The following is a 126,641-nucleotide window of genomic DNA, read 5'->3' as shown; positions in this document are numbered from 1 at the left end:
AGTGATAGAGAAGACAGGTGAACACAATTCTAAATCTGCAGGTGGCAGAACCCATGGGTCCCCTTGGTGGGGGTAGGGGGAAGACCTCACAGGAGAGCCTCCCAGGGATCTGTGGGAGCACAGAGGAGCAGCCCTGAATCCAGAAACAAATGTTAGGGAGGACTTCTCTGAGAAGGCGACATTACCTTCATTCTCCTTTCCACCCTGGAGTGACCACAGATATCTCTGAGCTGGGAAAGTTTTCACCTGTCATTATATTCATCATGCTCCACATCTGTGAAGTTGTTCAAGGTCCAAGCTCTGGAATCAAGTGGAGTTAGCACAAATCCTGGCTCCCTATATTCACCTGACTCTTGAAAGGATTTTTATGTATCAGTGTCTCAGGCTTTTTTCTCTGTTAAAACAGATGATAGCAGTATAGTAGTAAAGTTTTCACGTGTGGTTTTCATGTCACATGTGGTTTTCATAAAAATTAAATGGAATAACTTGTACAGCCCGCAAAAGAGTGCCTGGCTTCTAGTAACTGCTTGATGTATGTTACTTCATATTATATTGAATTTTTTGAAGGTTTTTGGAAGTCTATTTCAATTTAATTTCACTCACTCATGAAAAAGAAATTCAGGACACAGTTGTTCAAGAATCATTGTGCCATCATTTTTGTAAATCTGAGGCAGATGTGAAGAAAATTAAGAGGTGTTTCCTGAGTCACAGAGTGAAGTGGTAGGGAGGGAAAAATCAGAGATATGGCAAGGATAGTCATACATGTAAGCAATTTATTAAAACATTGTGAATTTATCTTGTTTTTCTCTATAGAAATAGCAAACAATTTTTTTTTTTATTGTTCTAGGTGTTTTATCTTCTTCTGTCACTTGGGTTGACTCCAGATCTTTGCAATAGTGAATTGTGTTGCAATAAACATTTGAGTATAGGTGTATTTTGATAAAATCACTTCTTTTCCTTTGTTACCCAGCTACCCCGTATGGGGATTGATGGGTCAAATTGTAGGCCTACCTTTAGTTCTTTAAGAAATTTCCATAGTGTTTTCCATAGGAGTTGTACTAATTTGGACTCCCACCAACTCTACATTAATGTTCCTTTCTTGTGCATGCATGCCAGCATCTATGTTTTTGGACTGTTTAATAAATTGCATTCTAAGATGAATAAGCTGATATGTCATTGTGTCTTTAATTTGCATTTCCCTGATGATTACGGATGTTGAATTTTTTTTCATATGTTTGTTTGCCATTTGTTTATCTTCTTTTGAAAAACTTCTGTTCACATCTTTTGCCCACTTTTTTTTTGCTCTTTTTTATTATTATTATTATTATTATTTATTTTGGCATATTATGGGGGTACAGATTTTAAGGTTTCAATAAATGCCCATTTCCCCCCCTCCCCCCAAAAGTCTGAGTCTCCATCATGACCATCCCCCAGATGGTGCACATCTCACTCATTATGTATGTATATACGCGGCCCCTTCCCCCTCCCCCCTGCCCAATACCCTATTACTGTAGTACCTATGTGTCCACTTAGGTGCTACTCAGTTAATACCAGTTTCCTGGAGAATATATCTGGTGCTTGTTTTTCCATTCTTGGGATACTTCACTAAGTAGTATGGGTTCCCGCGCTAACCAGGAAAATATAAGATGTGCTATATCACCATTGTTTCTTAGAGCTGAATAGTACTCCATGGTATATATATACCATATTTTATTAATCCATTCTTGGTTTGATGGGCACTTGGGCTGCTTCCACAGCCTTGCAATTATGAATTGTGCTGCTATAAACATTCAAGTGCAGGTGTCTTTTTTGTAGAGTGTCATTGGATCATTTGGGTAGATGCCCAGCAATGGGATTGCTGGATCAAATGGTAGATTCACTTGTATCGCTTTAAGTTATCTCCATATTGCTTTCCACAGAGGTTGAACTAGTTTGCAGTCCCACCAGCAGTGTAGGAGTGTTCCTCTCTCTCCGCAACCATGCCAGCATTTATTGTTTGGAGATTTTTTGATAAAGGCCATTCTCACTGGGGTTAAGTGATATCTCATTGTGGTTTTGATTTGCATTTCCCTGATGATTAGAGATGTTGAGCATTTCTTCATATGTTTGTTGGCCATTCTTCTGTCTTCTTTAGAAAAATTTCTGTTCAAGTCCTTTGCCCACTTTTTAATGGGATTATTTGATTTTTTCTTCCTAATTTTCGTGAGTTCTAAGTATATTGTAGTTATCAATCCCTTATCGGATGCATAGGATGCAAAAATTTTCTCCCATTCTGTAGGTTGTCTGTTTACTTTCATGACTATTTCTTTGGCCATGCAGAAACTTTGTAGTTTGATCATGTCCCATTTATTTATTTTTGTTGCTGCTGTGATTGCCTTTGGGGACTTCTTCATAAACTCTTTGCTCAGGCCAATGTCTAGGAGAGTGTTTCCAACTTTTTCCTCTAGAGTTCTAATAGTTTCATACCTTAGGTTTAAGTCTGTTATCCAATGTGAGTTGGTTTTTGTGAGAGGTGAAAGGTGTGGGTCCTGTTTTAGCCTTCTACAGGTGGCTATCCAGTTTTCCTAGCACCATTTATTGAAGAGGGATTCTTTTCCCCAGCATATGTTTTTGTCTTCTTTGTCAAAGATTAGATGGCTATATGAGGATGGTTTTATATCAGGATTCTCACATCTGTTCCACTGGTCAATATTCCTGTTTTTGTGCCAATACCATATTGATTTAATTACTACAGCTTTGTAGTATAGTTTGATATCTGGCATATTAATGCCTCCCATTTTGTTTTTGTTGCCTAGAATTGCTCTTGATATTCGGGGTCTTCTTTGGTTCCATACGAAGCGTAAAATTATTTTTTCTATATATGTGAAGAATGCTGATGGGATTTTAATAGGTATTGCATTGAATCTGTAGATCAGTTTGGGTAGTATAGACATTTTGATGATATTGAGTCTGCCGATCCACGAGCATGGTATGGATTTCCATCTGTTTACATCCTCTCCTATTTCCTTCCTCAGTGTTTCATAGTTCTCCCTGTAGAGGTCTTTTACGTCCTTGGTTAAGTATATTCCTAGGTACTTTAATTTCTTTGTTGCTATTGTGAAGGGAATTGAGTCTTTGATTTGGTTCTCAATTAGATTGTTGTTGGCATATATGAATGCCTCTGATTTCTGTGTATTGATTTTGTATCCTGAGACTTTACTAAATTCATTGATCAGTTCCAGGAGTTTCTTGGTTGAATCCTTGGGGTTTTCTAGATACAATATCATATCATCAGCAAACAGTGAAAGTTTGATCTCTTCTGCCCCTATTTGGATACCTTTGATTCCATTTTCCTGTCTGATTGCTGTAGCCAAGACTTCCAGTACTATGTTGAACAGAAATGGAGATAGTGGGCAGCCTTGTCTGGTTCCAGTTCTAAGTGGGAATGATTTCAATTTTTCTCCATTCAGTATGATGTTGGCTATGGGTCTGTCATATATGGCTTGTATCATTTTTAGGTATGTCCCTTCTATGCCTATTTTCTTAAGTGTTCGTATCATGAAAGGGTGTTGAATTTTGTCAAAAGCTTTTTCTGCATCTATTGAAAGAATCATGTGGTCTTTGTTTTTGCTTCTGTTTATGTGGTGAATTGCATTTATAGATTTACGTATGTTGAACCATCCCTGCATCCCTTGGATGAAGCCCACTTGGTTGTGGTGGATTATTTTTTTGATAAGTGTCTAGATTCGGTTAGCTAAGATTTTGTTGAAAATTTTTGCATCTATATTCATTAGGGATATTGGTCTGTAGTTTTCTTTTTTTGTTGCATCCTTTCCTGGTTTTGGTATCAGAGTAATAGTCGCTTCATAACAGGTGTCGGGGAGGTTTCTGTTCTTCTCGATGTTGTGGAATAGTTTCTGCAAGATAGGTACTAGTTCTTCTTTGTAAGTATGGTAAAATTCAGGTGTGAAGCCATCTGGACTGGGACTTTTCTTTTTAGGGAGATTTTTAATTGCTGTTTCTATTTCAGCTGTTGAGATTGGTCTGTTCAGGGAATCTATTTCTTCCTGGTTGAGCCTAGGGAGGCTGTGTGTTTCTAGAAAATTGTCCATTTCCTCCACATTTTCCAGTTTGTGTGCATAAAGATTTTTGTAGTATTCATAAATTGTATCTTGTATCTCTTTGGGATCAGTTGTGATATCTCCTTTTTTATTCCTGATGGAGCTTATTAGAGATTTCTCTTTTCTGCTTTTCGTTAGCTTAGCCAATGGTGTGTCAATTTTGTTTATTTTTTCAAAGAACCAACTTTTTGTTTTATTAATGTCCTGAATAGCTTCCCTGTTTTCAATTTCGTTTAGTTCTGATTTGATCTTGTTGATTTCACTTCTTCTGCTGGGCTTGGGGTTGGTCTGTTCTTCTTTTTCAAGCTCTTTGAGTCATTTCATTAGATTGTCTATTTGTGATCTTCTTGTCTTTTGGTTATAGGCATTTATGGAGATAAACTTTCCTCTCAGAACTGCTTTAGCTGTGTCCCAGAGGAGTTGATAACTTGTCTCTCCATTGTTGTTTTCTTCATAGAACTTTTTTATTTCCGTCTTGATTTCTTCATTTATGAAGTAATCATTTAATAGGAGGTTGTTTAATTTCCACGTTTTTGTGTAGAAATGTGAGTTTCTGTTAGGGTTGATTTCTAGTTTTATTCCACTGTGATCTAAGAAGGTACATGGTATGATTTCTATTTTTTTAAATTTCTTGAGATTTTCTTTGTGTCCTAGGATATGGTCAATCTTAGAGAATGTCCCGTGAGCTGATGAGAAGAACGTATATTCAGTGGATTTTGGGTAGAATGTTCTGTAGATGTCTGTCAGACCCAATTGTTCTAGAGTTTTGTTTAAGTCCATTATTTCTTTATTAATTTTCTGTTTGGAGGATCTGTCTCGTACCCTCAGTGGGGTGTTGAAATCTCCAGCGATTATGGAGTTGCTATTAATCCATTTGCTTAGCTCCAGTAAGGTTTGCTTTATGAATCTGGGTGCACCTAAGTTGGGTGCATATATATTTAAAATTGTTATCTCTTCTTGTTGGACTGTGCCCTTCACCATTATATAATGACCCTCTTTGTCTTTCACTACTTTTGTTGGTTTAAAAACTAAATCGTCTGAAATTAGAACTGCCACACCGGCCTTCTTTTGGCTTCTATTTGCTTGGAATATTGATCTCCACCCTTTTATTTTTAGTCTATATGCATCCTTGCAGGTTAGATGTGTTTCCTGAAGACAGCATATACTTGGCCTGTATTTTCTTATCCATTCAGCCAGCCTATGTCTCTTGAGTGGAGAGTTTAAGCCATTCACATTTATTGAGAGAACTGATAGGTAAGGTAGATTACTGATCATTCTGTTGGGTTGGATGTTGTTGCTATGATTTCTGTCTTGAGCCATTGTAATGGCCTTTAATATCTTTGGGTTTTGGTTGTTTTTATATTCGTGGGTTATTATTATGATGTTCCAAGCATAACACTGTTTTAAGTACTTCTTGTAGGGCTGGTCTTGTCTTGGTGAATTCTCTGAGCCTTTGCTTGTCTGAGAATGTTTTTATTTCTCCTTCATATACGAAGCTTAGTTTTGCAGGAAATAATATTCTAGGCTGGGCATTGTTTTGTTTCAAAAGAGTGAGAATGGGGCCCCAGTCTCTCCTTGCTTGTAAAGTCTCATTAGAGAAGTCTGATGTTATTCGAATTGGCTTTCCCTTGTATGTTACTTGCTTCTTTTGTCTTACAGCTCTTAGAAGGGCCTCTTTAGTTGATACTTTGGTCAGTCTGATGACTGCATGTCGTGACGTCTTCCTGTTTGCGTTGAATCTCCCAGGGGTCCTCTGAGCTTCTTGAACTTGTATATCAAGATTTTGAGCAAGGCCTGGGAAATTTTCCTCCATTATATTTTCAAACAGCTTGTCCAACCCTTGAGTGTTGTCTTCTTCCCCTTCTTGTAATCCTATGACCCTCACATTAGGTTTCTTCACATAATCCCACAGCTCTTGTAGGCTTTGCTCTTTTCTCTTGTTTCTCTACTCTATTTCTGTGACTGATTTATTTAATTGGAGGGTGTTATCTTCAAGCTCTGAGATTCTTTCTTCTGCTTCTTCTACTCTGTTCTTGAGACTTTCCACTGTATTTTGTAGTTCCCTGAATTGATTCTTCATTTCCAGGAGTTCAGTTACACTTTTCTTCATTGTGTCTATTTCTTTTCCCATATCCTGGAGACTTTTTGTGGTTTCTTTGTGTTGGTTATTGAGTTGTTGTTGCAGCTGGGTGAGTGTTCTTATGATCCACATATGAAATTCCTCTTCTGTCATATTGGTTGCCTGATTTTTCTAGGGGGCTGGTGGTCCTCTTTGGGGGTGTGTTTTCCGTTTGGTTCTTCATATTTCCTGAGTTCTTTCGCTGATTTCTTCCCATGTCGATCAGTTGTTGTTTCTTTCCTTAAGTTATTGTTTGGGTATTCACACACCTTGTTTAGTTTCTGAGGCGTTAGGTGGTGTCTGTGGGTGAAATTGGACCACTCCCTGTATATTGAGTCAGTGGGTGCCGTGGAAAGGCTGTGCAAGATGCCGTCCCTGTCAGTAGGTGGCGTTTGATGGAGGAACAGGCTATACTGTTGATTTTGTGTCCTGTTAAAAGCTCTTGTTCTAGGCGGAGCTGGGTTGGGTAAGCCTGCCCTCAGGCCGTTAGCAGGGGTCAAAGTTCTGTTCTCTGCTTCCAGGGAAAGCTGTCAGGGCGGGGCTGGAATGGTCCCGCTCAGCCAGAAAGTCTGTGTGTGGGGGTGGGGCTGTCTGAGACCCGCAGTCTGGAGCGGGCCTCACTTCTTTCCACCCTCCCCATCTCCACAGCTACTCCTGGGCCTCTGCCAGCAGGCCAGAACACAAGCCACCAGGCCTCCCCGGACTGTGATGCCGGGGAGGTTCCCTGCACAGGAACGCCACCTGGGTTGGGTGCACGGCCTCCTCCTGTGAGGAGGGTTGCCCTCTAGGACGCCGATCCGCCCCTGGAGGCACACACACCTCAGTAGGCTGTTCACGTATAACCCTTCTGTGCCCGGGCAATGCTAGCCCTCGGTGCAGGGGATCTGGTCTTAAGGTCCGACCTCTGGGTCCCAGAGTTCAAACTGTATCCCCACCAGGGAGAGGATTTCCGGTCCCAATTCACCCACAGGGAGCTCAAGCTGGGTCTATGTCTCTCAGCCTCTGAGTCGGCACCGTTCTCCTGAGAACACCGTGCCAGCAGCACCTGGGAGGGCGGGTGGGTAGGGAGCTCACAGTCTGAGTTCCCCTGAGTCAGGTGTATGGTCCCAAACGGGAAGGTCCCATTCCCTGGAGGTGCCTCCGGCTGGTGGCTGTATTGTCTCTCTGGGCAGCCGCGGGTAGGGTCGGCGGAGGGGAGGAGGAGGCAATATGGCGCCTGCCTCGCGGCTCCGGTCTGTGCACATGGAGGTGTCTGGAGGAAGTTGGGAACCTGGTGCCACGTCTGCTACAGGCTCACCGTTGGCAGGCGGTGGCGGTCTCTGGGCTGGTGTCCGCAAGTCTCACCACCCGCTGGGGAACCCACCAGCAGTCCCGAATGCAGGGGAGGGGAAACAGCAAATCCACCTACCCTTGCCGCTGGTCTCCGGGCTGCTCCGGTGGTCTCAGCCTCCAGTTCTCCTCCGCAGCCTCCTCCCGTGGAGTCTCCCGGGGTCTCAGGTACCCCTCCTTCCGGCCCTTGTCCGCTGTATGCTCGTCTTCTTGCTTCTTTCCTCTAATTTCTGCTAGAATCTGTCTTTTCTGCAGAGACCTCTGTCTAGCGGTGTTATTCGTCCGCCATCTTGCTCTGCCCCTCCTTTTGCCCACTTTTTAATGGAGTTGTTTAATGGAGTTGTTTATTTTTGCCTTGCTGATTTGTTTGAGTTCCAGATATTAGCCTTTTATCATATGTGCAGATTGCAAATATTTTCTTCTATTCTGTAGTTTGTCTATTTGCTCTTTGATTATTTCCATAGCTATGCAGAAGCTATTTAATTCAATCAAGTCCCATTGATTTATTTTGTTGTTGCTGTAATTGCCATTGTGGTCTTTGTCATAAATTCTTTGCCTAGGCCAATATCTAAAATATTTTGTCCTACATTTTGTTCTAGAATTCTTATGGTTTCACTCCTTTCATGTAAGTCTTTTATCCATCTTTAATGAATTTTGTGAGTGGTGATAGATAGGGGTTGTGTTTCAGTCTTCTGCCTTTGGCTATCCAATTTTCCCAGCATCAGTAATTTAATAGGGCTTTTTTCCCCAAGTGTATCTTATTGTGTTCTTTGTCAAAGATCAGTTGGTTGTAGGTAGATGGTTTTATATCTGAGTTCTCTATTCTGTTCCATTGATCTATGTGTCTATTTTTGTACCAATCCAATGCTGTTTTGGTTACTATAGCTTTGTAGTATAGTTTAAACTCTGATAATGTGATGCCTCCAGCTTTGTTCTTTTGGCTTAGGATTTCTTTGGCAATTTGGGCTCTTTTCTTGTTCCAATCAAAGTTTTGAAATTATTTTTTTTCTAGATCAGTGAAAGAGGCCATTGGTATTTTTATGGGGATTGCATTGAATCTGTAAACTATTTTGAATAGTATAGATATTTTCACAATATTGATTCTACCAATCCATGGACATGATATGTTTTGCCATTTACATTGTCTGTAAATTCTTCCCTCAGTGTTTCATAGTTCTCCTTATAGAGATCTTTCACTTCCATAGTTAAGCATACTCCTAGGTATTTTATTCTCTTTGCAGATATTTTTAATGTGTCTAAATTTGTATTTTGAATTGAGTCTTTTATTTGACTCTCAGCTTGAGTGTTATTGGCATATAGAAATGCTACTGATTTGTGTATATTGATTTTGTATCCTGAGACTTTGCTGAATTTATTCATCAATTCCAGGAGTCTCTTGGTGGAATCTTTGGGGTTTTCTAGACATAAGACCATATCATCAGCAAAAAGAAATAGTTGGGCCTCCTCTTTCCCAATTTGGATATCCTTGATTTCTTTCTTGTCTGATCTGCCTAGTACTTGCAATACTATGTTGAATAGAAGTGGTGACAGTGGATACACTTGTCTTGTTCCAGTTCTTAGGGGGAATGCTTTCAACTTTTCCCCAGTTAGTATGTTTGCTGTGGGTTTGTCTTATATGGCTTTTATAATTTTGAGATATGTTTCTTCTATGCCTAGTTTGTTGAGGCTATTTATCATGAAAGGGGGCTGGATTTTCTCGAATGCTTTTTTTTGCATCTACTGAGAGGGTCATATGGTCTTTGTTTTTGCTTCTGGTTATTTGGTGAATCACATTTATTGGTTTACATATTTTGAAGCTTCCTTGCATTTCTGGGATGAAGTCCAGTTGGTTATGGTGGATTATTTTTTTGCTGTGCTTTTGCATTTAGTTTGCTGGTATTTTATTGAGGATGTTTGTGTATATATTCATAAGGGACATTTGTTTGTAGTTTTCTTTTTTTGTTGTGTCCTTTCTTGGTTTTGATATCAGGGTGATACTCGCTTCATAGAATGAGTTGGGGAAGATTTTCTTCTTCTCAATGTTATGGTATCATTTCTGCACTATGGATACCTTGTAAGCATGGTGGAATTTGGCTTTGAATCCATCTGGCTTGGGTATTTTTTTGTTGTTGTTGAAAAACTTTTTATTACTGCTTTAATCTTGCTGCTCATTATTGGTCTGTTCAGCAGTTCTATTTCTTCCTCTACATTTTGTAGTTTATGTGTGTGGTGATTTTTGTAGTATTCATGAACGATGTTGTGCATTTCTGCGTTATCAGTTGTAATATCTCCTTTTTCATATGTGATTGAGCTCATTTGGGTTCTTTCTCTTTTATTTCTGGTTAATTTAGCAAGAAGTCTATAAATTTTGTTTATCTTGTCAAATAACCAATTTTTTGTTTCACTGAGCATTTGTGTTATTTTTTTTTGTTGTTGCTTTCCATTGTATTTAGTTCTGCTCTGACTTTGATATTTGTTTTCTTCTTCTGGCTTGGGCTTTTGTTTGGTTTCCTTCTCTAGGTCTTAGAGATGTGATGTTAGGTTGCTAATGTATGATATTTCTGACATTTTGAAGTGGGCATTTAGGACTATGAGTTTTCCTCTTAGAAATGCTTTAGCTGAATCCTATAGATTTTGATAGCTTGTGTCCCCTTTGTCATTCACATCAAGGAACTTTGTGATTTCCATATTAATTTGATTATTGACCCAACAATTGTTCAGCAGCAGGTTGTTTAATTTCCATTCCTATGCATATAATTGAGTGAGAGTCTTTTAATTGATATCTAATTTTATTCCACTATGGTCTGAGAAGATAGATGGTATGATTTCAATTTTTTATAGTTTGTTGAGACATGTATTGTGGGCTAAAATTAAGCCTTGAAGAATATCCCACATGATGATGAGAAGAATGTATATTCAGTAATTTTGGGGTAGGTTGTTCTGTACATGTCTGTTAGGTCCATTTGTTTTAGGGTCTCATTTAAGATCAGTGTTTCTGTATTTATTTTCTGCTTTGATGATTTGTCCAGCTCTAACAGTGTGGTGTGGAAGTCCCCACTAATTGCAATGCTACTATTAATTTCCTTTTTTGGTTCTAGTAGAATTTGTTTTGAGTGTTTGAGTGTTCATGTGTTCAGTGATACAAAAAGGGACAGTATCTTATTGCTTTGTTTTCCCTCTTATGCTATTGTTTTATAAGAGTTGTGAGCTTTAGCTTTTTTGGATAATTTTACACTGGTGGATATGTCTTGTGCTGATTCACGGATGATGCAGTTCTGAGTATATCCTCCTGGGCAGGTCTGTTGATGACAAGTCCTATGAGTGTTTCCTTATCTGTTAAAGACTTAATTTTTCCATTACTTGTGAAACTTAGTTTTGCTGGATACAAAATTCTAGACTGGTAATTATTCTGTTTTAGAAGATTGAAGATGGGGCCCCACTCCCTTCTGACTTGTAAGGTTTCTGTTAAGAAGTCTGCTGTTATCTTCATTAGTTTTTCTTTGTATGTCAGCTGTTGCTTATATCTTAGCTGCTTGTAGAATTTTCTCTTTCATTTTCACTTTGGCCAAGCTGATTACTAAGGTGTCTTGGAGATGTTCTAATTGCTATGGCTCTTCCTTGTGTTTGATGACCATCTGGTATCTTGATATCTGGATCTCTGATGATACTAGGGAAGTTTTCCTTAATAATTAATTTCCTTGAATAGATTTTCCATGCTTTTAGCTATTTCTCGTTCTTCCTCAGGGATACCTAAAATTCGTATGTTAGTTCTCTCAGGGATACTTATAAATCGTATGTTAGTTCACCTTGCATATCTCTCTAAGTGATTGCTCTGCCTTTTGCGTTGTCTTCTCTGCCTCTTTAAATGACTAGGTTCTTAGCTTAAGACCCTTGTCTATAAGCTGTGATATTCTCTCTTCTTCTTGGTTAGTTTGTTGCTGAGATTTTCTGTTGTGTTTTGAAATTCCCTAAGTGACTCTCTCTCTCATTTTTAAGTTCTATGATATCCTTTCTTATGTTGTCTAGCTCTTTAGTGACTTTTTCATTAATTTCCTGAAATATTTTTTTGGCTTCTTTCTGTCAATTTTCTACTTTGTCTCCAATTCCATTGCCTTATCTACCACCCATACTCTGAATTCCATGTCTTACATTTTGGCAATTTCTTTGTGTTTCGAGTTCACTAGTGTGGTTCGAGTTCACTAGTGTGCCTCTATTGTGATCCTTTGTGGGACTGAATTGTTCTGTTTTTATATATTACTAGGGTTCCCTTGCTAGTTTTTCTCATCTGAAACCTCTCTTCTTGACTCAGGGCTAATTGGTTTGAAGGGTGCCTGTTCTTTGCTGGGAATTCTCCTGCTTAATATTTTCCTACTTTGGAATGTCGATGCATCAGGGGGAGCAGCAAGTGCACTACAAATCTATAATGCAGCTTTTCTGCTTTGTCTTGTTCGCCTGTGGTTGCCTGTGTTGAAGGCTGTGCTGCATGATCTTTATGTTGGGTGTTGGGCTGTTCACTAGACAGTGGTAGGAAATTTGAGTTGGGAGCTGGGCGAAAACCTCTGCTTGATAGTCCCAGCTACACAGGAGGCTGAGGATGGAGGATCACTTGAGCCTGGAGGTCAAATTTGCAGTGAGCTATGATTGCTCCACTAGACTCCAGTCTGGGAGACAGAGTAAGACCTTGTCTCAAAAACAAAAAAACAAAAAATACCTGCTCATGGTAATAGGCCTTGACCCTAAAGTTAATTTTGGACCATAAATTTAGTTTTTTGTTGTCCATTCGGAGGAAACCACAAAGGCCATGCTGGAGCCTGTGAATCCCCAGATAGTGTAACTTCAAAATTAATTTAATAATTCATTTTATTCTTACACAATTCTTATCATGAGTATAACCTGTTTTTCTGTAGCATTAAAAAATAAATAAAAATGACTGTATTAGGCTCATTTGAAAAAAAAGAAAATGCATTTAATATACTTAACCTACTGAACATCATAGCTTAGCCTAGACATAAATGTGCTCAGAATAGTTACATTAGCCTATGGTTGGGCAAAATCAAATAATACAAAGCCCATTTTAAAAATAGAGTCTGGGATATCTCATGTAATTTATTGCATACTATACTGAACATGAAAATGAGATTGGTTGTATGAGTATTCCAAGTATGGTTTCTATTCTATGCGATCATAAACTCAAAAAACTATAGGTTGAACCCTTGTGAGTTGGAGACCAGGTTAGACATGAAATGTGTTTGTTATATTTGGTAACTGCTCCCAGTTCCTGAAATAGCTCCAGAGTGACCTGTTGTGTTGGCACACGTTTGTAATACCAAGAGTTTGGGAGGTGGAAGAATAAGGGCGAGTTGAGGTCAGGACTTTGTGACCAGCCGGGGCCACATAGCAAGATGTCATCTGTACAAAATATAAAATTAGCCAGCCATGGTGGCACACACCTGTAGTGTGAGCTACTCATGAGGATGAGGCAGGAGGATAGCTTCAGCTCAGCAGTTTGTGGCTGTGGAGAGCTATGATGACGCCACTGCAACTTACCTTGGGTAACAGAACTAACAAGGAAAAAATAAAAAATCTTCCAAGTGATAAAGTGAATGGAGTATCTTGTTTTACTCATAACAAGCCCCGTTAGCCATGCCTGAGTTAATGTTCATGAGGTAAGTTTTTGATAGTCTCTATGGGTAAGGGGCTGGTTACCAGGGAAACCAACCAGAGGACTGGAGGGTTGAAACTTTTGTCCCCCCTCTCCTCCTATGAGAACAGGAGAGGCACTGGAATTTGATTCAGTCACCAATGGACAGTGACCTAATCAATCATGCCATTGAATGAAGATGCCTTAAATATCAGAGATATATAAATATGGTGCTATACAAGGTACCCATTTTATTTGAATAAATATGTGTCTTGTAGTTGGATAGAGTTGTATTTCCTTTTGTCAATGTATCCAGAAACATATAATTCAATACTCTTCATTTACAAACACACAAAGTGTTAGCTTAACAACTCTAGGGCCTTTTAAGCCATTTCCTGAGGACTGCTGTGAAAGACCTATAAACAGTGAAAATGTCTTCCTCCTGTGTTAAGATGTTAATAACACAATAGAGGATTGATGCAACACCTAGGAGTAAGTCATCCTTTCCACTGGTGAGGGAGGAGAGTTGTGTGTATCGTTTTTGCTCAGGAGGCTGGGAATGAAACTGGGACAGGAATGATGGAGCAGGTAGTGAAGCATCAGAAGGAGTTTGTACCAGAGCAGTGATTCAAATTGCAGTCTGAGGACCAGTGCTACGGTAGAATGAACCTCCTCGCAAACTGAATGAGTTTGCATTGGTTTCCCTGAGTCTGTGAGCTCTTCTAGGAACTCTTGACACCGAGAAGGGGATTCTGGGAACCTCCCATGTATAGCTGTTCGGTGAAGGTATGGGAGACCTGGACTTGTGACTGGCATGAGGAATGGAAGAACAGTCATGTGGTCCTGATCTCCTACCCTGCAGGGTCTCTTCTGTCTCCAGGCAGAATTGTCAGAATTTAGTTAAATTTTGGGCACCATGCCTATCTCTACCAATAATTGTAGAATTGCTTGGTGTGGAAAACCCCCCAAATTTGGTGGCCAGAAATGTTGAGTGTAGTCAAGAGTTAACAGGAGGTTTCCTTACCTTCAAAGATTGAGAAGCTTACCATAAATTAAAGTTCAGGTTCAAGGAGTTCAAAGAAACATTTTAAGAAAAAATCACTCCAAATTTATTCAAATAGAGACTATTACATACTCACTTTATAAAGCTAGCATAATGGTCAGAGCAAAACCTCACAAAAGAGTATGAGAAAGGAAAATGACAGACAAATCTTACACATGAATACAGATGCCCAGTTTCTCAGTAAAATACTGTCAAGCTTTATATATATAAAAGATACACACACACACACAGACACACACACATATATATATATGTATATATATATGAATCTGTGATTGCCTAATTGAGTTTATTCCAAGAATGCAAGTTTGCTTGAACATTAGAAATTCAGACTGAGTGTGGGGGCTCATTCCTGTAATGCTTGTACTTTGGGAGGCCAAGGCAGGAGGATAACTTGAGGACACGAGTTTGAGATCAGCCTAAGCAGGAGCCTAACCCAATCTCTACAACAAATAAGGTAATTAGTCAGGCATGGTGGTGTACACCTGTAGTCCCAGCTACTTGTCAGGCTGAAGCAGGAGGATCCCTGGAGCCCAGGAGTTGGAGGCTGCAGTGAGCTATGATGACACCACTGCACTATAGCCCATGCACAGAGTGAGAGTGTCTGAAAACGAAAACAAGTCAAAAACAGAAAATCAAAAACATTAGAAAATCAATTAATATAACTTTCTTTAATAACAGTAGGATAAAAAGAATACATCTATCATGTAAAAAAGATGACAGATACAATTTGACATACATTCATGATAAAACATCTTTCACGAATATTTTGAACATTCAATCATGATGAAAACTAGTATAACAAGGGAATTTCTTAATCTCATACAGGTTATTCATAAAGAGGTACGGCAACATCACACTTAATTGTGCTACAATGAAATTGTTCCCTTTGCAAAGGGAAAGGATGATACCCAGTTTCTTCTCTGATAGTCCACATTACACTGAAGGTAGCAGCAGTGTAGTAAGGCAAGAAACAAACTGAAAGGAATACAAATTGGTAAGGAGGAAATAATAATTTTTCAGATTATACAGTTGCTATGTAGAAAATCCAAAATAACCTACAGATCAATATTAGAATGAGTAAAAAAGAGAATGTTCACTGGTTGCAAAGTTGACATGAAAATCAGTTTGTCTGTCTGTCTTTCTTTCTTTCTTTCTTTCTTTCTTTCTTTCTTTCTTTCTTTCTCTCTTTCTTTCTTTCTTTCTCTCTTTCTTTCTTTCTCTCTTTCTTTCTCTCTCTCTCTTCCTTCCTCCCTCCCTCCCTCTTTCTTTTCTTTCTTTCTTTCTTTCTTTCTTTCTTTCTTTCTTTCTTTCTTTCTTTCTTTCTTTCTTTCTTTCTTTCTTTCTTTCTTTCTTTCTTTCTTTCCTCTCCCTCCTTCCTTCATTCCTCCTTTCCTCCCTTCTTTTTTTCTTGCTATCTTTCCTCCTTCATTCCTTGCTTCCTTCCTTTTCTTTCTCTCCCTCCCTCCCTCCTTCCCTCCTTCCTTCCTCTCCTCTTTCCTTCCTTCCTTCCCTCCCTCCTTCCTTCCCTTTTACTTCCCCTTCTCTTTCCTTCCTTCCTTCCTTCCTTCCTTCCTTCCTTCCTTCCTTCCTTCCTTCCTTCCTTCCTTCCTTCCTTCCTTCCTTCCTTCCTTCCTTCTTCTTAGAGACAGGGTTTTGTTTTGTCACTCAGGCTCTGGAGTACAGTGGAACCATCATAGCTCAAGCAATCCTTCTGCTTCAGCCTCCCAACTAGCCAGGACTACAGCTGTGTGTCACACACCTGGCTAACTTTTTTCTTAATTTTTGTAGAGATCTGGCCTCACTATGTTGTTCAGGCTGGTCTTGAACTCATGGCCTCTAGTGTTCTTCCTGCCTTGGCCTCCCGAAGTGGGGTTACAGGCAAAAATCAGTTGTCTTTCTATATAGAAGCATCAAAGCATTAGAAAATGAAATTTAAAAAGATACCATTTATGATAGCATAAAAATGTCAAATACTTAGGATTAAATACAATAAATGATGCACATAATCCCTATGGAAAAGCTATAAGATACAATTATGAGAAAACAATGAATATCCAAATAAATGGGGAAATATGCTACATGTAATATTTTAAAGGCATCAGTTCTTTCCAAAATGATCTATGCATTAAATATAATTCCATGGTGTGTGTGTGTGTGTGTGTGTGTGTGTGTATGATTTAAATAGATTTATAAATTTTATGTGGAGGGAAAAGATGAAGAATTACTGAGATAATCTTGAAGAAGAACAAAGTAGCAGGCCTTGCTCTACTGGATATCAAGATGTTTTATAAATCTGTAATATTTAAAACAATGTGGCACGGGTACAAGGAAGTGATGATTACATCAAGGCTCGTGATTACTTTAGGGGAAAGGGAGAAGTTTGTGATGTGGATGGAACATATGGGAAGCTTCTGGGGTGCTGAGAAAGTTTTATTTCTTGACCAGGATGATAATTACACAGGTATTTCCCTTTCTGTAATTCATTGAACTGTATATTTAAGTCTTAATTCCTTTTCAGTATATGTGCTGATTTTTACAATAAGGCTTTCTTTGTTTCAAACAATAAAACAAATCCGAGTGACTTGGAGATGCAGGTGCTGGGCTGGAGCGAGGTGTGGGGAGGGGTTTCTTCCACACTGTTGCGTCTCAGTGCACCCATGGTCTGTGAAGTTGGTTTTTGTTTTATGCCTCTGGTACACTTTGAATTAATTTGACATGAATTAATTTGACATCATGCCATTGATGATGAATCTAAATCCAGAAAATGTAATACTCCATTAAAAGCAATGTCTATCCCTTTGCTTTATGATCTTGCAAAGGGTAGACAATTGTTTATAATGGAGTATTGCATTTTCTGGATTTATGAACACTCCCCCACCTCTTAACAGTTTCCAGCTTGTAACTAGCCATAACCTAGCCTCAAACTCTGGCACGTTCCCCAACCTGAAGTTAGGCTGCAGAATAGTGGAAATACCAGTTGGCTGCAACTGATATCTTCTAACATTTCTCTCTTTCCTCTAGATCTCTTCACTGCCAAGCGTATTACATTCCTTGCTGGTTCTACAGTTATCCTTTTAATTCCTCTCACAGAAGATTCGTGATCAAGGAAGCTGATGTGAAACACACATAAGGCCCAGAGGGGGCAAGAGAAAGGCGGAGAGGGGGCAAGTGCCAGGCGTTCATACAGTTGCACTGACCAATAGCAATGGGCCTGTCATTACTTTTAAACATGTGAACAATCCACCTCTAATGAGCACATAGAAAAGACCACGTGGGGACACAGAGAGGAAGTGGCCATCTATAAGCCCAGGAGAGAGACCTGAGAAGACACCAGCCCTGCCTACATGTAGATCTTGGACTTCTAGCCTCCTGTGAGAAAGCAAATTTATGTTGCCTAAGCTGCTCCGTGTATGGTATTGTTATGGCAGCCCTAGCAAACTGGCACAGCACGTGACCATCTCTGGCCAATGAGACATGAGGAAAAGTGTGCTGGAGGTCTGTGAGCAAAGCTTGCTCTCTCTGAAAAAGGAGCCACAGGAAGAGATGATCCCTCTTCTCCCCTGTCTCGTAGGTGGCGCCTGGAACACCAATAGCCATCTCGTCCTCCGACAAAGGATGAAGCCAAGGTAGAGAGGCTGAAAGAGCCTTGGTCCTTAGGACATCAAGAAGCTGCTGAGTCTCCTAAGCCCTGAGCCTGCTCTCTCTCTAGATTTTGGATTTCATGAGTTTTTTGCTTTTTGTTTCAGTCACTTTGAGATGGGTTTTCTCTTATTGCAGCTGAAAGCATCCAAACTGATCTAGACCTGCACTAAATAAATGTCAATGGCAGTGGGATTTGGAAAAGATGGTTTGGGAACAGGTTAAGGGGGAAGTGGAAGGTAGAATCACTGGGACACAATCACTGATTGTGGGATGATGGTGGTTAGAAGGAGGAATGTCCATGATATATTAATAGATCTACAATTTTGGTTGTTAGATACTGTCAATTGTAGCTTGCTCCATGATTTATGTACCACTAAGAAGGAGATGCATGATGATGGTAAACTAAGTATATGTTTTCTCTGGAACTTTTCTTTTTGGGTGCTATTTTATTTTGGTCTATCAATACATCTGAGTATTTTTTGTAAACCAGTACTATGATCCTACAAAGGTAGAAAATATTAGCTTCACAAAAAAAGAGATTCACAGTATTTTCCTAAGAACTGCAATATTATTAGTGCTATAATGATAATATATAGTAAAATATGCCATCACTGAGGAGGACCTGATCAATTCTATTATTGAAGGGAGGGTTTAAAAAGTGAAGGATGACATCAGGATGGGAATGATATAGGAAGTTTGAAACATCACTGGACTACATCATTTGATTTAGTCTCAAATGTACTCTGTAGCAAATTTTCACTAGTATGTGGAAAATGGGAAAAATTGAGGACAAAGTAGTCTTTCTGTAAAACTGTATATATTCAATCTAAAGGTTTATATTTATTTTGAAATGATCATTTTCCTAATTTGTTGTTAAAATGTCCTTTCTGTATGAAATGATGATTATTATAGATATTCAATTTTTTAAAAAGTTTTGATTTTGCACAATAGGAAGACACAAACAAAAACTCCAAATCAACTCTAGTTAGTCTCTTCATCTATTTTCTTTTTGGAAAACACACAGGTGCGTGAATTCCTGAATCTGGGTCAGTGCTCCTAGGCTAGCAGGTGACCTTTAAGATTTGTCCTTTAGAACCTGCTAATTCCATGAGTTATCACTGTGTAAAGAACCTGGCCTGAGTCCTCACCTGCACCGGGCATCGTGCCAGGGGAGGGTGGGCTGGAGGCCTGGGCCAGGCCCCGCTGGGCTTTCTCCATAAAGGTTCCAGCGCATCACCCACATCAGGGGCCTCTGCAGAGAAAGCTCCACCCAGCGGGCAGCTGACTCTGAGCTCCTGGCTGCTGTGAGGGAGGAGGCAGCTCCCTGTGCTGAAGGGAACTCAGCTGAGATTCTCGCACATGTCTGTGAGTGGGGGAATCCTGGTTTGAGCTCAGGTCGCTTTTGGTCCCAGAGATGTGTGGAATTGAAAGCAAAGGCAAGGGGCTTTGGAGTCTTTGTAGGATCGGAGAGTGGTGGGAGCAGGGATGTAGAGAAAAAGATGGTCAAGAGCGTTGTTAGGGACAGGTGCAGGTGGGCAGCATTATCACAGGAAAAGACGAGGGGGGCATACATGAGGAGGCCAATGGGCATGTAGAACCTAAGCCACATCTGCAGGAAGTCATTAGGGACTTTCCCCATCCAGGAACATGCGCAGAAAGTAGGATCTCATGTCCCAATGTGACCTTTTCACCATTAACATAGTAAAAATCACACCCACCAGCACCATGGCAGTTTACAAATGTCATGGCAACTCCTGGAAGTTACCCTACAAGGAGAACATTGGGGAGGGCCCTTAGGTCTAAGAATGCCCCTCCTCTCACAGGAAAATAATGAATATTCACCATTTAGCATATCAGAAGGCATAGACATAAAAGCAGAAGTGTGGGAAAGCCCCAGTGTCTTCTCCACTCATGGAGACAGACCTGTTTTGCCTCAAGAAACGTACTTTTGCTTCTACTTCTATGCTGAAAAGCCCACAATAGAAGCTGCTGTGTGGAAGTGCTAAGTGTCTGTCATCGCTCTGTGGCACCAGCCAGCCCTGCTTGTGGTTTGTCCACACAAGGAGCCAAAGAACGGGGACAACACTCCTCAAAAACTCAACCCTGACATTTTGGGGCTGAAACCCAGGGTTGCACTTTCAAGGTAAGATGACAGAGGCTTGTGTCTGCTGGAGGTTGCTTTATTGCATCAGTTCTATGTCTACCTTCTTCCTCAGATCTGGTCAGAGGAGATGTGTCGGGTAGTGCAGATGCGGTGTAGACCCTGGGTGGGACCCTTGTCCTTTTTGCAGTAGCACTAGGGCTCAGGAGAGGGTCCTGTGGGCTACCAATCTTGCAGGGTAATGGCCAAATCTGAAAAAAGAGAGGGCTATTCTCAGAGAGAAACTCTCCCATTACACATGGGGAACAAATACAAAAATTTTACAGGCAGTTTATCTGTCAATAGAGATCTCTGCTATGCCTTGCAGAGACCCCAAAAGGGACAAGAAATGTAGCTCAAGGAAACAACAAGGCTGATCAAGAAGCTAAAAGGCCAGCATGAGAGGAACAGTTCATACCTCTAATACTACTGGTTTTCTTGGTTGCCACCTCTCTTGCGATGCCTGTAGGTCTTACATTTATTGCTCACTTTCAGGCCATGCCTATTTAGCCTCTTGGTCACGTTTGTCTCTTCTAGGTTACAACAGTTCCATTAAAATGTCCTGATGATCCGTGTGTCCCAGCCTGTGCCTGCCAGGGATACTGAAACCCTGCCTAGCGACGCTTTTGAATTCCATGCCTCCACTTACAGATCTTTAGAGCAGAACATCAGAAGAGAGACAAGAAGGGCCAATGGGCATGTAGAACCTAAGCCACAATTGCAGAAACTTGCATTTGTGGACTTTCCCCACCAGGATCATGTGCAGAAAGTAGAAGCCCATGTCCCAAAGTGACCCTTTTCTCATTAATATACGTTAGCATAGTAAAAATCACACCCACTAGCACCATGGCAGTTTACAAAAGTCATAGCAACTCCTGGAAGTTACCCTATAAGGATAACACTGGGGAAGACCCTTACCTCTGAGAACTCTCCACCCTTTTCACAAGAAAATAATGAATATTCCACCCACCATTTAGCATATCAGAAGGCATAGACATAAAAGCAGAGGGGTGGAAAAACCCCATTTTCTTCTCCACGTGGGGAGACAGACCTGTTTCCCCTCAGGAAACGTACTTTTGCTTGCTAGCTCTATGCTGAAAAGCCTGCAATAGAAGCTGCTTGTGTGGAAGTGCTAAGTGTCTGTCATGGCTCTGTGGCACCAGACCTGCTTGTGATTTGTCCAAGCAAGGAGCCAAAGAACCAGGACAACACCTGTGAAAAAATGGACCCTGACAAGAGTGACCTTCATCTTGTTTTCTTTAGGTCACAATGACCCAACTTGGCTTCCTGCTGTTCCTCATTGTGGCCACCAGAGGGCGGAGTGAAGGTGAGTCACCAGCTGGGTGGTTCCCAGGATGCTGATCTCTCCTAGGCCACAGGGGGTGTCTCTGAGATGAAGGGCCATTGACTTAGATGTAGGCAAAGTGCTGATTTCTGGCCTCTTGTGGGAGGAATCGGGCCTGTAATAGTGAGAGCACTGCCCGAGGTATGTCCTGGGTCCAGCTCTGTGCTTCTGTGTGGCCCTGAAGGGGCTCTGGTGAGAATGGGGCTGCTCCCAGCCACTCCCCACATCTGTGGCCTTGGCCATGCAATTGCCGTGGGAATTGCATTTTCTGCTTTTTGCCCAGAGAATATTCTTTTCACAGTCTTCCTTTCTTTACCAGAAGTAACAATGGCATTTTAAAATTTGTATTTGTCTTCAGTGTTATTTACTCCTTTTGATAAAAGTAAAGGCTGTTTCTAAATATCTTTTCATTTAATCTTCCCAGAAACACCTTATTAGCTTTGTTTTAGGCATGTGGAAACTGGAGCTCAGATATGTTAAGTATAATTCCAAGGGCACTCAAGTAGTAGGCACTGAGCTACTTATAACTGGGTACTTCTGACCTCAAAGCTTGCAATTATTGTCATTCCACTAGATGTTTAGAATAGTTTGTGGATTCTTTAGCCTCAATATTAGCATATAAGATTCTTCACTGTGTGTCTCTGCCAGTTTCTTGACCATAGTCTCACCACCGCTCCCTACCTCACACCCTGTGTTTCAGCCACATTAAGCTACTTATATTTTTTCAATAAGCTAAATTATGCTTTTTTTTTCTCCAGGTTTTTGGACATGTTATTCTCTCTGCCTTGAAGTGTCTTTTTCTTCCTACTGATGAATCATGTTTATTCTCTCAGCATAAGCTAAGGAGGACATCTGTCATTAAGACATGAGACAAATCCTGTCTTGCCCCCTCCTACTCCCAAACAACTGCCCTTTCTCCAGTCTGGCCTCTCCATTCTCCATTCTACCCCCAGAGTCTTTCTTTTCCTCTCCTGAGCTTGTTTAACTTTTTTTGTTTTGTTGTTTTTTGAGACACGATCTTGCTCTGTCACCCAAGCTAGAGTGCAGTGGCATCATCCGAGCTCACTGCAACCTCATACTGCCAAGCTCAAGTGATCTTCCTGCCTCAGCATTTTAAGTAGCTGGGATTACAGGTGTGCACTGCCATACCTGGCTAATTTCTTTATTTTTTATATAGAGAGAGTCTTACTCTTGCTCAGGTTGGTGTTGAATTCCTAGCCTCAAGTGATCCTCGAACTTCAGCCTCCCAGAGCGGTAGGATTATAGTCGAGAGCCACTGCACCTGGCCTTGTCTGTCTTTTATCATTTATTCTTTTCAATATACTTTTTTGTTGACTTGTCAGCAATTCCCTCTAGGGGCAAGCTCTTGGGGGGATGTTGACTTTCTTTGACTGCCCAGTGCTTAGGGCAGGGCTGGGCACAGGGTGAGTGATGTGGAGAGAGACATGCATGAAACCTGTGCTGGGTGTTGGGTCAAATGAGCTGAATCAATAGAGACTGGGTATCTCTGGCCCTTACCATCCCAGCAGCGAGGCTCTGCTCCTGTGGGTGTGGAATTGTTTGGGACTAGTCACAAGGAGAAGATGGGTTTTGTGACAAATCAGCAGTGAGAATAAAACTCTGCATTTTCTCTAGAGGCCAATACTTCCTCTGAGCATTCGTCCTGTTCTTTTGCGTCTCAATCTCTGCTCAGAAGCTGCAAGGAAATCAAAGCCAAGAACCCCTGCGCAGGTGGTGAGTGACAAGACATTTAAATAGAACCCTCTCAGGGCAATCAGGGTTTTGTACTCTAGGACGTTTTTTTTTTTTTAAGGTTAAGAAAAAATTGTAGTAAAATGTATATATATTGCATATTGAGTGAAATTTGCCACTTTAATTTTAAACCTAAAATTTATCCACAGTAATTAACTGCACAACCTTGTGCAACCATCGCCACCATCCATCTCTGGAATTGTTCATCACCTCCGTACCCACTCAGCAACAACTCCACATTGTCCTCTCCCCCAGCCCCTGGTAGCTGCTATTCTGCGTTCTGTCTCTATGGATTTGCCTTTTCCAGTTACCTCATATAAGTAGAGTCATTTGATATTTGTCTCTTTTTGTCTGGCTTATTTCACTCAGCAAAATGTTTTCAAGGTTCATCTGTGTTATAGCATGGATATATAATTTCTTTTTATCCATTGTGTGTACATATGTACACACACACAGCCTGAATTTTGTTTGCTCATTTACTGATGAATATTCAGGTCGTTTCTCCCTTTGGCTCTTGTCACTCATGCTGCAATGAACACTGCTGCACTAGCATCTGCTTGAGTCCCTTTCCCCAATTCTTTTGCATATAAACCTAGCAGTGGAGTTGCTGGGTCATAGGATAATTCCATGTTTAACCTGAGAGGAATGACACTGGCCACTCGGATTTGTTGACTCTGTGTTCTGCCGCAGTCTCAGGAGCATGATCTTCTGAACCCAGGGAGATTGCAGGCCCCCCGGGAACACTTAGTGGCAGGACCCAGGGAGGAGGCTTTAGGCCGTGTGTCTGGTTCCTCGGGCCTCTGTGGTCGTGGGGCTGAGATGGCCGTGAGCTCTCAGACAGGCTCTGGCTGGTTCTGTCTGCAGATGGCCTATATTTCCTCCGCACCGAGGATGGTCTCGTCTACCAGACCTTCTGTGACATGACCACTGGGGGTGGCGGCTGGACCCTGGTGGCCAGCGTGCACGAGAACAACATGTATGGGAAGTGCACGGTTGGCGATCGCTGGTCCAGTCAGCAGGGCAACAGAGCAGACTACCCAGAGGGGGACAACAACTGGGCCAACTACAACACCTTTGGGTCTGCAGAGGCGGCCACGAGTGATGACTACAAGGTTAGTGCCACTTCCTACGCACTGGGAAAGGGTGAGGAGTGAGTGTGTGTGGCCACAGCACGCAGGAGGGAGGGTGGGAAGGGGGACATGGACACAGGGCTGGAGAAGAGGAAGGAAATACTTATAGATCTTGAATCCCAACTTCCTCCCCACAAGGCGGTTAGGGACGTGGGTGGTGGGGAGTCCTCACCTGCTGGAAGTGGGGGTGTCTGAGCACAGGCAACCACCTGCCCCACCCCTAGAGCCCAGAGCTGTGAGCTCAGCTGAGGGCTGCACGTGTGGGCCTTTGCCTCGTGGGACCCCCTGGCCCCGTGAGGCTGAGTGTTTGTTGCTGTGCAGAACCCTGGCTACTACGACATCCAGGCCCAGGACTTGAGCATCTGGCATGTGCCCAACAAGTCCCCCTTGAAGCACTGGAGTAACAGCTCCCTGCTGAGGTACCACACTGAAACTGGCTTCCTCCAGGGACTTGGACATAATCTGTTTGGCCTCTACCAGGTACACAGGGCAGCTGGCTGGGGCTGGTTTTATGGGTGTGTGGAGAAGCAAGTGTCTGAGATTGGGAAGGAACTGTCTTTAGTGGTCCAGTCTGCCATGGTCTCCTAACCTTGATTTCTTGTGGCTTCTGTCCAGCTTCTCTCAGGAATTGTGAGAAAAGACCTACAGGATAGGATAATTGGGGAAGGAGGAAGGGAGAAAAGAGAGAGAGAGAGAGAGGGAGAGACAGTAAGAATGAGAATGACATGGTCTGGCCTGTTGGAAAGCACAGCTTTCGTGTGACAAGCAGCAGCAAAAGGGAAAGATTCTTTTGACTGGTTTTGAGATAATCTCAGTTGCTACAAGGCACCGTTTTCTGTGAGCGGCAGCATCCCTGGGAGGTAATGGTTTGTAAGGACAAAGCTATTGTCCTTGCTCAATGACATTTTTTCTGAATTTTTTATTTTCTCTTTCTTTCTTTCTTTTTTTTTTTTTTTTTTAGAAGGAGTCTCACTCTGTTGCCCAGGCTGAGTGTCAATGACTTTTTGTTCTTTACAGCAATACCCTGTGAAATACGGAGAAGGAAGCTGTGGAATGGACAACGGCCCTGCGATCCCTGTGGTCTATGATTTTGGAGATGCCAAGAAAACGGCATCTTATTACTCACCTAATGGCCAGAGTGAGTCTTTAATGCTCCTCTGAACTCTTGGTAGGAAGGGTTTCAGTTTTGATTGAATTCATTCAGTTAAGACATGTAGCAGTTATTAATCAGTTACCACGGCTCAGATCTCTTCTATGCATGTGACCCGTGTTGTTCCCCTCAGTCTGCTTGACGGCCTCACCCAGGCTGAGCTGTCATTAACCTCATTGTAGGAAACAGACGCACTGAGAGGTTGGGGAACTTGCTGAGATCACAGGGCACGTACACAGGGGAGCTCGCATTTGCACTGAGGAAATTTGGCTCCAGACTCTTTACTCCTGACAATCCCACTGTCAGCCCCTCAGGAACTTGTTAGGACCAGGCCCAGGTTCATGTGCAGAGGGCAGAACAATGAACAAAATGGGGAGGCCTTTTTTTTAATTGTGAGGAGTAACCGTTAATTTATTTTGTGTGAATCTAAAGTTGACAACATAGTATCTTTGACTGAGGCTCAGTCTATGCTATAAAATTCAAAGCTGATATTGAGATTTGGGATTTGAGATTTTAAAATAAAGGAGAGTAATAAAAATGTAATGAGGAGCAGAGTGAATCTACCTCTTAATTGTTGCAACCCTGCCCTTAGAGATGTTTAGTGTGATCTTCCTGCATAGCTGAATTTCTCTTCACAAGCCTCTGGCAGACGAGAAGCCGTCCCCGAGGGCAAGCTGTTGGTCTCTGGGCTGGGAAGATGTCCCTGATGGGAAGTTTGGGGCCAGGATATCATCCATTGGCCCCAGAGGAGCTGAGCTCCAGCAGTGTGGCTGGAGTGTTGGGCTATAGCCTGAGCTTCAGCATAGAGAATCTCTGGGCTGGCGTAAAGAAGGCTGTTTCTAGCATCTTCCTTGAATGCTGTTTCCTGTCTCTTGTTTTCAGAGGAATTCACTGCAGGATTTGTTCAGTTCAGGGTCTTTAATAATGAGAGAGCAGCCCATGCCTTGTGTCCTGGAATGAAGGTCACCGGATGTAACACTGAGCACGTGAGTTTTTGTGGGACCCAAAGGGGCTGTAAGGTTGAGTTTGTCACTATGTGTTGATATGTGTGTTGGGTGTGGTACGAGTCTGGTGTGAGTGTGACTTTTTCTTGGACATTGTTGGGTTTCAGGGGCAGAGCTGCGGGACCCTTTGTCCGGGTACAGACATTCTGTACCTTTGAGGACTAAAATCAAGGGCTTAGGCTTCACAAGAGCCACTGCTGGATGCTCAGCCTTTGGGAAAAGCACTCAGTCTCCTGCAGCTGGGGTGAGGTTTCCATGTGGGAACATTCTGTGGAAGCCTTTTGAAGCTGAGATTCCTTGTCCTTCTTCATCTGTGCTTTAGCTTTCAGAGAAAAACTGCCCAACCCTGGCCTGGGCTTGCATAACTACACAGTCTGTTGGGGGTTACCAGGAAGGTCCTGGACATCACCTTCTAGAACCTCACTCAGTCCATTCCCCCATGTGCTTGGGAGAATAAACAATGGGTATTGATGATTTCCAAAGTGTTTAAATTGAATACCAGTTGAATACAGAGGATGGGAAGAGAAGAAGACCAGAACAGCCTCATGGTTTTCATTTGGGTGAATGAGTGTCATTTACTAAGTCAGGGTGTCTGGATGACGAGCAGTTTGGGGTCCACGAGGAATATTTAACTCTGTTTTGGTCATATGGAGCTTGAGATTCCTGTGTAGAGATCCAGGTTGTATTCTTAGGTCTTCAGCACAAGGAACATCTGCACAGGAGATGGAGATTTGGGGGTCTTGGTGAACTGTTAGTAACGGAAGCCAATGTGGTCATGCAATCTGTAAGGGACAGGGAGAGGAGAAGCACTACAAGAATTCATGAAGGAAGAGTTTCACCAGGGAATCCTAGAATGAGTGTTCAGAAAAGTTGGAGGACAATAAGGAGGAGACAATGAGATCACTAAAGCTAAATGTATAGAGGTTTTCATGGGAGGAAAAGATCAACGCTGCCAATGGTGAGTCTCTTGAGGACCAAAGACTGACCTGGACTTGGCCGTTAGGCTGTCATTGGCCTCACCAGCAGATCTCTCATCTCTGTCTCTTCCTCTCCCTCTTTCCCAGCACTGCATCGGCGGAGGAGGTTTCTTCCCAGAGGGCAATCCCCGCCAGTGTGGAGATTTCTCTTCCTTTGACTGGGATGGATATGGAACTCACATTGGTTACAGCACCAGCCGGGAGATAACTGAGGCAGCTGTGCTCCTATTCTACCGTTGAAAGGGTTGTGAGACCTCTTCTCCCAACTGTGCGATCCCAAAGATGGAGAACAACTTACCAACTGTGTTGTTAATGGCAGAGGAAAAGAGAATAAATCATATTGCATCAAAGCTTTGTGTGTCCTTGAAGTATTTTCCTGCAGGCAGTGAAACAGTCTAGCATATGTTAAGGAATGTCTATCGCTCTGGTTGGTTCTACTTCAGCCACTTTTGTGCTTGGAATGTCAGGGCTTAGGAATCCTGATATAGGAATATGCCCTCCCCGCCGCCTTCTATGTAGCCCTTAAAATAGCCAGAGGAATAAAGGGAAGGGGAAATCATTTTATCGTAAACCTTCCTAATGCACGTGGACTGAACAATTACATCCTCAAGCTGAGGATCCTAAAGAAGAAAATAGTTCATCTGTGGGGGTGCACCAAAGAGGAATGAATGACACCCAATATCCTTATCTGGTATATTCTAGCCTTAGCGGTTGGGGCATTGTCTGTAGGGAAGCACAAGGCTGGCAGCCTGTGATGGATGATAGTGTCTCCTCTTGGGTGGTGCCTTCACTATTCCAGGGTTCTCATGTTTAGGTGTTATTCAAAAGGAGCCAAGTGACCAAATCATCCCCAATGTGTTATTGGTGCAGATTGGATTGGGATGATATCAGTTTTGACCCATGACTAAATATTAGACATTTAAGTGTTTCCTCTAGAATGCAAATCTGGTTATAAGAAGCCCTTCCAGTTTTCCCCATCTGAATGTCAATTTCTTCTCCCTGGCTAGAAGGTGAAGTTCAAAATTCTTAGGCCTTAGGGAAATTAGAAGAGGAAGCAGAGAAGGGGAAGAAGAAGAGAAACAGGAAGCTATAGAAGTTTGCCTTAAAAATGTTTGGGAGGGTTCTCTTTGTTTAAACCAGATTTATTTGGGCCTGGGTTAGAAATTGTCACTATTTTCCCTACAGGATTTTACTTGCTTTCTGCTGCCTGTTCTTTTCTGCCTTCTCTCTTACCCATTGTCCCAATTCCCCATCCTAAAATGCAGATGTCTCTGCCCCTCAGCACTCTCAGCTGCCCTTCCTCCAACTAGAGCAGACAATAAGAAAGCTGAGTAAGTTTTCACCTCTCACCTGTGTTCCCCTGTGTGTGACTCACCTGCTGTGTGCCAGACACTGTTGGCCCGGAGTGCACGGAACAGTGGTGGGACAGGCGAGTGAACATTTTTTTTCTCTTTCACATATTCTTTTTTCAGTTATTGCAACAAAAATTACTGAATGTGTACTATCTCCTGGGTAAGGTGCTGGGAATATAGTTATAGAGAAGACAGATGAACCCAATTCTAAATCTGCAGGTGGCAGAGCCCATGGGTCCCCTTGGTACACGGTGGGAAGGTCTCACAGGAGAGTCCCAGGGATCTGTGGGAGCACAGAGGAGCAGCCCCGAATCCAGAAACGAATGTTAGGGAGGACTTCTCTGAGAAGGCCACTTTACCTTCATTCTCCTTTCCACCCTGCAGTGACCACAGAGATCTCTGAGCTGGGAAAGTTTTCTCCTGTCGTTATATTCATCGTGCCCCACATCTGTAGAGTAAAGTTGTTCAAGGTCCAAGCTCTGGAATCAAGTGAAGTGAATCAAATTAAGTGAAATAACTTATATGGCTTCTATTTATTTGTTTTTTATTTTTTCAGTCCATCAGAATTAAATCCACAATTTTATACATTTATTTTATCCATAAGTCAATGGAAATTGCCAATTATTATAGAAACAGGACAAATTATATCATGAAAGAACCACAAAAATAGAAAAAATTTCATAAAAAATGTATCCAACTATGAAAAGTATTGCTATCTTGATGTCTTTGCATCCTTCTCCTCTGTGTACTTATGTACAACACATTGTTTCCTCGAATAAGTGCATCCCCATACTTATTCTTCAGTTGCCCATTTACATATTCCTCTGTCTGCTCCAGGACTGTATTGATGTAGCCATCCAGGCAAGCCAGGTCCCCTCGATAATACACTCCAGAATTTAATTTTACCACAGCTTGCCATCCAGTGATTTGCTTTAGGAAATCACTAGGGGTTTGCCTCCGAAGACTCATTTTAATAACCTTGGGAGGCAGGAAACCTGAGTTCTAATGTCAGCTCTGCTACTGAATTAGCTGTGTGGCTTGAGTAACTTATCTTTTCACCTCTCATGGCCCCCAGTTCCTCATCCTGTGGCTGGGATCCAGAGCCCTCACTCCAAGCTCCCCACTAGCCCAGCCTCCGTGGACAGTCACCACAATAACTTGCAGAGCTTTCAAAAGAGCACCAGGCTTGTGGTATCTGCTTGATATATGTTAGTTATTATTATATTGTTTTTTGAGGGTTTTCAAAAGTCTATTACAACTCAATTTCACTCACTCATGAAAAACAAATTTAGGGCACTGTTGTTGAAGAATCATTGTGCCATGTATTCTTGTAAACTCTGAGATGTAAGGAAAGTTAATATGTGTTTCCTGACCCAGAGTGCTGTGGGAGGGAGTGCAAAGTCAAAGAGATGGCAAGGAGAGATGTACATGTAAACAAATCATTAAAACCCTGTGAATTCATTTTTTTTCCTATAGAAAAAGCAAACTCTTTTTTCTTCTATATTGACACTACTCTCAGTGCTTCTGTGACCAGATATGTGGATTTTTCCCCCCACATTAACCAATTCTCTGACACCAGCTGAGGGTCCTACAATTCAATTCAGTTCTGACACCAAACAGAGTGAGTGCAGACCCTACAGGTTAAGGGCTCAGCCCCACAAGATTGTCTCCTACTTTGGATGTCAACTGCAGGTAGTAGGTCTCCAGGTTACCAACAACTTCTGTTTAACTTGGCTCCTAATTGGAGGTTCCCATAACCCCCTTTGTGAGTTTGGTCATTTACTACAATGGCTCACAGAACCCAGGAAATCAATTTATAGAATATTGTCAATTTACTACAAAGTATATTTTAAAGGATATGAATGAACAGCTGAATGAATAGGTACTGGGCATGGTTTGGAAGAGTACCAAGCACAGGAGTTCTGTCTCCATGAAGGTGGGGTGCTCTATCTTCCCAGCACACGGATGCGTTCACCAACCCAGAAGTTCTCTGAACCCCTTACTTTTGGGATTTTTATGAAGGTTTTATCAGGTAGGCAGGATTGATTACTAACTCCATTTCCAGTCCTTCATCTCTCTCTAGAGGATGGGGAGTGGGGCTCAAGGTTCCAAGCTTCTAAGCATGGCTTTGTCTTTCTGGGGCCAATCCTCATCCAGGAGCCCATCAGGAGTCACCTCATCAGAATAAAGGACACTCTTATTACCCAGGACATTTCAAGGGGTTTAGGCACTCTGTATCAGGGACCAGGGTCAAATAGCAAATACTGGAACAAAAGATTCTCCAAATAGTCTTATTTACAAGGGTTTCAGGAGCTCTATGTCAGAAATTGGGGGCAGAGACCAGTATGTATATACATTTTTTATTATTCATAGTTTTCTTTTCTGTCTCTCTTTCTTTCTTTTTTTTTTTTTGAGACAGGGTATTGGTATGTTGTCTAGGTTGAAGTGCAGTGGCTGTTCACAGATGTGATCATAGCTCACTGCATTACTGCAGCCTGGAATTCCTGGCTTCAAATGATCCTCCCACCTCAGTCTCCTGAGTAGTGGGACTACAAGAATGAACCTCTGTTCCCAGTTATCTTACACTTTTCTATATAATTTAAAGGCCTAATACATTACAAACATCATTAGTTTCTGTTTTAGACACACACTGCATAAAGATGTAATTCTGTGACATGAAAGGGGTGGGACAGAGCTATAAAGAATCAGAGTCTTTGTATCTTATTGAAGTTCAATTGGTATAAATTCAATTTGGAATGTTATAACTTTAGGATGTAAAATGTAATCCCCCTGGGACCCATAAAGAAAATAGCTTCTACCAAACATTTAAGAAAGAACCAAGACTGGTCCTTCTCAAACTTTTTCAAAAAACTGAAGAGGAGGAAAAACTCTCTAACTCATTCTATGAGGCTAGCTTTGCCCTGATACCGAAGCTAGACAATGACACTACAAAAAAAGAAAACTACAGACCAATATTCCTTATGAACACTGATGCACAAATCCTCAACAAAATACCAGTAAATCAGATGCATATTAAAAGGAATTTACACCATGACCAAATGGGATTTATTTCTGGAATGCAAGGATGGTTCAACATCCTTGCAGTGGATCAGTGTAACACATCATATCATCAGAATGAAAGATAAATAATCACGGTCATCTCAATTGATGTAGAAAAGCATTTGACCCAACTCAACACCTTTTCATGATACAATCAGCAAAGTAAGAATAGAAGTAAAAACCTTAATGCAATAAAATAAAAGCCATATATGAAAAACACACAGTGAACATTATACTTAATGTATGAAAGACTGGAAGAATTTCCTCTATAATCAGGAACAAGACAAGAATGATGAGTTTTGCTACTTCTGTTCAACGTAGTATTGGAAGTTCTAGCCAGAGCAATTAGGTGAGAGAAAGAAATAAAAGGCATCTGAGACCAGCAGAGTCAGCAGCTGGAGCAGCAGCAGCCAGTGTCCTCTCCTGCCTGCCCTCCACAGTCCTCCACCTGTCCTGGGGTCCCCTTCCCCCTTCCTCCTCCTTCTCCTCTGCCTCCTGTTCCCCCTCTTGCTCTGCTGCTGTGGTTGCCCTGCCCCTCGCCTTCCGGCCTGCCCTATTGTGCGGTTCCAGGACTCCTGCCATTCCCGTTCCTGCTGGCTCCCCTTTTCCCCTCAGCTGCCTCATGCCTTCAGTTTTTTGCTTTCATCCCCACCAGTGACCAGAGACTTGACCACTCAAAATCCAGCTCCCCAGAAAAGTGCTCAACATGGACACTGGTGTGATTTAAGGTGGATTAATGTCACTCTCACCATCTAGCAACTTACGTATGGAAAGGAAGTTGGCAGTATCATTGGAAAGAAAGAAGAATCAGTTAAGAAGATGTGTAAGGTGAGTGGTACACATATCAACATCTCAGAAGGGAATTGTCCTGAGAGAATTACCACTTTGGCTGGACCCAGTAGTGCCATCCTCAAAGCCTTTGCTATGATCATTGACAAATTGGAAGAGGACATCAGCAGCTCTATGACCAATAGCACAGCTGCCAGTAGACCCCCCATCACCCTGAGGCTGGTGGTCCCTTCTGGTCAGTGTGGCTCTCTCATTAGAAGTATCCATGTAGTACAACTTGAAATATTATAGGGAACATTGGCTTGTGCAAATTACCATATCATTAGAACATCAACTTTGATCTTCTATATTTATAATTCACAAACTAGGTAAAATTCACAAACTAGGTGGCAGGGCAGTTAGAGGGCATTATAGGTTTTCCTTCTTTGGTTTTATTTTTGCAAAACAATCTGATACTCAAAAATGTCAAATATAAAAATCTGATACTAAAATAAAATATTAAAAAATTGATACTAGATCAGTTTCTGATTTATAGAATATAATAAAAAATAGAACTGTACAAAAAATATATATATATATATTTTATACAGAGTCTTGCTTTGTTGCCCAGGCTAGAGTGAGTGCTGTGATGTCATCCTAGCTCACAGCAACCTCAAACTCCTGGGCTCAAGCAATCCTGCTGCCTCAGCCTCCCGAGTAGCTGGGACTACAGGCATGCGCCACCATGCCAGGCTAATTTTTTCTATATATATTAGTTGGCCAATTAATTTCCAGCTCAGGCTGGTTTCGAACTCCTGACCTCAAGCAATCCGCTTTGGCCTCCCAGAATGCTAGGATTACAGGTGTGAGCCACCGTGCCCAGCCAAAAATTTATATTTAATTATCTTTAAATTGCATAGAGCAATTCATTCTTGAATTTACCTTACAGTTTGGGAAAGCATTTTCATTCATTTTTTGTGTAGAAACATCTTTTTTTCTTTTAGTTTTCAGAATTTTGTAAATGTCAACATATTTTGTGGGTACAAATGTTTTTGATTACATGTATCAATGTTCCTTTGCTTGAATCAGGGTTATAAGTGTGCCCATCACCCAGGTAGTGTTCATTGTATCCATTAGGTAAGTTTTCACCCATCCCCTGTAGAAACATCTTGTTCCTACATAAAAAAGCAGAGATTGGTCCCATTCCCTGCATCATGTTGCTAGCGTCAGGGAGATAGTCTCCAATTCTCTGCATCATCAGGGTTGTTTATTCACCTCAAAGCTGGAAAAGACAAGTTTCTTCTCATGTTGAAATTCTGAGATGAGCTATGATGATGTGGATTGCACTCTTTGGCTGCTGCTCCTGGGTCCTTGACTTAGATGCAGGTTTACTAGGTTATTTGATATGCCAGGTATTGTTTTAAGAGGGTCCACCTTCCATCTTCTTCATGGGAATATTGCATTTCTCACCTTTAACTTGAACCTGTAAGTTACCACATCCAATATGTAAAAGATAACTGGCTAATTCCCTTCCCACAAGTCAAAGCCCAAGAGAGATAAGTATATATAGAATGGAAAAAGCAATTTTCCAGTCCTTATGAGAAACAGAGATAGAAAAAGAATGGTTGTGCCCACATCTTAAGGATGTAATGAGCATTGTAGGGGGGAAAGGATTACCTCTATCCCTTTTTAGGGAGAGGCAAAGAAACACACTGTAACCAAATTTTTTTTTAGACAAAAAAAAAATTTGTTAATGGGAGGTGAACAGGTGGAAGGGGGGAGAAGGGGAAGGGTATGCACTTTCATGGTGGCTGCAGGGCGCACCACTTGAAGACTGGACACGCTTGAAGCTCTGGCAGAGCAGGGTGGGGAGGGGGGCAGGGGCAAGATATGTAACCCTAACAATATTTGTAGCCATAGAATTTGGGAAAAAAAAATAAATAAATAAAAAGAGTTTAGTTATGGTTTCATTAAAACAGGAGCACAGACAGTGTTCAGGTGGTTAGAAATAAAGGCAATGAGCTCTCATTTCGTGTCTAGTATCACAGAAATTATTTGTTGAGTTCTTGAAAGAGTGGTTGGCCATATCTGTAAAGATTGGTTGGTCATATCCGTTGGGCCCTATTTGAAGGGTTTATCTTTGAATACTTTTACATCTTCTTTCTGGCTATGCAGTAAGGATTAATCTTGCCTAAAGAGAAGCCTGGCCTTTGTCCTTGGCTCTTGGGAGGTAATCTCTAAGGCTTGGAATGTCCTGCTTGGGGTGTCCCCAGTGTCTTCATCTACAGGGGACCTTGGGCCATGCTGGATAGTCTGTGCCAACAATGTGATTTATGGTGGGAAATTTTGGCCACAGAGCACCAGCTCAACTCTGGAAGGACCAGAGACTGAGGTCAGCCATGCCTATGTGATGAAGCCCCAGTAAGAATACTGGACACCAAAACTTGGAAAGGCTTTCCTAGTTGGCAGTGCTTTGTCTGTATTGTCACGCACAATTCCTGGGAGAAGCAAGCTCTGTCTGCACAACTCCACTGGAAGAAGAGAACTGGAAGCTCTGTGCCTGCCCTGTGTTTGGGATGCTCCTGGACCCTGACTTAGGTACCCCTTCCCTTGTGTGGTTTTCTTCTGTATTGTTTTGCTGTAGTAAACTTTGCACCATGTGTAAAACAGGTTTCAGTGAGTGCTGTGAGTCTTTCTAGTGAATTATCAATTTTTTTTTTTTTTTTTTTTTTTGAGACAGAGTCTCGCTTTGTTGCCCTGGCTAGAGTGAGTGCCATGGTGTCAGCCTAGCTCACAGCAACCTCAAACTCCTGGGCTCGAGCAATCCTCCTGCCTCAGCCTCCCGAGTAGCTGGGACTACAGGCATGCGCCACCATGCCCGGCTAATTTTTTTTTTGTATATATATTAGTTGGCCAATTAATTTCTTTCTATTTATAGTAGAGATGGGGTCTCGCTCTTGCTCAGGCTGGTTTCGAACTCCTGACCTTGAGCAATCCGCCCACCTCGGCCTCCCAGAGTGCTAGGATTACAGGCGTGAGCCACCGCGCCCGGCCTGAATTATCAAATTTGAAGGGGGTCTTGGGGACTTACAAATTTGGCATCAGAAGTGGGATTCATTCATTCAGTTGGCATCAGAAGTGGGATTTATTAGAATGAACTTGACTCACTGAAGCATGGTGAAAGCATGGTTTGGGAAAAGGAAGGATGAGAGGGCAGGAATTGATAAACTTTGGATTCCTGGATGGCTGCTGACATTTAAATGTCTCATCTGAGTCTCCTGTCCCAGACTTTTAGAGACTTGGGCAATATGTATGAGAAATGGGGCTACAGGTGTCTTTGAGTTTATGTGGACTTTGTAGGGTCTTGGGTCTTCATGTTAAAGTAGCTGAATTGCACAGGAGGGCTCTCTGCACAAAGAATTGGCAAGGCAAGGTATAAACTCCATGAGGGCCAGGACCATGGTGGCTTAGCTTACCACTGCATCATCTTAAGGGGAATAGAAATATCTTCTCTGGGGAAATAATTCATTCCTTCAGCACTTGACGATCTATTAATCATCCATCTATGAAGAACCAGGCACCTGGCCAGGCTCTGGAAACACTAAGCTAAGGAGAACACAGACTTTATGTTGAAAAGCTCAGGGTGGGGGAGGGCAGTATGTAGAGCAAATAGCAGCTATTATGTGGTGGAGTTTGTTAAGGACCACAAGACAGACACGTACAAAGTGGTGTGGCTACTCCCAGCTCAGTTTCCAGAGGCTGGTGGGCCACCCACATGCCTGGCAGGAAGGATGGAGCTAGTGTTGAACTCAGGATTGGTGAAGCTGATTCCTAATTCATGTGGCTCATGAGTTGCTTCTCACGGTTAGAGCTTGTAAGGGAAGTTTACACTTCCTTGTTTTATCACATCTTGAACACCACTTCTCAAGGTCAAAAGGCATGGCCAGATGAACTCCAAGGAAACTCCCAGGGGTTGAAGGCTGCACCGTGGGAAAAGACAAAGGAGATAAGAGATGATACCATTAGAACAGCTGGAAAAAGCTATGCAGGCCTTAAAAAAATACAAAAACACAAAAGCCTCACGTAGGTCTAGTGTTTTTTACATGCATACTCTCAGGTATGCTTTTTAAATTTGATCTCGAAAACTACCTTGTGGGGAAGAGGGGCAAATATTGTTGACTCTGCAGACTCAGGAAGTAACTTGGCCAGGATCACATAGATCACCAGGTGCTGAGTGGGAACTCAAGTTCAAGTCTTTGACTCCAAATCCAGTGCTCTGCCCAGAAGCCGACTGCTACCTCTCTCTCAGTCTACATCCTGCCGCTCAGTTCCGACTAAGTGACTGGAAATGGATGAAAGGATGGGAAAAGGGAAGAAGGGTGGACCTGAAGAAACCAAAAATGTTTGCTGCTAAGGCGAAAGCAGAAGAAAGGGGCATGAACCCTGGGGAACGGCCATCTAAGCTTACTCGGGAATTCTCAGCTGAAAGCTGCTCCCTTCTTTCTCCAACCCTGGAGTCCAGGACATTCTGAGACTTGGATCTTGCATTTTAGATTCTCATCTGCCAGTGTCCCGGGGAAGTTGGATGTGGCTGCCCCCACCCTTCCATAGAGGCCTGAGGCCACCCAAAGCTGCCTTAGAAGTACAGATAGGACACTTGGAGCAAAACCAAATTCTAATGAAAAAAATTTGATTGGCTTATGTTTAAATTTTAGTATCCACTTCCAGAGAATCTCTGGGCCTGTTAGATTGTTCTAGTGTCTCCAACCTCTGGGTTTCTTCTTGTGTCACCCCAGCTACTCATCCTGTCCTTCAACATTATCACCCTCTTATCCAGGATTCTGAGTCTCAGCCCCCCATCCCAGGCCCTCCGCACTTCCCCCATCCCCTCAACAATTCTGTGTGATGGGCTGGTCTGGGATGACGGCTGTTTCGTCCTCATGTAGGGCTCTGTGTGTTGCCAGTAGGATGAAGAGAATCGGAAAATTTCCGGGGCATCTGCCCTTTGAATGAAGCAGCCAGGCTGGGGCAGAGAAAGGGATACAATTTTGAAGCCGGTTTTGTGAGTCCCTGAGAACACTGAGCACCCACCCACTTGCAAACTTCACAAGTTTGTCTTGTGGCAACTGTCAGACCAGGTCCAGGGGCTGGGCTTTCTCAGCAGCCTTGTCAGCTCACAGCAACATTAACAGCCTTGAACTGAGGAAGCTGTGGCCAGACTGGCGGTGAGGCCACTCTGCTCCCCACCGTCCTCCTGTTGCCTAACGGCTGCTGAGCCTGTGCTCGGCAGAGCGTCCGGTGGGGCGGAGGGGCTGGCCTGACCTCCCTGTTCTCTGGGGATGTTGGGGCAAGCTGTCACCCTCACACTCCTCCTGCTCCTCCAGGTGCCTCAGGGCCAAGGTAAGGAGGCCCAGCGGGGGCTGATGTGGACTAAGGGCTGTGCCCCTCAGGAAGGTCAGAGCCGGGAGCCTCCGGCAGTGCCACTTACATGGTCGCCTAGACCCAGGACTCCAAGGGGCTCCTGAGAGCTCTGACACTCTAAGTCAGACAGCACAGGCTGGCAGGGGGGCGGCAGGTCCTTGAGAGGCGCATCTGGCCCTGCCAGCAGCAATCCAGGCAGGCTTGGGCGAGGAGACTCTTTCCTACTGGCTTCAATTTTCCTTTCTGTGTATTGGGGAGAAAAGCTTCCTTCCAGCTGCCTTTAAGGGCAAAGGGAGCCCATCTTCTGACTGGGGAGTGAGAGGAGAAGCAGCCCCAAGGCAGCTGGGTGGTTCTGGAGCTCAGAGATGGGCAGATGGATCCCTGAGCAGGAAAGCTGGGAGGTGGGGCGATGCCAGCGGCCAGACAGAGCCCGGTCCTCCATCTCCTTGGCTCCCCCAGCCGCCCAGAGGCCCTGTGCCGCCCAGAGGCCACAGGGCCTGGGAACCGTTAGGGAAATCTTGGCTTCTGGCAGGAGAAGGAGACACTAAGAGGAGGCTTCACAGCAAACCTAAAGCTGTCAGCTGGGCACCGGGCCATCTAAGGCTTACTCTGGGAAACCCCAGCTGAAGACTGCTCCCCTCTTCCTCCAACCCTGGGGTGCAAGATGCTCTGAGACATGGAGCATGCATTTTTAGATCAGCAACTCTGCAAGGGGCTTCGTTGGTGGGGCTGGAGTGAGAGGAGGGCACACTCTGGGCACCAAGGGAGGAAACTGAGGCACAGGGTACTGTTGGTGCAAGGCCGAGTAGAAGTCCTATATGGTATAAAGTCCCATATCCAGGTACTTAGTTGAAACATTCTTGTGTCTTCCAGGAAGAGCCAGTCAAGGCTCAGGTGGACTCAACCTCTGCAAGGAGACAGGCAGCCTAGGGCAGAGCATGAAGAGAAGGAAGCAGGGGGGGTGGTCTGGAGCCAGGGGCTCGAGGGGGTGGCCTGGCGGGACCCAGTGGCGCAGGATTTTAGGCGAGAGAGCTAGGGTGGAATCTGATCCAATTAGCCTGGAAAGCGGCTCAGAAACCTGAAGGAGGACTGATGGGATTTGATGGCTGTCTTGGGGGATGAGAGTCACAGAAGCAGAGCCCGACCCTGAGGTTGTGACGATGTGTCACAGAGGACTCTGCTCCCTCCACCCCCATACCCAGGGCTTTCGCTCCATGTCTGGCTGGCCCTGCGGTCCATTGCAGGGGGAAGCTGTTGAGTGACTCCTTGGGCACAGGGAGGGATGGACTTGGTCTTCCTGGGCTTCTCCCCCCTCTTGCTATGTCCTGTGTCTGTGGGGCTGCACTGGCCCAGGCTGATCGAAGCTTCTCTGTTTCTTCCTTTCACTTTTTAAACTTCTTAGTTTGAAATCATTGCAGTTCCAGAGAAGTTGCAAGAATAGTGCAAAGAATTCTTGTGTTTCCTTCACCTACATTTACCAATTAACATTTTATCACATTTGCTTTATTTTTTTCTTTCCGTATATATGTGTATATATCTAACTTTACAATCATAATTATTTTTGCTGGACCATTTAAGAATAAGTTGCAGACATCATGCCCCTTTACTGCTAAATATTTTAGCACTTATCTCCTATAAGCAAGGACATTCTCATATCGTTATAGCACAGTCATGAAATTTAGTAAATTTAACACTAATACAATCAAATATGCAATACATATTCAAATATGACCAATTGTCCCAATAATGTGCTATATGGCATATTTTTTCATGATCCAGGATCCAATCAGGATCATGTATGAAATTCAGTTATTTTTCTTCAATCATCTTCAATCTGCAACCATACTTTTTAACCTTTCTCCATCTTTCATGACATTGTGTTTTTGAAGAGTATAAGCCAGTGGCTTTGTGGAGGGTTCCTTAATCTGGCTTGTCTGTTGTTTCCTTATATGAGTCAGGTTATCACGTGCATTTGGGGCAAGAATACCACAAAAGTGATGCTCTGCCTTTCTCACTGACTCCCATCAGGGGACGTATGATGAGAGTGAATTTTTTTTTAGAACTTTGTTTACTGAAAAGTTTAATATGCACACTGCTCTTTTGTTTTGTTTTGTTTTGTTTGTTTTGAGAAAGGGTCTTGCTCTGCCATCCAAGATGGAGTGCAGTGGCATGATCACAGCTCACTGCAACCTTGAACTCCTGGGCTCAAATGACCCTCCAGTGTCAGCCTTCTGAACAGCTGGGACTACAGGCAGGGGCCGCCACACCATTCTAATTTTTAAATTGTTCGTAGAGATGGGGTACCGCTATGTTGCCCAGGCTGGTCTCAAACACCAGGCGTGAGGTGATCCTCCTACCTCTGCCTCCCAAAGTGTTTGAATTACAAGCGTGAGCCACGGTGCTGAGCCATGCATACTATTAATATTTATGTAAGATGCACATATTGCTCTTGAGTTTTGCAAAAATCTTCCAAAGCCTTCTCTTCTTAGGCAAAGTAAAAATCGTGCACTTTACGATAGCCTAAGTGACCTGGCCTCTGGGACCCCCTCCCCTTCATCTCTCCTCTGGCTCACAGCACTTCAGCCACACTGGTGCTGGTGGTCCTCGAGCGCAACCACGCTTCCTGTTAGGGCTTTGCATCCCCCAGCGTTCTCTTCCTGGAATGCTGCTCCCTCACTGGCCATGCGGCTTGCTCTCTTCCCTCAGGGTTTTGCTCAAATACCACCTTCCTAGTGATGCCTCCCCCTCTGAAAAATGTCTCCCTTATCCTGCAACCCCTTATCCCTCTCTCCGCTTAATTTTTCTCTGTTGTCCTTATCTCCATTTTACGTTCTATCCCGTTTACTTATTTTTATTTTCTGTCTCCCAGTCTCCTCTTCAGCCTAGGAGAGAGTAAGTTCCTTGAGGCTTTTGTCTGTTTTGTCATCGTTGTATCCTCAGCATCCAGAGCAGTACCTGGCACCAGAAGACCCTCAGGAAATATTTATTTTCACAACAACATCCCTCCCTCTATTCTCATTCCTTCCCGGGATATGACTTGAGCAGCTCTGTGCCAGGCACTGGGCCAGGTATTAAGGATTCAGTGGTGCATAATCCAGGGTCCCTTTGTTCACAGAGCCTAGGGCTTCTGAATCAGTATATATTTATTGTTGTGATGAGTGCACGGCACAGTGCCTAACACAGGAGATGTCCAAGCATATTTGTTGAGTGAATAAGTAAATTTCATTCAGGCATCATAGGGGCAGTCTGGGACGATTTTGGGTCGGGTGTATTGGGGAGCGGGGACCTTCAAATCACTGTCCACATGGGTCAGGTGTAGTGGCTCACACCTGTAATTCCAGCCCTTCTGAAGGCCAAGGTAGGAGGATGGCTTGAACCCAGGAGGTTGAGACCAGCCTGGGCAACATGGCCATACCCCATCTTTACAAAGGATAAAAAAAATTAGCCGGGTGTGGTGGCACATACCTGTAGTTCCAGCTACTCAGGAGGCTGAGGTGGGAGGATTGCTTGAGCCTGGGACTTCAAGATTGCAGTGAGGTGTGATTGTACCACTGCACTTAAGCCTGGGTGATAGAGTGAGACCCTGTTTCCCAAAAAACAAAAATGAAAAAAGCCCAGCTCACAGGAATAGGCCTGGGCCCTAAAATTCATTTTGGAGCCTAAATTCAGGTTTTGATTGTCTATTCCTAGGAATCGCAAAGGCCAGATTGGAGTCTGTGAATCTCCAGAGGCTTTGGAGCCTGGGGTGAGACATGCCGGAGAGGAAAAGGGCAGGGCCATGTCACAGATTAGCTCTGAGGGTTGCCACTGTTTGCGTGGATATGTAGAAACTTTCACTTCTCAGGGAGGGGTCTCTAATTGCAACTGCTTTGGCTGGGATCCAGGCAAGCTCTAGGAAGGCTGGAGTTGTTTTTACTCATCTCTTCCTCCTTGCACTTCCCCTCAAACAAAGGGTGAATGGCGAAATAGCTGGGCACAGAGAGAGAGATCAGACTCAGAAAAGCCCAGGCTATGGTGCCATTTTTAGACTCTCTAAAAATCAGTCTAAGGATAGCAAAGCCGTTGTCTTTATAAACCAATCATTTTTTTAAGTGCAACATGTATACAGAAAAGTGCACAAAATTATAAATGTACCTCTCAATGACTTATTGTTAAATGAACACACTCTTGTATCTACTACTTGTTCTGTCCCATTCATTGCCTCCTCCTTCTACCACAAATCTAACCGCTATTCTGACTTCTAACATTTACCTGTATATAAATGAAATCCTATGGTATGCGCTCCTGTGTCTGTCTTGTTTTGCTCAACGTCTTATGAGATTTATCTCTGTTACTATTTGTAGCAGATCATTTTCATGGCTGTACAGTATTTAATTGTATGACTATACCATGGTTTTCTCACTCATCCTGTTACTGATGAACTTTTGGCTTGTTTCCAGTTTTGTTTTTGCTATTATAATAATGCTACTAAGAGACTTATGTACATGCATGTCTGTTGAGTATGTCTCTGGATATCAGTCCCCTGTCAGATGAATTATGGGCAAATATTTTCTGATGTCTCTTTTTTTTTTCCATTTCAGAGTATTACGGGGGTACAAATACTTTAGCTACATAAATTGCCTTTGCACCACCTGAATCAGAACTACAAATGTGCCCATCCCCCAGACAACTCCCTAACCATTAGGTGTGAATTTACACATCCCCTCCTACCTCCTACCTGCCCGACACCCTATGAATCTTATTTCCATATGTGCATATAAGTGCTGATCAATTAGTACCAATTTAATGGTGAATACATGTGGTGCTGGTTTTTCCATTCTTGTGATACTTCACTTAGAAGAATGGGCTCCAGCTCCATCCAGGATAATACAAGAGGTAGTTCACCATTTTTTTTTTTTTTTTTTTTATGGCTGAGCAGTACTCCATGGTATACATATACCACATTTTATTAATCCACTCATGTGTTCATGGGCACTTGAGTTGATTCCACATCTTTGCAATTGTGAATTGTGCTGCCATAAACATTTGAGTGCTGATGTCTTTTTTTAAAGAATGTCTCTTTTTCCTTTGGGTAGATGCCCAGTACTAACATTGTTGGCTCAAATAGTGGGTCTACTTTTAGTTCTTTGAGGTATTTACATACTACTTTCCATAGAGGTTGTACTACTTTATATTCCCACCAGCAGTGTATGAGTGTTCCTGTAATCTCACTGTATGAGATTTTTTGATAAAAGCCATTCTCACTGGAGTTCAGTGATATCTCATTGTGGTTTTTATTTGCATTTCCCTGATGATTAGACATGTTGAACATTTTGCATATGTTTGTTGGCCATTGGTCTATCTTCTTTTGAAAAGTTTCTGTTCATGTCCTTTGTGCATTTTTTAATAGGGTTATTTGATTTTTTCTTGCTGATTTTCCTGAGTTCTATATAAATTCTAGTTATCAGCTCTTTACCAGATGTATAGCATGCAAATATTTTCTCCCATTCTGTAGACTGTCTATTCACTCTAGTGAATAGTTTCTTTGGCTGTGCAGAAGATTTTTAATTTGATCAGGCTCCATTTATTTATTATTGTTGTTGCTGTGATTGCTTTTGGGGGTCTTCTTAAATCCTTTGCCTAGGCTGATATCTACTATATAAGAGTTTTCCAAGATTTTCTTCTAGAATGTTTATGGTTTCAGTGACTTAGGTTTAAATCTGTTACCATTGTGAGTTGATTTTTGAGAGAGGTGAGAGGTGCGGATCCTGCTTCAGGCTTCTACATGTGGCTATCCAATTTTCCCAGCACTACTTATTGAATAGGGATTCTTTTCCCCAGTGTATGCTTTTGTCTGCTTTGTCAAAGATCAGATGGCTATATGAGGATGGTTTTATATCTGAGTTTTCAGTCCTGTTCCATTGATCTATATCGCTGTTCTTGTGCCAATTCCATACTATTTTGGTCACTATAGCCTTGTAATATAGCTTGAAGTCTGGTAAATGGATGCCTCCCCATTTGTTCTTCTGGGTTAAGGTTGCTTTTGCTATATGGGGTCTTCTCTAGTTCCACACGAAGTGTAGAATGATTTTTTCTAGATCTGTGAAAAACGATGTTGGTGTTTTAGTAGAGATTGCATTGTATCTGTAGATCACTTTGAGTACTATAGACATTTTAACAGTGTTGATTCTGCCAGTCGATGAGCATGGTATGGTTTTCCATCTGTTCATGTCTTCTGCTATTTCCCTCATCAGTGTTTCATAGTTCTCCCTGTAGAGGTCATTCACCTCTTTAGTTAAATATATTCCTACGTATATTTTATTTTCTTTGTTAATATTGTGAAAGGTAGTGAGTCCTTGATTTGGTTCTCAGTTTGACTGTTGTTGGTGTATATGAATGCTACTGATTTGTGTACATTGATTTTATAACCTGAGACTTTTCTGAATTTATTTATCAATTCCAATATTCTCTTGTCAGAATCTTTGGGGTTTTCATGATGTAGATCATATGATCAGCAAAGAATGATTGACCTCTTCTGCCCCCATTTTGACGCCTTGATTTCCTTCTATTGTCTGATTGCTCTGGCTAGGACTTCTAGCACCATGTTGAATAGAAGTGGTGATAGAGGGCAACCTTGTCTGGTTCCAGTTCTAAACAGGAATGCTTTCAATTTTTCCCCATTCAGTATGATGTTGGCTGTAGGTTTGTCATATATGTCTTTTATCATTTTGAGATAAGTCTTGTATATGCCTGTTTTGTTAAGCATTCTTATCATAACAGGGTGCTGAATTTTGTTGAATGCTTTTTCTGCATATATTGAGAGGATAACATGGTCTTGGATTTTTACTTCTATTTATGTGGTGAATTACATTTATAGATCTGCATATGTTGAATGATCTCTGCATCTCTGGGATGAAGCCCACTTGGTCATGATGGATTATTTTTTTGATAAGCAGTTTTATTCAGTTTGCTAGGATTGTACAGATAATTTTTCCATCTATATTCATAAGGGATATTGGTGTGTAGTTTTCTTTTTGTGATGAGTCCTTTTCTGAATTTTTTTTTTGTTTTTATCATGGTGACATTGGCTTTGTAAAATGTGTTGGAGAGGATTTCTTCCTTTTTGATATTATGGAATGTTTTCTGCAGGCTAGGCACCTGTTCTTTGTAGGTTTGGTAAAATTCAGGTGTGAAACAATCTGATCTGAGACTTTTTTTTGAAAGTTTTTTATTAGTGTTTCAATTTCAGCACTTGATATCTATTCGGGAATTCTAAATTCTAATATTTCTTCCTGATTGAGCCTAGGTAGGTTATGTGTTTCTAAGAATTTGTCCATTTCCTCCACTTTTTCAAACTTATGTGCATAGAGATTTTTATAATATTCAGAGATGATATTTTGTATTTCTGTGGTATCAGTTGTAATTTCTCCTTTTTCATTCTTTATTGAGCTTATTAGAGTCCTTTCTTTTCTGCTTCTGGTTAATCTAGCAAGAGGCATGTCAATTTTGTTTATCTTTTCAAAGAACCAACTTTTTCTTTCATTAATCTTCTGTACAGTTCCTTTGTTATCAATATCATTGAGTTCTGCTCTGATCTTGGTTAGTTTCTTTCTTCTCTTGGGTTTGGGATTGGTTTGCTCATCCTATTCCACTTCTTTGAGATGATTCATTAGATTGTTGATTTCTGTTCTTTATATCTTTTGGTCATATGGATTTAAGTTATGAATTTTTCTCTCAGGACTGCTTTAGCTGTGTTTCATGGATTTTGATAACCTATGTCCCCTCTATCATTTCCTTCAAAGAATCTTTTGATTTCCTTCTTAATTTCCTTCTTGGCCTGACTATCATTCAGCAGTAGGTTGTTTAGTTTCCATGACTTTTTGTAGAGATGTGTGTTTCTGTTGAGTTTATTTCTGATTTGATTCCACTGTGGTCTGAGATGATACATATATAATTGGTAGTGTAATGCATGTATAATTGGTAGTGTTCTAAAATGTGTTAAGACACATTTGTGGCCTAGGATGTGGTCAATCTCAGAGAATGTCCCATGAGCTAATGAGAAGAAGGTATATTCAGTGGTTTTGGGGTAGAACCTCATGTAAATGTCTGTTAGGCTCATTTGTTCTGGAGGTATTTTTAAGTCCATGTTTCGAAGTTTATTTTCTGTTTGGAGGATATGCCCTGTTTCGACAGGTGTTATTTTCACTCTGTTGATTATTTTCTTTGCTGTGCATAAACTTTTCATTTTATATAATCCCAGTTGTTTATTTTTGCTTTTGTTGCTGTGTTTTTGAGGTCTTATTCATAAAATATTTTTACCAACTTGTACTATATTCTAAGAACTATGCAAGGTTTTGTGAGGGAAACAAGTATGAAACAGATGTTGATTTTATCCTTAAAAATCTTTCAGGCAGATGAAAGTAGGTGTGTACAATAACAACTGCAAGGAAAGACAGAAAATGCAAAGTGTCATTAACAAGCAAGATATATTTAGAGCATAAAGGGAGCTAAGAACATGGACATTCCTTCTAGTTAGGAAAATAGGAGAACTGGTCTTGAATAATAAATAAGAGTTTGGGAGGTAGGGATAAAGAATAAGGACAATCTGAACATAGAAAACAGCCTAGAAAAGCAGGGGAAACATGAGGTTTGAATGGCAAAATGAAAGGCAGATGCACTTGTTATTTTGGAGAAAGGTAGTATTATAAATGAGATGATTCAGTTAACTAATACTAGAAGTGGGACATGAGATAGTAAATTTTGCTAGAGATAAGGAAGTTGCTTTGCCTGAGAAGAAGAGTTAATATGGTCAGTATCAAGCTAAATTGAGAGGAAAGGAGAAGTGGTGGGGTGTGGGCCCTTCAGGATACTTTATTTATTCTCTGATTTTGCCTTGATTAGGGCTGGCCCTGCCCCAGCATTTTTGGGCTCTCACTGGGCTGTATTTGCTCAGTCCCCAGCAGGTACCCCTTGTTTCCCCTCTACCCTAAACCTGGTAGCACAAGCCCAAGCTGAGAAAACATTAATATCCTTTAGTTGGCTGGTGGAAGTTCTGCTTTGTCTGAGGCGTTTCCCTGCCCCCTCTCCTGGGTGCTCAGGCCTCACACCTTCCTCTGACCAGCAGGTGCAGGTTGGAGGAAGCTGAGCAACTCTGGGCCCTGCAGGACTTTGGAGGCTGCAGCTCTTGCCTGTGGGCTCAGGGCTGAGTGGGACTCAGTGCTGGTTCTGATCATCCCATTGACTGCCCTCCATACTTGCTGTCTACTTCTTCCTGAGGCTGCAGTGGAGGTCATCACCTGTCCTCTGTGCTCCCTCTGCAGAGTTACTGCTTCAACTCACCCATTTTTAACCACCGGAAAAGGGCCCCCAAAGCTGCAGCAGTAGCAACAGCAGTGGCTGAGGGCCTGGGGCCTTCCCTGATTACCAGAATCTGCAGTGGTCTGTTTCCTCTGAACAATGGGCACTTGTCGCCTGCCCCCCTTTCATCTCACTAAAGCATGTGAGAACTTGTTATTTTCTCATGCTGGCCTTTCTTCTCTCCCCATGTGGTGTGTGTACCCCCTGGGACAGGGACTGAGGTCTTCTTGTATCAGCCACAATGCTTAGTACGCATATCAGTCCCATAACCCCACCCCTGTCCCTGTCCCCTTCCAGCACATCCATGGACATTCACTCCAACCATCTTCCTCCTTCCCACAGCTGTCGAGGGCTACAGGAGAAAATTCAATGAAAAAGGGAAGCTATAGATTTACAGCCTCCAACCTCAGCTGGGCCCCCAGTGTCCTGGGAATCTTTGTTTCTGGTCCACGGCTTCTCCCATCCCCCAAAAGTGATTCTGCATCTTCACCATGTCTTCAAGGCCCTGTGAACCATCACAGCCTCTGCAAGCCAGCAACCTCCTCTAAGAAAACAGGCACCTGTTAGGGATTTTGCCAGCCTCACTAACAACTCCCCAAGGTTAATGGGCCTTATCTACTCCTTTAAATGACCGTGTTCGCCTCTGCTCAGAGCAAGGGTGCTCTTGTCATGTTCTTGACTAATGTGTCCCTCCCTGTGTGCTCTGGGCACCACGGCTTCCTCCAGGAGTTTGTCTGGGACATGCTTGGTCTTTCTTCAGCTGCTCCTATTTTGCTGGCTTTTTCCCCTTAGTTCATTTTCTTCCTATTGGAAGAAGCAAACCAATCACCCAAACAACATCTAGTGTTCATCTCTTTAATTGCTGACAAACCCATGTTAAGAGTATAAACTGATATAATATTATCTAAAAATAAAATAAAATATAATTATATAATTTATAAAGTGATCCCGAAAGCAGGAAAACATCAACACTGTAGATCACACCTTTGATTCTTTTTCTTGAGACAAGGTCTCATTCTGTCACCCAGGCTGGAGTGCAGAGGAGCAATCATAGCTCACTGAAGCCTCCACCGCCTGGGCTCAAGTGGTCCTCCCACTTCACCCTCCCTGGTAGCAAGGGCTACAGGCATGTGCCAATGCACCTGGCTAATTTTTTTTTTGTTGTTGTTTATTTAGAGACAGGGTCTTGTTATGTTGCCTGGGCTGGTCTCAAACTTCTGGCCTCAAGTGATCTTCCCGCCTTAGCCTCCTGAGTCACTGGGATTACAGGCTTGAGCCACAGCTGATTCTTTAAGTCTTTCACAGTTTGGTCAATAACTTAACCATTTTCCTGTATAATCCATATTCAGTTTTGTGATAGCAGAGAACTACATTCTTCTACATAGGGCTCTACATTCTGATTGACTAGTGGTTGTATGGGAGTTTACTTTATATAATAATTATTCATTATGCTATATTTTAGGTACCTTTTAATATTTACGCTAGCTCTCACAACTTCATAAAAGGTAAAAATAAAATAAAACCACAACCAAACCCTTAAAAATTGAACTCATGTTCTGTCACCCCACTCTCCAATCCTGCTGGAGAGAGTGGGTTTGCTCCATCCTTGCAAGAGCCACAAGCCTTTCCCTGCGGCTGCTCTGCCTGCAATACCCCCCTCCCTAGTCATTTCTCTCCATCCACCAGGCAGGCCCTGACTCGTTCTTCCAATGGCCGCTCCTAGCCACGTCCTCTAGGCAGCCGCCCACACCCAGGGCAGAGGAAGGCATGCTTTCCTTATGCCTGCATCTCACCTGGGGGTACCTGGACAGCACGTTGCAAATCGCAGCTTAGTTGGCTGTTTTAGGTGTAGTATCCTCTAGACTGTAAGCTCTTCAAGACAGGGCTCAAAACTTTTCTGTTATATCTTGAGCCAGTGCCCTTAATAACCCCATTCTTTAAAGTAGGAGTGATATTAAAAATATCTACCCACAGGTATGGCATGAGCAACAAGCAACTACGACAGATGGCGGCGCTGAGCAGGGTTGCCAGCCTTGTTGGTGTGCCCTGCCTGTGTGCACCCACAGTGCTGGCTGTGCACAGCCTCCAGCTATTGTCCTTACCTGCTTCTGTTTTGGCTCTGCTCTTGTTATGATTTGGCTTCTAGTTCTTATTTACAATCCTGCTCTGTGCTATGGACTTTGGTTTTTTGGCAAGTACTTCTGGCTCCCATGCTGGAGCCCTTAGACTCAGCTTGTCTTGTGGCTCTTGGCATTTCCTCCTGTGAAATACTCATGATCCATCTGTAGTCTCAGCCCATTAATGCCTTAGGTGGGGTGGAGCTCTGGATGCCTGTTACTTAGCCCAGTGCCTGGCTAATGGACTATATGCATTGACGTGGCTCCCTGTCTATCAGGGCTTACCGTTGGCCCTGCACATGACTGAAACTGCCATTGCTAGTTAATCCTGTTGGGTGTTTCTTTTTTTCCACCGTTTTCCACTTGCTTATTACATATGAAGAGTAGGTCCATCTTTCTGTGTAACAAACATTCTATTCAAAACTCTCCTCCACCCCACTTCCCTGGACTAGTTTCTTGAAGTTAATTTGGTTGGCTTATCTTCTTCCTTTTCCATAGGCCAAGAAGGCAATTTCCTATTTGTAGGAGATGAAGTCTTGCCATACATACCTATTTCTTTGCAAATCACTAAGACCATCTCTTTCAGTTCTTCTATCCCTAATATTTTGCATAAGGTTTGTATCTTCTTCTTAGTCCCTTGTCCCTAGAACTTGCTATTCCACCTACTCGGATTGCTTTTCCTCTAGTTCTTCCCATGGCTCGATCCTTCATATATTTTATTTCTCAGCGGAGATGTTGCCTCTTCGAGGAATTCTTCCCTGGCTGTGAATCTAAAGAAATCCCCACACCCCACCAACCACTCTGTCATATCATGTTTTAAAACTCCCTTCCTAGCACTTATGCCTCTCTGAAAGAACCTTAAGTTTAATTTTTCACTTATTGAGAGTGGGAATCTTATCTCTCTTGCCTATCCCTAGATGCTAACCCCAATGCTTAGAGCAGTGGTTCTCACTGGGGACAGTTTTGCTCCCCAGGGGACATTTGACAGTGTCTGAAGACAGTGGGAGCAGGGGTGCTACTGGCCAGGGATGCTGGTAAAGATCCTTGCAATGCACAATGCAACCCCGACCCCCAACACACACAGAAGGAATTATCAGGCTCCAAATGTCAAGTGCCGAGGTTAAGAAATCCTGCCTTAGGGCAACAACTGACACTCAGAGAGTGTCCAATAAATATCTGTTGAATATAGGGGTGAGTAAGCATCTCATCTACTCAAAGGATCTAAGCTACTCTGATAGATGCACCTGTAACCTAGGTTTAGGGCATTTCCTTCACCAATCTGTAAATTTGCCTTATCCTCTTTCTTCTCTATTTTACTTATATAAGTTTTATGATCCATTGATTTTTTTTTAATGTCATTTGAAGCCTAGAATCAGGAAGACTTTTCTGATATTTAGCAAAGAGTTGGGTTTAGCTAAGAGGTGAGTGAAGAAATTTCTGAATTCACTCTTGCTGTGGTCATGTTTCCACGGTGGCAACATTATACTTTGCTCTTATTGAAGTATATCTTTCCTCATTTAATGGTCAGAACAATTCTATGAGAGCTAGTCATTACTCCTTTTTTATTTTTTATACTTTTTATCAAGATAGAACTTATACTAATGCGCACAAAATTTAAGTGAACAGCTTGATGAACTCTTGTATATGTAGGTACATATAACCATCATCCACACCAAGAGGTGAATGGTTTCTTGCTTCCCAAGAGGTCTTTTGTGCCATCTCCAAGTTCATATCCCCCTCAAAGGTAACCAACATTCTAATCTCTTTCACCATAGATTAGTCTTTCCTGATTTCATGTTCCCTTTATATGAAATTTCATATAAATGGAATAATTCACTGTGTACTGTTTTGTGTCTGGCTTCTTTACTAATCATCACACTGGCGAGATCCATCCATATTATTGCCAAAAAGATAGTTTATTCTTTTTCATTACTTTGAAGTATTCCCTGTAAGAATATAACATGATTTACTTACTCATCTAATGATATTTGGGTTGTTTCTATTCTGAATTGGCTGGACTAAAGCCATTACTAACACTCTTGTACATATTTTTAGCGGATATAAACACCAGATTTTCTTGAATATGTACCCATTCTCCTGGATCATAGGGTATATAAAGGTTTAGTTTTTTTTTTTTTATTTTTTATTTTGGGGGGCTGTCTTCACACACACACACACACTGACACACACCAGATGCGCCTCCAGCCTCCACGGCTGGACCCGCCAAGGTGGAGACCTCCAGCCGCCCTCCTCTCCTGGCCTCGCCTCCCTCACCTACCCGCCCCCAACCCCAGTGCGCCGCTGCTGACTGCGCATGCTCAGGCGGTCGCCTTTGGCCCCAGGGGCCGCCCTCCAGCACAATCCCTTTCAGCTGCGCCCCCGCCCTGCGTGTGGGCTGCCGCCTATCCGCCCCGGACCAGGGCTGGGGCACAGCGCATAGGGGAGGGGAGCGAGTGTAGGGGCGTCTCTCGGGATGTGTGCCATGGGTGGGGTGATTTGGGGGGCGCTGAAGAAATCAGTCCCCTCCATCTCCTACCTCTGGAAACCCCCCAAGCCCTTGCAGAACTGCCGGCACCGCTGCCGCGGGGGCCGGGACCCTACTCTGTGTCCTCCTGTGGCCCAGTCCAAGGGGCCTGGGCCTGGCCGGGGCCGGATTGGACCCCAACCACCCTGGGGTGTGGACTTGCTAAAAATGGGCGATTAGAGATTTGGTTCCAGCTTCATTGAGGGTCATTTCACTAACGAAGGCACCGTAAAGACGTTCCTAAGATGTTTGTGAGGGTGGCAACTGAAAGAGAATTTTAAAGCTGACAGAAGAGGCGAGGAAAGGCATAGGAGATTTCCACACCCAGTAAGGAAGCCTTTCCCGAAATGGAAGAAAGAAACAAGCAAACAAAAACACCGGTAGCCCGCCCGGATCAGAGTCTGCTCCTTAGAGAAAGTACCCTGACCAGGTTCACCCGTGGGTCGCGAGCTAGCGGCATTCAGAAGAGCCAGGCCCACAGCCTACGCAAAAGACACCTGCGCTCCGGTGTCTGTGGCGGCACAATTCACCATTGCAAAGATGTGGAAGCGACCCGAGTGCCCATCGATCCACGTGTGGATTAATAAAATGTGGCGCGTGTACACCACGGAGTGCTATTCGGCTATGAGGAGCGGCGGTGAGAGGGCACCTCTCGTGTTCTCCTGGCCGGAGCTGGAACCCGTTCCGGTAAGCCAAGTATCCCAAGAATGGACACAGGAGCACCACGTGCGCGTGCTCACCGGCAAATTGGTAGGAACCCACGGACACCTAAGTGGACGTAGAGGAATCACCTTCATCGGGTGGGGGTCGGGCGGGTGGGGGGAGGGGATGGGCATACACACCCATTAGGAATGGCGTGGGTGCGCACCGACTGGGGGATGGGCGCACTTGAAGCTCTGACCAGAGGGGGGAGGCGGGGAGAGGGCAATGTACCTGACCTTAACATTGGTACCCCCACCATACGCTGCTAAAGCATGAGAGATAAATGAATGAGACAACACGGGGGAGGGGGGCACGGGCAATACATGGAACCTTAATACTTGTACTCCCATAATCTGCTTGAAAAGAGAGAGAAAAGAAAATGCAATAATGGAGGTAAGAGGCATTTTTTTTTTTTTTTTGGAGACAGAGTCTCGCTTTGTTGCCCTGGCTAGAGTGAGTGCCATGGCGTCAGCCTAGCTCACAGCAACCTCAATCTCCTGGGCTCAAGCAATCCTGCTGCCTCAGCCTCCCAAGTAGCTGGGACTACAGGCATGCGCCACCATGCCCGGCTAATTTTTTTTGTGTGTGTGTGTGTATATATATATATATAAATATTAGTTGGCCAATTAATTTCTTTCTATTTATAGTAGAGATGGGGTCTCGCTCTTGCTCAGGCTGGTTTCGAACTCCTGACCTCGAGCAATCCGCCCACCTCGGCCTCCCAGAGTGCTAGGATTACAGGCGTGAGCCAGCACGCCCGGCCAAGAGGCATTTTAAAAAAAAAAAAAAAATGACTCCGAAAAGAAAAGTAAAAGGAGGCCTGTCGAGTACGTCTGGGTGTGACTGTGCATCCCCCAACATCCGGTGCCACCACCAAAGATTCCTACGTGTAGCCCATAGAACGCCAAAATCAACGGGACGAGTTCTGGTCACAACTCCCTTAAAATGACATCCTGGCCTTCTTCTGCAACTCCCTCCCCTCTCAGACTCTCAAGGTTTCCTCCAGCGTGTCGGTTCCCACAGACCAGACCCTTGGTCTGAGACCCGACAGTCCAGGTGCCACGCCTGCTGCCGCGTGGCGGCGGTGCTGCGGCTTGGGGCAAGAGGAGGCCCCACGGAGCGGGCTGGGGCGCCAGGCACCGTGGCGGGCGCTGAGGGTGGGGGTGCCCCCCCCCCACTGCCGCCACGCTCTCCGAATGGGGACAGAACAAGAGGCAAAAAAAAAAAAAAAAAAGCCTATGGCACCCGGTATTCCCAGGCGGTCTCCCATCCAAGTACTAACCAGGCCCGACCCTGCTTAGCTTCCGAGATCAGACGAGATCGGGCGCGTTCAGGGTGGTGTGGCCGTAGACGGCGGAGGGCGCCCCAGCCCGGCTCAAGAAGCCGAGCGAGCGTCTCTGCGCTTCCCCGCGCCTCCTCCCGCCCCAGGCCCCGCACCGGCGCTGACCCACTCGGGGCCGGCCGGGCTTGTTGAGTTCGCTGGCCGGGCCCGAGGTCTCCACCGGACTGGGGTGCGGGGCGTGGTGGGCTCGGCGGGGTGGGGGGCTGTCTTCACACACACACACACACACTGACACACACCAGATGCGCCTCCAGCCTCCACGGCTGGACCCGCCAAGGTGGAGACCTCCAGCCGCCCTCCTCTCCTGGCCTCGCCTCAAGGTTTAGTTTTAAGAGATACTATAAAACAATTTTCCACAGTGCTTTTACCAATTTACACTCCCACTGGCAATTAATGAGAGTTTCACTTGCTCCTTATATCTTCCAACCCTTAGAACTTTCAGCCTTTCAAATGTTAGCCATTTTGGTGGGGATGTGGAATCTCATTGTTCTCTGATAACTAATGGTGTTGGGTATCATTTTGCATGTTTATTGGACATTTGGATATCCTCTTTTGTAAAGTTCCTGCTTAAGTCTTTTGCCTTTTTTTTTTTTGGTTGAATTGTCAATCTATTTCTTATCGATTTGGAGGAATTCTAAATATATTGTAGATGTGAGTCCTTCATCAAATACATGTATTGCAAACATTTTCTCCCAAACTGTGGCTTGTCTTTCTCCAAATGTTGTCTTTCACCAAACAGAAGGTCTAAGTTTTAGTAGAGCCCAATTTATCAATCTTCTGTCATGGTTGGTGGTTAGTAATGTTTTTCTGTCTTGTTAAAGATATCTTGTCTATCTCAAGACATAGAAGATATTCTTCTATGCTTTTTCCTAGAAGCTTGATAGGTTAGCATTCATATTTAAATTTATGATCTATTTTGAATTAATTTTTGTACATGGTGTGAGGGAGATGTCAAGGCTTATTTTTTTTTTTGTAATGGATATCCAACTGACCCAACACCATTTGTTGAAAAGATCAGGTATCTGTGTGTCTGTGATCCTGCCATACAGCTTCTAAAATCCTTAGAAACTCCAAAGTGATGTCTTTTTGTATGCTAATGAGTTGACTGATGGCTGGTAGCCCCTAGATTGGGGCTGGTAACTGGAAAGCCCAAGGCAGGATTAGAACATTGGGACTTTCAGCCCAACCTCAACTTCCAAGAAGGGAAGAAAGGCTGGAAGTTAAGTTGGTCACCATTGGCCAATGATCTAATCATTCATGCTCATGCAGTGAAGCCTCCATAAAGACCCAAAAGGTCTAGGGAGCTGAACATATGGAGGTTCCTGAAGGGTGGTGGCCCTGGGAGACCACAGACGTACTATACCCCTTCCCCCAGATGTTGCTCTATGCATCTATGCATCTATATCTTTTGTGATATCCTTTATAATAAACAAGTAACATAAGTGTTTCCCTGAGTTCTGTGAGCTGCTCTAGCAAATTAATCAAACCTACGGAGGAGGTCATGGGAACCCCAATATGTAGGCAGCTGGTCAGAAACACAGGTAAAACAACCTGGAGTTTGCAACCAGCATCTGAAGTGGGGGCAGTCTTGGGAACTGAGCCCTCAACCTGTGGGCTCTGATGCTATTTCCAGCTAGATCAGAATTGAACTGAATTCTGACACCCAGCTGGTGTCCACTGCAGATTTGATTGCTTGCTTGATGTGTGGAGAAAACCTCCCACACCTTAGTCACAGAAGTCTTCTTCTGTGTTGATTCTTGCAGTGTGAGCGCAGAGGAAAACCAGTCAGTGTTTTTCTCACACACAAGGTCTATTTCTAGATGGTTATATTCCACTATTTTTCTACTGTTTTAACAGTGGAATGTTATTTTAATTTCTAATGTTTTATAATAAGTCTTGATATTGGATAGTGAAAGTCTTCTTCAAGATTGCCTTGGCTATTTTAGGTACTACATTTCCAGATAAGTTTTAGAATAAAATTGCCATTTGCTATAAAAATAACTTGTTAGAATTTTTATTGGAATTTTGCTGAATCTATTATTTAGGAAGAATTGACATCTTAGCAATATTAAGTCTTCCAATAAAAAAACATGATCTTAGACAAGGTAGTATGAGGGGGGAAAAAAAGGAAAAAATTCAAAGCAATGGTATACTTCTGCATTTTTTTAGCTCTTTATTTTTTCTTAGAAATCCCTTGTTGCATTATATGTATAGATCTTAAATATTTCTTGTTGAATTTATTTCTAGGAATTTAATTTTGTGTGCTATTGCATATAGTATTGTTTTCAAAATTTCATTTTCTATCTGTTCACACTAGTATGTAGAAATACAAATCATTTTTATATATTGACTTGATATCCAACAATCTTGCCAAACTGACACATACATTCAAATAGTTTCTCATATATTCCTCTGGATTTTCTGTATACACAGTTATATCATCTGTGAATAATAACTATTTTTTATATTCATTTCTAATTTTTATTCTTTTATTTTCCTTGCTTCGTAGAACTAGCCATGACTTCTAGTACAATGCTGATTAAAAGTGGTAATCATGGAATTCTTGTCTTGCTCCTGAACTCAGGAGGAAAGCATTCTATATTTTATCACTAAATATGATGTTAGCTGTATGTTTTTGGTAGATTTTATCAGATTAAGAAAGTTCCTTTCTATTCTCAGTTGGCTGAAAGTTTTTTTAAAATCACGAATGTGTATTGAATATTAACAAATGTCTCTTCTGCACCTATTGATATAATGATTTTATTTTTTTATTTTATTCTGTTAATATGGTGATGGATTTAAAAAATATACCTTGGTCGGGGGCAGTGGCTCATGCCTATAATTCTAGCACCCTGGGAGGCCTGTTGGGAGAAATACTTGAGGCCAGGAGTTCAAGACCAGCCTGAACAAGAGCAAGACCCCATGTCTACAAAAATATAGAAAAATTAGCCAGGCGTGGTGGCACACATCTGTAGTCCCAGCCACTCAGGAGGCCGAGGCAGCAGGATCACTTGAGCCCAGGAGTTTGAGGTTGCTGTGAGCTATGATGACACCACTCCATTCTAAGGCATGCAACAGAGTGAGACCCTGTCTCAAAAAGGAAAAAAAAAATGCTAATAAACCTTGAATACTTGGGACAAGTCTCAATTGTTCAGGTTGTATTATTTTTCTTATGTACTATTCTACTCAGTTTGCTAATATTCAGTTTTCATTGATATTCATGAGAGATATTGGCCTGTGATTTTTCTTTCTCATTATGTTTTTGTCAAATTTTGCTATCAGAGTTTTACTGGCCTCAAAAACTGAGCTTCTGTTCTGTGGAATAGATTGGTACTAATTTGTAAATGTTTGGAAAAATCACTAGTGAAGTTGTCTGAGCCTAGAGTTTTGTAGAAAGATTTTAATGTATGAATTCAATTTCTTTGATATAGAACTCTTCAGAATTTCTGTATCCTCTTATGTCAGTATTGGTATGTTGTATTTTCTAAGAAATTTTATCCATTTAATCTGAATTTTCAAATTTATTGACATAAAGTTGTTCATAATATTTTCTTATTGTCTCTTAAAATATCTGTAGGTCCTTAGTCATATTCTTTTTCCTTTTGCTTTCTTTCTTTTCTCTCTCTTTTATTTTTTATTTATTTATTTTTTTGAGACAGAGTCTTGCTCTGTGGCCTGGGCTAGAGTGGGGTGGTGTCAGCCTAGCTCACAGCAACCTCAAACTCCTGGGCTCAAGCGATCCTCCTGCCTCACCTTCCTTATTAAGCTAACACCACAGGCACGTAACACCACGCGAGGCTAATTTTTTCTATTTTTAGTAGAGATGGGGTCTCACTCTTGCTCAGGGCTCAGGCTGGTCTCAAAATCCTGAGCTCAAGTGATCCAAAACAAAACAAAAAACTAAAATTCAGTGGTTTAAAATAACAATCACCTACTCTGTCAATGATTCTGCTAGTTGGTAATTTGGGTTAGGCTCAGCTAGTCTGTTCTTTTGGTTTCAGTTTGCATCACTTATGCATGTATGGTCAGCTGCCCAATTGGCTAGGGGTGACTCATCTAACAGGGCCTCAGCTGTGTTGGTTTATCTTGCACTGGGTGAGCTCTCATTTTTCAACAAGCTATCCTAGGCTTGTTCACATGTTAGTTAGACAAGTTTCCAAGAGAACAAGTAGAAATGTGCAAGTCCTCTTCGGACTTAGGCTTAGAACTGGCACAACATCATTTTTGCTGCATTCTATTCAGAAGACCAGCCCAGTTACAAAGGACAGGGACGTGAATGGACCCCACTGTTGATGATGGGAGGAGCTGCAAAGCCACATTGCACAGACCTGGCTATTTTTGTGTTCTATCATACTAGCTCTCTGATGAAATTCTCAAACTTGTATTTTATTTTCTTGAACATACTAAACATAATTATTTTGAAATTTATGACCCATAACTCTATTACCTAGATGCTCCCTGGGATCTGTTTCTGTGGTCTATTTTTTTCTCTTGGCTTTTGGACACATTTCCTCTCCTTATGTTTATTTTATGTTTTCAGTTTTGGATATTGTATATGAAAATTTATAGAAATAATTTATTGTTCCAGTTAATGTTCTTTTCCTCTAGGAAAAATTTATATTTGCATCTAGTAGGCAGCCAGATTAGAGCTACTAGATATTCTAGTCTAATACAGGGTTGTGATGATTCAAGATTGAACGTCATTTCCTATAAGGGCTGGTCATCTCTTGTTCACTCTTATCATTAGTACAAGGTACCAGCCCCAACTCTGATGGGCTTCAGGTATACTCACTTTCTAACAGGAGGGCCCTGAACTCCATGTTCTCTTCGTTCCTTCAATTTATTGTAAGCTCTGCTCAGCTCCTCAGCCTTTCAGCTGCCATTTATGGAATAAGAAGATGCCTCCAGGGAGCAGAAGTCAAAATATTGGTCTTACCTCTTTGAATTTCCTTCTTCCAGATCTTGGCCCCACACTATTTTTGCACTTTATTAGCTCTCTGATGCCTTTAATAACATGCTTTCATATTATGTTCATTTTTCTTCTAGTTATTATCAGTAGGAGGGTTGCTTAGCCTGTCTGAATCTGGTTTTTTATTATTGGAATTAGAATTCCTTAAATGATCATTTATCTAAACCATTAAGTGCATGCTGTAAAGTGATGGAATATTCTGTTTCTAGATCATGAACTCTCTGGAGGCAGGAGCCATGTCTTATATATGAAGAGGCCCTACCGCTTCAGGGTATGGGTACAGTGAGATTCAATAAAGACTAAATAATTTATGGTGACAGTGTGTCTTTTTTTGTAGGTTTAGTGATTATTTTTTTCATTCACTTTTGTTCTCAGGGCCTTTATGCAATGCTTGGTAGGTTGAGCTCTTCTCATAAATATTGCTAAGACTATTGGAGACAGAGACACAGAGATTCATGGCACAGCCTCTGCTTTTGAGAAGATTTTGTTTTGGTAATGGATAGAGCCAGTACAAATCACACAAATATAAGTGAAGTACAAATGGGAGCCCTATGTGTTTTACTGTTAGGCACATTTATATCAAATAAACATACATATGTGGATGGATTGGTGGATCTCTGGGGTACCTGTGTAGATTTGTTACGTGGATATATTGAGTAGTGGTGAAGTCTGGGCATTTTGTGTAAACTTCACCCAATTAGTATACATGGTACCCATTAGGTAATGAGAAATCAGGGGTGGGATGACCCACATCCCACTCCTACCTTTCCAAGTTTCCAATGTCTATTGCTCCACTCTCTGTGTCCATGTGTACTCATTATTTAGATCCCACTTATAGGTGAGAACATGTGGTACTTGATTTTCTGAAAGTAACATATTTCATCAACCAAATAGTATTACAAGTCCTTTAATTATGTACTCAGTCTCTTGACAAAATGCCAGGGTAAAGGAGTGGCTGGGAGAAAGTGCATCTATAATGCACTGGACGTCTAAACATCCCTCTGTCTCCACTGCCCTCTTCTGAATGGCCTCCATTGTAACAGAGCCATTTGTATGACTATCCACATCTCTATTCTCTCCTGTAGACTCTCCTGACCCTCCTCAACCCACCTAGACAGACTTTTTTATTTCCTACGCCTGCTGGGCCATGCCACATGGGGTCTCTGCCAAAAATAGCTGCCGGAATGTCTACTCTTCTCCACCGACTGCATTGGGCTGCTCCAGGGTTGTCACACCCCGTATTCATTAGCTCTCATCTTGATCCCTTGACAGAGGAGGTGTATTTTTATTTTTCTCTTTCTAATTGTTTTTAGGGAGCAATTTTTGTGGAGACGTTTTGGTCACTAACATTAATGAACATGGGGAACATTAATGAACAATGACTACGATCCAATGTGCCAAGTGCTACAAGAGAGGACCATGAATTCAGCTCTTTGGGAGGACAGTAGAGGGGTCATGAGTTCAGGTGAAGGGTTAGTTTACGGGGGTCCAGCCATCCAGAGTTTCTGGCAGTCGCCACTGGCCACCAGTAGTTGCCTCAGTGCTGCTTGGAGGGACTCATCAGATACGGTGTTTAGAACATCGTGGTTAAGAATTCACCCTCTAAAGACAATTGGACTGGGTTTCAACCTCATCATTCTCATTGTGTAACTTGAGCCACTTACTTAAGTTCTTTCTTCCTTACCTGGAAAATGGGGATAAGACCCTCATATAAGGTCATTGTGAAATTAAGTAGTTAAAGCCTGTAAAGCGTCTGAAACCTGACCATCGCATAGTAAATACTGAAGGGACTTAAGGTATTATTATTGGTCCGTGGACTCCTTCAGACAAGGGCCACAGAGCTTGGGGAGAGAGGGCACAGATAAGTGAAGTACACTCTAAGGATCTCTGAGGCTCTGGCATCCTCATACTCCCCCCATCCTATTGGCTTAAGGGAAGTCACATCCAACTGCCCACATTGCTCAGGCCTGACATTCTTCTTGCCACTTTCATCTTGGGTTCTCTTTCCTAGAATGTCCAGGTTCAACCAACCATGTGGTTGGTCTCTCAGGAGAGTCTCTCCAGTTATGGCTCAACACCACACAGACAAATATAAGCTCTGTTGAATGGAAGATGCAGCTGGCCTCACATTCATCATATCAGAAGAAACTGACGTGGAGGAATGGGTCCAATATTAATTATGAATCTTCAACTTCAAATAATATCAGCAGTAAATCCAGGTTTATAATCAAGAACTTGACTCTTTTCATCAACGCAGCTCAGCAGCAGGACAGTGGCCTCTACTGTGTGGAGGTCACCAATGAGACTGGAAATGTTTGGAGAAGCAGGTTCGAGGTCCTTGTATTTGGTGAGTCTATAGGACTATTCACCCAATCCCTCTGATTCCTGTAGGACTTGTATTTCCAGTGCTTTTCTGATTAGAATCTCTGCTTCCAGATGAAATTGAGAAACCCCTCCTGCTGGGGCAGGGGAAGGTCCTGGATGGAGGAAGGTGCCAAGTGTCTCTGTACTGCTCAGTCTCCAGGGATAGCAATGTGAGCTATGCTTGGTACAGAGGGAGCGAGCTGATCCAGAGGTCAAGGAACGTCACACAACTGGAGATTGACGCTGATGGCATGTACATATACACCTGCAATGTCAGCAACCCTGTCAGCTGGAAAACCCACACCCTCAACCTCACTAAGGGTTGTCAGAATGCCCAGGGTAAGTGGAGCACTTTGGGCTATAACAGGGGCTGAAGGTGTTGGACCCCATGGGCATGCTTATGTACAAGAGAGACCTGGGCATGAGATAAGAGCCTTTGGCTTCCTCCCCCAGTGCCTTGTAGCTCTTCCTCAAGGGGGTCCTAACCTCTAGGCACATAGTTCCTGTAAAGTCAGGCCTGTCCTAGCCTGGGAAAAATTTTACCTGCGTCTTCTTCTGGGAGCTGCAATCTTTTCCTTCACATGGGGAATGCATATTTGCTTGGTGAGTCACAGTCCTGCAATGGCACCCTGGCCATTATTTTCTTCCTCTGAGAGGCTGATGGAGACCTGCTTTCTCTTTGTGAGTGATAACTTTCCCAAAGCCATAGTCCCTCAAGAGGTAACTACACTGTACAGCAGTGGCCTGGATGGGGGCATCAGGAGGATCACAGGGCTACCCCAAGAGTTCTCAGGCCATTGCTTACGCTCATCCTGGGAGTTACCTGAGTTAAATGAGCACTTCTTACTAGGTAGACAAAGACTTAATGTGCCATCAGTGTGGGCATCACAGGAAAAAAAACAAACCACATGCAGTCCCTGTCTTTAATAGACATGCAGCCAAATTGAGGCAACAAAATTAAGTACTCTGAGCAAAAATGAAACAAGACTGAGGCAATATGTAGTGACAAGGATCCTGGCTTCTGGGTCATGTAAACCATGTCTTCATCATTCACAAGCTCTGTGATCTCAGATAGATTCATTAACCTCTTGGAATCTCAATTTTTTTTCTTGAGTGAAATGAGAATGATAAATACATCATGGGATTGCTGTTAAGAATAAATGAGATAATGTTTGTAAAGAGCCTAGTCGGCCAGCACTTGGGACACTTAATTCCTTTCCCTTCTTTTTTTTTTTTTTTTTTTTTTTTGGTGAAGTAAGAGCTATCGCATCCCTTCTTCCTCTTGTTGGTTGGATTATATATCAGGCTCCATGTGTGACACAAATGTTAAATGTAGAAGTTCAAATGAGAAAGTGCCACGAAGGCAGGAATAGCAGGAAGGTGAATGGAAGATTGCCTGGCACATGGTAGCTATGCAATGAATATTTGCCAAGTTAAAAACGAATGAATGGATGTAACATGTGCTGTGCCGGATGCTTTACCTATATAGTAATCCCTTGATATCTATGGGGGGCTGGTTCCAGGACCCCTCACAGATTCCAAAATCCCTAATATAAAATGGCACAGTATTTGCATATAACCTACACACATTCTCCCATATACTTTAATCATCTCTAGATTACTTATAACATCTAATACAATGTGAATGCTATGTAAATACTTGTTATACTGTATTATTTATGGACTAATGAAGAAAAAATCTGTACACGTTCAGTATAGATGCAATTTTTTCCCAAATATTTTGGATCTGCAGTAGGTTGTATCTACAGACAGAGAACCCACAGATATGGTGGGCCGCCTGTATTAGGTCATGTAATTAACCCCTATAAGGAGATGGCACTATCTCCTTCTTACAGGTGAGAAAACCCAAGAGGCTCCGAGAGGTTAAATAAGTAGTGCAGAGCTCATACAGTTAGTAGTTGAGCCAGGTCTGTCAGATGTTATCAATAATATCCATGCTCTTGGTATCACTCAGGGGAGGGCACCCAATTGAGCAAAGAGAAAAACCTTGAGGGTGACTTCACAGGGCATGAGGAGACCAGCCATGCTACAGAGGAGAGTGGGTTTTGAGGCAGCCCCTGCCACAGACACGTGGGAAGAAAGGAGAGGGGGAGCTGACAGCTCATTCCTTGTGCCTTCTGTATCCTGCAGAATTCAGATTTGGGCCCTTTCTGGTGACCACTGTGATTCTAATCACACTGCTGCTTGGCACCCTCGCCTGCTTCTGTGTGTGGAAGAGGAAGAGGAAGCAGCCACGTAAGTGGAAGGTCCTTGAGGAGGGGCTGTTGCCTGAGGCATTGGACGCAGTGGCTTGGCCCTGGGTCCAGGGGGAGGTGTGGGAGCAGGGAGTGTTGGGTGGGTGTGTGCATGGGTGGGGGTGAGCAAGCAGTGGCTGCTAGGCCCTCTCTCCCAGTTCACACCTTCTGTGGTGGCTGCCAGGTGTTCACAATCAGATGCCAATGTGCAGATTTCTCTGCAGGTGGCTGGCCGGGTGGGGGCTGCCCAGCCTGCAGGAGGAGGTGTGTTGGTGTAGCTGCTGCCTCTGTGCTCTTTGGGCATTCTGGGAAGAGCACCCACCTGCCTCCTTTCTAGGACTTTTCTTAAGGTCTTGGCCATCTGGCGTGGAGGTGGGACCCGTTAGAAATGAAAGCCTGAGCTAGAGGCTCTCTGGAAGTTTCTTCAGCTCTATTCTTTGCTTCCTTCTTCCTGCAGGGACCAGCGCTGAGGAATTTCTGACAATTTATGAAGATGTTAAGGACCTGCAGACTAGGAGAAATCAAGTATGGCATCCTGGGGGCTGGGATTGCTCTCAACTGCCCTGGGAGATGTCTTTTTGATGATGGACATTAGGAGCAGGAGGACAAAGATGACTTGACAATTGTCCTCTTGACATGATCCTCAGCCCTTCCCATCTACCTTTTCTATGTCAGTTTCCTAGCTCTGGCCACAGGGGGAAAATAAAAACAAAGGGAGCAGAGAAGATGAAGGGGGGAAGGAGGGGCAACCTGGTGCAGAATAGCACCTGCCGAGTGGGAGGGAGCAGCAGGAGTCAATAGCAGGGGTGGGATGCTGCCGCCTCCGCCTCCTCCGCACACCACCCCTCACGTCCTCACCTCTGCCACGCGCCAGCTGGGCTGAGCGCCAGGAGTGCAGCCTTCTCGTATTTATTGCATCTGACCACAAATTCTCTTTTCATAGCAAGTCAGAGCTTTCTTTCTTGAGTCCCTTAATCGTGACCCAGGCTGGAGAGTGTGGCCAGGCAAAGCACAGCAGATCTGTAGCTGGCTCAGCAGGCTGAGTTCACAGCCTCTTAGGAAGAAGAGGCCTGAGTCTGGCTGGGGCACAGAGAGCAGTAACCAGCTCGGCACAAAGCCGATGGGTAGCAGAGCGGGCTCCTCCAGGACCCTGTCTCACTGGCTCTCTGTGCCAAACCAAGTCTGCCTGTCACCCCGAGACGTAGAAGGGGACGAAGCTGCAGAGGGGCTGAAGACACCCCCGCTTCGGGGCCTCTGAGCAGGGCAGGATGTGGTGGCAGGCCCCCCGGGAAAGGCCCCAGTGGGTCAGGCAGTGGCTACTGAAGTGCTTGTGAGAAGGGGTGGTGGCAGGTGGGGAGGAAGTGCCTTTTTCCTGTGGCCATCCCTGCTGCTTGGTGGCGGAGGCCCAGCAGCACGCAGGAAGCACACATGGTGGAGCCCTTCTGCCCAGATGTGCCACTCTGGGAGGCCTCAGAACAGGCAAGCAGCCGCTCTGAGGTCTGGGCTCGGTTTGCATTAGGGCAGCTCCCCTTGCCTGTGTTCTTGCCCCAGCAGTGGAATATTGGGGTGTGAAAAATAAAAGACTTTGTTTCTCTTACTGCTACCAGGTTCTGGTACAATTCCATGTACATCCACAGCCACTGATGCCCATGTGCTCACTTAAAATAGCCTTTTCCCCCCAAAATGAAGACAACTTTAGAGTAGGAGACCAGCGGGGAAAATAACGACTTAGAACACTAGGGCTCAGCCTCCCTGGCCTCTACCTGCTGTCTTTGTGTTCCAGTTTGAAGACCCAAATACTGAGTTTCATGGGTCTCACTTTGGGACCCACCTCCAATCTTTCTGGAGAGACTTCACATGAGTGTGGACAGGAGAGAAAAGCAGCAAACTCCTGCTTCTTGACAGGTGCCCATGGCTCTCCAAGCTCCAGGGACAGCTGATGTTTCTCTGCTCCTGTAGCTTCTTCTTGCTTCTGAGAGTTGAGCTTGCACCTAGTCTCATGGGTCCTGCTAGCCTTCACCAGCTCCCCACCAGAGCCCAAACTGGCAATGTGTGCTCAGGGTCAGCAGGACGAAATACTTCCACCCCTAACCCATGATCTCCTTGGGGGCAGGAAGAGAGGAGGGAAGCAGGAAGGGCCATGTGTTCCTTTTTGGCCCTGGGCCCAGAAGTCCACCCAATACCCAGCTGCCCAGGGCAAGCTGGCCTGGTAGGCTGCATCGAGAGAGGGGGCTTCAGTGTGTTCAGTCTTTGAAATGTTTAAACCCTCTGAATTGCAGTGCTCAGAGCTCTGCCCACTATCAGTGATTACCTGGCAAATTTAGTAGAGAAGTCAGCAAAGGCAAGAAGGGTTTCTAGTTACTCAAGTGAACAAAGGGACAGGGTTGCTCAAATCCCTTCACACCTGGGTGGTCCCTTGATCTTGACACTAACTGCTCCACAGCTGATGGCTCTTCTTGCTGTCTCTCCCCATCCTGGGGTGACCAGTGATGAGGCTATCTGCAGTCCTGCCCTCTCCTTCCCAGGCTCCCAGGGTTCCCCCTTATTTTTACTGTCTTTCCCTATTCAACCCCAATCTGGACTGACCCAGCTGTCTGCTCATGTTACCCCATGTCTCTTTACTATCTCTTATGCAGGAGCAGAAGCCAAAGCAGAATTCTCCTGCAGAAGGGAGCACCATCTACTCTACGATCCAGTCCCAGGTACCCATTTGGTTTCTCCAAATCCACTCCATGCCTATCTATGGGGCTTCCTGATGCACTGTGTCTCCCTCCCCTGAAACTCCCACCCTTGGCAGACTAAGATCTTGGTGTTCCTGGGGTCCAGATGACAGCTTAGCCTCAGTTGCATTAAGAAGTTATTTGAAAAGACCAGTGTGGTTTTGGAGTGTCTTAGCACAGCTGGAAAGCCCAACATAGGCATTCCTTCTTTCCCATGCCTGGCAGAAGGTCTGGCCCAGATAACATCTACAGAAGGAGGAAACTTATTGAGGGACTCAACTTCTGATTTTCATTCTTGCTGCTTCCAGTACACGAGGCCCTTGCACTTCTTAATCTCTATTCCTTATTATACCTGTTTTCAGGAAAGAATAGATTTGTAGTGGTTCCTTTTATCTTATGACTTAGCAATTTTCTTAAGTCTAACTTAATAGCCTCATGAAGGCTGTTCTAAGTACTTTAGATGTGGTCTAAATTCCATATCACAGATGAAGAAGCATTAGTTAAGTTAACTAATGTGCTCAAGACCACTTAGGTAGGTCATGACAAAGCTGAGCCCAATGGCCCTGAGTCCCCATTCCATGCCCCCCACCACCTCTAACATTCTGGGATTACATAGATGCACCCAGAAAGTGGAGAAGCATCCTCTAATATTGACAGCTAAGGTGACATCCATAACCTGCCATAGGACATCTCTCCCAAAGAAAACACCGCCTCCTGGTGGCCAGTGATAAAAAATTTCTGATAAAAATGGCTTAAAGAAAAAGAATTGAGACCTGAAAGAGCAACATCCCCAGCATGGAGGCTAAGCTTTGGGACAAGGAAAATCTGATCATAAAGGTGATTGATATCTGTCAGTTCCCTGGTTTTAGCCACACTGAATTCCAACGAGAGGAGTTTGAATAAATGCAAGGAAGGGCTCCTCTCAGACTAGCTGTTGAGTGAGAATGAGATTCCTCCTCTGGAGCCTCTTAAAAGGAGGATTGTTTACCTGCCTTACAGAACACCTGGTGCAGGTCCAGAGAAGGAAGGCATGTTGCCAAAGGGAGGCATGGAGGTGTTGAGGAAAGAGCCCTGGGGAGCCTTGGGTTTGAATCCTGCCTCTGCTCTGTGCACACTGTCTGGCTTGAGCTATTTATCCTTTTGGAGCCTCATCTGTGGTGTAGGGCAAGTTATAATCATTTCTACCTCATAGGAGTGTTTGAGAACTAGGGGGGACTACACATACAAAGTAAGTGCTCAACAAACAGTAGCTATCATGAACGACAGAGTGGGACTAGCACCTAGGTTGTCCGACCTCCTGGCTAATCCAGGGTTCTTTCAGCTAACACTTTGAGTTTCCATCTGGGCAGGGTTGAGGCAGAGGGGTGGAAAAGATGACTTCCTAGGGCTGTCTTAGATCTAGGCTTCTGAAATGGTTTTATTTCTCTTCTTATCAGTCTTCTGCTTCCACATCACAAGAAACTGCAAATACGTTATATTCGTTCATACAGCCTTCCAGGAAGGTGAGTCTCTCCCTGGGGGCAGGGGTGCTGTGGATGCAGACGTGCATTCCGTATGTGCGTGTGCAGGCACGTGTTTGCAGAGGGCGTGTGTGCACATCCCAGCGAGGCGCCCTCCCCTGTGTGTATCTGCCGAGTAGTTTCTGTGAAATGACTGCATGTACATGTTAAGGGGCCAACAAGAAATGCCTTTCTGGTTCTGTCTGGAGAAAACCAACAGGTTCTGGACTAGGAGAACAGTGGGTTAGAGGATTTCCTAGGAGTTTACATGAGAGATAATGGATAATCAGAAGCAGAAAGGAGATGCTTTGTGCAGAGCACCACAGGTCCTTAACAGGCCAGCTGAGGTCATGGCGAGAGATCCTGGGGGGTTTTGTAAGGCAGCAACATCATGCCTGGAGCTGCAGAAGTAGACTGGACCTACAGAGATGCAATGTTGACTTTGAGGTTCCGGCAAGGTCCTGCCCAGTCACTTGCCAGTAGAGGCCTCTGGACTGAGGCAGTGCATCCTGGTGTACTCAAATCCTGCCCTAAGCTGAGCCCAGACCTCTCATGTGTACCTGGAACCAGAGAGTCGGGTATCCTGGTACCCGTGGCCACTGTGTTTACCTTGTATGGGAGGGGATGGGAACAGTGGTTCCCAAGGCTGGAGCCCCAGTATGAAGCCAAATCCACAAAACTGTGGAAGTCCATGCAGGTCAGGGACCATGTATTTGAAAGGATTTAGGACAGATTTTCAGGCTTTTCACTTATCGTCCTCCTAATAAGTCATTCAACCAACTTGGATCCCACCATGAGAAAGATTTATTTTTAATTATAAGGATATATAGATGTTCATAGGCACTGTGTTCACATGTTTTGGTATTATGGTATGACAACTCTTATGTACTGAATATGTTTCTTAATTCCAGTGGTTCATAAAACCACCTTGTTCAGGGTATGTACTAGAATTGGCAATTATTTATGTGCCAGAATCATTTGCATTAGGGTGTGTGTATGCCGTGTTGAAGAGACACATGGTTTGGGGCAGTATTTGTGTTAGGAGTGCCTGAGGGATATATGTGTGTGCACTAGGAATGTATGCATGTGTGGGTTTGAGGCAGGTGTGGGTGTGGAATGCTAAATTCTGACTATGGGTCAGGAATGTCATATCATAGACAAGCACTGTATATATTGTGCCTTCCCTGGAGACCACAAACAACACTGTTTACTCCTGGAGTAGGAGATTCTATTCACTTTCTGGTTGAAGAAACCTCAGTGGTTTCCTGGGCCCTGAGTCTCTTTTTGGGACCTCTCACATCAGGTAGGTGTGGAACATCTCTTGTCTTGAAGTTAAGCATTCTTTACTCTCTGAATTTCTAGTCTGGATCCAAGAAGAACAATCACAGCCTATCCTTCAGTAGCACTATCTATGAAGAGGTAAGATTCTGGAACTCCTTCTGCGTGGGCCTAGTGTCTGGGGCAGAGCCCTGAAGTCCGGCTATGAAAGGGTGTGCTTATAAGAAGGTTTCCACCCGGTTTCAGGGCTGTCAGGATTTTAGGGAATCTTCTAATACAAATCTTAATTTTAGAGGCCCAGGGAGAGTGAGGGTCTAACTCACATGATATAACCAAGATCATAGCATGTATTCAGGTTTCACTCTTATTGGGCAGTTTGCGTTCTAAATTAGGGCTGTTCCCAAGCTAGTTGGCAGGGTGTGGGCCACAAACTGGACCTGTCTCCTTTCCAAGGCTGGAGGGTAGGGGTCAGAGAGGGGATAATAAGTGACTTTATGTTTTGTTTTTTTTTTCCCCCTCAACCCTCACATGGAACCAGAATAAGTGACTTTAAATGATTTTCTAAAGTTAGCAAGTCGTTGGGAGCCATTCCAAGACATGGGTGGCCTTAGGCTCTGTTAGGGTCACACTGTTCCTAGGTAACCACTGAGCCTGGGGGCTGAGTTGATTCCCGTCAGGGCATTTAGGAGTGGGAAGGAGAGACTCAACATCGATTGGGGATTTTTTTTCCCTATGAAGCAGCCTGCTAGTGTCTTCACATGAATTATCTCATTTAATATTCACAGAATGGTATAAGGTGTGTGTATAATTATATTCTCCATTTACACCTGGAGAAATTAAGGCACGGAGAGCATCCCCGTCCCCAACCATTAGCCTCATGCTATGGGCTAATAGCATGAGGTCGACAGGTGGACCGAGCCTCCACCTGTGGTCCAAGAAAGATGTTGCCATTGGTCACAAGGGTGGCTCCTGCTGGGATTCCTTGCCACTTCAGCTACAACCCAACATTACAGCGAGCTAGACTTTCCACCATTGTAGAGGACACTGTTTGGGCCAATGCAGTCTGGAGGTCTGCCTTGTATGTGGTTAAATAAGCACACGAATTGGAGCCAGGAGAACTAGATTCAGGTCCCTCTTTTACTTCACATTGGTTGTTGAGCCTGAGTAATTCATTTTACCACTTCAAGCTTCATTTTCTTAATCTGTAAAATAGGGACAATAATTCATACCCCACAAGAATGCTATAAGGATCTCCTCGTAGGAGAGTCTGAAGTTTCTCCTTTTCTTCTGCAGGTTGGAAAGGGACAGCCCAAAGCCCAGGACCCTGCTAAATTGAGCCGCAAAGAGCTGGAGAGCTTCAGTGCTTATTCCTAGTTGTCGCAGCTGTTCTCACCTCGTACACAGCAGCGTCTGTTTTGGGCATCAGCACAATGGATGATGCCACATGAGTCTCTATAGGACATACCCTAGTCTGCAGAGGACATGAAAGTTTGTTCCTTTTTGTTTTGAAAACTGTTTCTAACAGCTGCCATAAGAGCCATGCTGTTAAATAATATCTTCCAATTTACAGTTTGGACAAGAACAGGTGGAAAGGGTGAGTGGTTCAGAAAAGACCACATTCCAATACTTGTAATCTATAAAGTGTTGTGTAAATGCTGGGTGGCATTGTTATTAGATCCCCTCCTCCTTGTTTTCTAATGTGTTATTTGTCTTTCCCACGCTCTGATCTGGGATGACTGTATCTCTAGGCCCTGCCCTGGCCCAGGCCCATCTTCCAACACAAGAGGAAGGACAGAGGATGGTGACATGGGGGAAGAAGAAAGGCCCTCTTCTGTGGGGCCGGACTGTGTGGCTGTGAGCGTGCTGGCAGCTTCTCTGTGGGGCTGTACTCAAATGCAGAGAAAAAGCTACAGCCCCACCCTCACACCTTTACCTCTGGCTAGTTGGTCACCAGGGGAACGTGTGGAAGCAAGAGTAGATGGTATGAGCAGCACAATTCATAATTGCAAGGCTGTGGAAACAGCCCAAGTGCCCATCAATCAAAGAATGGATTAATAAAATGTGGTATATGTACACCATGGAGTACTATTCAGCTCTAAGAAACAATGGTGATATAGCACACCTTATATTTTCCTGGTTAGAGCTGGAACCCATACTACTAAGTGAAGTATCCCAAGAATGGAAAAACAAGCACCAGATATATTCTCCAGCAAACTGGTATTAACTGAGTAGCACCTAAGTGGACACATAGGTGCTACAGTAATAGGGTATTGGGCAGGTGGGAGGGGGGAGGGGGGCGGGTATATACATACATAGTGAGTGAGATGTGCACCATCTGGGGGATGGTCATGATGGAGACTCAGACTTTTGGGGGGAGGGGGGGAAATGGGCATTTATTGAAACCTTAAAATCTGTACCCCCATAATATACCAAAATAAAAAAATAATTAAAAAAAAAAAATAAATAAATAAATATAATGGAAAAACAAAAACAAAAACAAAAACAAAAACAAACAAAAAAAAAAAGAGTAGATGGTATGAAGCAAAACCATCTCCGAGTTGAAAAACTGCCCAAGCGCATGCCGTCCTGATAATCTGCTGGCAGGACCAGCTTTGTCTACAGTGTGGCACAGTGTGTCCACAGTTGGATTTACAAAGTCACGTTATTAGAAATCTATTTTGGCTTCTTCACAGAAGTAGCTTCACAGAAGAAGAGGCCTCTTGGAAACCATATTCTACTTAAGTCCCGAGTCCTGAGAGTGCTCCCACGGTGCATGCTTGGGGGGGGCCCAGGCAGCTGGGGGCTGAAGATGAGGCCACTGGGTACTAGACCCTGTGCTGGGTTCCCTGGGCCTTCAGGCCAGACCCTTCAACAAGGCTATAGGGAGCAGGGCTGAGACTCTGGCTGAGCCCAGACAAGGACGAAGGTGAACTGGGAGAGGGCTTACTCAGAGACCCCAGTAGGTGATAGCACACTGAGCCTGGATCTTCAAGTGCCCCACTCTGTATTTAACATAGAAGTTTAATATAAATTCTGCAGTGTTATGCAGAGGTAGTCCAAATCCCTTGTCTGAATGAAATTTGTGTATCTTCTCCATATTCTAACAGCCATTATCAGAGCCAGGCTGTTAAATAATACCTTCCAATCGACAGATCAGATGAGAACAGGTGGAAAGGTTCACAAAAGACCAAAGGGCACTTGTGGGCCATCATAAACAAATGTCTGTTTCAATTCTGCTCCATAGGGGTCTGGCTTCCAGGTGAGCCATCAGCGTCCCCCAGACTTGTTCACAAGGGGACAGCAGAGAGCCTCTTGAAGGGTAGCCCAGGCATGCACTTGCCCATACCCTGCTTGGTATCTCCACTCTGGAAACTGTGCGGCTGACCAGATTGGCTTCCTCCTGGAAGGAGTGTGGATAGACCACATCTTAAAGCAAGTGCCAAACTTTAAAATCAGGGAAATGTATTCCAAAGGAGTATGGGGGCCCGAGGCAGGTCTTGGGAGCTGAGTGGCAGAGTCAAGAAGTTTGGTGAGCGGAGGTAACAGGAAATGACTGAGGTCAGAAACAGTCCAGATGAACACCAGGGACACTGACTATTGACTGCTACTGGCCTCTCACCTGTCCTGTGTCTTGTAGATCTTGAACTGGTTATATTTATTGAAGGGGCAGGAAAGACCCGATGGGCCCAGAACATTTTTTGGATGCTCTATTCTGGAATGTAAGATATACAACATTATCATATTGCGTGTCTGATTGTTGAGCTTCTGTGATAATGTCCCGCAAAGGTAATTATCCGTGCAAAAAGCCAGTAAGTGCGCAAGCAGCAATTCAGCTCCTACTGAGTGGAGCACTGCCCGAACTCCTGGGAGGACTCACTGGAGGCCCCAGAAGCCACACTTGCTCCAGGGCCAGGTGCAGGAGAGCATGACAGCGGGAGCACAACATTAAAGGACAGCGATGGGCTGTAAGATGCTTGCAATACAAACGTACACAAGAGTATCTTGAATATAAGCCAAGTTCGGGGCATCTTACAGGCAGGGCGACTGGGCTGTGGCCACATTTTATGTAGAGTTACTGTGGCTGTTCTGCATCCAGAATGTAAAATAAGGAAGGAAGTTCTTTTGGGTAAATATGAAACAGGCATTTTAAGCACTTTTAAGAAATATCAAAAGAGTAACACATACATATAGTTTCAAAAAGTCCAGCAGTACAAAATTATGTCGTAAAAAATGTTTACTTCTTGACTTGAGATTCCCAGTTCCTTCCAGAGGCAGCAACTAATGTTTTTTTTATATTTCCCCCCAGAACTTTTCCATGCCCATATAAGCATAGAGATGCACATTTTTCCTAATCCAAGTGGCAGCATATAATACACACTGTCTTGGACTTTGTTCTTCCCACTCCACGATGTATCCTAGAGCTTATTTCATATTAGCACATGTTAGTCCTTGCTTTCTTTACAAGTGGCAGGGTTTGCCACTGGCTGGGTATACTATCATGTATTTAACTGGACTTTCACTAAATGGGCATTTAGGTGTTCCCTGGCTTTTATTTTAAACAATACTACAGTGAACCTCATTTTACATAGATCTTTGTGCCCATGTGTGAGAATGTTTGATTCGTTTTAGCAGCTGCTTAGAAGAAGGTGTAAAGGATGATCAGGACAGGTCCTCTCCAACATCTGACCAGCCTGGGCAGAAACTTGAGAAGGAAATGCTATGAGTATACAAGGAGACAAATTGAGCAAAGGCATCTAAGCCCATAGGCTTTGGAGCCTGTGTCTGAACTATTAACGGGCTTGGGAGGCCACAAGGGTGAGAAGAAAGGGGAGGCGTCTGATCCAGGCATCTCTGAAGGACTGAAGGAAATTCTGAAGTGCTTCTGTCTGCAGAGCCCCAGGCCCTACGTGGTCCAGCTGCCTCTCCAACCCTTAACCAGGAGAGAGGCAGCAGCTGCTTTTCCTTTCAGGTTAAATTTTCATAGGTAGGGATTTCAGGAGACTCAAGATTATTCTCTTGTGGTGGTGGCACTACCTGTGAGCCAAAAGAACACACAAGAATATGGTTAATGAAGTCTCAGAAGACTCTGGTTTCCTTAACCTTGTGCTGGTGGGAGAAAGGCAGGCAAGGACCATGACAGGTCCACCCTACAGAAGGAGGGTCATGTGGACTTGTCTAGGGACTGAGCAATCACCCAAGCTGATAACAGGCATTCATGATGAATCTCCTAATGGAGACTCTCTGTAAGGACAATACAAGATGGCTTAGTGCAGCAAATCCAAGGGATAAAAAATGTCAATAAAAGGCCATGCCCCCAAGAAGCTACTGTTGAATGATCCCAACCTCTGCTCCAGTTGGAGAAACAAGGCAGACATTCATATGAAGATAATTTAGATCATGGAGGTTAAGTCCCAAAGTCATGGTCCAGACCATTAGACTTTCATGTTCCAAGGGTTCTTAGTATGCCTGTCTGAGAGGGTTCAGGGAGGGCTCTAAATAGAAGATGAGATCTGGGCTGATACAGAGAGGAGGGGGAGTGAGGTACCAGCAACAGCCTGGGGATAGCACGAACATTCTTTGTGCAGAGATTTATGTCAGAAAATAATAACTAAAGTAGATTTGAGAATTTCCAGGTCAACTGGGCAATAATGGCCTGCACGGATCCAGAACCAGAATTTCTAGTCCTGAAAATTCTGAGAACAAAGGATAAATTCCATCAAAAGCTTGGCTGTGGAAATGCATTGATTTCCACTTACACTGCAGGTGAGGGTGGTTTTAGGGATCTCAAGTCCCCAGGGTAGTGTGGCCATCTTGCAGGACTGACTAGACGTGTCAATTCACAATCATTCTGAAACTCAGAGCAGGGACTGATGTCTATGGCTTTAAGTTTGGCCAGCATTGCCCAAACACAAAGGGCCAGGCCAGAGTGGAAAGAGCTCTGGGAATGCAGTGAACAGCACAGATTCGGCCTCAAGTCCAAAGGCAAAGTCCCTAGCTGGCTGAGCTTTAGACTACAATCCAGAAGTCAGGACGAGGCAGGTGGTGGTTGAAGTGAACAGCTCATCTGAACACATGTTCACCAAGAAAATTCTATCCATCTTTTAAGGTCCGACCCAAATTCCTTTTACATAAAGTCTTTCATCTCTACCTCAGTGCAGTGATATCTCTCACTTCCAATGTCTGATAAACCCTTGGGAACTGTGCACATTGTTTATTAAGTAGTCAAGTACAGTTGACCCTTGAACAACACATGTTTGAACTGCATGGGTCCACTTATAAGGGGATTTCTTTCAAGAAAAGTTACACCAAGTGAGCCTGCCTCTCCTGCCTCCCCTTCTACTCCTCTACCTCTTCTGCCTCTGTCACCCCTGAGACAGCAAGACCAACTCTTCCTCTTCCTCCTTAGCCTACTGAATGTGAAGATGAGGACCTTTAGGATGATCAACTTTCCCTTAATGAATAGTAACTATATTTTCTCTTCCTTATGGTCTTCTTAATTAATTTTCTTTTCTTAAGCTTACCCTGTTATAAAAATATAGTATATAATATGTGTAACATACAAAATATGTGTTACTTGGCTTCTGGTCAATAGTAGTCTATTAGCAATAAAATGTGGAGGGAGTTAAAGTTATATGCAAGTTTTGACCATATGGAGGGTCAGTGCCCCAACCCACTGCATTGTTCATGGGTCAACTGTAGTGTTTTCTCTCCCCTTCCAGGTGACTAAATCAGTTCCACCTTTCTTCCACCAAAACATAGATAAGTCCTCAAGGTAAAGGATTGTGCCTAAACATATCTGAATGCCCACAGCACTCAACCTAGCTCTGGGCAAAAAAAAAGGTACTTAATAAATATCTATTGATGGATTCATCAATTACAGAGAAGTAGCACAATTGAAAAATCTTTAGAGGTTTGTTTTTTTTTGAGACAGAGTCTCGCTTTCTTGCCTAGGCTAGAGTGAGTGCCGTGGCGTCAGCCTAGCTCACAGCAACCTCAAACTCCTGGGCTCAAGCGATCCTCCTGCCTCAGCCTCCCGAGTAGCTGGGACTACAGGCACGAGCCACCATGCCTGGCTGATTTTTATATTATATATATTAGTTGGCCAATTAATTTCTTTCTATTTTTTTTTATGGTAGAGACAGGGTCTCGCTCGGGCTGGTTTTGAACTCCTGACCTTGAGCAATCCACCCGCCTCGGCCTCCCAGAGTGCTAGGATTACAGGCGTGAGCCACCGCGCCCGGCCTAGAGTTTTTTTTTTAAAAGAATCTTTTTTAAATGAGTTGAGAAAAGGGAGGCAATTTGGAGTGGAAATTTGAATGCAAGAGTGTGAATGAATCCAGTGTTTTCAGGATAGAGGAAATGGAGTGGATAGCTAGATTCAGATTAAGATTAATTGCTTAGGATTATTTGGAATTATTTTAAAACTATGTGTGGCTCTTAATACTGAAGCTTCAAACTACTATCTGTGTGACCTTAGGCAAAATTAACTTCCTGAATTTCACCTTCCTCAGCTATAAAATGTGGATGACAACACATTTCTAGAGATGTTACAAGGATCAGAGGAGAATATGTTTTTCAATGTTTGTAAACTGTAGAACTTTACGTAAGAGTTGTCATTATTATCATTATTATTATTTAATGGTAAATGATACCCTGAAGGGTTCTTTTAATACTATAATAAGACCAATATATTATAGTTCATAGCATATTTTTCAAAAAATCTTGACATTGAATTGTTGGCTAATTTTCAATTATTTGGGGAAATTGCCATTTTGGTAGACTAGGATTAAGATTAGAGATAGATTTAGAAATATAGATAGACCATACATTGTTTGAGTTTATAGCATCTCATTCTGGTCAATGTTAAGAATAATCAACATAAGATATTATTCAATCAGTTAGAAACATTCAGATATTATTAAATCAATTAGAAATGTTCACACAGATGTAAATCAGGAATATTTGTTTAAGCATCTGCTGACCATGAAGTGTGTCTGGGGGGTATATAGTGGGTAGAATTTAAGCTCCTCAGCCATAGGAATCTATGATTTTAGTTAAAATGATCTGGAGAATAGTTCCTAATTTTATGGGCTTTGGGATACAGAGAAAATTGTCCTCACCGTCTGAGATTTCTGCACAGAGTCGTAGATTGTGGCTGAGCTGTCTCTCTTCTGAGGAAGTGGGGTCTGTCCCTGTAACAGACCAACATCAGACTACCCTTAATCACCAAATGAGAGCTTTCCAGCATTTTCCCCTCATTCCTGGAGGAGAGCGGGCACCACCACCGGAGGGTCCAGTCTCACATAGAGGGTGGGAGCTGCCTTAGTGTAGTGGGGACAGTGGCTCTGGTTCCCCGGCACCTCCCTATTCGTGGCCCAAGGACAGGAGCCGAGGGACAAGTTCCTCCACTCCACAGGACCCCGAGGGTTGGCAAACATGAATAGAGCCATGAGTCCCTGCCCATATGCCCTTGGTCCTGTCCCCAGCCCGCAGCCCCCTGTTTGGAGGATCTCGTCAACCAGGATATCAGATGGTCTTAAAAGTGAGAGGCAGAGGACGGTGCAGTGACCAGAAGGGCTCACCTGTGAACTGAAGAACACCTGCATATACACTGTGCCCCCTTCGACCACAGACTCAGCCGCTGTGTCATTTGGAGCAACGAGATCATACTCTGCTTGGCCCTGGGAGGCTGAGTCATGTCCAGCGTCTCTTCCATTGACAGGCTTGTGCGTCTCGGGCCTCTCCTCGTCCTCCTCAGTCGTGATGTTGCTGTCAGAGCTGCTGTCTGAGGTGGGCCTGGGCTGTTGCCTGGCAGGCTTATCGGGAGAGTCCAGCTTCTCGTGCCCGTGGGAGAGCATGGAGTACACCGTGTGGCCAGCCGTGGGTTCTGGAACACATGGTGCAGGGCCGATAAAAGGGCCGACCCCACCTCTCTCTCTCGTTTTGCTGCAAGGACCCAACCTGCTCTGACTCCTACCTCAGGTGAGGCCTCAAGAACTAAAGGAGATATGTTTTTTTTATGTCTTCCCTCAGGGGCTTCCATTTCACTCCCCCTTCCTCCTTCCTTTCGAGCACTCATTTGTTCATTTACTTGATAAACGTTCATCTAGTATGACATGTGACAGACTCAGCGGCCCTCTGTGAGCAGCACTGGCCCCGGGCACAGACCGTGCCGAGCACCACAACAGGTAGTCTGGGGAGACACAAAGGAAAACTAGACCTGGTCACGGAGGACGGTAGTGTCTAGCGGGGGTGTCGGATCCGCACATAAATCGGTTAACGTAAGGCCACTTTGACACGTGTCGTAGGGAAAGTATGCGGAAAGTACATGGATGAGAGGAGATGGCCTCTGGATAGGAAGGCAGGGAAGAAATGAGGGTGGCAGAATTGAAGCAGGCCTTGAATAGGGGCAGGATTTTGATAAGTGAAAGGGGCATTTTTGGTGGAGGAAGCGTCATGATTAAAGGCAAGTGTGAAACTTGGAGTGTTCTCCCTTTTAGGAACGGATGATATTGAAAACATCTAACAACTGCAATGGCTGGGGCATCCTAATGGGCACCTGCTGTGAGCACTGGTGTGTCACCCTGGGTGGCTGTCAACCCTGCCTTTGAGAGTTGTCAATTAGCCCTTTTGACCTGAGTGTAGAATAAAAACGGTTCACATCTACTAAATGCCTGTTATGTATCAGGCACTGTTCTAATTGCTTTTCATGAATACACTTACATAATCTGCATAAAATTTCTGTAATCCTAGCACTTTGGGAGGCCAAGGTGGAAGGATAGCTCTAGGCTGGGAGTTTGAGACTAGCCTGGGCAACATAGCAAGACCTTGCCTCTACAAAAAATAAACAAATTAGCTGAGCATGGTGGTGTGTGCCTATAGTTCTAGCTACTTGAGAGACTGAAGTCGGAGGATCACTTGAGCCCAGGAATTCAAGCGTATAGTGAGCTATAATCACACCACTGCACTCTGTGCAACAGAGCAAGACCCTGTCTTTAAAAAAAAAAAAAAGAAAAATCTGCATAAAATTCCATGAAGCATAGACAGTAACTATCCTTATTCATTTTTTGCAGATGAAACTGGAGCACATAAAAGTTAAGTATTTTCCCAAGTAAGTGGTAGGGCCAGGGACCAGGATTTGCAGGTAGCCTGGTCCCTGATGTTCTTAACCACTACTTAATACTGCTCCTCCCACGTTTGTGCAGGGAAAAAAATGGTTAAAGGGAGTCTGGCGCAATACTGAGCAGAAATAGTAATCACCACCTATTGAGTGAGCACTGTGGGCATTACTCCACTTGGTCCTCACAGCAACTCTGAGAGGTAGGTACTCTCATTTTGCAAGGTAAAGAAACTAAGGCTTAGAGACTGAACTGCCCAAGATCGTACCATTAACAAGGAGAGGAGCTGGGGTTTGGACACAGGATTGTCCTACCTGAGAACCCACACAACTGACCACGAGATTATGTTGGCTTTTGAACAACAGACACAGGCCATGGGGTACCACTGAGGATTTTAGAGAAGTCAGAGTTGAGCTTTGCAGATTGGTGAGCAGAAAGGATAGAAAGGAGAAACTTGAGGGGGAATGGCCAGTTGGGAAACTATTTTAATATTTTAGGGAAGAAGTAACAAGGAGTGAGAAGGACTGGTCAAATAAATAAATTAAATAGATCTGTGGAATGGAATAAATGGGAGTCAGTTTTAATCCATATATACTAATATTGCTGGCTTATATTGTTAAGCTAAAAAAGCAAAGTTCAGAAAAGTGAAATAGATTGCTCCCATACGTGAAATTAAAGGAACATCCTTCCACACCTGCAAATATATATGAGGCCTGTAAATGCATTAAAAGTCTCTGAAAGGATTTAGCAATGGTTGAATGGATTTAGCAATGGTTGCTAAGATTTTAGCAAATCTTAGCAATGGTTGTCTCTGGGAGTGGCTGGGAGTGGGGACTTGGAACCTAGAGATTGGAATTCAGAAGGAGAGTTGCTTTGAACAGTACACCATGTAAATATATGACTTTTCAATAAAAAGATGCAATTAAACAACAAATTGGCGACAGCATGGACTAAGGCAGTGGCAATGGGTCTAGATTAAAGAATCAGGCCTTGGGGGTGGAGAATAGGTGCTGGGGAAGTAGCAGGGACAGGGAGAATGAAGGTGTCCCCAACACCTCTTTACTCCTCCTCTGCCCAGGGCCCAGGGAAGGAGGGCTCAGGCCGGGGGAGACATGGGTTCTGTCTTGCTAGTGGTGAGGAGGGAGCCCAGGGGAAGGCCCATAATCCAGCCTCATTGTCTTCCTTGCCCTCTTCCTCTTGGGCATACTTTCCAACCAGAACAACCTGTATTGTCAAGTGACTTGAGCCCCTGGCCCTAGCTCTGATTCCATCTCCATAGAGGGTCTCCTCCAGGAGAGGTGACATAAAGTTGATTTTTAAAGGAGGGTTTGGTTGGAGGAGGCAGAATTTGGGGATTTCTTAGCATTCTAGGCTTCTGGAGCTAAGGCGGTCCACTGGGATGGGGCAGGAGGAGCAAGAGCAGGCATCTCAGCTCTCCACCCCAACAGCCATCAGAACAGCGCCACTTTTATGTGATGCTCTTGGGGAATAGGTATCTACACAGTCTCATGGGGTTTAATTTTAATTAGTTTTTACTTTTGCTACTGCTATAGAGTTGCTATTCCAACTAGCCTTTGTTTTTCTATTATCAGAATGGAGACTATAACTCCATCCTCATGGTAGGCCACATTCACATGGTGACAGTCAATGTCCAAGGGACTCTAGAGACCCTGGAGGACAGATTGTCACTCCTAGGTCTGGTGACCATCTCTAAGGGGTCCCTCTTGGTTGTGGCTTTTGTTTCCAAACCACATTTATTCAGCACATTGCTTCTCCAACTTTACCGGGCATATGAATCACTTGTGGATATTGTTAAAATGCAGACTTGGATTCAGCGTTCTAGGGGTGTGCCCAAGACTCTGCATTTCTGACAAGCTCCTGAGTGTGTTCACACTGTTGGTCGGTTGGCCACACTTTGAGTAGCCGGGCTTTGGAGCTTCCACATGGATCAGGGACCTCATAGCCTGTCATTGGTGACATTACCTGGTGTGACAGCTGGGGCCTCAACTGGGCTGGAACGGAAGGCTGGGGCTGAACCTGAGGAGCCAAGTTGGAGAAGGGTTATGAAGAGGGAGGTGTCACTGATTCTGTGAGAGTGAAAGGAGAAGGGGAGAGACTTCCGGGACACAGGCAGGGCAAAGGCTTTAGGGAGGAGGGTGAACCCTGATGGGAGTACAGGCCCATAAAAAGGGGGACCCAGAGTCTAGGGTTACCCTCAGCTGTGGTGAAGGCCCTGGAGCTTCCTGCCATCCCTCTGGAAGGGAGACCTCTAACTCTTCCGTCACAGCTACTAATCAGAGGAGTTTGCCTGCTCACAGTAATTCTTCCAGGGGTCCTAGGTGTCCTAGCCATTATGTTCTTTTTGGGAACTACTCCATTCCCACTCCCATACTGAGATTCTAGAGGGAGCTGCCAATCATAATAGCTCTTCCCCTTGGTTATAGTGATTGGTCCAAGTAGTGGACACAGGACCTCAACCCTGGCCAATCGGAGATATTTCTTATATTCTTCAAATTGAAGCTGGAGGCAAACATATTTTTTCTGGTGTCAGAACTATTAGTATGCATAAGTCTGGAGCTACCAGTTAGTTGCTATGTTTTGGTACACCTCTCTACCTGACCTCCACCCCTGCCCCTCAGCTGGTTGCAATAAGAGAGTTAAGCTGGCTCAAAGAAAAAAGTAGAGATGAGAGATGGAGAGCTCTGGTGATTTCTGAGTCCCTGGTGACGTTTGTCTATTAGGCCAGTTCTATCTCTGCCTTCCCTACGGATTGATTATACATGGCACAAAATAATAAATCACTCTCCCTGCCCCTATCCCCCATTCCCCCCTTTTTTGATCTAGGCTAGTTTGAGTTGGGTTTCAATTATTTGTAACTACAGAGTCCCAACTAACACCCCTCCCCATCACTCTGAGAAAAAAATGAGGTTTGGGGAGAGAAGGGTAGCAAGGGGTTATGTGAGGACAGAGAAGCCCCCAGAGGTCCCAGAGGAATGACCTAGAGCTGGTAGAGGCCATTGATCGCAGAAACCCACACTGTCTTTTGTGCCTCCAAAGGCACCAGCTGAAGATCCCAAAGCACAGAAGGAAAACCACCAGGGAAAGCACGATCCACGACTTCACCTGACTCTCGGGCCCTTTGAAGAGGAAACAAGCAATATCAGTACAAATAATGACAAGAGGGATGGGAGCAAAAGCTGGACAGAACGTGTCAGCCATCCTACCTGCCCCTTAAAACCCTGTGATATTGCAAAAAGTATTTCTTTTCATTCGTTGATTCTACAACCATTTTTTGAGCAAGTGCTGTTTTAGGTAGGAGGTTATAGCAATACATAAGGCAGACACAGTCCCTGGGTAGAAAGGTTTATAACTTGCCCAGTGTCACAGAGTTTTAAGTCTGTGACCTTAGATTTGAATGCTTACTGTTTGATCCTAAAGCACACTTAGCCACCACACTACACTGTCCCTTTCTGTAAATGATATGAGGGGACTTCTGGCTTAGGACAGAGAGAGTTCAGACTGCTAATGAGCTGGGCTCTACATCTGTCTGCCAAAGCCAACATGTTCCAGCATAGTGAGATCCTGGGCGGACCATATCTTTTCTGCTTCCCTCTAGGGAAGAAAAGAGGGTAGAGCTCAGGGTTCTAATCCTGCTTTTACTGTGTGGCCTTGGGCAAGTCCCTCATCCTTTCTGAGTCTCAGATTCTTTATCTATATAATGGGGAATAATAAGAATATCTGCTTTGTAGCATTGTTGTGATACCAATTGTACAAAAATGCACAAAGGCCTGGAATAGTGCCTGGCATTTATTAAATACTTAGTAAGAGCCACTAGGGCTTCCTAACCAGTTCCCGCTCACACAGCCCTCGTTCCATCACCTTTTCTCCACAAACCTCTAGCTCTGTGCTGTCCAGTGTGACAGCCACAGGCCGTGCATGGGCCTTGAAATGTGGCTAGTGTGACCAAGAAACTTAATTGCTTGTTTTATTTAATTTTAAATAGTTTAAATTTTAAAATGGCTACTCAATTCCTTCTTGAGAAAAACTAAGTATGCCAGGGACAACTTGCATCTGTAGATCTATTTTTTCAACTGTAAATTTTATAAACTCTAACTACAGATCAAATACTTCCAGTGAAAATTCAGCATCTGACTCAAGATGTGCTGTACGTACAAAATACATACTGGCTCTCAAAGACTTAATACGAAATAAAACGTAAACTGCCTCATGAATAATTTTTTTGTACTTGAATGGACATTGAAACGATGATATTTTGGATATATTGGGTTAAATAGAATACATTTAAAATAATTTTACCTTTTTTTTTTTTGCATTTTCTAATGTGACTATTACAACATTAAAATTACTTATGTGGCTCCTATGACATTTCTGTTGAAAGGGGCCACTCTAAAAGGACTCTCACCCACGCCCCTTTGCTGTACTTCATAAAGAACCCCTCGGAATGCAAGGCCCTGCAGCCCGAGCCCAAAGAAATGGAGAGCAACCTGGACAGACGTTCTCAGAAAGAAACTGGCTGGAGCTGCTGCTGACGGGGTTGCTGGCTGTGCACGTGACGTTGGGGTGGTTTTCGCCACTTCTCCATGCGATGCTGAGGCGAGATCCCCCTTGGGACACAAGAGCTCCCTTTGGCAGCGGGGCCCACGTGTACGTCACGTTGTTCCCCCCGTCCTCCACCGAGCAGGTCAGACTGATCCTGCAGATGCCGTCCTTGGCCTGCCCGAGGCTCCAGGTGACTTTCGGCCTGGCCAGCCTCCCTGCGTGAGGAGAAGGGCAGAGACGACGCACAGTCAAGCCCTCTCATGGGGCAGTCACCTCGTCTCCACTCGCTGAAAACGTATTCATGAGACTGTGTGCTGACGCTGCTCGAAAAAATGCCTCCAGGAGTCACAGGCCTTTCGGAGTGCCCCTGGCCTCCTCCTCACTGCCTGCGAGGTCTCAGACACACCACTAACCTCTGTGGGCCGAGAGACTCAGGTGTGACAAAGCCGTCTCATTCCACATGTGTACTTACAGCTGTGAAAAGCAAGAAAACCAATCAACGCAAATAAGCACAATGCTTCTGCATGTTCTGAAGGCCCTTCCTGGCTTATATCTGAGGCTCCGGCATCTGATTTGTTTACTTACCCGAGGTAAGGGACGTAGAGAGGTGAGGGCAGCACTTGGCACAGAGTAGCTGCTCAATATATGTTGGCAATTTTAAGAGAAACAGTAAGACCAGCTGTATTTGTTCCTAGTTTATTATTTCTTTTCTTTTTTCTTGAGACAGAGTCTGACTCCGTTGCCCAGGCTAGAGTGCCACGACATCAGCCTAGCTCACAGCAACCTCAAACTTCTGGGCTCAAGCAATCCTACTGCCTCAGCCTCCCAAGTACCTGGGACTACAGGCATGCACGACCATACCTGGATAATTTTTTTCTCTATATATTTTTAGTTGTCCAGATAATTTCTTTCTATTTTTAGTAGAGGCAGGGTCTCACTCTTGCCCAGGCTGGTCTCAAACTGCTGACCTTGAGCGATCTTCCCGCCTCGGCCTCCCAGAGTGCTAGGATTACAGGCGTGAGCCACCGTGCCCAGCTATAGTTTATTATTTCTTTTGCTTAACCTTCTTGTGGGTTCTTTTATGTTTGAGTCACTGTATGCAGTGGATGTGGACTTGGCTGACTTGCTACATATTTTAACAGGACCATGGATGGCGACTCTTTTCACAGGTACCTAGACACCAACAAACTCAGGCAGGAGGTATGGGACCATGTCTGAACGGTATGGGTGGAAGAGCTGGTAAACTTAAACCATGCAAATTGTCAACCGAGCTCCCGTGAGGCCCAGGGCTGAGGAGGTGAATGTGAGTTCTGTCTCTCACACTCAGGGGAGCTGAGTGGTCCACCCTCTCAGAGGCCACAGTGTCTTTGGACAACAAGGGCTTCTCCTTGGTCTTCTCTGATTCCACCCCTGCCAGATCTTCCCCTATTTAAAATGATAATGGTCTCTAAAAATGCAGTTTGGAGAGTTCCTGCTCCTTCTGAGATTCAGTGCAGGAGGACAGGGGTAAGTACCAAAAGTTGGCTGGTTGAGGCCTAACTGGCAGCCTAGAGCAAGGGGAACTTTGGCAGGAAGATTTTATCCAGATGCTGGTTGTCATTTTTCCTCCTGGTGTGACTGGTGTGAACTAAATACCTGTCCTAGAGGCATGTCGGTACAAGAGGGAGGTTGGAAGGCAGCAGAGGAGAAACCTTTCAGAGAAGGAATCTAATGACGGGCACTCTGCCCAGAGACTCACGGTAGATGAGCAGGGTGATGTGTGTCATGCTGGTGACTCTGGAGGCCTTCGAGCACACGTAGGCATGGTAGGGGCCAGCATCCTCCATCTTCAGCGGGTCTATCTTCAGGGAGTGGTCCCGGCCAGAGACCCACACTCTGTTCTTGAAAGGATCCCTGGATTTAATGAGCGGATCTATTGTCGCTGCTTCTCCCTGCCCTTTGCTGATAACAGACGTGTTAAACATCCAGACAACATTGTCTATGTCCTGACTGGCCGAGAGTGCCAGTGGCAAGGTGACGGGTTCTCCCAGGATCCCCAGCACTGTCTCCCCCATTGCTCCTCTTCTGGAGGCTCCTGGACCTGCAGTCGGAGATGAGACATTGCAGCTTCAGCCACTGTCCCCTGCTCCCTTGGCCCTCAGCCAGCCTGAAGGGGACTGGAGCCCCTCCTCCCCTTCCCCTTCCCCTTCCCCTTCCTCCAGCCTCCTCTCCTGACAAGGGGTCCCTGCTGCTTCTTCCTAAGGACCGCCTATTCCATCTGGCTCTGCCCACTGCATATCTGGACTGTCCTGCCCTTCCTGCCCTCCTGAAGGGACCACAGGGGACACCTCCAGGCCAGCTCAGATCCATCTGTTCCTCTTCATGAATACTTTCTTCTCCTCCTTTGCTCCACCCTTAGAGTTTCACAGTGCTCTGGGCATCCCTAAGTCCTGCCAGCCTCTCTCAGGCACCTGAGGGTAGAGAACAAGTGGTCTTCAGGCTTGTCCTCTCGTTTCTCCACTCACTCTTTGTCCTACCAGAACCCTGGGGTGTGGACCCCACAGCTGCCAGTTCCTGTACTCCCCTAGGGGCCTAACTGGAGCCAGTTACCTGTGCAGAACTGCCCCGCACGGACAGGGCGGGAGCTGTTCTTGCTGACTGGGTTTCGCGCTGTGCAGGTATATGCCGGGTTTGGGTGACAGGGCATTCGGAAGATGGTGAGAATGGAACTGTCATTGGACTCAGAAGCATGGGTGTCCCTTGGGGTCCAGCTGTACAGAACATCTTTCTCTGCACCCTCCACGGAGCACCTCAGGGTGATGTTACAGGAGTTCTCAGACACCTTTGCGGACTTCATGGTGACTTGGGGCTCCTGCAGCTGCTCTGCAGGGACAATAGCATTGGGAGGACACTCAGATCCCTTTGCCGGAAGGAAGAGACTGATAGAAGAAGGTGGTGATGACAGAGGAGCTGGGGGGAGGGGGGTGGGGAGGACAGGGGGATGGGAGGGGGGAGGGGGGGAAAGGCCAGCATTTCCTGTTGCAGGGAAGTTTTTTTCTGCAGGCCAGCTTGACTGTCTCTCCTCTGTGCTTCCATACTTCCTCTACAGGAGTTATCACCATGACTCAACATGACAATAGTCAGATTACTTCTCTCTCTCCCCCACCAATATGTGAACTCCTCAAGGACAGGGCTGATGCCTCTGTCTGGACATCTAACACCCAGCTTGGCCCATGAAAAACACTCATGAATGTCCAGTGAATAAGTGGATGAATGGCCCACCCCCAAGCACTAGACAGTGGGGAGCTCTGCCTCTAGAATTTGAGTTGCCCTTGCCTTTTAGTCTGAATTTAGGACCCACTGTGCTTCCACATCTCCTTTCTGGTCTTCTTCTTTCCTTTTGTTCCATCTCCTTTGTTCACTCTGTGTGTGTGTGTGTGTGTGTGTGTGTTTTCAATTAAATTCTATTTTTTAATGGGTAATACATGCACAAAATTGAAAAGATACAAAAGGTTACATAATGAAAAAAGTAAATTTTCTTGATCCAGCTACCTATTTTCTTTCCCCAAGAGTTACAGTAACTGGAGGCAATTACTGTTAAGAATTTCTTCTTGATCTTTCCAGAGATATTCTAGGTATATCCAGATATATAATAGCGTACTTTACATACTGTCTTGAACCTTTGCAAAAATTTAACAATATATCTTGGAAATTGTTTTATGTTAATACATATTGAGTTGATTCATTCTAATTCTATTAGCTTCATAGAGTTCCATTTCCTTAATATATACAGAGTACCCTACAAATCAATGAAAAAGATCAAACTACCTGATAGAAAAATAGTGTTATGGGCTGAACTATATTCCTGCAAAGTCCTAACCTCCAGTACTTCACAATATGACTGTATTTGGAGATAACACTGTATTTGGAGACAGAGATAATTAAGCTAAAACAAGGTTATTAGGATGGGCCCTAATCCAACATGACTTGTATCCTCATAAGAAGAGGAGATTAGAGCATAGACAACACAGACAGAGGAACAATCACATGACAACAAAGAGAGAAGGTGGCCATCTGCAAGCCAAGGAGAGAGACATCAGAAGGAAGTAACTAACTTTTTTTTACAGCCAAAGAAATCGTACAGAGACTATACTACTGCATGTGCTCAGAGTCAAAGCCAAAGTACCCTACCCAACCAAGACCATGGATACATCTTGAGAAAAAAGTCCTCCCCTATGAAAGTAGATTCAAAAATAGAAAGAAGTGACTGTTACACCAGATATCAATGTGAGGACACTGGAAAGATGAAAAAGCCAGGAAATAAGATACCTCCAAAGGAGCACAATAATTCTCTAGCAGTAGATCTTAATCAAAAAGAAAATTTCAAAATCCCAGATAAATAATTCAAAAGATTGATTTTAAAGAAGCTCAGTGATATACAAGAGAATTCTGGAAAACGATACAAAGAAATTAGAAAAACAATTCAGACCATGACTGGGAAATTTATCAAAGAGATAGTTATTTTTAAAAAGAAGCAATATAAATTCTGGAACTGAAGAATTCATTCTAGGAAATGCAAAATACATTTCATGACATTTGGGACAACATAAAGTGACCGAATATTTGAATTATCAGTATCCTCAAAGGTGAAGAGACAAAGAAAGGGTTAAAAAACATATTTAACAAAATAATAGATGAAAACCTCCCAGGTCTAGAAAGAGATTTAGACATCTAGATAGAAGAGGCTCAACGCGTAATGTAAAAAGATCTTCTCCACAGCATATTATAGCTAGACTATCTAAAGTCAAAGATAAAGAGTGAATCCTAACAACAGCAAGTGAAAATATGGCAAGAGAAAGAAATCAAAGACATTCAAATTAGGAAAGAGGAAAATCAAATTGTCCCTTTTTGTTGATGATATGCTGTTATATCTAGAAAAGCCTAAAAACTCCACCAAAAAACTCTTACATTTGATAAATGAATTTAGTAAAGTTGCAGAATACAAAATCAATGTATAAAAATTAATAGCATTTCTATACACCAAAAATGATGTAGCTGAGAAAGAAATCAAGAAAGCAATTCTATTTACAATATCTACAAAAAATTAAAATATCTAGGAATAAATTTAACCAATGAGGCAAAAGATCTGTACAAGAAAAACTAAGAAACACTGATGATAGAAATTGGAGATGACACAAACGAATTGAAAAACATTTCATGCTCATTGATTGAAAGAATCAATATCATTAAAAATGACCCTATTGGTTAAAGCAACCTACAGATTCAATGCAATCTCTACCAACATCATTCTTTATAGAATTAGAAAAAACAATCCTAAAATTCTTATGGAACCAGAAAAGAGCCTGAATAGCCAAAGCCAATCCTGAGCAAAAAGAACAAAGCTTGAAGCATAGTATTACCTGACTTCAAAATACATTACAAGGCTATAGTAACCAAAACAGCATTGTATTGTTATAAAACTAGACATGTAGACCATGGAACAGAATAGAGAACCCAGAAATAAAGCCCCATATTTACATCCAACTGTTCTTCAACAATATTGACAAGAACTTACATTGGGGAAAGGATACCTTCTTCAAGAAATGGTGCTGGGAAAGTTGGATAGACAAAAGCAGAAGAATGAAATGACCTCTATCTCTCACCATATACAAAAGTCAACTCAAGGCCGGGCGCGGTGGCTCACGCCTGTAATCCTAGCACTCTGGGAGGCCGAGGCGGGCGGATTGCTCAAGATCAGGAGTTCAAAACCAGCCTGAGCGAGACCCCGTCTCTACCATAAAAATAGAAAGAAATTAATTGGCCAACTAATATATATAATATAAAAATCAGCCGGGCATGGTGGCTGGTGCCTGTAGTCCCATCTACTCGGGAGGCTGAGGCAGGAGGATCACTTGAGCCCAGGAGTTTGAGGTTGCTGTGAGCTAGGCTGACACCATGGCACTCACTCTAGCCTGGGCAAGAAAGCGAGACTCTGTCTCAAAAAAAAAAAAAAAAAAAAAAGTCAACTCAAAATGAATCAACTGTGAGATCCAAAACTATAAAAATACTAGAAGAGAACCTAGGGCAAACTATCCTGGATATTAATATAGGCAAAGAATTTATATTTATAACTAAGGTTTCAAAAGCACAGGCAACAACAATAAAATTTGGACAAATGGGAGTTAATTAAACTAAAAAAGTTTCTGTATAGCAAAAGAAATAATCAACCAAGTGAAGAGACAACCCACTGAATAGGAAAAAATATTTGCAAACTACTTATCTGACAGACGACTAATATTCAGAGTATACAGGGACCTCAAATAATTCAACAGGAAAAAAACCCCAAATAATCTCATTAAAAAGTGGGCAATGGACATTAATAAACATTTCACAAAAGATGACATAAAAATGGCCAACAGATATATGAGAAAATGCTCAATATAACTAATCACTAGAGAAATGGAAATCAAAATCACCATGAGATATTATCTTACCTCAGCTAGGATGGCTATTATTAATATTAAAAAGGCAAAAACCAACATATGTTGGTGAGGATGCAGAGAAAAGAAAGCTCTTACACACTGTTGGTGAGAATGTAAATTGGTACAACAATTATGGAAAAAAGTGTGGAGATTTCCCAAAAAACTAAAAATAGAATTACCATTCAATACAGCAATCCCACTACTGGGGATCTACCCAAAGGAAAAGAAATCAATGCATCAAAGGAATGCCTCCACTCGTCTGTTTATTGTGGCACTATTCACAACAGCAAAGATGTGGAATCAACTTAAGTGTTCATCAACAGATGAATGGAGAAAGAAAATGTGACATATATATATATATATATATATATATATATATATATATATATATACAATGAAATATATCCAACCATAAAAAGAATGAAATCATGTCCTTTGCAGCAACATAGATGGAATTAGAGGCCATTATCTTAAGTGCAATAAGCCAGGCACAAAAAGATATATATTCTGTGTTGTCACTCATATGTAGGTGCTAAAAAATTTGATCACATGGAGGTAGAGAGTGGACAACTAGATAACAGAGACTGGGAAGGGTGAGTGGTGTCGGGGAGGATGTAGAATGAAGAGCAGTGGGTTAAAGGATACAAACATACAGTAAGATACGAGGAATACATTCTATGTTTGATATCAGAGAAGGGTGACTACACTTAATAAAAATGTATTATACTTGGGTGATGGACATTCTAAATACCCTGCCTTGAGCACAATGCATTATATATGCGCAGCACAATTTCACATGTCCCTCATTTTGCACACACACACACACAAAAGATCAAAACTCATACAAACTCTCTGGAACTCACCATAGATGTGCAGGGTGAATTCCTTCTCTGTGGTGACTTCAGAATTCTTTTGGTTTATCTGGGCTTTGTAAGTTCCTGCATCTTTCACAGTCAAGTTGCTGATGTACAGGGAATAACTCCAGCTGGTGTTTAGTCGACCCTGGTAGCTTTTGTCCACAAGGGTTATCTTTCCTTCGGGGTATGCTATAATAAGAGTGGTTTTAGGACCACTCCAGGTGATGTGCTCAATCTCTGTGTCTTCTGAGATGTTTAGGGAGAGAGCGATGGAACCCCCCAGGATTCCCGATACCACTGTTGGGGCTGCGTCCTTTCCAGAGGCTCTTAGTCCTGCAGAAAGAGAAGAGGGACTTGGAGGAGGAGGTAGACTCCTCAGGCTAGCCTTCATTCATTCATTCATTCACTCACTCAGTAAACATGCATTGGGCATAAATGCTGGATGCTAAGCAATGAAATGAGGTTCCTTCTCTCCCTCTTCCTGGCCCATTGCCTAGTAAAGTCATTCATTCATTCATTCATTCACCAACCACTCTCCTCCATAAAAGTAGCTACAACAATCAGTAAAACAGACCTTCTAGGTTTCTGTTCGAACAGAGGAATTAGCTTTGTGACTTTGTGTAAATTTTTGAATTTTTCTGAGAATCAGTATACTTATCTAGAAGATTGAAATGCTTTCACCTGCAACATCCATCTTCTTCAAGGGATATAGTAAAAATTAAATGAAAGCAGATTGCTACAAATTGTAAAGAGCTAGTGAAGTAAAAAGGAGCATGTTTTAAAAAATAAGATGAATAGATGGTTGGCTAGAGGAATGGATAGATGGATAGGTGGGTGATAAAGTAAGTAAAATATCAGTGGTAGAACCTAGATGAGTGTTCACTGTAAAATGCTCCAATTCCTTTCTGAATGCTTGAGAATTTTCATAACAGTATTGGGGAAAAAAGGAGCCTCTCCTAATTCTATCTGACCCTACCTTCCCCCTCATTGTCCAGGGGCTCTCAGGCTGACTTTGGCTTAGCCAGGTTTGGATTTGGGAATAATTAGAAACACATTGATTCAGCTGCCGATTTCCCCATCTTACACAAAACTCATGATAAACATTGTTACCAAGGTTTCCAGGAGACTGGCATTAGGCCAAGGCAGCTAATTTTCTCACTGGGACCCTGTGGGTGTCAGCTGGGTGACCCCAGCTTGGGTCCCCAGATTCCAGGGGTTCTGAGGCTTTGCAGAGTAGTTTGGAAGTTCTAGACCAAATCGAATGGTTCAGGACCCAGACTACTCCAGGAATTCTGGATGGGAAAATAAGTAGAAAGTGTTAGAGAGAGAGAGAGAGAGAAGAGGAGAGGAGAGGAGAGGAGAGGAGAGGAGAGGAGAGGAGAGGAGAGGAGAGGAGAGGAGAGGAGAGGAGAGGAGAGGCATAAGTACAGCCTGGAGAGAGGGAGGGAGGCTGAGATGAGCTCAGAAAACCCAGAGGTTACATAATATATAGACACAGAGAGGAGAGACCCCTGATCCATTCAGGTCATGGGTGTTCCCTGCCAAGACCCACGTCAGCTGAGCACTTGGACCTTGTGGAAAGGCAGCTAGGGAGGACACAGAGCTAGGGACCCTGGAAGGTTAGTTCAGGTGGATTCTGTGGGCAGGTTGAGAAAGTGGAAGGTGAGTTGATGTAAGACTGGTTTGAGGCTGCCTAAAAGAGAACTCTTCCCATCTGGAAGACTACGATTACTATGCGCATATTTGGCATTTTATGTAGATCACTTAATTCCCAAAATTAGCCTGTAATGATCACCGTTTTACAGATGATGAGTTGAAATTTAGAGAGTTTAAGTCACTTGCCTGAGATTACAGGGTTAATCAGTGGCAGATTCTATGTACATGTTGGCCCTGGAGTATAGAGTCCGGGAGTACTGACCACCCTATCCTGGAAGCCCAGAAGGTGCTGGGTCTTGGCTGGGTGCATGCGACCTGTTTTGACTTCATATTTCCTCACATCAGAGATAAACACAGCCTCAGGTACTTTCAGGGGAGGGAGCAGGATGTGGGCCCCATGGGTCAAATCCTGTTGCTGAAAACAGTGCTATGTAGCTTCTAGTACAGTGACAGGTTCCTCAGTACCAGCCATCTTATTTCAAACGGCACCATTTGACAAAAAATAAAAGAGGGTTCAACGATTGTCGTAACTGAATTTGACTCACCCATCTCTGAATAGTTTCCAAAGGGTGCACATAACAGTAATTATTATGATAGTCATAGCTCTATGTGCCAAGCATGTGCCAAGCATTTGACACATATCATCTCTAATCTGTAGAAGAGTCTTGCATGATACACCTTACTAACTGCATTCCACACCTAAGAAACAGAGGCTCAGAGCTAGCACAGTGCATGGTGGTGTGCTCCTGTAGTCCCAGCTACTCGGGAGGCTGTGAAGCAAGATGATCCCTTAAACCTAGGAGTTCAAGTCCAGCCTGGACAACATAGTGAGACCCTATCTCCAAAAAATAAAAATGCCCTGAACTGTTTGAAATTCATTGCATTAATCATTGGAGACTCGGATGATCTTGAATGCCACTGGTTTCATTTTCATACAACACAACCAAGTAACACCACAGGGTTGGCTGTAGATGTAAATAGCCCTGCTGCTTTCTGTGTTTTTGTGGTGAGCGAGGATGAAACTGAAAGTGAAGAGAGGTCAGACTGGACCTTAGTCCTGAGGTCTAGGCTCCCTGTCTACTTACACCTGCATCTTGGGGTTCTTCTAGAACTCCTTTCACATACCACCTCCAACCCTCACTGCTCTCAGGTCCCTATAGCTGCCTGCTCCATCCTCCCTGAGGACTTGGGGAAAGTGGGATCACAGAGGAACAGCAGCTGCCACTGTCCTAGGAGGCTGAGATCGCCCTGGGGGACTGGGTCGGCTCTGCCTGCTGGACAGTGCGAGTCTGGGCCATGCAGCTGAGAGATGTTTCCCAGAAACTAGCAGGAGTTGGGCCTGCTGGGGAGGAAAAGACATTCAGATAGAGGCCACCTTGTGCAGGGCCACTTGGCCACCTCAAGGTGCCCAGTGAAGCCTCAGCAACGAAGCCAGGATATGTGACCACCAGGGCAGGGTGTGGAAAGAAGCTCCAGCACTTCTCTCCTTTCCTAGGAAACTGCTACATGGCTTGTCATCAGGGGAATTTTCCTGGGTCTGTCTGTGCATTTTGTTCACATTACACAGAGAACAAACTCTTTACATATTTGCCATTTTTTTAGCAGGAAAGTGCAAGGGTGAGAGGAACATAGTCTGAGCCCGGAGTTATTTGAGACTGGCTGGGATGTCACCCCCCTCCATGGTGCGTGAATATGCTCACATTCACACACACATATGGAGCTCAGAGTAAAGTGGAACCTGCACAGTAATTACCGTAAGAGAGGAGTTTCCTGATTTTATTAGCAGGAATCTCCCTGGCAGGCAATGCGACCAGCCTCAGAGGAACACCAGTAAGCGAGCAGTGGCCATAATGCGGACTTACCCATGAGCAGGAAGAGGAGAGAGGTCCAGAGAACGGCAGAGAGAATTTGAGGCTGACTCTTCTGTGGCTTATTGGAGAAAGGTGCTAGAGCCCAGTCATCTGTGTGACTCTTTGGGCCTGCCATGGTGGTCTATTTTTAAATCTCAGTCTGAGGGAGGTTGCACTTACCACAGCTTCCGTGTCTGTGAGCGTGTGTGTTGCAGGGAGGCTTGTATCTACCCAGCGCCACAGACTCCTCCCACCTGCTCAGGCTGCAGGAAAGGTCCTGAGTCTATTCTAGGGCCTTCGTTTGCAACCAATGTTGAGCAGCACTTGCTTTGGCATCAAGGGACTTGGCTTCTAAACTTGGCCCCTAAAGATGACTGCTAAAGATCTCTACCCCCTGGCATTTGTGCCCTTGTATAATAATCACCTCTTCTTGAGTGTGAGCTGGATTTAGCAACTTGCTTCTAGTGAACAGCATGTGCCAGAGGTGATGCGATGTCACTGCTAAGTTTAGGTAACAAAAGGGCTGTGCCTTCCATTTTGCGCTCTCTCTCTCTCTCTCTCTCTCTCTCTCTCTCTCTCTCTCTCTCTCTCTCTCTCTCTCTCTTCTAGCTCACTTTGAGGGCAATCAGGCATTATGTTGTGATCTACCTTATGGAGAGGGTCCCAAGGCAAAGAACAGAGGGAGGGCCCCTGCTCACACCCAGCAAGAAACTGATTGCTTTGGCCAACAGTCAATGAGGAGTTGAGCCCTGCCCAGGGCCACATGAGAGAAATCGGAAGTGAATCTCCTCAGCAGAGCCTTGAGATAACTGCAGCCCTGGCTCACACCTGGCCTGTAGCTTTGTGAGTACCCTAAGCCAGAGCCACCCAGCCAAGCTGTGCCCAGATTCCTAAGCCATAGACAATGTGAGATAATAAATGCTTATTGTTTTAAGCTGCTAAGTTTTGGGATAATTTGTTACACAGCAACAGATAACTAACACAAGGGCTTGACAAATTCTCTATTTTGCTTAAGCCAGTTTGTGCTGGTTTCCTATCACATACAACTGAAAGACTTTTTTTTTTTCCAATTTGTTTATTTCTTTTCTTTTTTTTTTTTAAATTTCAGAATATCATGGGGTTACAAACATTTTGATTACATAGAATACCTTTGCATTGCCCAAGCCAGAGCTACAAGCGTGCCCATCCCCCATACAGTGTGCTCCACACCCATTAGTTATGAGTTTACCCATCCCACCACCCTCCTCCCACCTGCCCAGCACCGGATGAATATTACTTCCATGTGAGCACCTAAGTGTTGATCAGTTAGCGCCATTTGGAAGATTTTTAACTGATATGGAAAAAATGCTCCAGGGAAACTGCATTGGAGGTGGATGCTACAGGTGACTGTGTGGAATCAACTGAGCTGGGAAGGTAGATTGGGAGACGGCATCCTGCCTTGGGAGATGGTCTTCTTCTTCTCTCCCTCCTCCTCTTCTTCCTCCTCTTCTCTGCCTGTTCCTCCCTTCCTCCTCCTCCTCCTTCTCTTCTTCGTCCTCCTTAATTGGTAGTGTAGTCGCTAGTTAAGCTGTAGTTTGTGTCTTGAGCTTCAGATCATAGGTGTACTTATGCTGTAACATGAAGGGGACATGGTAAGAAAACTTGTGTTGGGGGAGTGTGTGGTTTTAGCTAACATTCAGTGAGAACTTACAGGGTGCTAGGCCCCCTTCTGACACTTTAGCATGTTCATTCAGTCATCTGTGTGACTCTTTGGGCCTGCCACGATGATCCATTTTTGGATCTCACGCTGAAGAAGGATGCACTTACACTGATGGAGGATGCTTCCATGCATGTGTGTGTGTGTGTGTGTATGTGTGTGTGTGTGTGTGTCTCACGGCAGCACAGCAGAATTATAAGATATTTTAAATCATCTCCATTTTATAAATGAAAAACGGAGGTACAGAGGGGTCAAAAGCTTACTATGAGTTTTATAGTTCATAAGGATTTGAACCCAGGAAGTCTGGGAGGAAGGAGGGCGACGGAGAGGGACAATTAAGATAGCAGGCTTCTGCCCGCCTATGGAGAGCACCTGATACTGCACAATCCTGAGAGCAAGGGCCTGCTTAAATGTCATGTGCTATGAGTCTCTCTTGTCTCACTCTGGTCCTGGCCTTGCCGCTAGAACATGGGTGGTGTAGAGGGAATTGCAGGACATATGGCCAGGAGAGGTTGCCAGAGCCCAGATAAAGGGTCATGTAACCCAAGCTAAAGGCAGTGAGGATCGAGGAGGTGTAGAAAGCTTACTCCAGTAGCAGAGTAGAAGGAGGTTGGATGGAAGGAATGAGTCTGGGGATGAGACTTGAGATGAGAAGACAGGTAAGGAAGCTATTGAAGGAGTCTGCGTAAGAGCATGAGAGCAGGGACAGTCTGGATGGGAGGTGAGGACAAAGAAAGAGAGGGTTCAAAGATATTGGTAGCAATAAAAATCACTGCCAACATTTACTGAGTAATTACTATGAGTGAGGCTTTCTCTCCCTCCTATATTTTCTCATTTAATCCTTAACTCTATTTGGTTGATACTCCTGTTATTCCCATTTTAGAGATGAGGAAACTGAGGCTTAGTGAAGTAAATGTCACTGAAATGACCATCTTTGATGTTGCGACCACAGGTGGACACAGCCTTGTGGTACACAGAATCCGATTTAAGTGTTATCACTTAAGCATAGTACATTAAGTATAGTAAAAACCGAAAGTAATGTGAATTTTGATAAAATGCAGTTGATAAGTGGGGTCCTGTCCTTGCCCAGCCCTTGGTCTCATACACAGAGGGCTAATATTCTCATTAGGGCATGGATGCAAAGGCCCTAGTGCTGGGGTCGGGGAGCAACATGCAGTGGTGTTTGTCCCGGCATCTCCACTGCTTTCCCTTCTTATTGTCCCTGGACCAGGCCAGCAAATGGATGCAACTGACTGGAAAATTTCTGTAATCCCTGCTACTGTCTTGGGAATCCAGCCAGACACAGGTCCCAGAAGAACCCCCTCAGCTGGGCATTGACCCCAGGTAGCATCAAACTGCAGCCTGGGCTGAGACTTGGGTCCAGCAGCCACAGCCCTAAACTCAGCTGCTTAGGTTCACCACCAGTCCCCACTGGCCTGTCATTAACCTTGCAACCAAGAGGACACTGCATTTTTTATACAACTGCATTTGTTGGACTTTATGTTTTAATATTGTGTGGAGTTCTAATATGTATATTCATTCTCCTCCAGACTGGAAGACTGTGAAAAGGATATACAATTTTGACAAGCTTGAAGCTCTTTATACCTAGATGGGATGAAAATTAAATATCTTAAGAGCTAAAGAAATGAAACACCAAATCAAGCGTTATAGCTATAATAGAGGGAAGAAGCAGGTAATGTCACGGCGTGCAACTCCAGTCTAGGGATCTAGGTTATGAGACCAGCCTTTTACAGGGCATCAACAAAGCAAGCAAAAGGGGGCATTGGAAGGTGCCATCAGGTAATGTTTCAGTGAAATTTCTGGCCATTAAGAAAGCTTAGCTAGTTGAGAAGGCATCTCAGGACATAGCTGCAGTTGGGATGATGTGATTGTTTCCTTGGTGGTTATGAATCTTTCAATCCTGGAAAGATAAAGAATACCGAATAGACATGTTTAAGGTAATCAATTAATATTTTTGATATATGTATTGTTTGAGAAAATTCAGCTTATTAAAGTTATAGGAAATTTTGTTGCTATGGTTTCAATGTATGTATGTGTTCCTGTAAAATTCCTGTGTTGAAACTTAAAGCTTGAGGTAATAGTAGTATGATGAGGTGAGGCCTTTTGGGAAGTGATGAAGTCATGAATCCTCATGAATGGGATTAATGTCCTTGTAAAAGAAGCTTCAGAGAAGTGCCTGGCCTTTCCTTGCCCTTCCACTCTTCTGCCATGTGAAGACACAGTGTTCATCCTCCAGGGGGTGTGGCAACAAGGCCCCATCTTGGAAGCAGAGAGTGAGTCCTTAACAGACACCGAATCTGCCGGTGCCTTGATCTTGGACTCCCCAGCCTCCAGAACTGTGAGAAATAAGTTTCTATTATTTATAAATTACCCAGTCTAAGGTATTTTTGTTATAGCAGCCTGAACAGACTGAGACATCTGTAGTTCTGATTTGAACTATGTAATTGAGTAACTGATTACATTTGTGATTTCAGTTGGAAATCTCACCAAGTTGACATGAAGCATTGAATATTTTAGGACAACTTAAGAATTACCGTACTAATAAGTTTAGTGTGTTACACTTATTAAGCCTTCTTAAAATATTTGTTGATTAATATAAAATGAAATTAAACATATGGCCTTTGTTGGTGATGATAAAAAGGGAATCAACCTGTAAATTTGTGAAAAGAGTCAAATATTATCAATAGTCTCTAAAAAAGGTAGTTAAACTTGCCCAATTTGTAAACAGAATATTATGACTTGTAAGCTGAACTGAACTTAAGACCTAAGTTTTTAATTCATTCCTTTAATAAATTGAATATGAATTCTTAAAAGCAATATAGTCTATGAATAACTTTTTTAATGCATAAAAACCATCTTCAAGGAAATAAATGGAGAACTTATAATGGAGAACTCTTACCAACTGGTAGATAGTTTGCTAAGGTCACATTGCTAGCAAGCAGCAGAGGCAGGATTTACACTCAAAAGCTTCAGGCCCACCCCCACTGCACCCAGGCAGGAAGTGAAACCACCCCATGTTACTTTATTTTCTACTGACACAGTTTTCTTTCCCACTAATCTCTGAGCAGCATGACTGCAGATACTTCCTTTCGTCTTTACGTCCCCAGACCTTAGCACAGCGCCTCTGTGGCACCTGGCAGGAGCTCGATATGTGTGTGTTGAGTAAAGGAGTGAGGAGAACCCAGGGAGAGAGTATTATAATATTCTGGAGTGCACGAGAAGAGAGCATTTCAAGCAGGGAGGGTCCCAGTGTCAAATGCCACAAGCTGGTTGTATTAGTCAGGTGTCTCTTTAGAAATAGTGCCCTGAATATATATTTATTTCCTTTTTTTTTCTTTTAATAGGAATCGGCTCATGTAATTAGGGAAGCTGAGAGGTCCTGCAATCTGATGTCTGCAAGCTGGAGAACCAGCAGAGCCTTTGTCTGAAGACCTAAGAACCAGAGGAGCTGACGGTATAAGACCCGGTCTGAGTCCAAAGGCCCAGGATCGGAGGGCCATTGACAGAAGTGTCCCAGTCCACGGCTGAAGGCCCGAGAACCAACAGCAAGAGGAGATAGATGTCCTAGCACCATCCTAGCCTGCAGCTTCAAGGCGGTGAGGGCTGGAGATGGGCAATGGGAAGCTGTTAGGGTGAGGTTGGCGAGGCAGGTGGCAGGGACCAGGCAATCCAGGAAGTAAAACTGCCTGAGTAACAGGGTTGCATTTGCAGATGTGAGAAGCCCTAAGGGGACTGCGTTAGAAGCAGTTCTACGGTGACTGGAGCCCAAGGCGGGAGACTTGGTGACAGAATGTGAGCCAGGGAGGTTGGCAAGACTCAGGCTGATCACGAAGGGGCTTGTCCACCAGGCTGACCACTCTGACCCTGCACTTTAGGCCTGTGGGGGCTGCAGACCTCTGAAGGGTTTAAAGCAGGCCTATGGCATTGGTAGCATTGGCTTTTAAATATTAATAGCTCACTCCAGTGCTTCTAGGCCTTCTCCCTTTTGCGTCCCCTCATCTTCATATCTCGTGACTCAAACACTACATGTGATTAAAGTGTGATGCTAAAAATGGGAAATGAAATGTTCGTAGGCTGAAGTTTATACACACAAAGTCCATCAGGTGCCGTGAAGCAGTCAGTATGTTGGCGAATATCGTGGGCCATCCTCCACCACAGTCCTGGCTCCCCCTCGGTCTTTTCACGGATAAGTCCACCCCTCCCACTGCCCCCTAGGCTCTTCTGCCCGCCCTGCACGCTGGTTTCCTCCAGGAATGGGCAGTTTTCACTCAAGATGCTGCCTCTATGGGAGCCAGGCTCTGTGTGTGTGTGTGTGTGTGTGTGTGTGTGTGTGTGCACGCGTGTGTTCTAATCTCAGATCATGCAGGACTAGACCGTGTGCTTGTCACCCTCACATTTCTTCTACCCATGAATCAATCACAAGGAGGCTGGGCATTCCAGAGAGGCCGAACTGGGGGGCCTGAGATAGAGGATCGACCACAGCCAGTTTCAGGGCCCACTAATTTGCATCTCGCCATCCTGAGCATGTTTCTGGAGACATTCAGGTTTTAAAGGATCCACAGGGATGTGGTACCTTGGGATTTGTGTTCTGTGTCTGGTCCTCTTGTGTCACTTTCCCCTTCCTCCTTCTCGTGCCAGCCTCAGGGGACACTCTTCATCATGAATTGGATTTTCCATGTCCCATAAATGACTTCAGTGGATGGGGGGGGGGGGTCCTCAAGCCTGGCACGTGATGGCAGTTCTTGTCCTTGTGTATTCTTGTTGCTCAACCCTAAGGATCCGAGATAAGGCAGGGGGTGATGGGTTTGGGAATGGGATTAGGGAGACAGAGGTCTTGAGGAATATCATGGAAGGTGCCAGGCCCTGCCCTTAGTTTCAAGGATTTTAAGCTTTCACTTCCATTCTCCTTCACAGGAAAGACCAGCTTGTTTTGACTATTGGAGAGTCACCTACGTTCAGAGTGGTGCCCACCCCAGCCTTTAGGCTGTCCCCTTAACGCACCGATGAATCCCCTAGATGTGTTTAAAACTTGGCAGTTTATAAAGAACTTTAACTTGAATTTCAAAAAATGTGATCTCTCTGACAATCTTGTGATAGGGATAAGGTAGGTAGTATTACACTCATTTTATGGGTGATAAACTGAGGCTCAGAGAGGTTAGGTGACATCTCTGGCACATGGCTGGTGATCTGCAAAACTGAAAGTCAGCACAGCCCGACTGTGAGAATGTAGCAGCCTCAGAGTCTCAGAGAACCACAGTGTCCCTGAATAAACACACAGATCTGAAACCAAGAAGCTGGCTTGCTGTAATGCTTCTCTCACCCCATTTCCCTCTTGCCCTGTGGGGCACGCACGCCTGTGCGTTTCCCTCCGCGCATGGCACCTGGGACCGGCCCTCAGAGGTCACTGTCCACAGAGTCATCTCTTGGACCTATGACAAAAGAACAGGTAAGGCGAGTCTTGTCTTAAAAACTGTTCACTGCCCAGTGAAGTGGAGGCCCACAACAGTTTTCTGGTCTTCAGTTTCTCTTTTTGCACACAGAGAGGACCAGCCACATGTCACACTGAGCTCCGGGATCAGTGAGAATGGACACTGCATCGTCATCCTGACGTGTGGCAGAGAGCAGAAGAGGCACTGTGACCTGCAGCTGGACACTGCTGGGACCCCAGACAGTTGCATCTCATGGAGGGTCTATTTTCAGGCCTGAGGTCAGTGCTCTGTCCTAGGCCACGGCAGGAAACTCTCAGTCCAAATGTACCCTGTCTCTCTCCTCTTCTCAGTTGTCTTCTGAAACAGTTGCCTTTGCTGTCTCCAGATCATCAACCTTTCATTCTCCAACTTGCTGCTGGTTTGCCCCCTCCAGTGACATCCTAATAGCTAAATTCAGTGGTCACTCCTCAGTTCTGTCATTCTTGGTTTCTCCCGGCACTTGACACGTTGACCTGCTGCCCTCAGTTGTCTGGGTGGCTCTCTCCTGGGACCTCTTCTCCCGGATCATGATGTTCTCAGGATGAATGCTGCTCCACGCTCAGGCTGTTCCCACTCCCCTTGTTTTCCTTCTGTTGTCCGAGACAGAAATTCAGGCATCATTTCAGGGGCCCTCCTTCTCCCCACCACGCCCTGTCCTTGCTCCCACTTTCCCTTTATTCCTTGCCTGGCCCACTGCCACAGCCTCCTGCCCACTCTCTCCTTCTGTAGTCTTTTCATTCCTAGTCACCTTCCTGACCAGGCAGCCAGAGGTTAATTCTAAATTAAGAAATGCCACTTCAAGAGGGGCAGAGCAAGAAGGCGGACGAATAACACCACCAGACAGAGGGTCTCTACAGAAAAGACCAATTCTAGCAGAAACTAGAGGAAAGAAGCAAGAAGACGAGCATACAGCGGACAAGGGCCGGAAGGAGGGGTACCTGAGACCCCGGGAGACTCCACGGGAGGAGGCTGCGGAGGAGAACTGGAGGCTGAGACCACCGGAGCAGCCCGGAGACCAGCGGCAAGGGTAGGTGGAATTGCTGTTTCCCCTCCCCTGCATTCGGGACTGCTGGCGGGCTCCCCAGTGGGTGGAGAGACCTGCGGACATCAGCCCAGAGACTGCCGCCACTTGCCAACGGTGAGCCTGTAGCAGACGTGGCACCAGGTTCCCAACTTCCTCCGGGCACCTCCGTGTGCACGGACCCGAGCCGCGCGGCAGGCGCCATATTGCCTCCTCCTCCCCTCCGCCGACCCTACCCGCGGCTGCCCAGAGAGACAATACAGCCACCAGCCGGAGGCACCTCCAGGGAACGGGACCTTCCCGTTTGGGACCCCGCCCGCTCTCCCAGGTGCTGCTGGCACCGTGTTCCCAGGAAAACGTTGCCGACTCAGAGGCTGAGAGACATAGATCCAGCTTGGGCTCCCTGTGGGTGAATTAGGACCGGAAATCCTCTCCCTGGTGGGAATACAGTTTGAACTCTGGGACCCAGAGGTCGGACCTGCAGACCAGATCCCCTGCACCGAGGGCTAGCATTGCCCCGGGCACAGAAGGATTATACGCGAACAGCCTACTGAGGGCTGTGTGCCTCCAGGGGCTGATCGGCGTCCTAGAGGGCAACCCTCCTCCCAGGAGGAGGCCGTGCGCCCAACCCAGGTGGCGTTCCTGTGCAGGGAACCTCCCCGCCGGCACCACAGTCCGGGGAGGCCTGGTGGCTTGTGGTCTGGCCTGCTGGCAGAGGCCCAGGAGTAGCTGCAGAGTTGGGGAGGGTGGAAAGAAGCGAGGCCTGCTGCAGACTGCGGGTCTCAGACAGCCCCACCCCCACCTCCAGACTTTCTGGCTGAGCGGGACCATTCCAGCCCTGCCCTGACAGCTTTCCCTGTAAGCTGAGAACAGAACTTTGACCCCTGCTAACGGCCTGAGGGCAGGCTTACCCAACCCAGCTCCGCCCAGAACGAGAGCTGATAACAGGACTCAAAATCAACACCATAGCCTGTTCCTCCAAGCAAACGCCACCTACTGACAGGGGCGGCATCTTGCACAGCCTTTCCACGGCATCCACTGACTCAATATACAGGGAGTGGTCCAATTTCACCCACAGGCACCACCTAACGCCTCAGAAACTAAACAAGGTGTGTGAATACCCAAACAATAACCTAAGGAAAGAAACAACAACTGATCGACATGGGAAGAAGTCAGCGAAAGAACTCAGGAAATATGAAGAACCAAACGGAAAACACACCCCCAAGGAGGAGCACCAGCCCCCTAGAAACGGACACCGACCAAAATCAGGCAACCAATATGACAGAAAAGGAATTTCGTATGTGGATCATAAGAACACTCACCCAGCTGCAACAACAACTCAATAACCAACACCAAGAAAACACAAAAAACCTCCAAGAAATGGAACAAAGGTTCAACAAAGAGATTGACACAGTGAAGAAAACTTTAACCGAAGTCCTGGAGATGAAGAATCAACTCAGAGAACTACAAAATACTGTGGAAAGTCTCAAGAACAGGGTAGATCAAGCAGAAGAAAGAATCTCAGAGCTTGAAGATAACACCTTCCAATTAAATAAATCAGTCACAGAAATACAGCAGAGAAACAAGAGAAAAGACCAAAGCCTACAAGAGCTGTGGGATTATGTGAAAAAACCTAACGTGAGGGTCATAGGTTTAGCCGAAGGGGAGGAAGACAACACTCAAGGGCTGGACAAGCTTTTTGAAGATATAATAGAGGAAAATTTCCCAGGCCTTGCTCAAAATCTCGATATACAAGTTCAAGAAGCCCAGAGGACCCCTGGGAGATTCAATGCAAACAGGAAGACGTCACGTCATGCAGTCATCAGACTGACCAAAGTATCAACTAAAGAGGCCCTTCTAAGAGCTGTAAGACAAAAGAAGCAAGTGACATACAAGGGAAAGCCAATTCGAATAACATCAGACTTCTCTAATGAGACTTTACAAGCAAGGAGAGACTGGGGCCCCATTCTCACTCTTTTGAAACAAAACAATGCCCAGCCTAGAATATTATTCCCTGCAAAACTAAGCTTCATATATGAAGGAGAAATAAAAACATTCTCAGACAAGCAAAGGCTCAGAGAATTCACCAAGACAAGACCAGCCCTACAAGAAGTACTTAAAACAGCGTTATGCACGGAACATCATAATAATAATCCACGGATATAAAAACAACCAAAACCCAAAGATATTAAAGGCCAGATATTACAATGGCTCAAGACAGAAATCATAGCAACAACATCCAACCCAACAGAATGATCAGTAATCTACCTTACCTATCAGTTCTCTCAATAAATGTGAATGGCTTAAACTCTCCACTCAAGAGACATAGGCTGGCTGAATGGATAAGAAAATACAGGCCAAGTATATGCTGTCTTCAGGAAACACATTTAACCTGCAAGGATGCACATAGACTAAAAATAAAAGGGTGGAGATCAATATTCCAAGCAAATAGAAACCAAAAGAAGGCTGGTGTGGCAGTTCTAATTTCAGACGATTTAGTTTTTAAACCAACAAAAGTAGTAAAAGACAAAGAGGGTCATTATATAATGGTGAAGGGCACAGTCCAACAAGAGGAGATAACAATTTTAAATATATATGCACCCAACTTAGGTGCACCCAGATTCATAAAGCAAACCTTACTGGAGCTAAGCAAATGGATTAATAGCAACTCCATAATCGCCGGGGATTTCAACACCCCACTGACGGCACGAGACAGATCCTCCAAACAGAAAATTAATAAAGAAATAATGGACTTAAACAAAACTCTAGAACAATTGGGTCTGACAGACATCTACAGAACATTCTACCCAAAATCCACTGAATATACGTTCTTCTCATCAGCTCACGGGACATTCTCTAAGATTGACCATATCCTAGGACACAAAGAAAATCTCAAGAAATTTAAAAAAATAGAAATCATACCATGTACTTTCTCAGATCACAGTGGAATAAAACTAGAAATCAACCCTAACAGAAACTCACATTTCTACACAAAAACGTGGAAATTAAACAACCTCCTACTAAATGATTACTTCGTAAATGAAGAAATCAAGACGGAAATAAAAAACTTCTATGAAGAAAACGACAATGGAGAGACAAGTTATCAACTCCTCTGGGACACAGCTAAAGCAGTTCTGAGAGGAAAGTTTATCTCCATAAATGCCTATAACCAAAAGGCAAGAAGATCACAAATAGACAATCTAATGAAACGACTCAAAGAGCTGGAAAAAGAAGAACAGACCAACCCCAAACCCAGCAGAAGAAGTGAAATCAACAAGATCAAATCAGAACTAAACGAAATTGAAAACAGGAAAGCTATTCAGGAGATTAATAAAACAAAAAGTTGGTTCTTTGAAAAAATAAACAACATTGACACGCCATTGGCTAAGCTAACGAAAAGCAGAAAAGAGAAATCTCTAATAAGCTCCATCAGGAATGAAAAAGGAGATATCACAACTGATCCCAAAGAGATACAAGATACAATTTATGAATACTACAAAAATCTTTATGCACACAAACTGGAAAATGTGGAGGAAATGGACAAATTTCTAGAAACACACAGCCTCCCTAGGCTCAACCAGGAAGAAATAGATTCCCTGAACAGACCAATCTCAACAGCTGAAATAGAAACAGCAATTAAAAATCTCCCTAAAAAGAAAAGTCCCGGTCCAGATGGCTTCACACCTGAATTTTACCATACTTACAAAGAAGAACTAGTACCTATCTTGCAGAAACTATTCCACAACATCGAGAAGAATGGAAACCTCCCCGACACCTTTTATGAAGCGAATATTACTCTGATACCAAAACCAGGAAAGGATGCAACAAAAAAAGAAAACTACAGACCAATATCCCTAATGAATATAGATGCAAAAATTTTCAACAAAATCTTAGCTAACCGAATCCAGACACTTATCAAAAAAATAATCCACCACGACCAAGTGGGCTTCATCCCAGGGATGCAGGGATGGTTCAACATACGTAAATCTATAAATGCAATTCACCACATCAACAGAAGCAAAAACAAAGACCACATGATTCTTTCAATAGATGCAGAAAAAGCTTTTGACAAAATTCAACACCCTTTCATGATACGAACACTTAAGAAAATAGGCATAGAAGGGACATACCTAAAAATGATACAAGCCATATATGACAGACCCGTAGCCAACATCATACTGAATGGGGAAAGACTGAAATCATTCCCACTTAGAACTGGAACCAGACAAGGCTGCCCACTATCTCCACTTCTATTCAACATAGTGCTGGAAGTCTTGGCTACAGCAATCAGACAGGAAAATGGAATCAAAGGTATCCAAATAGGGGCAGAAGAGATCAAACTTTCACTGTTTGCTGATGATATGATATTGTATCTAGAAAACCCCAAGGATTCAACCAAGAAACTCCTGGAACTGATCAATGAATTTAGTAAAGTCTCAGGATACAAAATTAATACACAGAAATCAGAGGCATTCATATACGCCAACAACAATCTAATTGAGAACCAAATCAAAGACTCAATTCCCTTCACAATAGCAACAAAGAAATTAAAGTACCTAGGAATATATTTAACCAAAGAGGTAAAAGACCTCTACAGGGAGAACTATGAAACACTGAGGAAGGAAATAGCAGAGGATGTAAACAGATGGAAATCCATACCATGCTCGTGGATCGGCAGACTCAATATCGTCAAAATGTCTATACTACCCAAACTGATCTACAGATTCAATGCAATACCTATTAAAATCCCATCAGCATTCTTCACAGATATAGAAAAAATAATTTTACGCTTCGTATGGAACCAAAGAAGACCCCGAATATCAAGAGCAATTCTAGGCAACAAAAACAAAATGGGAGGCATTAATATGCCAGATATTAAACTATACTACAAAGCTGTAGTAATTAAAACAATATGGTATTGGCACAAAAACAGGAATATTGACCAGTGGAACAGATGTGAGAATCCTGATATAAAACCATCCTCATATAGCCGTCTCATCTTTGACAAAGCAGACAAAAACATACGCTGGGGAAAAGAATCCCTCTTCAATAAATGGTGCTGGGAAAACTGGATAGCCACCTGTAGAAGGCTAAAACAGGACCCACACCTTTCACCTCTCACAAAAACCAACTCACGCTGGATAACAGACTTAAACCTAAGATATGAAACTATTAGAACTCTAGAGGAAAAAGTTGGAAACACTCTCCTAGACATCGGCCTGGGCAAAGAGTTTATGAAGAAGTCCCCAAAGGCAATCACAGCAGCAACAAAAATAAATAAATGGGACATGATCAAACTACAAAGCTTCTGCACAGCCAAAGAAATAGTCATGAAAGTAAACAGACAACCTACAGAATGGGAGAAAATTTTTGCATCCTATGCATCCGATAAGGGACTGATAACTAGAATATACTTAGAACTCACGAAAATTAGGAAGAAAAAATCAAATAACCCCATTAAAAAGTGGGCAAAGGACTTGAACAGAAATTTTTCTAAAGAAGACAGAAGAATGGCCAACAAACATATGAAGAAATGCTCAACATCTCTAATCATCAGGGAAATGCAAATCAAAACCACAATGAGATATCACTTAACCCCAGTGAGAATGGCCTTTATCAAAAAATCTCCAAACAATAAATGCTGGCGTGGTTGCGGAGAGAGAGGAACACTCCTACACTGCTGGTGGGACTGCAAACTAGTTCAACCTCTGTGGAAAGCAATATGGAGATACCTTAAAGCGATACAAGTGAATCTACCATTTGATCCAGCAATCCCATTGCTGGGCATCTACCCAAATGATCCAGTGACACTCTACAAAAAAGACACCTGCACTCGAATGTTTATAGCAGCACAATTCATAATTGCAAGGCTGTGGAAACAGCCCAAGTGCCCATCAATCAAAGAATGGATTAATAAAATGTGGTATATGTACACCATGGAGTACTATTCAGCTCTAAGAAACAATGGTGATATAGCACACCTTATATTTTCCTGGTTAGAGCTGGAACCCATACTACTAAGTGAAGTATCCCAAGAATGGAAAAACAAGCACCAGATATATTCTCCAGCAAACTGGTATTAACTGAGTAGCACCTAAGTGGACACATAGGTGCTACAGTAATAGGGTATTGGGCAGGTGGGAGGGGGGAGGGGGGCGGGTATATACATACATAGTGAGTGAGATGTGCACCATCTGGGGGATGGTCATGATGGAGACTCAGACTTTTGGGGGGAGGGGGGGAAATGGGCATTTATTGAAACCTTAAAATCTGTACCCCCATAATATGCCAAAATAAAAAATAATAATTAAAAAAAAAAAACCCACTTCATTGATTTTAAAAAAGAAAATTTGCCAAATAAAAAAAAAAAAAAAAAAAAAAAAAGAAATGCCGTGTTACTCTTCAACTTAAAACTCTGTGACTTCAGAAGAAGTGGGGATATGTGGATCAAAGGGTGCAAAGATCCAGACAGACAGGAGGCATAGGTTTTGAGATCAATCTCACAGCAGGGTGCCTATAGTCAGTAATGATGTATATTTTGGAATAACTAAGAGAGTACATCTCAAATGTCTCACCATAAAAAATGAGAGGTAAGCAAGGATATGTTAGTTGGCTCGATTTAATCATGCTACATTGTATACATATATCAAAACATCACATGGTACCCCATAAATGTACATAATTATGATTTGTCAGTCAAAATAATATTAATAATAAATTTTGAAAAATGGGGAAAAAATCCATGATGTCTGCCCAGTGTCTAAGGTATAAGTATTTTGGTACTTGTTCATTCTTGTAAGCACCAGGTATTTACTGAGCGTGAGCATCTTTGACGCACCTATGCTGTTCTAGCTATTGAAGATACACTGTAGAAGAGATGTGGATAAATTCCCACCCTTCATGGAACTCACAGTCACGATCATCAAGCTGCATCTGACTAGCTTTTTGACCATTTTGTCTTCCAGTTATCCCTAGTAAAAGACTTCAGAAGAGTATTGTGTTGTACAAGCACAACATCGAGTGTGGGTTTAAGTGTCTGTCTTCTCCCCTGAACTGTTAGCAAAGCCCATTCTTACCTTTCTTTGCATTTCCAATATACAACATGTAAGAAGTGTTCAAATATGTGGGTCTGACACGTATTTAAGGAGCATCTGTGCCAGGTGGTTATGGGACACAAGCTTTGAAGACCATCAGGAGGTTTCACAAAGATCCGTGACCTATTCCACTGTGTGTTTTCTCTTCCTGCTTTTGATAGAAGGAAGAAGAAAATGGAATCTTTATCCTAAAAGTTTCCTTGAATTCTCAACAGTCTTAGCAAAAGACAAAGGTTCAAATAAGAAGAAAGTCATTTATGTTTTGTTTGACAGCAAGCTGCTCCGGAGTGCTAGATAGGTTGATTTAGAGTTTGAACCACGTACAAACAACTGAACCAAAAGCAAAATTTAGGTGGGGGGAAGGGGCCCGAAGCAAGATGGCGGTAAACCAGACCCACAGCCAGGACCGCCGTGGGGTCGTCATCGCCTATGGTGAAAGTCTCCTGATGCAGTCTCCAGATGTGGAGCTCTCCTTCCCACAGCAACCAGAGGGCTCCAACCTCTTTAGTGGTACTAAGAGGGGAACATTGGTTCTCACTTCACACTGGTTTCTTTCCTTGCTTAGGTGATTTTCTTGACTTCCCGCTCAGTAAATTATCCCATGTTGTCTTTTATGATGCCATTTGACCTGATGAAGAACTGTACCATTGAACAACCAGTCTTTGCTGCAAACTACATTAAAGGAACTATTCAGGCAGCTCCAGATGGTGGCTGGGAAGGACAGGCTACTTTTAAACTAGTCTTCACAAGAGGAGGTGCAATCACATTTGCCAAATTGATGAGCAAAGCTGCCTCTGCTGCTGCCCAAGGAGTTCCACTTAGACCTGTAAATGCCTGGTTTGGCCCTATACAAATTTTTGTTACTAGTCAAGGGAATATGTGCACTCCACAGACACCTTGTTCAGTAATTGTCTATGGAGCCCCACCCATGGGATACGGCACCCTGCCTCCAGAGAACAGAGCCCCACCTATGGGAAATGAAGGCCTGCCTGTGGGAAATGGAGCCCCACCTGTGGGATATGGAGCCCCACCTGTGGGATATGGAGCCCCACCTATGGGAAATGAAGGCCCGCCTGTGGGATATGGAGCCCCACCTGTGGGATATGGAGCCCCACCTCCAGGCTACAGAGCCCCACCTATGGGATATGGAGCCCCATCTGCTGGATCTGTAGCTGCCCAGACTCCTGAAAATGAGGCTTCTCTTCCTTCTACCTCATCTCAGGCCCATTCTCCACCTTCTAAGATATAAACCTTGAAGACTCACCAAGCAAAGAAGCATCCTAAAATTGAAGTCAGGATAAGGAGGACTCAGGTATGTGATCACAGGACTGTCATAGGTAGTTGTTCCACCCCTTGGAAGGGCAGTCTTAGGAGGAAGGTGAAGCTTTGATTCTGTGTGTGTGTTTTTGTTATTTTTAAGAGACAGGGTCTTGCTCTGTTGCCCAGGCTGGAGTGAAGTGGTGTGATTATAGCTCACTGCAACCTCCAACTCCTGAGCTCAAGCAATCCTCCTGGCTTCAACCTCCCTAGTAGCTAGGACTACAGTTGCATGCTACTACACCCAGCTAATTTTTAAGTTTTTTGTAGAGATGTTACACAGGCTTATCTTGAACTATTGGCTTCAGGCAATCTTCCTGCCCAATGTGTCTAGATTTTAGAAGCAGAGTAAACTCTTTTTTTTTTTTTTTTTTTTTTTTTTTTTTTTTTTGAGACAGAATCTCACTTTGTTGCCCAGGCTAGAGTGAGTGCCATGGCGTTAACCTAGCTCACAGCAACCTCAAACTCCTGGGCTCAAGCAATCCTACTACCTCAGCCTCCCAAGTAGCTGGGACTACAGGCATGCGCCACCATGCCTGGCTAATTTTTTCTATATATATTAGTTGGCCAATTAATTTCTTTCTATTTATAGTAGATACAGGGTCTCGCTCTTGCTCAGGCTGGTTTTGAACTCCTGACCTTGAGCAATCCCCCCCATCTTGGCCTCCCAGAGAGTTAGGATTACAGGCGTGAGCCACTGCCCCTGGCCCAGAGTAAACACTTGACTAACCATGCTGAAAGGAAGAGTATCATTGTAGGGCTTATTCCCAATAATTTTGTTGACATTGGCCAACATTTTAAAATAATCATCTTGAATGTGAGTATGGAAAAAGTTTCCTGCCTTTCTTCCTTATTCCCATTCAAGAAACATTTACTATGCTCTATTTGCTAAGGCACTAAGATATGTGCTAAAAATACCATGTTGAACACTTAGCTGTTTTTCACAACATTTATGTTAATGGAAGGATGGAACAACCTAAATTTCCAATATTGAGAATTTTATAAATTATGGTACATCCATACAATGGAGAATTATGCAGTTGTTGCAAAGAAAGCTGCCTTTGAGAAGGCCAAAAACAATGAAGCAATGAAGAAAAAGGTTGACAAATTTGACTATCAAAAATTTGAAATTTCTGTACGTCAAAAGTTAAAACATAGGCAACAGACTAAGAGAAAGTAATTTCCAATATCTGTATTAAATAATTTATAATTAGAATATATGGGTAACTACAAATAGACTCAAAAGAAAAGAAATGACAAAAGACAGGACTTGCCAAATAACCAAGGCAATAGCATGTCAGCCAGGTGTGGTGGCTCACACCTGTGGTCCCAGCTACTTGGGAGGCTGAGATAGGAGGATCACTTGAGCCCAGCCTAGGAGTTTGTGGCTGCAGTGAGCTATGATGATGCTACTGTACTCTAGCCTGGTGACAGAACAAGAACCTGTCTCAAAAACAAACAAACAAACAAAAAAGGGTTCAACCTAACTAGTATAGGGAAATGCAACTTGAAAACTCTTTTATTTATTTATTTTTGAAACAGAGTCTCACTCTGTTGCCCTGGCATCAGCCTAGCTCACAGCAACCTCAAACTCCTGGGCTCAAGCAATCCTTTTGCTTCGGCATCCCAAGTAGCTGGGACTACAGGGATGTGCCATTATGCCTGGCTAATTTTTTCTATATATTTTTAGTTGGCCAATTAGTTTCTTTCTATTTTTAGTAGAGACAGGGTCTTGCTCTTGTTCAGGCTGGTTTCAACCTCCTGACCTTGAGTGATCCGCCCTCCTCAGCCTCCCAGAGTGCTAGGATTACAGAGGTGAGCCACTGCGCCCAGCCCAAATATTAAAACTCTTGATATAGCGATTTCACATTTCAGTATCTACCTGAGAATACTTACACATGTGCACAAAATGCATGTGGAAAGATTTCATTACATTGTTTCTAACAGCACAAAATTAGAAAAAACCTATTTGTCCATTGATAGGAAATATATGAATAGACTATGATATACCAATGTGACATATGCAAAAATGTCTAAGAGCTATTATTAAATGAGAAAAGCAAGTTGTAGGTAGTATATACTACAGTGATTTTCAACCTCATCAGACTGCCCCCCTTTATATTTATGTTTGTAACATATTTATATATTTTGTAACATGTTTATTTGTATATCTATGATAAATATTTTATGTCTCCTTTATTCCACTTCAATGAAATTTGTAGACAATTGCATATGATTCCATACCATTTCAACCCAAATTAATATAATACCATACATGTGATATAAGGAAATAGTTTATAATAAAATTTTAAATATTTTAATATGCTATAAAAAAAAATTTAGGTGGGAGAGAAACCTTGAACTTCTCTTCCCCCTTTTTGACTATCAGTGGATTAGCTTGCCTATTTCATTCACAACCAGGATTGACAAATCACATTCATTACACACAAAACTTCCAATCAAATAGTGAGTAATTTATTCTGGAATATAAATGGTCATCTAAGATAATAAGATATTTGGGCAAGGCCTCCAACATGAAGACAGTCTCCAAACCTACTGAATCTGAGGGTGGGGGGAAGAAATTTGGAAGAAGAGAGATAAGGCATGGAGCAGAAAAAATCAAGTAAGACCCCCCCCCCCAATTTATGCTTGATATTCTTAGAGATTTATGAGAAGACATTTTATGTAAACATAGGAATAGAATGCCAGAATAAGAAAAAATGAAAAAAATCAGAGAATAAGGAAGAGCTCTAGAAAAATTTTTAAAAAGAGAAAATTTTTTAAAAAATCAATGGAAGTTTTGTAAGACTAAATTGACAAACTCTCTTAGAAAGTAGAACATTAATCCCAGCACTTTGGGAGGCTGAGACAAAGTATTGCTTGAGGCCAGGAGTTCAAGACCAGCCTGGACAACATAGTGAGACCTCGTCTATAAAAAAAAATTTTTTTAAATTAGCTGAGCATGGCAGCACATACCTGTAGTCCTACCTACTCAGGTGGCAGAGGCAGGAGGATTGCTTGAGCCCAGAAGTTCAAGGTTACAGTGAGCTATGATCAGACCACTATACTCCAGCCTGGGTTACAGAGTAAGATCCTGTCTCTAAACAAAACAAAAACAAAAAGCAAAAAAATAAAATGTAGAACAAAAGGCAAAAAGAGAAAAATAGAAGAGAAAAGGTAAGTAAGACAGTTAAAGAATCAGCCCAGGAATCCCAACGCCTGAAAAACACAAGTTCCAGAAAGGGGGATGTTTTAGTCTATTCTGTGCTGCTATAAACAGAATCTCACTGACTGGGTAATTTATAATCAATAGAAGTTTATTTGGCTCATTACTCTGGAGGCTGGGAAGTCCAAGATCAAGGAGCAGCATCTCGTGAGGGCCTTCTTGCTGTGTTATAACATGGCAGAAGTCATCACGCATGGTGAAGAATAAGTGAGAGAGAGAGAGAGATGAAGGGGGCAGAACTCATCCTTTTATCAGAAACCCACTCTCCTGATAAGTAGCCCACTCCTGAGATAACAGCAGTAATCCATTCACAAGGGCAGAGCCTTCATGATCTAATCACCTCTTCAAGCTCCCACCTCTCAACACTGTTGTATTGGGGATTAAGTTTCCAACACATGAACTTTGGGGAACACCTTCAAACCACAGCAGGAGAGTAAAGAAAACAGAGGGGAGACATTTAAGAAAGATATAATATAAAAATTTTTCTTAGAAATAAAAAACATGTTTCTAAAGTGAAACAGCCCACACGGTTCTCAGAATAATGACTGAAAAAAAGACTCAGACCCAGTTACAAAATCAAAAAACATTATATTAAAACACCAGCAATAGAAAAAAGGTTCTTAAAACTTTAAGAGAGGAAAAAAGTGGGTCACAAACAGGAAACTGAGTATCAGAGTGGCATGAGACTTCAGCAGTCCTGGAAGCCAGAAGATCCTAAGGGATCAATGCTTTCAAAATTCTGAAGAATGATTTTCAGCCCAAAATTCTAGACCAGGAAAAATAATTAGCACTCAGGGTAATAATCAAGGTTTAAACGAAAATATAGGCACCAACAGGTATTCAGAAATTTTCCTTCCATGCGTTCTTTCTCAGCAAGCTACTACTGAAGGATGTTCTCCACCATAGTAAGGGAGTAAGCTAATAAAGAGGAAGACACAGGATCCAGGAAACAACAGAGAGGGGAAAGGACTTCTCAGGATGGTGAACTGGAGAAGTCTCAGAGTGAGAGCCATGCAGCAGGACCAGAGCACCCAGTAAAAGATATTATCAACTACAGGAAAAAATAGAGTTGTTAGAAAAGAAATGGAATCATAGTACCCTACATGGCTCAAATATAAATACATATTGGCATAAACGTGAATTATAATTTAACAAAAAGCCATGTTACAACATAACCTGGCAGGGTAGGCAGAAAGGCCTGTGTGTTCTTGGGGGGTTATAGAGGGAATGTAGGGAAACAGGGGATAAGAGAGTCAAATATTCATCCCCATAGCAGGAAGTCAATAAATAATGTCTAAAATCAAGAAAGGGCAGAACAATATATCATTTCTAAATACTGAAGAAATAGCATAAGAAACAGACCAAATAATTGATAATAGTGGCCTATGTGAAACAGCAGTTCTGGGATGTGGCAGAGGTTTGCTATTTTTTATTACAAGTCTTATGATACTAGTTAGGTTTTATAACTATAACTATATATATATATATATATATACATATATATATGTGTGTATGTGTAGTATTTGAAAAAAATATTAAAAAAAAACACCAAGAGATAAAGAACAAAAAAAGTTTTTTTAAAGAAGCAAACTCTAAGGTCTAGGAAATTGGCTAGATGGAAATGGGAGGATTTAGACTGAAGACAGGGTTCTGCAGGAAGACTGACCCATTTAAACAAAGATTCAGAGATTAACCAGTAAAATTTTATTTAAAGCAAATAAACTTAAAGTTGGATATCTTTTCCCCAAATCTAGCTCCAATTATGTATTCAGCAAAATTCAGCGTTACTAACTAGTTAATATTTATGCTTATTTAAAAAGATAATAAAATGTCATAGTTGGGGAAGCAATTCTGGGGCTGTCAGTGATCTTGCCAGAGTGTTCCCCACAACTGTCATTTGAGCCATGTAGGGTACTATGATTCCATTTCCTTTCTAACAACTCTATTTTTTCCTATAGTTGATAATATCTTTTACTGGGTGCTCTGGTCCTGCTGCATGGCTCTCACTCTGAGACTTCTCCAGTTCGCCACCCTGAGAAGTCCTTTCCCCTCTCTGTTGTTTCCTGGATCCTGTGTCTTCCTCTCTCCTAGTTTACTCCCTTACTGTGGTGGAGAACATTCTTTAGTAGGATTCAGGCATCCCAGGTAGCAGGATTCCTGCAAATAAATACACAGTTGTTGAAGGGACTGACTTACAAATGCAAATCTATGTTGGAAAGTGTTATCACCCTTTGCATCTGAAGAGAACCAGAATGGCTTAACTCAAGGGCAGTAGCCTGGCATCTGAGTGTGAAGGAGGAGGAAGAATTAGCTCAGTGTTTTCTAGATCTTGGAGAAGTCACCAGTGTTTTGTGGGAATGGAATGCTTCATTGCCCAGCCCCTAACTTCTGCTGGGTAGTGAAATGGGAGGGTAATTCCTAAGGCAAAAGGTCCTGAGATACTGAAAGCCCTGAGACTCCCCAGAAGAGAAAATCTCAAATCCTGACACCCACAAAAAGCCAGAGCAGTGTGTATCTATTGGGCATTGTTTTAGGTGTGAGTATGAACTACATGTATCTGAGGGCCTCCTGCCTCCCTGCCTTCCTGCCTAGGTGCTGCCAGTCACACTTGCTGTGTGGCAGGAAAAAGTAAGAACAGGGAGAAAGAGGAAGGAATGACTCACTGACCCTTGGGAATAAATCAGTTACTTTCCTATGAAACAGTAAGTTGACAGTTCAGACTATGCAGAAACAAATTCTTGGAAAAGACTCTTCAGGTTTTCTTAGCTGAAAAGCAAACAAATTTCCACAATCTGGCTTCTCTATGTCTTTTTCTTGAGACATAGTCTCACTCTGTTGCTCAAGCTAGAGTGCCGTGGCATCAGCCTAGCTCACAGCAACCTCCAACTCCTGGGCTCAAGCAATCCTCCTGCCTCAGCCTCCCAGGTAGCTGGGACTACAGGCATGCACCACCATGCCCGGCTAATTTTTTTTTCTATATATTTTTAGTTGGCCAATTAATTTCTTTATATTTTTAGTAGAGACGGGGTCTCACTCTTGCTCAGGATGGTTTCAAACTCCTGACCTTGAGCAATCCTCCCGCCTCGGCCTCCCAGAGTGCTAGGATTACAGGCGTGAGCCACCGCGCCCGGCCTGGCTTCTCTATATCTTTGTCCACCCTCTCCATACCCAGAAGTGCAGCCATTAAAGCCACGTGGTCACTACACACGTCTCTAAGCTGTCACATTGCTACTCCTTCTCCCTGGAGGGCTCGCTGCCCTTTCTCCACCTGCCTCAAACCGTGTCTAGCTGCTTCTGGACCCATTTGTTTTTCTATCAGATGCAAGTTCTTTGAAATTAGGTGTCATGCTTTATTCATTGCTGCTTCTCGGCCATCACACATAGTAGGTGCTCACCAAATGTTTGTTGAGTGAGTAAATGAATGAAAAAAAGAAAGAATAAATGAGCTAAAATTTCTGTTGGAGTTGCTACCCATCCATTTCTGCTTGCCTATCCATAGTTCTGGGATTGCTTAGGGAATGTTTGTACCCCTGCTGACGTTTATTTTAAATTTTGAAGCAGTAGGAAAGTTCAGAAATGGACACAAATTTCAAGGTATCTATTTCCTTTCTCTTCTTATTCTTATGGGTCTTATGTGTCTCCTATGACAATTAGATTTTGCTTCTAAACTATTCTTTTCTTTGTCTTCTTTCTAGACTCTCTTCCGGATTACATTATCTCAATATACTTCCCTCAGAAGACTTTAAGAAGCAGACACCATTTGGCAGTTTTTGTTCTTAGAAATACTGTATGTTTTTTCCAGTGCTCATGAAGTTTAAGGTGCAGGTATTTTTATAAGGTTTTACATTTTTTTGAAAAAAGGAACAAACCAAGAAACTGGTTTGCCAGTTGGGCCAAGAGGGGGCAACAGTGAGCTAACTCAGGGCTTGCTATGTGACTTGGAAAATCCTGTTACCACCAGGTGGCATTTGTGACCTTGCTTTCCTTCTCCATTTCTTCTCTCTATCTTTTTTTTTTTTTTAGATGGAGTCTCGCTCTGTCATGTTATCAGAGCTCATTGCAACTTCTCAACTTCTACCTCCTGGGCTCAAGCAATCCTCCTTCCTCAATCTCCCAAGTAGCTTGGGACTACAGGCCCGCACCACCATGCCTGGGTAATTTTTCTACTTATAGTAGAGATGGGGACCTCACTATGTTGCTCAGGCTGGTCTCGAAATCCTGGGCTCAAGAGGTCTTCCCACCTTGGACTCCCAAAGTGCTGGGATTACCAGCATAAGCCACCACACCTGGCCTTCATTTATTTTCTCTGAGATGAGGGAGTTGGACAAAGTATCCTTAAAGTCTCTTCCAACTTCTAAATTCTGTGTGTAAGTTTTAAATAGAAGTTTGGCACTGATTTAGGTTCAGAACAGCTAATGTTTGGCACTGATTTAGGTACAGAACAGCTAATGAAGCAGACCCCAATTCCCTATCGTTATGTAGCTTATATTCCAGAGTGGCCTTCCAAAGCACTATGGCTGCCATAGTGGTGAGGTGGGTTGGGGAATGGAGGGTGTGAGGTTGGGTGGGAAGTCAGGCCAGGGCTTGACCAATAGACATTAGACAGGTCCAGGGACCAGGCAAAGCAGGAAACATGGGATTCACTGGGGCCAAGTGAGTGGGGGCAAGGATTCGGCTCTTCACAGGACCAGGCAATCAGAGGTGATGGTGGGTACCTGACTGGCTGGGAGGAGACACAGCGGAATTGTACCGACAGGAGGGCTGTGCCTGAAACACCTCCAGAACAGAAAGCCTGCTTAGCAATCCTCAGCAGGGCCTGCTTCTGCCCCTGGGGAGGTGCACAGGTCATAATGTGCACAGATGCTGGCAGGAAAAGTAGAGGACATGTGCACAGCAAGGAGGAGGAAGAGACAGAAAGAGCATCGGAGGAGCGGAGGGCTGGGAGGAACAGCTCGGAGCCCTGTAATTGATAAGCCTTCTCTGTAAGGGTTGCTTAATGAAGTATTGGCTACTTCACTTGGGGTCTGTGAGCACTGGCCAGCCACCTCTTATCACATGTCTCAATGTTTCAGTTGTCTGATTAACACCTGTTCTCAGGTCTTCAATTGCTCTTTATAATTAAAGGTGTAGGGCTCAGCTCCGACTGGAATCTATATATTAATAATTAGAGCAGTAGCCTCCTTAATATGTTTAACTTTTGCTGAATGATTATGATGTTTTAAACATCCTGCTAAACCCTTTGTATGTATAATTATCTTTACCTTTAATCTCGCTATAACTTCATGAGGTAGAAACTATTTTCCACATCTTATAGAAAAGAAACAGGTTCAGAGAAGTTAAGCGCCTTGCTTGTGGTTGTAGGCTGAGGAGTAGATACATGACGTCCAGAGTTGCCCCTCCCTCCCTCCGTCCCTCCCTCCCTCCCTCCCTCCCTCCCTCCCTCCCTCCCTCCCTCCCTCCCTCCCTCCCTTCCTTCCTTCCTTCCTTCCTTCCTTCCTTCCTTCCTTCCTTCCTTCCTTCCTTCCTTCCTTCCTTCCTTCCTTCCCTCTCTCTCATCCCAGTTTACAGGGTGGTAATGCAGATTAGTGATTAACCACAATTGGGAGCATGAGCTTTTTTTCTTTATTTATTTCTTTTTTCTTTTTTTTAAATTTATTTTTTTTTTTTTTTTGAGATAGGGTCTTGCTCTGTCACCTGGGGCTACAGTGCAGTGGTGTGCTCATAGTTCACTGCAAACTCAAACTCCTGAGCTCAAGTGATCCTCCTGCCTCAGTCTCCCTGAGTAACTGGGACTATGGGAACCATGACATCTGGCTAATTTTTCTATTTTTGTAGAGACAGGCTCTCACTCTTGCTCAGGCTGGTCTCAAACTCCTGGCCTCAAATGATCCTTCCACCTCAGCCTCCCAAAGTGCAAGGATTACAGGCGTGAGCCATTGTGCCTGGCCCTTTTTCTCATTTTTAATTAAAAATCTTTTTATTTTGTTTCCTTGGTGCTCTAAGCCAGCTCACCCCTTGTTTTTTATTTTGCCTAGTTTGGGATGGAGGTGGTGTTGAAGAGGAAGAACAACAACTTTGGGTGGCCTTAGCCCCTGGAGAACTATGATTCATACCACTGTCTCTTCCTAACTCCTTAGTTTCCCTTGATCATTGCCTTGCTGTCCACCCATCTTTCAAGTTTAGACCTCAGCTGTTAACCTCTGCTCTCCTCTTGGTTTCACCTTCATCTATTCCTATCCTTACCTTGTTGGCTCTCTTTCCAGACTAACTCAGCTCCAGAACCATTCCTTTTGAAAGCTACCCCATTGAGGCTGTGCCAGCCTTGTACACAATCTACCTTGGCAAAGGGGAAACAATTCTTGTTCCCTGTGATGGTTAATTTTATGTGTTGAATGATACCTTGTTGTTTTGTTTTCCCCCTCGTACTGCTGTTTTATAAGAGCTGCGAGCTTTAACTTTTGGGTGTTTTTACAATGGTGGATGTAAATTGTGCTGTTCCATGCACTTTTGAGCATTTTCTGTAGGGCAAATCTAGTGGTGACAAATTCCCTTAGTGTTTGCTTGTCTGAGAAAGACTTTATTTCTCCTTCATTTATGGAACTTAGTTTCTCAGAATACAAAATTCTTGGCTGGTATTTATTTTGTTTAAGAAGACTAAAAATGGGACCCCAATCTGGTCTGGCTTGTAAAGTCTCTACTGTGAAGTCTGCTGAGAAGTCTGCTGTTAGTCTGATGGGTTTTCCTCTGTAAGTTTGTTGTCACTTTCATCTTGAAGCTGGAAGGATTTTCTCCTTTATTTTCACTTTGGCTAGACTGCTGACTATGTATCTTGGTGATGTTCTATTTGCTATGAATCTTCCAGGTGTTCAATGACCATCTTGTATGGGAATATCTAAGTCTCTAGAAATACCAAGGAAGTTTTCCTCACTTATTCCCTCAAATAGGTTTTCCATGTTTTTTGCTTTTTCTTCTTTCTTCCTCAGGGATACCTGTGATTCTTATATATTACCTCATTTTACATAGTTCCATTTTTTTCTGGGTGATTGCGCATTCTTCTTTATTCTTTTTTTCTACATTTTTCACTGACTGGGTTAATTCAAAATCCTTATCTTCAAGCTCCAAGATTCTTTCTTCTGCGTGGTCTAGTCTATTGTTAAAGCTTTCTGCTGTATTTTGAAATTTTCTAAATGACTCTTCCATTTCTTTAAGTTCTGTTATGTTTCCTTATGACATTTACCTCTTTTTATAATTTTTTATTCATGCCCTGAATTATGTTTTTGGTTTCTTTGTGTTTGTTTTCAACTTTCTCATCAATCCCATACATCTTATTTGCCATCCATATTCTGAATTCTGAATCTGACATTTTGACAATTTCCTTTAGGTTGAGGTTCATTACTGGGGACCTATGAGCTAAGAGATGCCCAGGTAACTGGTAAAACATTATTTCTGGTGTGTCTGTGAGGGTGTTTCTGAAGGAGATTAGCATATGAATCAGCAGACTGAGTAAGAAAATCACCCTCACTAATGAGAGTGAGCATCTTACAATCTATCCAGGGCCTGAATAGAACAAAAAGGTGTGTGTGTGGGGTGGGGGGGAGGATAGGGAGAGACTCATTAAAAGACACAACATTACAGCTAGAGGAATAAGTTCTGGTCTAGTTAACTATAGTCTAGCATGACTATAGTTAACAATATTATATTATATAGCTTAAAATAGCCAGAAGGAGGATATTGAATGTTCCTAACACAGACAAATGATAAATGTTTGAGATGATAGATATGCTGCTTACTCTGATCTGATAACTATACAGTATATGTATCTAAACATCACTAGGTATCCCATAGATATGTACAATTATTATTCTTCAATTAAAAATAAAATTAAATAAAGAACAAAAAGTCAGAGAAGGGTGAATTTTGCTCTCTCTGTTTGAGCTGAGATATTTATCTTCTCTTGCCCTGAGACATCGACACTCCTGACTCTTGAACTTTTGGACTCAGAGTGGGGCTTACACCATTGGCTCCCCAATTCTAAAGTCTTCAGACTTGGACCGAATTGTACCATTGGCTTTCCTGGTTCTCCAGCTTGCAGATAGCAGATCATGGGACTTCCTTGGCTTCTGTAATTGTATGAGCCAATTCCTATAAGAAATCTTCTATATTTTGTCTTGGTTTGGTCAAAAGGAAACCTAGTGCTGGTTCTACCATTTGGAAGGGTGCCAGGGAAGGGATTCTTCCTAACCACCCTTCCACCAGGGCTAACTTGGAGTGCCTCATGCCTCCTAACTGCCCCCATCAATCTTCACCCAGACCCACGGACACCTGGCTTTGGGGAAGATCTCTAGGTTTCAGTCTGGATCAGAACTTGTATACACCCGTTTTCTGGCCAGATCTCTCTGTCTCAGTCTGACTCAGATTTCGGGGACACCTGGTATCTGAGCAGAGCTCCAAAGGCCTTCTGAGCCAGGGAAGCTCCCTCAAACATTTTTTTTTTTTTTTTTTTTGCTGTCAACATATGGCCATTCCTAAGATGGTCTTTCTCATAGATACCATCATGGGCAATGTTCATTTGACCTCACCCAAGGACTCCCCACTAGGCTGTCTCCTTAAGAATTTGTAAACTTTGGAACTTACTGACCTCTGACCCAAATGTTTAGTCTTCTATTGCAATATGGCCTGGCCACAATATAAATTAGAAGACCCTGCTTAGCTTCTAAGATCAGACAAGATTAGGCACATTCAGGCTGGTGTGGCCATAGACCACCCTGGCCCTTTCTAATCTTAGCAAACCTTTCTATCTGTATGTGCAAGAATGGGGGACAATTGCTCTTGGAGTGTTAGGACAAAGGTTGGGCCCTGATTTTAAGCCTGTAACTTACTTTTCTAAGAATTTAGATAACACTGCTAAGGGGTGGACATCCTGTTTAAGGGCCCTGGCAGCCACAGCCCTCCTTGTCTGAGAAGTTAACAAACTTACTTATGGACAGCCAACCCAGGTTTATACCCTTCATCAGGTTCTTGGCATCTTAAATAATAGAACTTATCACTCCATAACCTCTAGCCATATTACTCAGTACCAAACCTTACTTATAAATAACCTTTCTGTCACCCTTCTGTGTTCAAACTTAAACCTTGCCACCCTGCTTCCCACATCTCCTGAGCCCCCAGAACACTCTTGCTTAGAAATTTTGGAGGAATTCACTGCAGTTAGACCTCTCTGAGGTCTGAAGTTAGATCTCTCTGATTCCCCACTACCCTCCCAGATCATAATTAGTACATTGGTGGGAGTAGCTACATTAGAGATGGCCACCATAAGGCAGGATATGCTATTGTCATCGCTACTCATACAGTAGAGAGCGCTCCTTTATCATCTGGCACCTCTGCTCAAAAGGCACAGCTAATCACCCTGATTAGGGCCTTACAATTAGGTAAGATCAGAGACAACATTTACACTGACTCTGAGTATGCCTTTCCTGTCTTACACTGTCACACAGCTATCTGGAAAGAACAGGGACTTCTCACTGCTCAAGGCACTTCTGTCAAACAAGCCAGCCTCATCACACAACTCATACAGGCAGCTCAATTACCTAGACAAGTAGCTGTCATTCACTGCAGGGAACACCAATCCTCTCAGTCCCTCGGGGCTCTAGGAAATAACAGGGGAGATAGGGAGGCTAAATGGGAAGCATGTTTCTTTTTCCAGCCACTCAAGCCCTTTCCTTTCAAACACTTTCTGCTGAAGAAATCCCGCAGTTTATACAAGCAGGGGCCATTTGGAATGGACCCTGGCTTTTCTACAAAAGCAAATTTATTTTACTTACTTGACAAGAAAACTTCATCCTTCACCCACATTCATAACTCAGTTTACATAGGAGTTGACCTGTGAAACCTTCCTGTCCTCACTCCTTCTCTAAGTTCCTTCAGAACTTAAGAGAAAAAATGGAAGCACATTACTAAGAACTGTTCTATCTGCTGATAAGTCTGTCCTCAGGGCCCCCTTAAGTCCTACTCAATAGCTCTGAGGTCATCTCCCTGGACAGCATTGGTAGTTAGACTTTACACATATGCCTCCACGCAAGGGATATAAATACCTTTTAACTCTGATAGCTACGTTTTCAGGTTGGTTAGAAGCTTTCCCTACTAAAACAGAATGGGCCTCTGAATTCGCCCAAGTCCTTCTCCAGGAAATAATTCCCTGCTTTGGGCTCCTGTCTTCTCTTCAAAGTGATAATGGCTCTGCTTTTACATCTCATATTATTCAACAGTTCTCAGAAGCCCTGGGTATAAGCTACACTCAGCCTATCACCCCCAGTCCTCTGGGAAGATAGAAAAAGCTCACTCAACTCTCAAACAGCAGCTTACAAAACTTCTTTAGAACTACACCAAAGTTGGCCAAATCTCCTCCCAAATGCTCTTTCTTCCAATAGCCAGGATTCATAGATCCTGGAATCAAGGAGGTGACAATGGAGTGGTACCACTCACTATTACCTCCAGCCACCCACTAGCAATAATTTTGTTTCCTGTTCCTGTGACTTTATGCTGTTCTGGTCTTAGTTACAGAGGAAGGAACACTTCCATCAATCAGGAGTCACAACAATGATTCTGTTCAACTACAAGGTAAGGCTGCCACCCGGACACTTTGGGTTCCTCAAGACTCTGAATTAACAGACCAAGAAGGGAGTTGCAGTATTGGCCAGGGTGATCAGTGTTGACTACTAAGAGGGAAATCACTACTACATCACAAAGGAGGTCACACGGAGTATGTCTGGAATACAAGACATCCCTTTGTGGAGCCTCTTAATATTACCATGCCCTGTGATTAAGGTCAATGGAAAACGACAGCAACTCAATCCAGGCAGAACTACTAATGGCCCAGGCCCTTCAGGAATGAAGTTTTGGGTCATCCCACCAGGTAAAGAACAAAAGCCAGTTGAGGTGCTTGATTAAGTTAAAGGAAATACAGGATGAGTAATAACAGAAGGTAGTTATAAATTCCAGCTACCACTGCATGGCCAGTTACAGAAATGAGTACTGTGATTGTCATGGGTAGTATTTCCTCCTTATTTTGCTATGAATACATTTTTGTGTATAAATACATACATTAAGCAAATATCTTTGATTCTTTCTCCTCTTATTCCTTTATTATGTAACATAAGATGTATTAACTTTTTATCAGTACTTAAGTATTGTTAATGTTACACCATAGCATTTAAATTATAGGATATTAGGAGAAAGAGTAAACGTCACTCAAGGACTTCCCCTTCTTTTCTGTGGAAGGAGTTAGTGCATTTTGGGTTGTACATACGATTGTTGTATCCTATTAGGTTAAATTATAGTCTTATTATTGTCTTTATTTGGAGATTTAGGGACATGGGTATGTGTGCCAAGTTGACAAGGGGTGGAGTTGTGTTGGAAAATTTTATGTGTCACCCTCACTAGGTTAAGGGATGCTCAGATAACTGCTAAAATGTTATTTCTGGGTATGTCTGTGACAGTGTTTCCAGAAGAGGTTAGTTTTTGCATTAGTAGACTGGGTAAAGATCGCCCTCATCAATGCAGGTGAGCGTCATCCAGTCCATTGGGGCCCTGAATGGAACAAAAAGGCAGAGGAAGGCAGGACGCAGTGGTGTGTACCTGTGGTTCCAGCTACTCAGGAGGCTGAAGTGCGAGGATTGCTTGAGCTTAGGAATTCAACAACAGCTTGGTTCACATAGCAAAATTCTATCTCACAAAAAAACCAAAAGCTTAAAAAAAAAAAAAAAGGCAGAGGAAGAGCTAATTTGGTCTCTCTGCCTGAGCTGAGACATTTATCTTCTCCTGCCCCTCAGACATTGATGTTCCTGGGTCTTGGGCTTTCTGAGTCAGAATGGGAGTTACACCATTAGCACCCCAATTCTTAGGCCCTCTGATTTATACTGAGTTACACCACCAGGTTTGCTGGTTCTCCAACCATACACACCAGCAGATCATGAGACTTCTTGGCCTCCTTCATGCACAAGCCAATTCCTATAAAAAATCCCTTCTTATATATATCTATATCTATCCTATTGGTCTGTTTCTCTAGAAAGCTCTGAGTCATACAATCCCCTGTGAATCTTATACACACATCTCTTTCCTTACCTATCATCTCCTCTTTTAGTGTCTTTTAAAATCCCTGTCTTGATCATGAGCTCCTAGAAGTATGAGGAGCATAT

General features: G+C 43.5%; 3 protein-coding genes, 1 non-coding gene and 2 pseudogenes across 7 annotated transcripts; 3 read left to right on the top strand and 3 right to left on the bottom strand.

Moving 5' to 3' along the window:
* Positions 1-19,751: 19,751 nt before the first annotated feature.
* Positions 19,752-27,745, top strand: LOC105862709 (intelectin-1-like). The gene is made up of 8 exons (XM_012749217.3): positions 19,752-20,040; positions 21,301-21,364; positions 23,018-23,116; positions 23,999-24,246; positions 24,586-24,744; positions 25,282-25,402; positions 26,297-26,400; positions 27,483-27,745. The coding sequence occupies exons 2-8, from the start codon at positions 21,307-21,309 to the stop codon at positions 27,633-27,635; spliced, it is 942 nt and encodes a 313-aa protein (XP_012604671.2). The 5' UTR covers positions 19,752-20,040; positions 21,301-21,306; the 3' UTR covers positions 27,636-27,745.
* Positions 27,746-29,425: 1,680 nt separating this feature from the next.
* Positions 29,426-29,716, bottom strand: LOC105862672 (U6 snRNA-associated Sm-like protein LSm6 pseudogene; annotated as a pseudogene).
* Positions 29,717-37,734: 8,018 nt separating this feature from the next.
* On the top strand, positions 37,735-70,758 carry CD244 (CD244 molecule). Its single transcript, XM_012749200.2, has 9 exons — positions 37,735-37,975; positions 60,998-61,333; positions 61,423-61,689; positions 63,502-63,606; positions 64,063-64,130; positions 66,242-66,307; positions 67,762-67,827; positions 69,187-69,243; positions 70,396-70,758. Exons 1-9 carry the CDS (start codon positions 37,915-37,917, stop codon positions 70,474-70,476), a joined length of 1,107 nt encoding a protein of 368 aa, XP_012604654.2. The 5' UTR covers positions 37,735-37,914; the 3' UTR covers positions 70,477-70,758.
* Positions 53,909-54,027, bottom strand: LOC142869612 (5S ribosomal RNA). Its single transcript, XR_012918210.1, has one exon. It is a non-coding gene; the product is annotated as a 5S ribosomal RNA (ribosomal RNA).
* A 2,560-nt stretch (positions 70,759-73,318) lies between the features above and the next one.
* On the bottom strand, positions 73,319-94,788 carry LY9 (lymphocyte antigen 9). Of its 4 annotated transcripts, XM_076000291.1 has the most exons (11): positions 94,617-94,788; positions 91,105-91,431; positions 86,370-86,642; positions 85,519-85,860; positions 83,726-83,995; positions 82,256-82,357; positions 81,204-81,257; positions 77,685-77,989; positions 77,223-77,294; positions 74,060-74,136; positions 73,319-74,022 (listed from the first exon to the last, which is right to left on the bottom strand). In XM_076000291.1, exons 1-10 carry the CDS (start codon positions 94,738-94,740, stop codon positions 74,068-74,070), a joined length of 1,938 nt encoding a protein of 645 aa, XP_075856406.1. In that variant the 5' UTR covers positions 94,741-94,788; the 3' UTR covers positions 73,319-74,022; positions 74,060-74,067. The 4 variants fall into 4 exon arrangements, with proteins under 4 accessions (XP_075856406.1, XP_012604652.2, XP_075856407.1 ...); XM_012749198.3 differs by having other exon boundaries at positions 73,319-74,136; XM_076000292.1 differs by lacking the exon at positions 82,256-82,357 and having other exon boundaries at positions 73,319-74,136.
* Positions 94,789-110,076: 15,288 nt separating this feature from the next.
* LOC142861092 (postacrosomal sheath WW domain-binding protein pseudogene) lies at positions 110,077-111,586 on the top strand (annotated as a pseudogene).
* The last annotated feature ends 15,055 nt before the right edge of the window (positions 111,587-126,641 follow it).

This window comes from Microcebus murinus, chromosome 2, assembly GCF_040939455.1.
Source record: "Microcebus murinus isolate Inina chromosome 2, M.murinus_Inina_mat1.0, whole genome shotgun sequence".
NCBI lineage: Eukaryota > Metazoa > Chordata > Mammalia > Primates > Cheirogaleidae > Microcebus > Microcebus murinus.
Note: the sequence above shows the minus strand (reverse complement) of the source record. Positions and strands in the feature narration are given on the sequence as shown.

Excerpts from the sequence above, each read along its gene's own strand:
- LOC105862709 (XM_012749217.3), top strand. The coding sequence starts at position 21,307 with ATGACCCAACTTGGCTTCCTGCTGTTCCTCATTGTGGCCACCAGAGGG. Across the intron at positions 24,745-25,281 it reads ATCTGTTTGGCCTCTACCAG|CAATACCCTGTGAAATACGG; the intron begins GTACACAGGGCA and ends TGTTCTTTACAG. Across the intron at positions 26,401-27,482 it reads CCGGATGTAACACTGAGCAC|CACTGCATCGGCGGAGGAGG; the intron begins GTGAGTTTTTGT and ends CCTCTTTCCCAG.
- CD244 (XM_012749200.2), top strand. The coding sequence starts at position 37,915 with ATGTTGGGGCAAGCTGTCACCCTCACACTCCTCCTGCTCCTCCAGGTG. Across the intron at positions 61,690-63,501 it reads GGGTTGTCAGAATGCCCAGG|AATTCAGATTTGGGCCCTTT; the intron begins GTAAGTGGAGCA and ends TGTATCCTGCAG. Across the intron at positions 66,308-67,761 it reads ACTCTACGATCCAGTCCCAG|TCTTCTGCTTCCACATCACA; the intron begins GTACCCATTTGG and ends TCTTCTTATCAG.
- LY9 (XM_012749198.3), bottom strand. The coding sequence starts at position 94,740 with ATGGCAGGCCCAAAGAGTCACACAGATGACTGGGCTCTAGCACCTTTC. Across the intron at positions 83,996-85,518 it reads CATCACCCTGCTCATCTACC|GGAGGCTGGCCAGGCCGAAA; the intron begins GTGAGTCTCTGG and ends CTCCTCACGCAG. Across the intron at positions 81,258-82,255 it reads TTGGAGGCACAAAAGACAGT|GTTCAGCCCCAGCCTTCCGT; the intron begins GTGGGTTTCTGC and ends TTGGCTCCTCAG.